This window comes from Cupressus sempervirens, chromosome 10 (assembly GCF_028749045.1).
Source record: "Cupressus sempervirens isolate cs-2001-9-10 chromosome 10, ASM2874904v1, whole genome shotgun sequence".
Classification (NCBI taxonomy): Eukaryota; Viridiplantae; Streptophyta; class Pinopsida; order Cupressales; family Cupressaceae; genus Cupressus; species Cupressus sempervirens.
This window is the reverse complement of record NC_143127.1, coordinates 883340693-883484871: the sequence shown is the minus strand read 5'-3', so window position 1 is coordinate 883484871 and position 144179 is coordinate 883340693. Positions and strand designations below refer to the sequence as shown.

Genomic DNA, 144179 nt, shown 5'->3' with positions numbered 1-144179 from the left:
TCCTTGAGGGTATCCATTGCCTAATAAGAAATTCATCATATCATCCATCCAATTCCTTGGGTCGCTATTTCTTACCTCTTGTTGTAATCTAAATGTCAATATCATTTTCCATCACTTTAGTAATCCAACCAGCTCTTTTCTCACTAATATCTTTTCTCAAAAGGAAATCCTTCACACTGGCATGGGGTACTAACAAATGAATCTTATTATGAGACAGGAGGTGTCTAAATTTCTTTAAAGCTCTGATGACTGTAAGGGCTTGCTTCTCTACATAACTGTATTTATCTTCATACTCTTTAAGCCCTTCACTGAAGAAAGCTATGGGCTTCTCATCACCTTTATCATTTCTTTGAGTCAGGACAACAAAAATGCTTGACTCACCACCTAGTGTATAAAGGAGGATATCTTTCTCAAAATTTGGATTCATGAGAGTAGGGGCTGAGGCTATGGATGTCTTGATCTCTTCAAAACTTTCCTTCCCTTCCTTGGTCCATGCAAAGACCATACCTTTCTTGAGCATAGCTGTAAGAGGTTTCACCATGGTAGCAAGATTAGGGATAAATCTTCTCACAAAATTTATCCTACCTAGTAAACTTTGCAGCCCTTTCTTGTGTTTAGGAAGAGGGAGGGCAAGTATTACTTTTTTCCTCTTTGGATCAATGGATAAACCATCCTCAAATACAATATGTCCTAATAATTTTCCTTGGTTAGTAGAAAAGACACACTTGCTTGGGTTAAGGGAAACCCCAAACTCTCTGCATCTTAGGAATACCTATCTTAGATGATCAAAATGATCTTCTACATCCTTAGAATACACTGTAATATCATCAAAGTAAACTAAGACAAACTTGTTAATCAATCTTTTGAAGGCCATCTCCATTGACTTTTGAAATGTAGCACCTACATTGGTTAGTCCAAATGGCATTTTACAATAAGCATAGGTACCCCATTTAGTGGTAAATGCAGTCTTGTACCTATCAGACTCTTTAACTAGCACTTGATTGTAGCCAGAAAATCCATCAAGAAATGAAAATCCCTTTGAACCACTGACCTTGGACAAAATCTACTCCATAGAAGGGAGAGGGTGGTGATCTTTAAGGGAAGCTTGGTTAAGGTCCCTAAAGTCCACACACAATCTAATTTTTCCATTCTTCTTCCTAACATGGACAAGGTTTGCTACCCATGATGAGTGTTTGATGGGAAAAATTATGTGGGCCTCAATCAATTTGGATAGCTCCTTTCTCATTAACGGTTCAATTTTAGGATTCACTGGTCTCTATTTTTGTCTTACTGGTTTTACATCATTAATTAAAACTATGGTATGATGAAACAACCTTGGGTCAAAACCCTTTAAGTCATCATATGTCCAAGAAAATACATCATTAAACTCTTCACATAGATGAATAAAATTTTCTTGTTCAATTTCAGAACATACCTTCCCCATGTTTAAGGACTTTCCATCAGCAACCATAACTAGAATGTGATCATCCTCATCAATAGCTAGGTTCATGGCCCTACCTCTTACTTGATCATCAGGATTAAAAACACTCTCTAGAGTAATGAGACCTTTAGGCAGCTTGTTGGAGTTGAGGTTAATGATTTGGTAACCATACTGATGCTACAATCTTGACTGATTTCTCTCTGAAAATTCTACCTCATTCTACAAGAAGCTTACAATTTTCTCATCAGATTCAAACACTTGCTAATGGATGTTGTTATTAGCGATAGCAAGCCTTACTACCACTTTTATTTGTTGCTTCTTCTCCTCCTCAAGATTCCCTAGCGCATCATAAGATGCACCTATTGTTGCAAGTCTATTAGCATGACTGTTTTCCTTTCTAAGGATGCTTTGAATATTAAATGCATTGAAACCTTCAAGAAAATCCCATACCCTATGTTTATAAGACTTGAGCAAACCATTCTTGATGATATTCTAATTTCTCACTTGATTAACCACCAACTCAATGTCTCCATACACCCTTAAGGCTTGGATTCCTCTTGTTTGAGCAAGTAGGAGACCTTGAATCAAGGATTCATACTCGGCTACATTATTAGTGCAATTGAATTGGAGCCTAAAGGAGAAGTAGTACCTTACTTGTGCAGGAGAAATCAACATCACACAAGCCCCTAACCCAACCTTATTCCTTGATCCATCAAAGTACATACTCCATATCCCACTCATATCTTCTTTAGTCTCCACAAGATTGGGAACTAGAGCATCTTTCTGCAATATACAATATGTACTGAGACCTGTCTCAAAGGTTTTTTGCATAGGGTCAAATTGATATGCATTAGCCCATTCATCCAAGAAAAAATTGGGTATCTCTGCTAGGGAAGTGGTGGGCTCATTCACTATGTCGTTCTCATCCATTTCTAGAATAGGGCAATTCATGTTGATGGGGTTGGGGGTGTAAGATTTAGTATTATGGAGGGCTTGAGGCTCTACCCTGATTGAAGCATTGGCTCCATACCTCATCTTGAAAGACATACATGACCAATCAAAAGATATGAAACCACCTATTTGGGTAGTAAAGTCTCTTGATAGACAGATGGCAAAATATGGCTTGACCTCAGCAACAAAGATATCTTGGGTTACAGTAAAACATGAGCATGCATGTAAGGCCATCTCCACATTCCTAAGGATCCCTATATTCTTGACAGTACTACCATCCAACTGTAATAGATCCCTAACAATGGGCTCATATTTCATTCCCAAAGCATCAGCAACACACCTAGGCATCACTGAACTGCTAGCCCCTGAATCAATCATGCAATTATGGACTAGTTTGCCCCCTATAATTAGAGAAAAATAGAATGGAGGAGGTCTAACCTTTTTACTTGTTTCTACCTCCCTTGATGGTTGTACTAGGCTTGTGGCACTTTCCATGCTAAGTGTCTGATCCTTCGATTCAATTCTTTCCAATTCTTGCTGCAGCAACCTCTTTTGCATGGGTATAGTAGCAACAACATCTCACATGGAGATATTCACATTTGTCTTCTTCATTTTCTCTACCACACTGAATGGCATAGTAGGTGTTTTGTTAGAACCCTTGGGAGCTGCGATTGTATGAGGTTGAGATGGAATAACCTGAGGATCACTTACATCCTTTCTACCATGATTTTGCCTTTGCTACTGAAAGGTACTTGATTGATTATTTTCTGCTTGGTCATGAGATATCTCATTTGAAGTTGAGGCCTGATTGGGAGGAGGTGGGACAACATCTTCCATAGCTCTTATTTTTCTTCTAGTGTTATGAGCAATGGAATCCTAGTTTACATTACAATTCTCCTCCATCTGATGATTCATAAAAGAGCAATCACCCTGTCTTTGCATATCTGAGGCATCTTTAAATTGGTCCTCCTTGTATGATTATTTTGTTGCAAGTTCTTGGACTATCAAAGCCATAAAAGATTCAGCCTTCTAACACATACAATAGGCATAGGAGTAGTTACAGGAGGGACAAAAATCTTGATCTTGAGCCATATTGTTTTGAGGGACTATGGCCCTACTTTGGTTTACATTTGAGGTTGAAGCATGGCCACCCTACCTACTCTGATCAAAAGAATTGTTCCAATGATTAGGATTTGGAGGCCTACCACTGTTTGAAGTTTGATATTGCAATTGATGAGGCCTACTACCTTGATTTTGATGTCTTTCTAAAGTCACCACCTTGTTGCTTACTTTCTGCATAATAGAGGAGTTATCCTCTAGCTTCTTTCCATAATCTTGCAATCTTTTCTCTAGGTTCTTTTCTCTTTTGTTCATGTTCTACATCAGAGATTGCATCATCTCTTTGATTTCATCTATCCCATTTGAAGATGTGGAAGCTTGAGGGACTGGGACAAGGGATTGTGATGTAGAATTTGTGGGAAGAGGAGCCATCACTGGTTGATGATTTGGAACATCACAGAAGAAAGGCATAGGAGGCCTTGGAGCTAGCTTACCTCCTTGTATTAGGATGTTCTCTGATTTTATTGCTATGTTATAAGAATTAGGCAAGGTATCTCCTCCCATAGTTTGGATTGTAGTGGAAATATCACTGTTAAAAGCTCTAAGGTAATGCAAGAAGGCATTACCAGGGGTAGGCTTCACTTATGTAGGTATTCTATCCTATGTCTTTTGAAATATATAATTAAAATCAGTCATACATTCATGGGGGGGCTCTTTTTATAGTAGTCAACTGCTCTAAAAGTGATAAATAGTCACTTTTATCCTCAAAATGTTTGCACAATCCTGCTCCTAATCCATCCCAATCTATTATAGAACCATGAGCTAAACCTCTATACCATTGTAGTGCTTTTCCTTTCAAGGATGAGGCTAGGAGCCTAACTACAACATCATCCTCTGTAATACCATGGATATTGCAAACATTTACAACCTCTTGAATGTGTTTTGAGGGAGAGATAGAAGTTTCACCAGTAAACTTTGGTATACTTTTGAGGGTAGCTATTGGTATGTCATGGCCTTGGGCTAATAAAAGAGGGCTCCCACCATTAAAGGTGGCAAAAGTATGAGCTCTAGGCAATGCCATATAGACAAGTGATCTATTGATATGTATTGATGGTAGTCTAGGCTGAAATCTAACAGTAGGAGGAGTAGAGATAGATCTTGTAGGTGTATTTGTTACTATTGTACTCCTAACCGGTGATAAAGATATTCTAGTATTCCTTCTTCTAGGGTTTGAAAATGAAAGTTCTTGATACTGAAACTTACCTCTAGAAGATGCCCTTGTTTCAGATCTAGGCATGAATAACTACAACTTTGGTCTGGAACCAAATATGTATTTGAAGCTCAGAGTTGCCAAGTACTTTGAGGAATGAGCCTCTCAGAGGCTTAAACACTGAAGCCAGTACTATCTCCTCAGTATTGATTTTGAAATATTCCCTTTTGACACCAGTAGGCTTGAAATTTTCTAAGAAGTTGTCCCACCAGGCGTGCCAAAAATTTTTGTCACTTAGGTTTGCAACCTTGTCCAAAGCCTATGCATAAGGACAACCTAGTGAAACATGGAAACAACCTCCAAGCTATGGGACTTGAACTGTGAGGTTGAGTCTTCGGAGAAGGTCAACTTCCTCTTACTATTAGGATGCACCTAACTACTCTTGGAGAGGAAAAAGGAGAAGGAGAGCATGAAAGAAAATCTACCTAATCTAATCTAAAGAGGTGATGCACCAAAATAGAGTGTTCAGACCAATCTCTGCCCATATATGCACTATTGAACCAGAATGAAACTAAGGATATACACATTCAGGCTTGCTTCAATCTAATAATCACATGCAGATAGGAAGACAAAGATGAATGACACAAGGAAAGAGAGATTCAGTTATATTATCATTCATAGGCCAGGGAGATACAATCATGCAGATCATAGATCTCTACAAAACACCAGTAAGAGGCAAAGAGTTCTTGCACTATAATACCAATGGCTAAAAGAGATAAGACAAAAAATCATGTAATTTAGAGGCACAGGGGAATTTACACTGAGAATCTATAGAGCAGTAACAAAGAAAATAGAGAAAAGTCAACCCTAACTGGGGTGTCCTCCAACTATAATTACTTCACAACAACCTGCCATTAAGTGTTGCAAAGAACAATCATGGAGAAAATTTGATCTGAATATAGCTTTTTGGTACCATGAAATCTGATTTTTAACTAAACTAGGGCCTCAAAAAGATAGAGGCGACACTATAACTATGCTCTAACCAAATAGATAGATTAAATTGGGGTGGTAGAGTGTCTCTGCATGCTTCACATTCACTTCTGGTGGTTGGAATTGATCATAAGATTGGATGCGTGTAAAACCTTGATTTCTTATCATTTTTGGTGCATGAATTAGCAAAGTCAGTGAGTCAGCCAAAAACTGTAAGTGTCACAAGCCATGTGGATCAATTAGTTCATTTCTCTTTGCCACCCACAAGGTCTTCCCGAGGTTTTCCAATATTTTTTTACTAACTGTGCCACCTTGCAACCTTGACAGCAATAGTCACCTTAACTGTCAGCCACTAACCATTACTACTTCCACCGAACCCACTGGGACATGTGTCACTAAGGTGCTATGTCGCTATGGATAATATCCTCATAGCTTCCCATAGTGAGATAGTGCCCACTATTGATTTTTTGAGGTCTAGTAGCGAACAAGATAGATATGACCTATCAGTATACCAACCAATAGAAATTGGCAACATGCAAACCTATCAGACAAATCCTCATTTGTGGTCTGCCAAGTAAAGAAGGACCCACATTCTACATAGTCATACCTTAGCCAATGAAAAAATTGATCAACTGCCAATGTGTCTGACAAATTTCATCACTGATATTTGATGGGGCATACTTGGGACCCACCTTCCTTTTGATGTCACCGCAGTATCACTTTTTGTCTGGGCACCATGTTGCTAATGGCGAGGAACATAGATTTTTCGATAGCACCATAGTGCCCACCATGAATCTAGAAAAATTTGGCACTAGAGAAACAATAAGTAAAGGGAGGACCCACCTGACACATGGTCGAAAGGCACTATGTTGCTATGGAAAAAAAATGTGCAACTTCCCATAGCGAGATAGCGCCAACCATTGATCTTTCAAGATCTGACGAGGGGGACTTGTGGGCTCATAGAAACATTAAAAATCACTGGGAAGGAAATATAATAAGGTTAACATAAGGTATTTTGTGCCCTTTTGAATATTTGAATATTTAAAACTTGTGAATGTTACTACATTGAATTCAAATGTGGCGATTCTGGTGGGAAGGCAAAAATGACCAATAGTTACACAAGGAGATGAACCTAAGAACAAGAAAAGAAGGAAGTATATTTCCCTAGTTGAATTAGATGAGGAAAGGATTGAGTCAGACGATAACAACCAATTCAAAGTGGTAAGTCATAGTCCCTCTTCTAATTTAAACAACTTGTGTGAAAATATTAAGAATAATGTTGATTTAAGTGGATTTACACATGATGAGTTTGATAAACTTGAGAAGTTAGATATGGATAAAGTAGAAGAGTCTATATATGCCATGATGGAAACTTTTAAGATGAATCCAATTAAGATTGTCAACTCTCTACCAAAAATACTATATGATACAATTAAGCAAAAGTGGAAATATAGTCTCACAATAGAGAAAAATATTAAAGAGTCTACACTTGCAAGAGTGATGCCAGATTTGGACAAATCTGAGATGAAAAAAGTTATTCACAAGGGAAGATTTTCTCCAAAGTATCAAGCTTTTAACATTTTACAAAACAAGATTGAAGCTATTGTCGAGCAAAGCACTAAAATATGGAGGGTAATCTATAGGCTGACAACATAAAAGGATATTGAGAAAGCACCTAAGGAAGTAGGTGAAGACAAAGTAGAGGAAAAGGTAGTTGGAGAAATAAATGATGAATCTATGATGGAAGTACATGGGGAAGGCTCTATAGAGGCAATAGTTGAAGAAGAGCAACAGATAGACTAGAATGTACCAGTAGTACACATGCTGAGTGTCAGTCCTCAAACAGACATAGTAAATGTTAAGGATGTGTCTAACACCACCATTCAAAACATCAATAACCTTATAGAGGAGTATACATAGAAGATATTTATGCATACTCCATTGTATTGTATAAATCCTTTTACAAGGTGGACCTAATAGTCCTTATTTCTTCTAATAGGGAAAATCACCAGATGTGATCATTTGTAAGCCTTAACAGGCCAACTTTATAGTACAATACTAAAGCTTGTTGGTATTATCCCAACCCTAGTTTTACTTTCTATTTGGAAGATTTATAGGTTACCAAACATTGTGTCAAATTTTATGAATGTTTTATTGATTTCAATCTTTCATGCATGTAATTAGATCAGATTAGCTTAAAAAGGATTAATTGGTAAATTGAAGTTAAAGTTTTATTGGTTCTTTATTCACCCTCCCATCCCCCTCAGTCACCTAGCCCACCATACATCCCCAATAGGTAGAGCCAAAGAAACCAAAAGAAAAATAGGTTATTAAAGCTCTTATATAGTTGCTAAGTGTCATGCTAATAGATACATTAACTATTACACCTATGCAATAGTTTAGATCAAATCTATAGGAGCCAAAATAGACACCTAGACCAAGTGCAAAGAGAAAACAAATGTAGGTATCACTACCTAGTGCTAATGCCCAACAGTCATAGATAGTGGCTCATAAAGTGGATACACTAGAGGAGACAATAATTTTTGGCATCAAAATACCCATTTATGACCTAAATAATATGACTCTGGTGTAGATGCAAAATTTTAAAACTTTGCTGAGTCACAAGACAAAGCAAGAGCAATTGAGTAGAGAGCTCAAGAAAAGAAGGTATACATGATATTAAGGACAATTTTTTTATGCTTTTGAGAGTCATGATGTTAATGAGAAAGATCAGATTTTAGATCAACTCAAGTATATAGTTGATAAGGTGTCATGTCCCCTTTTCAAATAATTAAAAATAATAACTTTTACTAAGGCAAGCAGGCTCAAAAAGTGAAGTTTTGGAAAAAGGGGCTAATATTTGGAAACCAATGGATTAATAAATGAAAATTATTATTAAAATATGTATTATTGACCTCTCTTGGTCTTGAGTTAGGGTTATGCCCTCTTTTAAAGGGATTTGAAGGCATTTTGGGCTCATTCTAGAACTTGATTTTTGCTCATTGCTTTGTTGTTCTTCAGAGGCTACCAAACCTGTGGAGAAGGAGACCCTAGGACAGGATTTTTTAGGTTTTTAGGGAGGCTAAGGATAGGATTTTGAGTCCATTCCATGTGAAAGCTCATGCAGAGTTTTCCCTTGTGTTGAACAGTGCAAATTTGTGAGTTTTTGGTTGTGTTTCTTGTAAGAGTTTGGTGTATCCAGTTGAGTATTTCATATCAGTTTGGTTTGATACTATATTTTAGACATTTAGATGTCAAAATAGATATAAATAAATTTATTTGGTCATGGTTATACTTATATGATATATTATTAGTGTTTTGTGGTGTTTCCAGGCTATTTTGTGTGTTTTTGGGAGCCCGATGAGCATTGTATTTGTCCTTAATTTGGGAGCTATTGTGTAAACCCTATACAGATCTAGAAATTTCATTTTTTGGGATTTTATTCTAGAAAAATTTCTGTAAAAATGTCTACTTTCAGATTTATTAATAATATGTGAAGCTTATGAAGTTTTTGGCACTATTTTGGGCATACCCGATTTGGGTTTTTATTGAGAAATTGGTTGATCTTTTGAAATATTGGTTGTTTGATTTTAAAATATTATTAGAGGCTCTAAATATCATATAATATAAAGGGGAAATAACATAAGGTACATACAAAGGATATACAGGCTAGTGATAAAATGATGCGATGGTCTGAGAAGAGATTTGAGCACAAAGTTTTGGAGAAAGTCTCAATAGAATGTGTAATTAGGTAGGTTGATCTTTCTAACCTTACTACTAGTTTGGATAGAATTTTAAAATTAATTCATTCTTTATATATGAAGCTTTGTGATTTTGATTTCTTCACATTGGAGAATCAACACTATATTGATCAAATACATGCATATATGAAGGCTTGAACTATTTCTTTGGGTAAGAATGCAAGTTCTATTAACATGAATGTTGATAATACTACATTGGGTGAGTATTCTTAGCATTGGAGAGTATTGACATGTTGCATTCATGACTATGTTTGTCATTGATGTCAACATAGCATGGTTTCTATAAAGACTAGTTGAGTAACAAAAAGAGATCTTGATAGTAGAGACAATATTTTGATTGTCTAGTGATGCATAGTTATAGACATGTTTGGTATAGTGTCCTATTGATGTGATCAAGTGCACAAATTTTTAGTCAAAGATGTACTAAAGTTGTACCTAATTTATAGAGAGTAGTTCAGAAACATAATATTCAAAAAGAAGTTCCTACTATTTGTTTGCTACATCACATCTAATATGTAGTAAGAAGATGTGCAATTAGGTAGTAACAAAGGACAATCCACTAATGATGTCAGTGAGTGTGGAAGCCCTAGTATCACACATGTAAATTTTTTTATGGACTATGAGATGAAAATTCTATTTTAATTGTGATTATTTAATTATCTTATTATAATAAGCTGGGAAAGCGTCAAGCCCGACTCAAGGAATTATTATAAAGATGTCATATAAAGGAAAGATGGTTGTCTTGTTTTTAAAGTGTATCCATTATTGCAAGAAGTGTGAAGTGCAAAAAGAAGAAAAGTTCTTATTGAATGCATGTAAGTGATTGAAGGGATTATTGGATGCAAGACATCCCCACCCCAATTTTCCTTTCTATTTAGAAGGTTTCTAGGTTACCAAACATTGTGTCAACTCTTATGAATGTTTTATTGCTTTCAATATTTCATGCATGCAATTAGATCAAATTAGCTTAAAGAGGATTAATTAGTGAATTGAAGTTAAAATTGTATTAGTTCTTGATTCACCACCCCCCCAGTCACCTAGCCCACCATACATCTCTAGCAAGTAGAGCCAAAGAAACCATAAGGAAAAGAGGTTATTCAAGCTCTTATATAGCTGCCAAGTGTCATGCCAATAGATACATTAACTATTACACCTATACAATAGGTTAGATCAACTCTATAGGAGCCCAAATAGACACCTACACTAAGTGTAAAGGGGAAAAAAATGTAGGTATCACTACCCAGTGATAATGCCCCTCAGTGATAGATAGTGGCACATAGAGTTGATACACTAGTTTGGATGAGAGCATCACACTACCCATGTATGACCTAAAAAATATGACTCTGAAGCATATGCAAAATTTAAAAACTTTGTTGAGTCACAAGAAAAAGGAAGATCAATTAAGGAGAGAGCTCAAGAAAAAGAAAGTATCACATGATATCAAAGACATTTTTTTTATGCTTTTGATATTCATGATGTTAATGATAAACATCAAATTTTGGATCAATTCATGTATATAGTTGATAAGGTACATGCAAAGGATATATAGGCTAGTGACAAAATGATGCGATGGTCTAAGAAGAGATTTAAGCACAAACTTTTGGAGAAAGTCTCAACTGAACTTGTAATTAGGAAAGTTGATCTTTCTAATCTTACCACTAGTTTGGATAGAATTTTAAAAGTAATCCATTCTTTATATATGAAACTTTGTGATGTTGATTTCTTTACATTGGAGAATCAACACTATATTAATCAAATACTACTAGACATGAAGGCTTGTACTATTTCTTTGAATAAGACTACAAGTTCCATTGGCATGAATGTTGATAATAATACATTGGGGGAGTATTCTAAGCATTGGAGATTATTGACATGTTGCATTCATGAATATGTTTGTCATTGATGTCAACATAACATGGTTTCTATAAAGATTGGCTAAGAAAAAGATAGATATCTTGATAGTACAGACAATGGTTTGATTATTTGGTGATGCACAATTACAAACATCTTTGGCATAGTGTCTTATTCATGTGGTCAAGTGTAGAAAATCTGAGTCAAAGAGGTATAGAAGTTGTACCTAATTCATAGTGAGTAGTTCCAAGAAATAGTATTGGGAAAGAAGTTCACGTTGTGTGTTTGCTACATTACATCTAAGATGCATAGTGAAATAGTAACAAAGGACAATTTGTTGATGACATCAATGGCTATGTAAGCCCTAGTATCACACATGTGAAATTTTGTATAGAGTGTGAGCTAGTAGTGCTATTATAATTGTAATTATTTAATTATCTTATTATAATTAATTGGGAAAGCCTCAAGTCCAAGTCAAGGAATTATTATGAAGATATGGTATAAAGAAAATATGTTTTCCTTGTCAAGAAGGGTGACATACAAAAAGAAGAAAAATTCTTACTGAATTCATATAAGTGATCCAAAAGATTATTGGATGCAAGATTTGTGATATGGTTACAAGATCATAAGGAGTAGAAGTTTGGTTGATAGGACAAAGAAAGAGGAAGGAATAATACACTAAAATTCTATTATTCTACAAGGAATAATATACAGATCATTTGGACAATGGGTTCACTGGCCTTGCCCTTGAAGCTATTTGGGCAATGCGTCTAGTTGTCTTCTGCAACTCCTAACAAGGTTGGAATCTCCTAACAAGGATTCAGAGTCTCCTAACAAAAACTCATATGTACTAAATATGTTCATAGACTCCTAACAAGGTCCATCCTCTAATAAGGAATACTTATATTAGTGCATTATCTTGTGGGTACCATCCCCACCGAGGTTTTCCCTCTGATCAAGGATTTCCCTAGTTAACATATCTAGTGTTATTGTGTATGAGTATCTTGTTATGGTTTCATTTTATATTACTCATATGGTTAAGTTTTTTTAAGGTTGATAATTGTGATAATAGTTGTATAACTAATTTTCTCCCCCCCCCCCCCCCCCTCCTCTTAGTTATATCAGTGAACTATATATTCTAATAATTGGTATCAGATCAATAAGTCCTTGAAGGATAATCTTAACAACTTTGGGAGATCGATGATGCATATTTTTAGAAAGTATAGTCCTAGATTTAATGGGATGAACTATGATAGTTGGAAGGAGAAGATGAAGACTCATCTATTTTGCATGGTCTGTGATATTGGATCTTGACAAAGAGTAAGAAGACAATCATTGAAGAAGAAAATATTGAAGGATGCAATGAAGATGAAAGTGATCTATTCATGTGTAACACGAGAGCAAGAGAAGCTCTTCTAACATTTCATCCAGATAATGAATATAGTTAGGTAAAATCACTTGGAACATCTTATAAAATTTGGAAAGTATTAGAATCTACCTTTGAAGGTGATGATCATGCAAAGAGAATGAGATTATGGAATCGGATATGTGCATTTCAATATGTTAAAATGATAGAAGATGAATATGTAAGAAGTTATATTGGGAGAATATTAGAAATAATTGTAGGAATTCATTCTTATGGTGGAACCAAGGAAGAAGATGAAGTTATATGGAAGATCTTGAAAAGTTTGAAACCACCATTCGAGCCAGTAATTTAAATAATTCAACTAGTAATGCACATCACTAAGGATTTCACAAAGGAAACATTTCTTGGAAGATTATAATCTACAAAAGTACATATGAGATATTATGGAGATCTAGAAAGAATTGAAATTTCCTTTAGTACCCTAAACATTCAACCTAATATAACAAGGAGTTCAAGAATAGGTGGCAATCTTGCTGGTAGAAGAAAATTTGATGAAGACAAGGATATTTTGGAAGGAATAGCCCTTCTTGTGAGAAGAGAAAAATATGGTAATAAAATATTTAAATATTGGACTTGTGATGAAATTGGTCATTATGCATCTAAATGTCCTAAAATAGAGAAAAAGTTTAAGGGAAAGTTTAAGCCTAAAAGAGATAGAGATAGAAATTGTTTGTATGCAAATAAAAATGAATAATTTGATGAGGAAGGTCAAAGAGAAAGTGATGATGAATTGAGATCTGTGGGTATCAAGGAAGATGATCTTCATAGAGAAATTAGAGAAGAAAGAGCTCTAATTTCTCAAGTGGAAAAGAAACATGATTGGATAATAGATAGTGATTGTTAACATCACATGATTGGTGATATGAATAAGTTTGTTAAGTTCAAGAATCATGATGGAGGTATTGTTAGAGTTGGTAGCAATGTAGCCTTTCATATAGTAGGAATTGGATCCATTACTCTTGATGATAAAACCAACACTGATGATGTTTATTTTTTCGATGGATTGAAGCATAACTTGTTGTGTTGGATAGTTGGTGGACAAGGGTTTTCAACTACAATTCTAAGAATACTTTTATTATCAAAGACATAGATGGCAAGATAATTGGAACTGATACTAGATCCATTTCAAATTCATTCTTCATCTCTTAGGAAAACTTATCACTTGCTTAATCATTACCTATAAAAATTATGTCATCACCAAATATTGTATTAATCAGAGAACCATTTTAAACTTCTATCAAATACAAGTTGCTATCTGCCATACCTTTAGAAAATCCTAGCTTTATCAAATAACTATCCAATCTTGCATACCAGGTTCTAGGTTCTTGCTTTAGACCATATAAATATTTCTTTAGCCTACATACCATGTCGTTGTCTTCTAATAAAGGAAAACCTTCAAGCTACTCAATATATACCTCTTCTTCAAGTTCTCCATTCAGAAAGGATGATTTAACATCCATATGATAAACCTTCAACTTTTTATTCACTACATAATCTAAGAACATCCTTTCTACTTCCATTCTAGCTATAGGTGAATATGTCTCCTCACAGTCTATGCCTTTTTGCTATGAATGTCCCTTTTAGATGTAGTAGAAGATGTGCAGTTAGCTAGTGATAGAGGATAGTCCACTGATGACGTTAGTGAGTGTGCAATCCCTATTATTGCATGTCTAAAGTTTTATATAAATTGTGAGATGACAGTGCTATTGTAATTGTAATTAATTAATTATCTTATTATAATTAATTAAGAAAGCCTCAAGGCTAACTCAAGGAATTACTATGAAGATTTGGTATAAATGAAATATATTTTTCTTATTTTTTAAAGTTTATCCATTATTACAAGATGTGTGAAGTGCAAAAAGAAGCAAAGTGCTTACTAAATGTATGTAAGTGATCCAAGGGATTATTGGATGTGAGATTTTTAATCTGGTTACAAGATCAAAAGGAGCAGAAGTCATGTTAATAGGACAAAGAAAGAGGAAGGAACAACATAGTACAATTCTATTATTCTACAAGGAATAATATAGAGAATATTTGGATAGTGGGTTCATTAGTCTTGACCTTGAAGCTATTAGGGTAGTGGGCCTAGCTATCTTCCACAAGTCTTAATAGGGTTGGTACAACTCCTAATAGGTTTGGCATCTCCTAATAGGGATTCAATGTCTCCTAACAAGGAATCATATATATTGAATATATTCATAGACTCCTAACAGGGTGCATCCTCTAACAAAGAATATTTATATTAGTACATCATCTTGTGGGTACCATTCCCATTGGACTTTTCCCTTTGATCAAGGGTTTCCTTAGATAACATTCTACTATTATTGTGTATGAGTATCTTGTTGTGGTTTTAGTTTATATTAATCATATGGTTAAATTTGTTTAAGGTTGATAATTGTGATAATAGTTGTATAACTGATTCACCCACGTCCTTCCTAGTTATATTAGTAGACTATATATTATAACAATTTCAAGCTCAAATTCTTAAAATAAATTGATACTTTATCAAGGAATATTAGCCAAGTTATTGCATAGAGATAGTAGCATTAGAAATAAATTGATTTCTATTCAATTCATGCTACTACCCCATCTAGAGATAATTAAGAAGGAATTGGCTATGACTCATAATCTAACAAGGAGAGATCCACATCTCTCAACAATAGAGGGCCTAATTGATCCAGTTACTCAACTAAAAATTCACATGCAAGTAATGTAATCAATAAGAGATAGATGGCATCAAGGACTTGAAGAGATTATGGAAAATCTTTTTTCTTTTTTTTGGACAAATACCAATTAACCCCTACAAACCCCAAGCTGTAAGTCCCTGTTGGTGTAAATAAGTATTAACTATTTAAAATTTACTTAAATTCTCTTAGTTTAATGAATTTTCATATTAGTTTTCATACAAACACCTAGGAGTTTGCATATTCATATGAGTTGTCATGTAGACAACACAGTAGTTTGGACTCCAATTGAGCAAATGTTGTTTACTATATCTCTTTATGAGATACACCTTTACATTCTTATCCTCTCATTGTTGCAAATATGTTCATGCACAATGGAGGAGAATCCACTCTTTCTAGACATGTTCTTAGTTGGTATGTTGATCTCTTTGTTAACTCCTAGTCATATCAGTTGCCTTTATATACAAGTCACTTCTATGATGTATTCATCCAAATATTTTGATTAATCCATTCTCATTTGACCATATATTGTCTCTCATGAGATTTTAGATCTTGGAATTTCATTTTTGGCTTAGGATAATTCTTACATGGTATCAAAGCCATAGGAGCTTCATTGCATAGCCATTGGAGAGATTTTTTTGCAGGTCAAGATTGGAGCTTGCTAGAGCAAATCAGATATTGGTATCACATTCAAAAGGTCAAAAAGCTCCAAAATTGACTTTTGTTTCATCAAAATTAGACATCTGAGATGAAATATAGAGTCATTTTTTTTCTAGAGGTGTGACCATGGTGATTTAGGAAAAATAATTACAGAGATGATTTTCAAACAGCAATATCTCCCTCATACAAACTCATTTTTTCGAGCAATTTTTTTGTTTTGTTTTGGGGTAAAATTTCATGATCTACAAATTGTTGTAGGTTGTTTATATTACCTATTGCTAAGTTTTTTTCAAAAATCACAAATCCTAATTTTTTCAAATTCAAAGGCTTCATTCAGGCTCATCAGGACACATATTTAGGCGCTATTTTTTTTGAAAGCGTATGATGTTTTGTCTACTTTCTAGATCTGGTATCAGTTTGAAGTAATTTTGAGTAGACATATTACTTTGAAAATTTGATCATTTTTGGCCTATTTTGGCACTTGTAATTAATTAGATCTTTGAGAGGTCTTATGTCATATATTGTTGAGTCAAATATAGCTTCATATTTGTTGTTGTAACCATCACAATTAGAAGTCCACTTTGGTTCATTTTGACAAGTGGCAGTTGTATATGCACTAAATATAAAGTACCAAATCATCTATTTTGAGGGGTTCTTTGATTGAGTGATTTTGGTAGGGTGTCTTGAGTTTTTGTAGTTCTCTATCTCTTGTGTTCATTTATTTTGCATCATGGGTTCTCCTACTCTTCCACTTTTAACTCCACATAATTATGCTACATGGAAAATTAGAGCATGGAGTAAAATGATGGTAAAAGGTTTAATTGATTATGTTGATGAAACCATGGTTGCACCATCTAATATTGATAAAATAAATGAATGGAATCATACAAATAAGGTTGTTATTGGTACTTTGAGGAAGTATGTACATGAAGATCTTATCTTCCATATTGATAATTGTAAAATAGTAAAGGAAGCATGGGATAAGTTTTCTAGCTTGTATGCAAAAGTAGACAAAGCTAGGGGTTTTGAACTTGATGAAAATATCATGTCATTAGATAAAAAGGAGTTTGACACAATTCAAGACTATATCACCAAGGCATATGAGCTAAGGTCAATGGTTAAGGATTGTGGAATTACCATAGAGGATGCAAAATTGAACTATAATTTGATGAGAAAATTTCCTCTAGAGTATGCATCATTTATTTCAAGCTTCAAAACTCATAATTTGACCTTAGGTTTCTCCTACACCATGCCTTCATTTGATTCCTTCACATAGATGTTGATGGTAGAACAATCAAATTTGATGAGCATGGGGATTCTCCAATCTTCAAAGTTTAAAGCATTGGTGGCTAGTAAAGGGAATCAAGGAAAAGGGTCTAACAAGAAGAAAAAATTATGGCAAAAAAATTCACAAAAAGAGAAAGAACACTCAACCTCCTCACCACAAGATAACTTCAACAATAAGGGAAAGTCATCCAAGAAGGAGTTTCTTACTTGTGCATATTGCAAAAATAATGGACAAGAAGAACATCTTTTTTATAAGAAGGAGATAGATGAACTCAAGAATCTTCTTAAGAAGAATCAATTTTTTCTACCATCAAGAATGAATACTTCATCATCTTCTTCACATTAAGATTTTGATAAAGGAAAGGATCACATGGGAAAAGGTCAAGCATTAGTTGCTACTTCAACTCAAGATTTAGGGAGATGGCTTCTAGATTCAGGGGCTTCTCATCATATGGAATTTTCATAGTCTATGTTTTCATTATTTGATCCTTGTAATACTCCACTTATTTTGATGGGAAATCATACTTACATGAATATGATTGGGAAAGGAACTTTTGTTAAGCAGGAGGGATACTTCAAAGATGTGTTGTGTGCACCTCACCTAAGTCATAATCTTTTTTACATCTATCAACTCACTCATGGAGATAGAAGAAGGACTATGGAATTCACATATAATTCAAATTTTATCAAAGAATTGGAGACTAAAGAGATAATTTCTATAGGGGTGGTTGATCACGCATCTAGGCTATACCATCTCTTATATTTTTCTCATGATGATGACAGTGATTTCTCAGCAGATTCTTCAACAAATTTTGATCACACTTCTCTTATTGATTTAGACTTTGAGGAGAACTTTGGCTACTTGAACATAGATTTTCTCACATATGATCAAGTTCTTGAGCCTTCCATTTCTTCTCCTCCTACAAATATTACATCTACTATTGTTCTTGATGATAGTTGTATTCACATGGCCATGGATTCATGTGATTTAGTGTATTAGGATATTCGTTGTCTTCTAGACTTAGTTCCATGGGATGATTACTTGATAAACATTTCCAATTTGTTTGGGAAGTCCTACATTACAAATTTGGGAGACACTATTATTGAAATTCATCTTCTCTTTGGTAAAGATGATCCTTCTTCTAATGTTGCGAGGGAACACTCTAACCATTATCTTCATTCTCTACTTGATCAGTCTTTCAAGGTTGACAAGATGGTAGATCCTTTGATACAATAGTTGGAGGAGGTCACTTTATTTTTAGAGGAGATATTTGAGTCTTTGATACATGTTCTAAATTCATGCTCAATTGAACCTTATTTGTCTTTTTTAGTAGAGCGGCATAGTACACATGATTTGGAGGAGGCACCTTTTAGTATTGACATGGGAACACTTGAGCAAGTTTTAGAGATTTCATACATTTTGAGGTTTCTTCCTACATATGGGAGATGCTTCATTGGTACACCTTTATTTCTATTTCTTCCTAAGGGGAGGAATGTTGTTCCACACTCATGGAGCAGTTTCTACATCGAGCTTAAAGCATCTTCTACTAGTGTACATTCTACATTGAGGGGGGGTTACTTGGTCTATCTTCATCTTCTTCTCTCTTCTGGGGGGGATCTTTTCCTCACATGAGGTCTTCTCTCTCATTTTATTTTATTGTACTTATCTCTCTTTTTGGAGGGGGGTTTTTCCCATGTGGTTTTCCCTCTTTCTCCACTTTATGAGACATTGCATTGCATATATTTTGCACTTGCATATTTGTACATGGGTACCTAACATGGACTAGTAGCCGAGACCTATCTTGCATTATTATCCATCTTTTATGAGTTTAAGTACATTCTCCTAAGTTACATTTAAGGGGGTGTGTTGGTGTAAATAAGTATTTACTATTTATACTTTACTTAAGTTTACTTAGGTTAATGCATTTTCATATTATTTGTAATGTAGACATCTAGGAGTTTGCATATTCATATGAGTTATCATGTAGACAACACAATAGTTTGTATTCCAATTGAGCACATGTTGTCTACTAAATCTCTTTATTAGAAACACCTTTACATTCTTATCCTCTCATTGTTGCACATACATTCATGCACAATGGAGGATAATCCACTCTTGGTGGACATGTTCTTAGTTGGTATGCTTATCTCTTTGTTGACTCCTAGTCATATCAGTTTCCTTTATATACAAGGCACATCTATGATGTATTCATCCAATTATCTAATTAATCCATTTTCATTTTATCATAGATTGTCTCTCTTGTGCTATCTCTTGAGCTTCTAGATCTTGGCATTTCATTCTTGCCTTAGGCAAATTCTTACATGGTATCAGAGCTATACCAAATTCTTACATGGTATTAGAGAAATACCAAATTCTTGTAGTCCCCAAAAAAGGGGGAATTCTACTCATGCCAAATTAAGGGAGAAAGGTTATAGTGAGAAAATTCATTTAGAAAGGGAGAAATCATTTATGCACATGAGAAGTTAGAAAATCATATGATAAATAGAGTTATTAGATGAGCCAACATAAGAGTTCAAATTCATGTATATATTGTATAGTAGAGATAATTTTTTGAAGACTAAATCACAGTCTGAGGGGGATTGCTATTTTTTAGTTTGTATAGATTACTAAGTAGTGAAATTTTTTTTCCACTAATGTCAAAGGGGGAGAGTGTTGATCTCTAAGCCTAGTTTCCTATTAGTGTCCAACACTTAGTCATTTTCTAGGTAGTGTTGGTCAATCATCACTATGACCAATCCATATAGAGAAGGTCAAGATACAAGGACTTGTTTCTATATCACTACATTGCGAACAAGTTAGAGGTTGGTGAGCACTCTAATAAAAATTGAGTCAGTATACATACCAAGTAGAAAATGGAGACTGAGCGATGCAATGTTAACTCATGCCAAGTGAGTTAGTATATGTTGGGACTATAGAAGCCAAGGGCCAACATGAATGTTAGTTATTATTGAGTGTCAGAACATTCAATTGCTAAGTAAACCATTTTTGGCATATGTGTTTGTAATGGCACAAACACTTACATAAACCATTTTGGCCAATTTATATATGACATTTAAGGATTGTAGAGAAAGTCAAGGAGAAAATTATGTGTTTTGTTAGAAGGAATTAATCCAAAGTAAGTAATATTAACCAATTAGGAAATCAGAAGGGATAAATGACAAAAGGATGAATTATGGATTGATGATTATAATCCAGAACTTTTTACGATTGTCTATTTAAAAAGGGATCTAAACCTAAATTATTATGGAGAATGATAGAGTAATGAGAGAGATGTGAAAGGGTGAAGGTGTGAAAAAGCTAAGGATAGAACAAGGAAGGGTAATTTTGATAGGCAAATCAGACAGAGAAACCTAGTAGTGAAGGGTAGAACATAGAATATTAGATAAGGAGATCAATTTTAGACATTGAAGAGAGGAGATCCATAAACAACTTCTAGATTAAACTGAAGGATTCGGTACTAAAATATTATAACAAATGTATTAGGGAAAATCTCTTAACAAAATGGTTTTAAAAAACCTTGTTCAAATCTCCTAACATAGTGCTTACTTTATTGTGAGTGCAAATCCTTTAATCAGGGTAGACTTAATAGTCTTATATTTCTTTTAACTAAGCATACCACTCACATCGTAGATCATCATAAGTGATTAAATTATAGCCCTAATAGGAAAACTTTGTTGTTGTAGCAGTAAAGATTAGTGGGTTCTATCACCACCCCAATTTTACCTTCACCTTGTAGGGTTTTTGGGTTACCAAAATCTTTCTGTTATGTATTTATATTTTCATGGATGTTATGCTTAGATATATTTCATTTCAGAATTATATATTATGATTGTATGGTATGAGATCTAAGATATGAGATGGATTAGGAGTGAATGTAGTTAATCTATTATATTGTTCAAATAGAGAAAAGTTTTATAGATCTTGATTCACACACCCCCCCCCCCCACCAGTTGTTAATCTCATTGCAAGATATATTTTTAGTTAGTGTCAAAACACTTAGTCATAATGGATAGACAATAGTAACTAAGTTACTAGTATGCAATGTTAACCGAGCTCACAAAGGAACCATGTAAACAATGTTAACTGTGTAGGAATTAAGCAGTGTCAATTGAGTTTTAGTGCCAACCGAGTTGATAGTTCACACCAAGTTGTAGTGTTAACCATGTTGACACTGTCTACTAAGATCCATTATGAACCAAGTCAATAGAATTTTTTTTTCCAAGGTGATAATCAAGCTAGCAGGATAGTGTGAACTGAGTTAGTAGTCTCTACCAAGTCATTAATATGAATTGAGCATCTAGTATCAAATGAGTGCCAAAGTTTACCAAGGTGATAGTGTTGCCCAAGTATCTTCAACATCATAGAAGTAAGTCATTGGACCTGAGTCATAACACTAAGCCAACTTGGTAATTTTTTTTGGAATTAGTTATGTTATAGCTAACCTATGATGGAATTATTTGGATGGATATAAGTATAAGGGATTTTTCTTATCCAAAAGATATCATTTATTGTATTATAATTTAAGAATTAAGTGAATATGGAAAATCAAGTTGTTTGAAGGTTACAAGAATTCAAAGGAAATAAAAAGACTCATCTATCATGGTTATGTGATCAATTTACTTCAAAGGATCTTCACCAATAATCATAGTTGCACATCAGAGATCAATCCATTGATTTATCCTAATAGGTGCATCAATCCTGAATCCTTTAACCAAGTGGACCTAATAGTGCTTTACAAAAACTCCTAATAGAGGACATACTTAACTATATTGTATAAATCCTTTCACAAGGTGGACCTAACATTCCTTATTTCTCTTAACCAAGTAAGATCACAAAAGTGATCATTTGTAAGCCTTAATGGGCCAACTTTATTACTAAAGTAGTGAAGCATTATGGGTATCATCTCCACCCCAATTTTACCTTCTACTTGGAGGGTTTTTGTGTTCCCAACTATTTTTTTATGGTGTTTTTAGTTTATTGCTTCATGTTTCATACATACAAGTAGTTTATAAAAACTAAACAAAGTGGTTTAGTTGAAGAAGTTTAAGTGGTTCCTCATTCACCCCCTCATCTCAATTACCTAGCTTGCATTACATTTCCAATAGTATCTTATTTCCCAATAAGAATTTTAGTAGTTAGGTGTAGCCTTGTTAAAGGATTTAATCACCCTATTAGGAATTTCCTTATTAAAGGACTTTAGAATATTCCCTTAGAATTTCATCTTGTTAAAGGATTTACAAATGAAAATTAGGTTAACCTTAATCAAAAGGATTTTACTACTACCGAAATAATTAGAAAGTAACAACTAAGTTTGATTTGATAACATACAATTTACTTTTCATTTTTAGATCTCCATTCAACTCAAGCCAGGTTCATTGACTGGACTCCATCTCTCTCAAAAACTAAGATCTACTTGGAAATTTTGCAAGCAATCTCCCACATCACAAACTTCACACTTCTCCTTTCCAAATTTTTTCTCCACTTATCTCAAAAAATTCATTCCAACAACCAACATAAAACATCTCATATGCCTCCTTAAATAGGTAGCTTGGTTCTTTTTACACTTAAACATAACCATAGATCTTAGGGTTATGATTAGATTCAATAGATTCAATTAATCTAGCCATCTTCTATACTTCTTCTTCCTTCTTGAAACTTCTAGAAACATTCCCTCAAATCTTAGCCTATGATCACTCAGCTAATCTTTACCTTGCATTAAACAATCTATCTCATCAACACATTTTGATTTTTTCAAAAATTCATCTATGGTAGCCACAAATCTTGATTATTTTTTCATAATGTTAATTTTCTAATACTTTGTCATAACTATGTTCTATTTCTTAGTAATCACTAGATCACTAGGTCATCACTAAACTATCTTGCTCAGTTTACACTATGCAACTCAATCATTAGTGTCACTTGACATTCTCTATCACTCGGCCAATATTGATACCCGACCAACATTGTTCTTCTCATAAGTTCTTAAGTTCCTTTATCTTCTTCTTCAAATAATTAGTCAAGTGTATTAGTTTTGTTTCATCAATTAAATCTTTTTCTTCTTAACTGATGTTTCTTCCTTGCTAATTTTAATGAATAAACAATACATTATCTTATCAAGTACTAACTTATCAATTGCCCATTATAATACCATGACACTTTCACATCTCAACTGAACCTTTCACTAGGTCATCTCATGATCTCTTCTTTTCATATCCTCTTCATCAATCAAATGATATGGCACTCTACATTGTTAGTAAATGTCTTACCAGTAAAGTTTGACATCAATGAAAACAAAACAATTGTGGTACAGTTGTAATTCCAAGAATCTCCATCTTTAGCAATAATGGCAACACCTTCTAAATGCAACACCTTCTAAGTTACCATACACTCCAAGAAGTAACCAATGCCCTAAGTGTTTCACTATTCAACTCCCTCTATGTTCAAGTAGGTAGATCTTCATTAATATCCATAATTTCATTATGATTATCATCCATTAGCTCAAATATGATCCCTCTAAATATTATCTTCATGTTCTAATCATCTTGTGTATCCTTCTCATATATTTCTCTATTTACTTATTTGTCTCTTTGAAAACAATTTAAAAGACATTCTAGTCAACATATAAAGTTTATTGTCAGATATCTCTATTTTATGCAAATATCAATAGTTCTAATCTAGAGTATTACTTGCTCTGTCATCAGGTAAGAACTTTTGTTTCAACTCTTCTCACTACTTCACATCACTCCACACCTTTAGGTAGATTCTAAAGTGTGATCTCTTGCATCAATGTGTAAGATATTCTGATAACAACATTTGATGCAATGCTATATCTCTTCTCACTTTGTTTTAGCTAGGAGAATGTCCCCAAACTTGCCACTTAAGTACACATGTGCTTCTTTAGGTAGTTTCTTAGTGAATATGTTAGCTATCTTCTCATTTATTGAAAATTTAGCTAAGCTAGAATGCTTGATGTTGTCATTTATGAAAACATATGAGCTGAGTGAAGAGGGTAGTTCATGAAGATGAAGGTATGGCACTTGTACTTAGAAAATTGTCTAAGTATCACTTAGTATATCTAGCTGAACATGTAGAATTTTGATCAATGTAGTTTATAGAGGAAAAATTGACACATGTGAAGTTAGGTACTACTACCTCAAACTATGATGATGACATGTTCAAGTCCATAAGTTAGTACAAATAGTATAGATAAAGTTATGGACATATTTCTAGTTACAAAAGTATATAGGTAGAACATAGCATGACTGAGAAATGGGTCTTTTGGGTTAAGGAATTATTTTTTTTACAAAATAATTACTTAACTAATTTAGGGAAACATCCTAGATATTAACCCTAATTCAACAAAAGTTAAGTTTGTATTTTGATGACTGTATAAAGGTCAACCAGGTAGATAATTTGTAATTACCAAGGTATAAAGAAAGATTGCTAAATATGATTTCAAGTGTCACAGAATAATGTGACATTGATGTAATGATCTGTGATGCAAATTCTAATGTATGTTTAGAGAAATGTGGATTTTTTAATGAGAAAAAAAGACAATGTCATATATAGAAGATATCAGTAGAAGTAAAGAGATTTTTTAACCATCTCTATGTGTTGAAGGAACTATATTGTATATTTCATATTTGAGAAGTGGCCTCATCTTGCATACATTTGTATTTATATATAATAAATCCTAATATGGTTGAGGATTATAACAAGGTCTAGTCCTCTAATAAGGATCGAGACACTATACAGATGTAATAGACTCTCAACATGGTTAATATCTTCTCATAAGATAATTTTTATTAGTGGATCATTTTGTGGGTACTATCCCCAACTGGGTTTTTCCTTGGCCAAGGTTTCCCTAGTTTAAAAAAAATGGTGTTATGAGTTCTCTTATTGCATAGTTATGTTCATTGTTCAATATAGTTAGTCTACTTTCTTATGCATTTTAGAAAATTATTAATAATATCAAATTTTGGGCTAAAGTTTGTAAAATATTTATTTACTCCCCCCCCCCCTCTCCTCAGTATTTCTTATTTCTAACATTGTGTTCACATATTCAAGCCTCACTTTTTTTAATCTTGTACTAACTCTCTCAAATAATGATACTTGATCTCAATATGCTTTATCTTTGTATTTTCACAATAGATCACTATAGGTTTAGTAATCTCTTCCTTCATACCTTTTAACAATTATTTAATTTAGACAATATTTGAACAATTTACTACTGCAGCACCATACTCATCTTTTCTTGTGGATTGTGAAATATACTTTTGCTTCTTTCTTGTCCATGAAAGTAGCCTCTTTCCTAGGGAAAAATTGCATCCACTAGTGCTTTCTTTGGCATCAACATTACGAACCCAATCAACATTTTTATGTACTTTTAGCTTGAACTTGTCATTCTTCTTATACCATAAGCCATAGTCTTCTATGCATTTCACATGTCTCATCATTCTTCTCACAGTCATCATGTGATTCTCCTTAGGATTAGCAAAAAATATTGCAACTATTCCAACTGCTAATGCAATGTCAAGTCTACTATGAACAATGTGTTACAATTTCCCAAACATTTCTCTATGCTATGTTTGATTTACATCTATAGAATCATCATTCTTTGAAAGTTTATGTCTAATGGCCATAAGTGTTCCAACTACTCTTGAATCTTCCATACCAAATTTTTTCAATATACCCTTGATATACCTTGATTATGTAATGTATATTCTTCCTTTCTTTTGATAGACTTATAAATAAATAAATAATTTAACCTCTCCAAACATTGACATCTGAAACTCTTTCATTTCATTTGCAAACATTTTACACAATAAATCTTTCTGCAATATCTTGTTCTCATATTCACTCTTTAAGTACAAATTGTTGTTATCATTAGTTCTTGCAAAACCAATCTTTACCAAACAAGTATGTAACCTTTTATAATATTCTATTGGGCTTTGTTTCAAACCATACAAAGCTTTGTATAGCTTACATACCATGTTTCTCTTGCTAAGCTCAAAAAATCCTTTAGGTAGTTCAATGTATACTTCTTCTTTCAGTATACCTTTCAGAAATGGAGACTTCACATCTATTTGATAAACTTTAAAACCTTTGTAAGAAGAATATTCAAGAAAAGTTCATACTCCTTCTAACCTTGCAACTGTAAAATGTCTCTCCATAGTAAATACCTTCTTCTTTTTCATATCCCTTTCAAACTAGTCTTGCTTTATTCCTTGTGACTTCACCTTTCTCATTTAGCTTGTTTCTGAATATCCACTTAGTTCGAATCACATCATTGTTCTTTGGTCTAGGAACTAATGTCCATGTCTTGTTCTTTTCAATCTGACCAATTTCCACATTCATAGACCTTATCCAATCTTTATCGTAAAGGGCATCCTTAACTATTCTAGGCTCAAACTCACATAAAAAACATGTATCTTTCTTCAATTTTTTTCTTGTCATAACTCCTAAATCTTTATCTCCAATGAATTGATTTGGTGTATGATAGCTTCTTACATATTTTTCTAGCATGAGTATAGCTCTTCCTACTTCCTTTGGTAGTTCAGTTGGTTTGGTGTGTTCAATCTCTTCATGTCCCTCTTGTTGCATCTCTAGTTGTATTACAAGTTCATCCATTTGATGGTTGACATTCACTACATGTTTCTCAACTTCAATAGTCTAATGCTCAGTAGGTTGTTTCTTAGCAACACTCCTCTACTAAGACTTGGTAGTGTCCTCAAAATGCATCACTTTAGCTAGTCTCTCAAGTTTAGGAATGGTACTAGATTCTTCTTCATATGCATATACAAAATTTATGTAATCTTCAAGTTCCTTCTTGTATTCTGCTTCATTCTTTTTAGGAAATTCATCAACTCTAACATTTTCACTTTCCATAATATTGTTAGTGTTAGAATTCAAACACTTATATGCCTTTCTCTTTGTGGAATATCCTAGGAATATGCCTTTATCACTTTTTGCACCGTGTTTACCTTTTCTCATATCTTTCAAAATATAACATTTTCTTCCAACAACTTTGAAGTAATTCACATTAGGTGCATGATCATACCAAAATTCAAAAGGTGTTTTATCAGTACCTTTCTTGACTTGTACTTGATTCAAGGTATAAAAAGTAGTACTTAAAACTTCTCTTTAGAATTTTTGTGAGAAATCCTTTTCCATCATCAGTGTTCTTGCAATCTTCATGATAGATCTATTCCTTTTTTCAACTTTACCATTCTATGGTGGAGTTCTAGGTGCAAACATTTTCCTTATGATACCTCTATCATTGTAGAATATGTTGAATTCTTCATATATAAATTCTCTTGCTTATCAAATCTCAAGAATTTCAAACTGTTACATGTTTCTTTCTCAACTCTATCCAAATACCACTAAACATATGAAAAGCATCAGATATTATTTTAAGAAACATCACATTCATCATCCTAGAGTAGTCATCAAAAAATAAGATAAAGTACTTATCACCATAGTATCTTTTCACTCCATTCGGACCACATAAATCAGTATGAACTAATTTCAAAATATTATTAGAAGAGTAAACTTTTCTCTTGAAACTAGCCTTTGCCATTTTTTCCAAATGACAATTTTTCACTAGTACATTTGAGGTCAATTTTGACTTTAATTTTGACCAAGGATGTTTTTGGCTTGTTAAATTATTTTTGTTTTGTTTATGATCTAAATTTGGTTGAAATTTCAACCAAATTGGGCTCATAATAATAATAAAAAAAGTTCACGCGAGACTTACTTCACAATTTGGGCATGTGGGTGAGAGATAATTTGGAGGTATGTGCGCTTTGGATGTCTACAAGTGTGAGATTAAACTATGAATATAAGTCTCTCATGTAATTTTTTGGTTAACAGTTTGTTCTACAATTATACTTTATAATTTTGACTCTTTGATACACAATGCTTGGAGTTACAAAAGGATGTTTATCAACAAATGGGTCAATGTATGTATTCTATCATTGCCCTCTAAATTGACTATGTACAAATCCCTTTGATTTGCAATGATATGCAATGAATATGTTTTTATGAGATTATAATTTTTGACATTATAAGCTCTTAACCTAAGAGCAGTAAAGGATAACCAAATTGTTTGTAGGCACAAACAATTTTGGAAAAATAGATTTGGATGACCTATCACACCTAATGGAATGACTGTAATAGATGATCTTGAGATTTCCTAACTCTTACTTCTAGTCTAAATGTAGTATTAATAATCTAAATGCAAAAGAGGATGAGAAGAAGAAATGCACATGAGGGAAAATGGAATTGCTTTGACTACTAGGCTTGAATGAAATGGAATACAGTAAGTTACTAATAGATTCACACACATCTATCCTTCAATTCCCAATGAAACTATCTAGCATAATATGAAATGAACAAGAGAGGAAGTAGAATTATATATGAAGAAAATAAATGGAACATCTATTGCAAATATCAAAATGAAATGGAATCCACATGATTATCACAGGATTACATATAATTGTCCTTCAACTCTTAATGTAGAACTAATCTATCCATAGGAAACAAAGTATGCAAGCAAATAGGGTAAATGGAATTATAGACCAATTCACCATAAAGTTTTTTGCCCTTTGTACCATCAAATGGGGTTACATTTATAGTTTTCTATGCTTTCTTAATTTTGGCAAAGCAATAGTCATATAATAGAAAAGAAAATGAGAACAAAATATGAAATTATCCAATGATATGAGCATGTGGCATCTTTTCCATCGAATATACTAAATCTGTGATATTCTTGAAAATAATCCACAACTTTTCAGTTGCATGCAATTTCACAAATCCTGTATAAATTTTTTAATTCTTTATATTTCGCCATTTTGCACCAACCTGTGTATTTCATATTCCAACAGTCATTGAAACTTTGAATTCCCATTGTTGATCTCAAATCAATAGTCAAGATTAAATTATTATAAACCTTCTTTGTCTTTTCCTTTATAATATCCTCCTTGGGTGCATTGATTACATGTGTTAACTTATCGTTATGTTGCTATGATAACTTTCCTTGAGACTTTACATAGCAACATAGTGACAAATGTAGATCCGAACGATGGTAATAAAACAATGTTAACTCTCCTTGTTTCTCTGCATAAGTCTACTTTCCAATAAGGTGTATCATGGTAGATAGATGGCAGTACATTATTAAATAGAGATTCTGATGTCAGCCTATCTATACCATGTGGAATATAAATAGCCCATCGAGACATGTGTTGATGCATCATAATGTCGCTATAATAATTATTGAAAAACTTTTAATAGTGAGATAATGATGATCGTGGATCTTGTAAGATCTGATGACTAAAGACATTCAACTTTCATTTAATATTTGAATGGGACCCAATCTAACAGATAAGCATTTTGACTTTCAACTGGTAAATAACATGCATTCTCTTGATCAATTGACTTTTCAACTTTGAAATGTATGGATGCAGATAAAATATTAATCATCAGTTTTATTTCAAAAAGAACCATACCACCTTTGACTTGATTCTCTCACCATTTTTGTATTTCTAAGTGCTTTCTATGGATTGAATTCAACTAATCTTTCTTTTGACTTATTCTCACAATCTATATATCAATCAATTAACCTTAGTCTTCAATGTTCTCTACTGCATTTTCTCTGAATATGCCCGTGAGCTCTTCTAAATGTATTCTTCTTTTAAATATACACTTTTGACCATGAAATTAGAAAATCTCAGAGATTTAAAAATGCTTTCATGAAGAACTACTTCACAACATGAATCCTTATCTTTAGCATGATTTGAAATAAATGAGTAGAAGATCTAAACCTTCTTCTCATTGTGATGATGCATAACAAGCCCTCCAAATCCTAATCACCTAGCTTTGGACTGATGCATTGCTCACACCACATGATTTCCTACATTAGGTTAGCTCAATGGAATGATGATAAGAAAGGCCATCCTATAGGTAGTTTAGACTCAGACTCAAGAAATTGACACTTGACTTGACTCAAAACCCTAGAGAAAAAGATATAATTGAAACTTGAGCAACAACTACCTCTGTTTGGGGTTTTAAGAAAGATACTTCTTAAAAGAACTCTAGCAATCTTTGGTTCCACACAAAAGGTGACAACCTGGAAATAAAAAGAACAAACTAAACTAGGAAAAAAATAACAAACTACCTAGGAAAACAAACAACTAAGCTAAAAAAATTTGCATGAAATGAAACCTACCTATCTAGCTATTATGCAAGGGTTACCTACTTTCAATTTTGCATTTGATACAACTATAGACCCTTCCCATTATAAGAACATGGTAGGGTTTCTCCTATGGGATATGACAACTTGAAAAAGTTATTTTAACTTGTTTGTATGATCTAAAATGGCCCTTTCCATAAAGACTAAAATTTTGAATGCATACCTCTTGGCTCATGTCTCTTATCCCATAATAATAGCAAATCACCTTCCATGAATTTTCTAGGCCTTGCTCTTTTATCAAACAAATTCTTTACCCTTCCTTGGTGTTTAGTAATTTTTTCAACCATCTCTTCCCTTTCTTCTTGTAACTTAGTGAGATACATGATTTTATTCTCTAATCCATCTTTAAAAACATCTTCTTCAATGACAGTCTTTAATTTACATGTAGCAAGTTCTAGATGCAATAGAAAATGAGCTTCCACTCCATAAATTAATTCAAAAGTTGAAATACCTATGGCTCTTTTAGGTGTGGTTCTATCAACCCATAAAGCATCATAAATCTTCTTATGCCAAATTTGATTATTTGAGACCAATCTCTTCAAAATATTAATCAAATTCTTATTACTAGACTCAGCCTGACCATTTCCTTGAGGGAAATAGTTAGAGGAATGTCTAACTTGAATACCATTATCATAACAAAACTTGACTATTTTTCAAGAAGAAAAATAAGATACTGTGTGCTAGAAAATGTGACCTGCAAGAAGCATGGGTTAACAAACAAACACTAATTTAAAATCTTAAAATTGCATCAAAGACTTATCAAAATGAAAAGAACAAAATACCAACTAATGCTTGCTTGGGTTTTGCAACCCTAAGCAACCAACAAATCCAACCTTCCAGCCACCTCTACAGCTCAACAAGGACACCCATGAGAGGCCTTGTTGGTGTGTTAAGATGGGGGGGTGTTTGATGTGCTCTCCCAAACACAACAATAAGTGAATCTCTTGAGTGAGTGAGTGCAAGTGTGTATGCAAGTAAGGTATGAATCTAGACTAAATGAAATGGAGAACACCTCAAGAAATGGCTATGGAGAGAGCCATTCTTAAAGGAATTCAAAGATGAAGATGATATGTAATGAAATAACTAACTAAATATGCAAATTATGATAAAAATGAAAACTAAAATAAAGCTACAAATGCATGTAGCAGCTAAATTAACAATGTATAATGTAAACTAAATCAACTATCAAATTGTTAGTATGAATCTACAAAATCACTATGAGACTCTACTAATGCAAACTCAAACTATCATGAAAGCTCAAACTACGAATGCAAACTCAAATCTCAAACCAACATGATAACAATGCAAATAATGGGAGATGTAAATGCTTGAGACAAGCCCTCTATTTATAGGCTTGAGGGAGGGCTTGGTGAGGTGGCATCCACATAGGTGCCACAAGGGAGACACATGGGCTAGAGGACAAGCCATGAAAAAGTCAAAAAGAGTCTTTAATGATTGAGAGGCTCAAGGTGTGCTCACACATGTGTGAGAAACCTTGTGGGGAAAAGTGGGAGACAAATGTGTAAGAGGTGTAAGAGTCATGAAATGTAAGGTTCATTGGATCAAGAGTTTCTCACACATGTGTGAGCAAACTCTTAGGAGCTAAAAAGGTGTTTAGAAAGAGATTTAGTATAATAGTGAGATTAAGTAGTGGGTAGGCTTAGAAGGATGAGAGTGATGGGTATAGGCTAGGTTCTTAGACTAGGTTTATGATTAAATAAAATAAAATTTAATTTAATCATGGGTTTAGATGAATTAATAGGATGTGAAGAATTTAAATAAGTAAAATTTATTTAAAAAGAGGAATGTGGAGGATCATGTGTTAAATTAATTTAACACATTAAGGCTAGAAGCATTTAAATTAAATTTAAATACTTAGAAGAATGAACTTATTTAATTAAAATAATTTAATTAAATAAGTAGAGGAATGTGAACAATATAATTAATTAATTAATAATTAATTACAATGTCACAGGCGATATTAAAATTAATTAATATAGTCTTTAGGGACGATTTTCAGCATCTACATTTTGCCCCTCTTTGATGTGATGTCGAAACGACTTTATATAAAAAAAAAGAAAATATAGGTTGCCCCAGAGAAGGAAGGAGTCCTATGGCGACGACACAGGAGGAAGGTGCCCCCTCACGAAAATTGCACAAAAAGAATAAATTTTGGGCAATTTTTGTGAAAAAGGTCTTAAGAAATAGGAAGAATAATAGAAAATAGGAATAAATGACAACATTTGCATGGCTTACGGATAAAAAGGGGACGAGCACGGCTCAAGGAAGGCATGGGCTCAAACAGGGTCTGCAGGGGCCCAATATAAGCCTTTGAGAGGCCCAAAGAAGGTCATTGTCACACTACGAGGAGAGCATTCAGAGAAAACATGGACCCCATTGATCGTTTGCAGCTTGGTGAGCGCATACGAGAGTACCAGCGGCCAGCCGAGATGGGCCCACCGGTGAGTCATCTGATTCTCTTCGTGTTTTGGTAAGTTAGGCTAGACTAAGCACATTTATGGAGCCATAAATGCACAAAAAAGAGGTCTGGGAAGAGACGACAGTCTCTACCTTTTCGTCTACATAGACGAAAAAACACGGACCTTAGCGTCTGCAGAGACGACAGGAAACATTCTATCGTCTGCGCAAATGCCAAAGGAGGGCAAACCGCTCACGAAGATGACAGGTTTTATCCTGTCGTCCTCGCGACGACAAAGGCAAGTGGAGATGATGAAATATACATCGTCGTCTCTAAAGATGACAAAACATGCTGTCGTTTACGTGGATCAGCATCTCTATTGATCGGCATCTACACGGATTAGCGTCTCCGCTGATAGGCATCTACGCAGATTGGCGTCTGCGCCAAAAATGGCCATGCCAATGAGGGTAGAATAGGGGGACGCAAGGAAAGATGCCCCATTGTAGGGAAATCACAGGCTAGCAAAAATTGACGCTCTACATGTCTATGCTGCAGGAGGAGATGGTGGTGTTTAGGTTGAGGGAGCACTATCCTCCGACCATGATGATACAGAAGAGGTTGACAGATATAGATTGTGGACATGTGCAGCTATAGGGGCTAGAGCACGTTCATGAGTGGCCAGATCTGAGGGCTCATTCAGTGCAGTTATCGACTCTCATAGAGCGATGGCACACACCCACTAGGAGCTTTCATCTTTTGACAGGGGAGACCACAGTCACGCTCCTGGATGTGTGGTGGATACTGCGAGTACCGATCAGAGGTGCCTACCCAGAGTATGTACTGGAGGGTTTAGATCTGTTTTTGAGGGAGTGCTTTGGCAGATGGCGATAGCGGTTGCCCATACAATAATCGTGGTTGTCGTAGAGGGGCACACTAGAGTAGAGGCTACCGAGGCTAGTGGTCTACCTAGCCTCACTAATATAGTGGATGCTACCAGATCATGCAGAACACGGGTGGCCAATTGGGTGGGCGCAGGTGCTGAGTACTCTGCTATAGGAGGAGGGAGCAGTCTACTGCTAGGGATAGACTATCCTGGTCGAGCTATATCACGATCTACACATGTGTGCATATCAGACCCAGTGTACGGTAGGACCAGGACTGACACTACTGATGGTTTGGTCATGGGAGCACATCGGAGTCACATGGCCGATCACTCGACGAGAGACCAGGCAACCTGGGGAGCCATATGCCTGCAGATATTGGCCTCCTATTCAGTATACCTCGACGAAGTCTGTGGGGTTCTAGCATCAATGTATAGATGAGATTATCATGTTCAAGTGGACTCCATACGATGGGATAGAACAATGGTGGAAAACACTAGCATCAGGGGGTGAGGATGACACAGAGGATCAGATGTACCTCCCGTACACACAAACAGACTATTGGATCATTGGTCAAACTATGTGTGTGATCATGCAATATATGCCCTCTCGAGTACGATGACAGTTTGGTAGGGTATAGGACACAGTGGTAGACATATTCTTATATCCTATGGTGTCACGAGAGTATGGCCAGCTATGGGGACACGAGACCACCATACGATTGGCCCAAGCTTCTTGGATGGGGATGGCAGCAGTGCCATGGGTGCATGGCTAGCACAGGGGAGATGTAGGTATGACACCGGCATACACACAATGGTGGGCAGCCCACCAGTGGGTCAGGCTGATAGTGCCTGGGGCACCGCCACCAGCAGAGCAGGCACATGGAGAGGGGGATGGAGCAGGGGATGGTGGGTAGGTAGCCATGATGCCACCACTAGCTCAAAGGGTAGAGGAGGGATCGCACGGGTGCAGAGTCCAACCATAGAGAGGGCCAGCACTAGTACTAGCACAGAGGCCACCATAGATAGCACCCCAGGTACAAGTACAAGCATAGGCACAAGCACCACTACAGGCACCACCACGAGCATCACCATAGGCACCTCCATAGAGATAGGGATAGGGGGAGGACCCATACATGGTCAGGGCCAAGAGGGACAGCCCGTGGACAGAGGTAGCCTATCTACAGGGTTTAGCACAGGTGCAACAGGCATGAGCAGACAGCTTAGAGTAGGCCATGGGGGCCATACAGGCAGAGCTGTAGATGTAGAGGGTCAATGGGGATAGTGCACAGGAGGTCTTAGTAGCCTTACACACACAGGTGGATGTTGGGAAGTTTGCAAGGATGGGCACCCAGATAGGGGTGGAGGATCAGGCAGAGGTAGAGAGACTCTGAGCGGAGGCAGCCGCCTTATGGGCCAAGTGGGACACCCATCAAGTGCAGCTGGACGGATACCGCAGGCAGTAGGACATAGCCATGTAGATGGTACAGCCAGGGGTAGTTGTCATAGTGCTGCAGGAGGCCCTCATAGCTAGCTGAGCAGAGACATGGGCCATATGAGAGGCAGCCTATTATAGGTCGCTTTACAAGGAGGTCGTGCCTGCTGACCAACAACAGCCAAATTTTGAGAGGGGAGCCAGCTCATGGATCTTAGGTGGCAGAGCTAGATCAGAGCAGTCCATAGGACAACAGAGACCTCCTCGAGGGGGGGATATAGGGGGAGTAGGGCCCTCATAGCCAGCTACTTGATTACATATAGTGATCAGTGTTTTGACAGATATGTGCAGATGCAGCGATTTTTGATGATGCATTTGTACTACATGATTCTATATGATTTGTATATGGACTGTACAGACATTATTTTTTGAGATATATACATGACATGAGTTGATGATTTTATGTGTGTATGGATGTATATGTATGGATTTATGATGTGGATACTAATGCTTGTGATGCAGGATGTGATGTTATGTGATATTTCCTATGATGTATGCATATGTATATGATGCCTAACATGTGTGTGATGCAGATTAGTGGGTGAGTATGAGATGTATGCATTGTCTTATGGATGCATGATATATATAGGTTAGATGTGAGTATGATGTGTATGCCCTTAGATGTGATCACTAAAATGAATGTATGAACTAATGCAATCTACGTCTAATGAACATTAAATGAAATGAATCAAATGAATATTAATGCAATGAATGAATGCAAAAGTGGGAAGCTAATGCAACCTAACAAAAATGAACTAATGAATGAATATCGGTCATAACTGTCACTCATAAAAACCCAGTAGCGTAGCATAGGAGGGGGGAAATAAATAGGACCTTGTCTCAAGCACGACTCGAATGAAATCCTAGACTACATGCATCCTAACTACATGATATGAAGAGATTCCGTTGTGTTTATATGGAGAGCACACCTTAAGTTGATTTTGCAAAATGAGTTTATGCATTATATGTTATAGAAGCATAAATGACATGACTCTTTTGTGTGGACTAGACATACAAAAGAATAGAGACTTTAGGACAATAGGTGTAATTTGCATAGTCATGATGGATCAAATGTCATATATGCAATAGAGAGGTCTAGGCACACCCAAAGTCTTTTAGGGATCTTTGGTGGGACGTGTGCTAACCCATTGCCCCCATTACGCAACACATTAACATAACCTGAAACTAACACACATGAAGTAAATTCTCAAAAATAGATCATACCACAAAAACATGTGTAGTTAATGAGCTATTCTGGTACGACCAAAATATGGAAGATCAAGGTGCACCATAAAAGGTTATCACTAACACACAAATAAAATTAGCCAAAAATAAACCTCATGACCAAGTAGTCATTCAGTCCATAGTTCCTGCCAAGAACCTTAGGTCTAGAAGTGAATGTCACAATTTCACCTATAGGAAGGAGGCATCCTATGAAAGTGTGTCAAGTTGAAATGTCAAATGATCATAAAATGGTGCGTATTCGGCAAGGGCTGTGAAGTGAACAAGTTTCTTGAAGCATTAAGTCTTAAATGGTGATTTTGTGTAAGTCCAAGTGTGGTCATTGTTGTGAAAAAGCTTAGTATAATGGGATGACAATCACTCAATAGAAAATGCCTCACAAACTAGAGGTCTTTCAAAAGATGGACGTGAAATGGAGCCTCGCAGACAAGAGGTCTTTTATTCAATGCATGAAATGCAAAAGGCTAGATAAGACTTTGCACAAGGGAAGTGGAATGGTGGAATGGAATGAAGCAAAATGAGCCTTATAGACGATGGATGAATCCATGCTTTTTTTAGGAACATTTCTCTGCTTTTTAGGGCTTTTTTCAGGAACATTTTATGAATTTTTTTGGATTTTCTGATTTTCTAGTTTTTTGGATTTTTTTGGGACTATAAACACTGTACAAAAACTACAAGGGCTCAAGCATAGAACCGCTTGAGATGCTGGATATTTATAGGCTCAGGGAGCGGATCTCCCTCTAGAGTAGCAATCTGATATGCCCCAAAACCATATTTGGCTGTAATGATAAACGAACCTAGCCAATTTGCCTCAAATTTTCCTTTCTTTTCACGGTTCTAGAGGTTCTTCATGTTATGCTGCAAAACTAAGTCACCTACTTCAAATTCTCGTGGCTTGACTTTCTTATGATACTAAAGCTGAAGGCAATTTTGATACACATGGAGGTGGTTTAGGGCATTGAGTCATCTCTCATCAAGCAGTGCCAGCTCTTGCAAGTGAGCAACATCGTATTCTTCTTTAGATATGAGATTCTTGAGAGAGATTCTAAGGGAAGGGAGTTCAATTTCAATGGGCAAGACGGCTTCAGAACCATAAACAAGGGAAAATGGGGTGGCTCCTGTGGGGGTACAGATGGAGGTATGGTAGGCCCAAAGGGCAGGAGCAATTTGGATGTGCTAATCATGACCAACTGCATCAACGATTTTTTTTATGATTTTCAAAATGGTTTTATTGGTATCTTCAGCTTGGCCATTTCCTTGGGGGTAGTATCTGGTGGAAAAATGCTGGGTGATTCCGAATTTCCTACATAGTGTGGGAACCTCTTGATTTTTAAAAGGGGTTCCATTATCAGTCATGATATCTTGAGGTATACCAAAATGACAAATAATATAATTCAAGATAAACTTTGAAATATGTTTTCCAGTGATGTAGGTTAATGGAATAGCTTCAACCCACTTTGTGAAGTACTTAGTGGCGACAATAATGTACTTTTGGCCATTTGAAGAATTTAGGTATACTTGACCAACAAGATCGAATCCCTGGCGAGAAAAGGGCCATGGAGTGATGGTGGGCTAAAGGTCTTGGGTAGGAGTGTGTATCAAATCACCATGCTGTTGACATGGAACACATCGTTTCACAAACTGATATGCATCTTCTTCCATAGTGGGCCAATAGTACCCTATCCTAAGAAGCTTTTTCGCTAATGTAAGGCTGCTAGAGTGGGCACCACAAATCCCTTGGTGAACCTCTTCTAAGGCCATTCAGGCTTCATCTGGATTGAGACATCGGAGGAGGGTTCCATCAAAGTATTTTCGGAAAAGTGTATCACCTAGGATGGTATAGCGGGTGGTTCGGCGGATGAAGGTTTTGCTTTGATTTGGGGTGAGGGCTAAGGGAATGGTTTTGTGACGTAAATAGGCAAAGATGTCAGCGTACCATGGAGACTCAAGACCAACAATCTCACACACCAACTCCGAATCAGCTTGCTCATAAGTAGGAGTAAAAAGATTCTCAACGAGAAACTCACATTTAGGACTATATTCTGGCATGGCAATCATAGAGGCAATAGTAGCCATGGCATCTGCTACTTTATTATTAGCCCTTGGAATTTTCTGAAAAAAAATCTCTGTAAAATGTTGTTTAAGATCCTCAACTATTCTGCGGTAGGGCAACAATTTCTCATCCTTGGTGTGGTATGCATATGTGACTTGTTTAATAACCAATTGTGAGTCTCCAAAGACAAGAAGGTTTTTGATATTCCATCTGATAGCTTGACGTAGTCCTGTGACCAAACCTTCATACTCAAATTTATTTTTTGTGCAAGGGAATGAGATATTATAAGACTTAGGAATGAGATCCCCTTGTGGTGTGACAAACAAAATTCCTGCCCCCGATCCCTTTTGTGTAAAGGATCCATCAAAAAAAAATTTCCATGGTGTAGTAGGGGCTAGGGTCATAATTGTGTCATCTGGAAAATTGGCTACAATGGGATGGTCACCTTGAAGAGGAGCTTCAACAAGCTGGTCTGCAATTACTTGTCCTTTAATGGCCTTACGATCCTTATAAACAATGTCAAACTCACTTAAAATTAAGACCCATTTTGTTGCTCGACCAGTGAGGGCAGCTTTCGATAGCAAATACTTGAGTGGATCTATCTTTGGAATGAGATATGTAGTATGATTAAGCATATACTGACGTAGTTTTTGCGTAGAAAAGACTACAACCAAATATGCTCTCTCAATAATAGTGTAGTTTAACTCATAGCCAACTAGTGTTCGATTGAGGTAATGTATGGCTTGCTCATTCCCCTAATCATCTAATTGTGCCAAAAGTGCTCCTAAGGCAACTAAAGTAGCTGAAATGTATAGAATCAATGGTCGTCCTGCAACTGGAGGTGTTAAACCTGGAGGATTAACCAAATATGTCTTAATTTGTTCAAATTCTTTTTGGCATAGGCAATCCCATTGAAACTTGTTTCCCTTGTGAAGAAAATGCTAAAGTGGATGGACCTTATTTGCTAGTTGTCACACAAATCTCCTAATAGATTGTAACTTTCCTTGAAAACTGTGGAGTTGTTTCAATGTAGTAGGTGGAGGCATATCCATGATGGCCTTCACTTTTGCTGGATCTACCTCAATACCTCTTCTTGACACGATGTAGCCTAACAGTTTGCCTGATTTGACCCCAAATACACACTTCTTAGGATTAAGATGTACTTTGTATTTTTCCAATCTATCAAAAATAGTGGTACAGACATCAATGTGGGATTCTCTTGTCTTGGATTTTCCTAGTATATCATCAACATAGTCCTCCATTATGACATGTAGGAGATCATGGAATATGGTAGTCATTGCACGTTGATAAGTGGTACTGGCATTTTTCAAGCCAAAAGGCATGACTTGATAACAAAAGGTTCCCCATGGGGTAGTGAATGTCGTACTGTGTTGATCTTCTTCTACAATCCTGATTTGGTTATAACCAAAAAATTCAGCCATCAAAGACAACATCTCATGTCCAGCAGTCAAATCCACTATGATTTCTATGTTAGGAAGTGGAAAATCATCCTTAGGACATGTGAGATTTAAATCTCAAAAATCTAAACAAACACAGATGCCCCCAGATGCTTTTCCTATAGGAACAATTTTGGAGACCCACTCAGGATAGTCAATAGGATGGATGAACTTTTCCTCTAACATTTTTTGTAACTTTGCTTTGACTAGGAGTGATACCTTAGGGTGCATTTTGCGCAACTTTTGCTTTACTGGTTTAATCTTAGGATCAACTATCAAATGATGCACAACCAAATCTATATCTAGGCCAGGCATGTCTTTGTATGTCCATGCAAAATTGATTTATCCCTTTTTCAAGAATTCAGTCATGGCTTTTTGTTCCTCAAGACTTAAGGTAGCAACAATGTAGGTGATTTTTGGACTATCCTTTGTTCCCAAGTTGACTGGAATTGTGTCTTCATTCAAAATAGGTGATTTTTCTAGTGGCAAGGATCTAAATGGCAAGTCAAGCTCTCCCTCTTCTGGCACCTCTAAAAGGTTTTCACCAGAAGATGTGTCCTTTATTTTATCTTTTTCTTCATCCAAAAGTGCCCTAGAAGAGTTTTCACTAGAGGATGTTTCTTTTATTTTTCCATTTTTATTTTCTTTTTCACTTTTGCGACTAAGAGAGTTGACTTGGCTACCAAAGTAGGCTTTTTCATTGTACCAGATCTCATGTTCGTAATCTCGAAGATTCTTGAGGGCAAAAAGTGCCATCACTGCTTCATCAGACTTACAGATATCAAGAGCTGGTGGTGTATCTTGAAGGTCCCATTCTATCATGTCGAGTTTGGTGAGAGGTAGGTTAATGGATGAAAGGTCATCTATGGTAATGGTTTGGACATAATTATCTAGGTCATCTTCAATGTATTGGAAAGGTACTTCAAAGAATTTCTCCTTTTCAGTCTTAGAATCAGGTTCAACCGTAGAATAGTTGTCAACAAAGGATACCTTAGGTTTAATGGAGCCCAATCCACATCCTTTAGGATAGCTATTAGCTTCTAAGGGTTGTCTAATTCCATCTTTTGGTCCAAGGCCGATACCATGATATCCCATGTTTTCAATAATGGGAGGTGCCTTGACATATTTATCCTTAGGAAACTCTACAGGTTCATCTTTCTCATCATAATATAGCCAATCTAGGATATTATCTTCCATGTGCTCATCACTAAGTGAACCCCAATGCTCAAATGTTGTCTTGCTAACTTGCATGGTTTCCTTATTAGTAGAAGGTGACAATTGAGAAGGTTTTCCAAAAGAACGAGGGGAGAGTGGTAGTTGTCCCACACACAAGGCATTTTCAAACTTATACTCTCCCATTCCTAAATCAGCAAAAGTGACATTCTTTCCTGTGGTGTTAATTTTAGTATCTCCAGCCTTCTCTTTTCCCTTGTGGGAGCTTGAATCCTCATTAGCTAATTCTAGTACTATTTTGGAAGGTGGTTCTGTTATGGTGAGAGATTTAGGTACAATTTTGGAAAACTCACTTATTGGACAAAAATTCATTGGTGCACCTTCCAATCTTTTACAAAATTCAAAAGGAGTGGGATCCCCTGGGATTGTGATCTCTCTTCCTTGGTGGGGAAATTTTAAACATTGATGATAAGTGGATGGGACCGCCTTTAGTGTATGTATCCACGGTCTACCAAGCAAGATGTTATATGGCAAATCCAAGTCTAGAACATGGCATTCGGTATTTATGATGGCTGGTCCAACTTTTAGAGGAAACATGATAACTCCTTTTGATTCTCTTTCTCTTTCATCATATGCTTTTATTGTGATCCTTTTATTGATATCTAGGAGGTCTTCTGGAAGTCCCAAGAAATGAATCATTTTCAATGTACAAAGGTTCAAACCGGATCCATTGTCTATAAGGACTCTCTTAATATTATGTCGCTGTATAAGGACTTCAATGTGGAGTGACAAATTATGGTGGGGGTCAGGAACTTGGAAAACTTTATCTGTGAAAAAAAGGTGTTGTTGAGCGGCAAGGTTTCCAATCATGGTAGTGAATTGGGAAGCATTAATGTTTTTAGGAACACGAGCCTCTAAAAGAGCCTTCTCCAAGATCTCTTTGTGGATGGGTGATGTGGTAAGAAGCTCAAGAATTGATATTTGTGTAGGAGTCTTACCTAGCTGGGACAACACATCATAGCGAGAGGTGGGTCTTTGTGAGGTGGATGGTGCAGCGGGCACATGTGGCATTGGGGGATTAGTGTTATTAGGAGTGGCACATTGCAAAGTGAGTCTTCCTCGTCGAGTGGTGGCATCACAATCAGTCGCTTTTAAAACAAGGGTATTCACATGAGTGTCTACTTCTTCAATGTGACCACACAAGGAGTCAAACACTAATATTTGGTTAGTGGAATAATCATAAGGTAATGCATTTGATGTGGAGGTTTGATTTGCATTGTTGGTATTATTGTTATCATTGCTGTGATCAGGAAATGGTTTTTGAAATATCTTCAATTTAGCATTTTTAGAGGTTGGATCTCCTTCCACCTCAATTTCCCCATCATCAACAAGATTTTGGATAAAAACTTTGAGCTTGATACATTTTTTGGTGTCATGTCCCTTGATACGGTGGTATTTACAATATTCATTTTCCCTATACCACTTTGACTTTGGTTGATTTTCATCAAAAGGACGTGTGTTAGGAAATACCATCAAGTTGTGATCCACTAATTTTGAAAGATGGTCTCCAAAGGTTCACGAAAGTTAGTGAACTTTCTATTTCGATCATAGTCACAGTTGTAGTTGTTGCATGGAAAGAATTGTGTTTGATTTCTAGATTGTTGATTGATTTGGTTGTCATGATTTGAATTGTTGTTTTTTCAATTGTGGTAGTTGGTGTTGTTCCCTCCTTGAAGGTTTTTGACATCAGTAACACCATCATGTGTAACACCCTTATTCTTGGACCAGAATTTGGGTTTGCTATTGTTGTTTGACTCATTGTTGGAGGATGATGAATTATAATGTTTGATGGTACCTTTTTCCAAAAGGCCATTTTCAATATTCTTTCCCTTCTTGACTAAAGTGGAAAAATCTTCGGGGCTAGCCATTTTCATGTGGAAGGAAATTTTAGGTATCAAGTTCTTGATAAATATATCCACAAGATGGGAATCTTTGATTTTATATGGCATACAATTAGCAAGATGTCTCCACCTTTTTAGGAAGTTGGCAAAAGTTTCTCCATTTTGTTGTTTTGTGTTGCACAAGTCACTTAATGAGGCATGATGTTCAATGTTGTAAGAGTATTGTGCTATAAACTTTCTTGCCAAATCATTGAACAAAGTAAAGGAGCCCTTAGGTAAATTCATTAACCACTCAAGTGCGGGGCCTCCAAGACTTTGTGCAAAGAGTCTCTTAAGATAGTCATCACTGTAGGCTACCTCTTGGCACAAAATGGAAAATTCCTTGAGATGGGTGATGGGGCATGTCTCTCTCGTATACTTTTCAAATTTAGGTATTTCAAAACCAGTTGGAAATTGCACCATATTAATGGATTTATCAAATGGAAAAGGACAAATTTCCTCAAAAGAGACATCCTTCAACCCTTTGTTGTTCATGCTAAGGACCAAATTTTTCAATTCTTGGAAGTGTTGAGCTAAATCTTGATTAGGTTTCCCTTGTGATTTTTGGGTGTTCACAAATCCACCTCCTAAATTGTGGGCAATTCCAAATGTAGTGGGAGGTGGTGGAGGCACTCCACTTTGGCCAATGTATTGATATGAAGTTGTTGGGATTGGCACAGATGTCTTTACCATAGTGGTTGGCACTTGTAAATAAGAAGAGTGCATTGGTTGTGTTTGAATTGTCATTGGTTGAGTAGGCACTTTTCCAATGCCTAAGCATCCCACAGTTGAAGTTGTCAAGGTAGATTGTGGAATACTAGCATGTGTGGTAACATTAGGCATGGAACTAATGATTTGTTGAATATGTTCTGCACTCAATTGAAATGTAGGTTGTGTTGAAGTGCTAGATGTAGGCATAGCACTAGTTATCATCATGGTTTCTTTCCCTTTGCTAGAAGTTGGAGCTGCATTTGAAGTGGGCAACACGGGTGCACCACCTTTTGTAATTTGTCTAAACAAAGTGTTCTCATAAAATCTTGGGGGAAAATTAACACCATCCTTGACCAAATTTAAGAATATCTTAGTTTTGTTCGCCCTAATGGATTTTTCCATCATTTCCACATTGTAGGGGTCTGCAAGCAATGTCCTGACATCATTAAGTACATCGTTAGGGTCAATAGGATCTTCATCTTGGTATACTTTGTCATCATTATCCCCCAAAGTTGTGCTATGGAAGGGATCTTTTGGTTCTCATGTGGGTGTTGAGTTAGGCCTACCAAGGTTTGAACTAGAGGGAATTGTGTTCCCTAATGAAGTCGTGAGTGGAGAGAAAGGATTCTCCATCTCTGGTTGCCTCAATGATTCCCACAAATGTGACATGGGATTAAACGTGAACCTTCCTAATCGTGTGTGCACCATACAAGAGTAACTGAACCAAGGGGTGGAAGATTGTGGAAGAAAAAGAAAATGAGGATGAGAGCTATTAACCTTATGTGATTAAAGGGTCAACTACCCAAGTGTGAACAAAAGACCTTGGTTTAGCAAACAAAGTGTGATTAGAGTATAGTAGTATCTTTCTCCTACCAAAGATAGCCAAGTGATCTTGTAGGCAATATAGGACACCAAATTGATTACTCACTATTTGGAGATGGACTTGTGATCCCAAATAAGTAAGTGTGATTAGGATAAACGTTTGCTTATAGATGAAAGGTCTATTGTTGAATTGTCAAAAGATGTTATAAGGTTTAAGCTCTCTTAGAAGAAAATTTGAAAATGGAAGACTAGAAGTTTGGAAAGATGAAGGTAGATATAGAAGATGAAAGTGTTGTAGTTACTTATGTAGTTAACTCAATCCTCATTCACTGGAAATAAAAACCTTGGGTTCACTCCTAGGAAAGTAGACCAATTTCAAAGTTTTCCATTGTATTCAATTCTATCATAACAGTCTTGTGTAGCTTCTTCTTTTTGAATCTCTTTGATAGCATATTGGAATTGTTTGTCACCGTATGCTAGGTTCTTCCTTTCCTTGTAGACAGGTGGTTTGGAAAACTTCACTTTCTTATGTTTGACTTGGTTGACTTTATCGGTCATGGCAAGAATAAAACAAGACTCAAATTTCAAGTACCCAAGAACTTTGCAATAAGATGTGACTAGACTCAACCAATTCAAAATACAAATGACTAAAAGTAACCATGAGTCAAGAAGACCTCACTTAACCTATCTCACTCAATGAAAGGTTACCTCACAATTTCACTCATTGTAGAACTTGTTTGATGTTTTTGGCCTTTGGTTTTTTGAATGTTTAAACAAGCACGCTAAACACGCCAACAACCCTAATAAGGCTATCTCTAGGATGAACAAGGCTTATCTAAAGGGCATCCTCGATATACACAAGGTATGTGAGGCTCAAATCTATAGATGAAAGAAAATACTGTCACATAGCCGGGGGGAGACGGTAACCCAAATCTCCTCCTTCACTTCCCAAAGGTATAAAGTTCTTTGGGGCTTAGCCAAGAGTGACAATATTGCACTTCCAAGAGAAGTGTCTTTCAATTCACCTCCCGATTCTTATACTCCGCCAGAACACTCGAGTTGAGGTCATCCCAAGGGGTGATGAAATCCCCAAGTAGGCCTCCTAAAAAAAAAAAAAACAAAACCACTTATTTATTGTGCACCCAAGATCGCCCAAAGGCGCGAGGGGAGAGAATACATAAGTGGTCTTGGGGTTTAAAAGACACTTTTTCTTTCCCAATGAAGCTTTAAATTTTCTATCTACTTGAAGACACTCGTGATTAAAACATGCAAGGTTCTTTCCAACTTGAAATAGCACCAACATAAATGAAAATGTGGGTTTGTCAACAAGAAAGTAAAGTGAGTGCATGAAAGTAAAATGCTGAAAAAAAAAATGCAAGAAATAAAGTCAATTTATCTTAGGGCATTCAAGAGTGTATGACTTCATTTTAAGCACCAAACCCAAATGTGATCTAGCCTAGGCATACATATCCATTTTAAACACCAATTCCAAATATTGCCTAGCCTAGGCATAGATATCCATTATCCTTTAAAGCATTCAAGATGGTGTGAATTCTTTTTAAGCACCAAATCCAAATGTGTCTTCTACCCTAAACATTCATGTCCCTTTTAAGCACCAAAGTCCAAATGTTTGCTACCCTATGCATTCATGTCAATTTTAAGCACCAAAGTCCAAATGTTTGTTAATCTAGACTTTCATGCATTCAAATGAAAGTGTTTAATCCATTCGAGTTCATTAGCCTTTAAGGTTTAAGTGATAAAAATCACTACAAATCATCAAGAAAATGTGACCTGCAAGAAGCATGGGTTAACAAATAAACACTAGTTTAAAATCTTAAAATTGCATCAAAGACTTATCAAAATGAAAAGAACAAAATACCAACTAATGCTTGCTTGGGTTTTGCAACCCTAAGAAACTGACAAATCCAACCTTCCGGCCACCTCTATAGCTCAACAAGGACACCCATGAGAGGCCTTGTTGGTGTGTTAAGATGGGGGGGGGGGGGTGTTTGATGTGCTCTCCCAAACACAACAATAAGTGAATCTCTTGAGTGAGTGAGTGCAAGTGTGTATGCAAGTAAGGTATGAATCTAGACTAAATGAGATGGAGAACACCTCAAGAAATGGCTATGGAGAGAGCCATTCTTGAAGGCATTCAAAGATGAAGATGAAATGTAATGAAAGAACTAACTAAATATGCAAACTAAAATGAAGCTACAAATGCATGTAGAAACTAGATTAACAATGTATAATGTAAACTAAATCAACTATCAAATTGTTAGTATGAATCTAAAAAATCACTATGAGACTCTACTAATGCAAACTCAAACTATCATGAAAGCTCAAACTACGAATGCAAACTCAAATCTCAAACCAACATGATAACAATGCAAATAATGGGAGATGCAAATGCTTGAGACAAGCCCTCTATTTATAGGCTTGAGGGAGGGCTTGGTGAGGTGGCATCCACATAGGTGCCACAAGGGAGACACATGGGCTAGAGGACAAGCCATGCAAAAGTCAAAAAGAGTCTTTAATGATTGAGAGGCTCAAGGTGTGCTCACACATGTGTGAGCAACCTTGGGGGAAAAAGTGGGAGACAAATGTGTAAGAGGTGTAAGAGTCATGAAATGTAAGGTTCATTGGATCAAGAGTTTCTCACACATGTGTGAGCAAACTCTTAGGAGCTAAAAAGGTGTTTAGAAAGAGATTTAGGATAATAGTGATATTAAATAGTGGGTAGGCTTAGAAGGATGAGAGTGATGGGTATAGGCTAGGTTCTTAGACTAGGTTTATGATTAAATAAAATAAAATTTAATTTAATAATGGGTTTAGATGAATTAATAGGATGTGAAGAATTTAAATAAGTAAAATTTATTTAAAAAGAGGAATGTGGAGGATCATGTGTTAAATTAATTTAACACATTAAGGCTAGAAGCATTTAAATTAAATTTAAATACTTAGAAGAATGAACTTATTTAATTAAAATAATTTAATTAAATAATTAGAGGAATGTGAACAATATAATTAATTAATTACAATGTCACAGGCGATATTAAAATTAATTAATATAGTCTTTAGGGACGATTTTAATCATCTACAGATGCATTATCCATTATAAATTTCACAAGAACTCCAAACCTAATTAAAATATGCTCTTTAATAAAATCACTTACCACCTCTGATGAAGTCTTCTTTATTGACTTTGCTTCAACCCATTTAGTAAAATAATCTGTGGTAGTCAGTATATATGAATGTCCTCAACTAGAAGTAGGATTGATTGGGCCTATAAAATCTAAACCCCATTAATGAAAAGGAGCCTCAATTATCATAGATGAGGTTTACCAGTAAACATATTGTATTTCTCACAATTAGCAACCCACTTATATGCATCTTTAAACATACCCAACCAATAATAACATTGTCTCAGAATTTTGAATGTAGTGACAGTGCTAGAAAAATGTCCTCCACATGCTTCATCATGAAAAGATATTAACAACGTTACTTTTTGCTCCTTATCCACACATCTTAGAATTGTTCCATCAATTTCTCTCTTGTACAAGACATCATCATGAATCAAATACTTCAAGGCCTTTATTTTTAGATCTCTTCTTTGCTTAGTAGTTAATCCACCAGGGCATTCACCATATGTTAGAAAATAAGAAATGTTGGATAACCAAGGATCTTGAAGACTTACGATAAGAACTTTTGGAGTATCTTCTTCTTTGAATTGTTGATCTTCTGCCAAAGTTTTACAAAGTGCATTACTTCTACAAGTTTAATTGGCTTAATTTCTATATCATATTCTTAGACCTTTTCTATCCACACTCCTCTATTATTGCAACCAACATCTTGTTGTGTAAAATGCTTTTTACTATAGGATCTGGTGCATATATTAGTGAATGAGAATGCAAAAAATAAAATCTAAAATTCTTAAGGGCTCTTACCACTACATATGCATCTTTCTCCATTTGTGAATATCTCAATTCTTGATTCTTTAATGGTATACTCATGAAAGCAATTGGGTTTTGTATTCTTTTTTTATTTTCTTGTATCAATATAACTAATATAGTATATTCTAAGGCATAACAATAAATGATGAATTCTTTAGTGTAGTTGGGATGGACAAGCATAGGGGCTTTGGCAATATCATCCTTGATATCTTCAAAAGCCTTTTTCCCAATGTCACTCCATTTGAAATTTTTATTGTCTTTCATCATATCTACTATATATTTAACTATCTTAGAGAAATTAGGCACAAATCTCCTCAAGAAATTTACTTGGACAGAGAAGGACTTCACCCTAGTTTTACTCAATGACACACTTAATTGTTGAATATCTTTAACTCTATCTAGATCAATCTTCACTCCTTCTTGGGATACAATATGACCAAGCAGCTTGCCTTTTGTCACACAAAATACTGACTTCTTTGGATTCAGTGAGATATCATGATCTTTACATTTTTGCAACACCTTTTCTAGATATCTGATATGATATTTTCTCTTCTTGAAAAAGATTATCAAATCATCAAGGTATATGACAATAAATATTACTTTCAAATCTTCAAAAGCCAAATTCGTGCCACGCTGAAAAGTTGCACCTGCATTAATTAAGCTAAAAGGAATCCTATGGTAGGAAAAAGTACCCCATGGTGTATTAAATGTAGTTTTAAACTAATCTGATTCATCTACTTGAATATGATTATACCTTCAAAATCCATCTAACATCGACATCATTTCTAATCCTACAATAGTTTGTAAAAGATGATCAATATTAGGGAGAGAAATTTTATCTTTGAGTGAGCCTTGAAATCTTTAGATTCTTCAAATCTACGTAAATCCTTATTTCTCCATTCTTCTTCCTTACTGGCACAAAATTAGCATCCCAAGTAGAATGATGAATAGGATATATAATCCTAGCCTACGGTATTTTTTCAATCTCCTTAAAGATTGCTCCTTCAACTATAGGATTATAGTTTCTTTGTTTATGCTTGAATAGTGTTTCTTCTAGTTTAAGAGGGATTTCATGCTTTAACTTTCCACCCATGAAATTTTTTAGGTCTTCATGAATCCAAGAAAATACATCTTCAAATTTAATTATTAATTTCTTGATCTCTACCCTCTCCTCTAGTGTGCAACACTTTCCTATGTTTATCATCTTTGGGCTGACTTCTATCCCTATATTGATCCCATCATACTCAGTGCAGGTTTTTCTTTTCTTATATTTTTCCCTCTTTTTGTATGCATCATGTCTATCAAAAAAAAATTCTAAAGAGATTAGATGGGGTGGAATCTTATTACCTTTCAATTGGATCACATTAGGCTCTATTTTCTTTTTATTACCTATTACTAAATCATCATCACTTGCATTAGTACTTCCTTCAAAATACAAGCATTCAAAAGGATCTTCCCCTTCAATAAATTTTAGTATGTTTTTATCATCTTCGAACACTTACCATGAATCATAATTATCAAGAACATTAGGCCTGAATTGAATTTCTACTTTATAGGTTTGATCTTTAAAATTAGGATGTGGTAAGATAAATGATGTAGAAACTGCCAAAGAATCAACTCTTGAATTGAATTCTCTGAGTACTCATGTAATTGAGAAGGCATCCAAACTCTCAATTTCATCCCATACCTAATTACGATAGCTTTTCAATCTTGATTTCTTTACTACATACTAATTTTTGACTTGCCTTACCACCAATTCTACATCTACTTGAGCATTAAGCATCTTGATTCCTTTTTGTTTTGCTACCATTATTCAAAAAGAAGAGCTTCATATTTTGCAGTATTTTTAGTATTTTTGAAATCGAATTTATAGGCCAAGCAGGTCCTTTCTCCGCTAGGTGATATCAACACTACCCCTACACCTAAACCAACATTAGCACAACTACCATCAAATTCTAGAGTCCACAACTAATCACCTTTAGTTTATTCTAATTCTTTTTATATATTAGGGGTGTTAGAGAAAAGAATGTAATTATCAAACTAAATTTCATGAAACAAGATCTGAGATCTAGGGTCATCTAATTTTGGGACAATAAATTTTTCCTTCTCTTCTAGTTCTAGCTTTACCTTTTTATCTCCAACTTGGATAGTGGCACAAGACCAGTCTAGTTTTCTTTCTCACCCCATGTCTTTGTGGAAAATTCTACTTAAGAGAATTCCATAGCTTGCAAGGATGTCTGCTACTAGGATGGTAATTTTAAGTCTTTTTGAAGGATAGGCAACTAGGGAAACTTGAGCACCTTTTATTTGTCCAAGAAAAGGCATTTATTTGCATCATTTGAGTATAATCTACCAAAGATTTTAGCTAGTCGAAGCCCTAAAGATTTTGCTATAGAGGTAGGCATTACATTATTAGAAGCTCCTGAATCTATGATGAAATTACTCAACCTATTCCCATTAATGAACAAAGAAATGTAGAAAGGATCTAGTTTTTGATTTGGACATGTGGTTAAAACAATGGATTCCTCTTCTTGAAACAACTTAGGGAGTGCAAAATCTTCATCAGTTAAAGAAGATTCATTAGTACTAGCTTTACTGAGATAATCAATATTAACATTAGTACTAACCTATTATTTATCTTTATTGCAATGTTCAACTGACCTTTTCAACTAATCAGGATTAGCTTTCAAGTAATCCAGTGGAGATATCTAAATTCTTGTCTCTTTATAGTATTGTATTATGTCAAAAGAATCAAATGTTTTACCTTTATGCTCCTCATGTGAAGTTGAAGTTATCGTGCCTTTATCTTTATCAGTTTTGTTTGATGGTGAATTATAGTTGATAGGGATTTAATTGTTGATTTGATTTCTATTCTTTTGACCTTTAGTCATTAGTGTCAACTGAGTCCCTTCTAGAGTTGAAAAGCAGTCACCTCCTATCTCTAAATCTGATTCATACTCCAAGAAAAACTTTTCAGAGTTGCCACAAGGAGCATGATCATTCTCACTTTTAGGATATTCAATTATTTTTTCTTTATTATCCACCACCTTCAATTGCTAATCTCTATTTAATAGGTGCTATTTGGAATTCTTTACATGTGTTTGGGTTTCTACAGCTTTCTTGATGAGGTTGATGAAAAGAATGAGTAGGTCTGTTGATTCTTTTCTTCAATGAAATTAGCTCATTAGATAATTTTTGAAGCATGGATTCTGTATTATTAGAAGTACTAGTTGTATTACCCATAGTTCCAGATTGGAATTCTCTTTTCCACTCACTAGAGGCTATCATGTCATCCTCCATCTCCATAGCTAATGTTTAGGTAGCTTGCAAGTTTGTTATATTTTCTCTTTTGATTTGATATCCCAAACCAAGAGGCATAGAAATAATGTAGAAGCTCTTATTATTATCATTTGTAGGTGCACTCACAGTAGGTATTCTTTTGATAAGTTTATTGAACTTTGCATTAAAATCTCTCATGGAAACTGATGGTTCTTTCTTTTTTTGTGCTAATTGCAACAACAATACTTATGCATCCTCTGTACTTGTATAACATTCCTCAAACCATTGTTTCATAGTGTCCCAATTTGTGATGCATCCTATAGGTAGGTCTTGAAACCAATCAACAACATTGTCCACCAGTATATCTACAAACATTCTAACAACCACATCATCATGCTAAGGATTTATTACACCACAAGCCTTATGGAAAACACTTAAGTTTTGTTCTACAAAGGTGGTACCATCACCATTAAATCTTGGGAAGTTCTTCCTTGATGCTCTTGGAAAATCATTATTAATTTCAAGAGCAAGAGGACCAATAGAATTTCCCCATGGTTGTACCATAATTGTTGGTATAGTGATTTGGTTTATTTGAAAGGTAACATAAAGTGGCAGTGTTGCACCAATCAACAACAAAGCATCAAAAGTAGTAGGAATGGAAGCCCTAGCAACAGGAGGAGAAGAAGATTGACTTCTCTGTGATCTATTTGGAGGAACAATTGTAGGTAAGAGAGTATCTTGGAATTTCTTGGTTACAAATTCCCTTGCACATGTTACTCCTCTTCTAAAAAGGTCTTCTAGGATAGGAAAATTAGCCTTCTTGAGCTCTTTGTATATTGGGTCAATCTTTTCTTTCTCCTTGGCACTCCTAGTATATTTGGAATCGAAAGTGTATCAAATGTTTAGAAAATGGTGTTTTGAATTTATCTTACTAGTCTTCAACTTTGGATTTTCTTCTTTTCTTTAGTAGGTTGAGGCTATAAAACTGGTATCAAGTTCTTATGGAAAATACCTCACTAACACAAGTCCTTTCTTGCAACTCAAATATATGGAATTAGGATGCAAATTAATATGAAGGAAAAATCTTCAGAGCGTTGATTTGAATTTCCCTAGTAGAGTTGCCAAAAACTATTAGTTAATAGTTTTTTCTCCTATTATATTTTATAATATTGATTCTTTGACATCATTGCAAATCATAGGGAATTGTGCCTATTCAATTCAGAGGGTTGACCCATTTGTTGGTAAACATTCTTTTGTCCCTCCAAGCATTGGGTATCAAAGAGTCAAGATTATAAAATCTAATAGGAGAACAAACTATTAACCAAAAGTTTTCTCTCTCACTTTTTGGATATTTTAACAATTTATTTTCTTTATATTAATCCCAGTGGAGAAGACATAAATGCACACTTTGTAGCTAGGTCTATGAGTGATGTGAGTTTGAAGACTTTTTCCTTCACACATTTTCTGCAAATTTCTTTTGTATTCTTGTCTATTCACACATGTAGGGTTTTATTCTTGTTCTTGCTATAACATTAGAAATCTCATTAAACTTGATTTAGTTATTTTTCAAGTACTTCACAGGATTAAGAACTTTCTCTAGTCAAGACTTTATTTCTCTCCCCACATTGTTACAAGTTTATACCTAGGATACCATTTTTTTCTATGTTATATCATCACCAAATGTCAATTATGGTCATATAGGGTCATAGAAATTTATCATAAAAGTCACAAGTAGGTTTAAAGGTGTCACTTTTGGCTAGTTGACAAGGCTATGAGATTCCTAAACCCTAGCTAAGAAGATTTAGTGTCAAAGTGTGGGTTTCTTGTGTAACCTAATGTCAGGTCAATGAAAATGAAATTTAAGTTGTGATAAATAAAGTAAGAGAAAAAAGGATAAAAAACTAGTATCATAAAGGAGGCCTAAAAATCCACAAAAAAAGCATTAGCAAATTGATGACAAGTGAATGTAGATTATGGAGACAATAAGGGAAAACTTCATTATGGTATGATTCATGATAATGAATAGAGATAACACTTAATAAGATGTGAAGATGAAGCTAATGTAAAGTACAAATAGATAAGGGTGAAGATCAATGTGTAAGAAATTTTTAGAATACTCTCACAAGTTATGATGAAGGCTTAGGTTTCATAAGAATGCTAAGATGAATGGTTGAATGCACAAGGTCAAGATGATTGTTGTACTTGTGAAAGAAAAAAACATAGAGAGATAGTCTATTAAGTTGTTGACCATGTAATAACAAAGAAATTAGAAGAAAAAGAGGAAATAAGAAGAAAATATTTTGAATCTTTTCAAGAGAGACAGTGATCGTAAACTTGCAGTCTTTATTGTACATTTTTTCTAAATAGTGAACAGTGCTAACCTTTTATACTTGAGCGACAAGTTGCTAGCCTTCAAGAAAAAATAATACATGGACCTATCTCATAATAAAGTGGTTAAACCCTCTAACCATATTATAGTAGCATAAGAAGACTTGATAATGAAGTGTTGAAGTAATGATGTTCCAAAAAGGAATAATGACCTTAAGGGTGAGATAAGTGTTAAGAGGCATGGGATGAGAGAAATCAATTTTTCAAGAAAGGATAAAAATAATGTGATATGAAATAATTTTATTTTATAACATTCATAAGGTTTCATGCACTTTAGTGGACTTCATACACCAACCTAACAAACTGACCTAATAAGGGACTCTTCCTTACAACCTTATTTTGGGCTTTTAGACCAAAACTCAAAAAACCTTTAAAATGATAGCCTAAATTAATGGAGGATTAAGAAACCTATTATTGAACCCTATTGAACTTCAAAAGCATAACTTCACAACTCAACATTAAGGCACTCAAATACCAGGCCCTATTTGAGGGTTAATAGATCTAATTGGAAGAATAAATTTCAAACTCACAAAAATTAAAAGAACATGAACATATGAACTTGGTAACAAATTTAACTTATTAAATGCCTTCAAAATTCCAACTTTTGGGCTCCTAGTCACTATGGAGATAGCTAGTCCTTCAAACCCTTGCTCTCATGAGGATTTCATTACCATTTATAGAAATTATCACCAAATCTTCATTATCTCGCCTACACAACTCTTCCAATGGGTTATTCAAGCTTATATGAGTGAATGTAAGGTCCCTAAGTTCTAACACACATGAATACTATAAACAAACCTTTGTCACATTTTCTTTAATACTAGCTCACTATATTCTTCATGCAATAGCAAATATCTTATAGGTTCTTGGCCAAATCATTTATCAAGATCAAGGTTATTGATGTAAAATCTATGAGAAACTTCACAATAATTCTTGGTAGATCTAATGGGCCTCTTTTATCATTCCCCAATCCTATTCAATATTCTTTACTCAACTTTGTAATGAGGTCTTATATGACACCAAAATTGCCTATTTTCCCCAACATGGTTTCAAGGTGCTATTTTTCTTGAACTTTCTCTTGGATTTGTAGGGTCTTAGAGGAGGTTAGGAAATATTTCACCAAAAAAAATTTATTAGAGGTAAGAAATAAAAATCTATTCAACCTCTCTTGCTCCTTACACATTTGCTAGACAAATTTTTTTCAATACTTTCTAGCCAGATTCATGCTAAACCTGACTAGGGCTTGCTAGAAAAATTCACAAACTTAGTTTCATTGACTCCAACCTTTTTCATCATAAATAATGGTGAATATACTCTTTTTCCACAAGGTTTAATGAATTTTCAACCATGGAAATAAGAGTTATGCTGCATTTTGACAAAACTATCTAGTTACATAGCAAAATTGATAGCACTTTACAAATTGGAATAAATATATACACAACTTGATGAAAAACAACTACAACCTATACAAAAACAAATTTAACTACGATATATAACTCCTATTTACATTAACCTTGCTCCATAAATCAAGAAAGACATGAACAATAGCTAGAATGCAGCAAATTCATTGGTAAAACTCAATTTTTAAAATTTAGTTTTGCAAAAACTTCTTCCCAACCCGTATAATTTATTTTGAAAAGGAGTAAATAGGATTCTTAATATCATTACCACCTTAGGAAAGGTTAAAACACCTCACATTTCAAATATCTTACTTATTTCTCCAAGGTTGCACAAAGTTGCAACATGGCAACTTTGTGATTTTTTGCAAATTTTACAATATCATTACAAATTTGGGATTCCTTTCCACCAATGGAGCAAATAATGAAGTCTTATGATGTTTCAAACCTCATTACACCTCACTCCACCTTATTTCATGTCTTTCAACCATTTTGTGATTATTTGACCATTGTTGATTGCCTAGGAAGCTTTTTGATGTTTTAACCAAGAAATTGAATGAAATGAATGAAAAATTCAATTTAAACCAATAATTTAGGTAAAACGACACACTTAGGATATTAAGAACCTTTATCCCATAATCAAGGCCCGAATTTGAGTCTTTCAAGCCAAAATTGGGGTGCTCCTACACCAGTTATGGTGTGAATCCATGAGATGGAAATCTTAAACAACAAGGAATACCTTTAAACCTTCCCTAACTCAACACAACAATATTATACAATCACTGGGGTGCTTCACTTTGAAAATATACACACTTTTTGGTCTAACTAGTGAGCAATGAGACCTTGACAATAAATTAATGATTCTAGGTACACCTTTAACATTAACATTAGTTCTAGACTTCATTCAACTATATAGAAAGCTTAATAACAATCACATCCATGAGTTAAGGGAGAAAGTTCAAAAATTGTAGTCAAATACAAGCACCCAGTCTGATTTCACCATAACCAAAAACTTATTAACTGATTCAAAAACCACACCATACCCTTCTACCCCTCTTTATTACAATGGATTGCATAATATATGCCATAGAAAATTACTTTTCAACTTCCTAAAGACTCATATCCAAGCATACAAGATTGATGACCCTTCACATTCAAAAACTATCATTTTACAAGAAAATGTTGTTAGAAACATTTTTTAAAACATGGCAATATTTTACAATTTTTTGCATTTTTGACATTTTATGCTGTCACATGCCTACTTAGCACTGCAAATAGGTCCAAAGGCTTACAATGATTCTTTTAACATTACATTTTAATCCATCTATGTCCTTGCATGGTATTGTACACCTTTAGAGTCTTTGACTCACTTTGACCAACATTGATTAAAATAAAAAAATTAATAGATAGAAGTGTTATCACCATGGCTTGATGAAATTATTTTAGTGTGTAGGTGGTGTTGATGTGGAAAAGAACAAGCTTAGTTGAACATGGGTACACTATTTTAGGTGCAACTACTAGTAACTAGTAATCATGCAGCATGAATAAGCCAATAGAGTAAAAATAGAGTAGCTAGGTGTGGGCTGAGATGGTAGGTGTTAAGAGTAAAGGACAATGTTAGAAAATTGTTTGATACAATTAGGAAGGGTTCACAAACTCTTCAATATGGGTTCTTCCAAGCCTCACCAAGCATATAAAAATTAGTCCCTTGGGACTTCCACAAGGTTAGAGACTAAATGCTTGGCATTTTCCTCAAGTTATACTGACCTCTTCCTAATATCTCTACCTACACTTTCTCAAACACCAAACAACTACCCTTCTCGCCACACAACACGCCCACTTTCTTACACCCTCCATGATCTTTCACAAACTCCACACGCTAAACTCTTCCAAAGGGCTTAACTAATCACAAATAATATGGATTCAATTATTCATAAGGTTTCATGCACCTTAGTTGGATCCATATACAAACCTAACAAATTGACCTAATAAGGGGCTCTTCCTCGTAGCCCTCTTTTGGGGTTTTTTACGAAAGAAACTAAAATCTTTCAAAAAAACCACTAAAACTAAATGAGGATTCAAATACCAACTACTGAGCTCTACTAAAATTCAAAATTTTAGGTTTCCAACTATTCATTAAGGTGTTTAAAATACAAGCCCTACTTGAGGCTAACAAACCTAAAAGATACTCAAACTTCAAACTCACAAAACCCTCAAAGAACTTGCACAAATGAAATTTACAACCCATTTACCTTATCAATATCTTTTAAACATCCAACTTTTGGGCTGCTAGTCACTGTGGAGAAGGTTGATCCTTCAAACCCTTGTCTTAATGAGGGTTTCATTGCTATTTTAAGAAACTAACTTCAAACCTCCAATATCTTGCCTACCCAACTATTTCAATGGATTCTTCAACATCCCATGAATGGATGAAAACCTTCAAATACACATATAGACTCTAGACAAACATCCATCACATTTTCTTGAGTGTTGGTCTACTATATTCTTCATGCAACAACAAATACTTATTGATTCTTTGCCAACTCCTTTATATATAGGGATTAGGGTTATGGTGTAGACCCATGAGAAGGAAATCTCAAACAAAAAAGGAATCCTTTAAACCTTCCCTAACTCTGCACAATGAGAGCATGCAACCACTATTGTACTTCACCCCAAAAGTATATACAATTTATTGTCCAACCAATAGGTAAAGAGATCTAGACAATAAACTAATGAGGTTAGGAATACATTTAACATTATCATTGATTCTATATTTCATTCAACTAGATAGAAAGATTAAGAACTATTACATCGATAAGGTAAGGGGGAATGGACAAATTGTGTAGTCAAATACAAGTATACCAGCATATTTCACTAAAGAAAATTGATTATATTATCTACAACCACCCACCATACCCTTCACTTCTCCTCTCTACATATCATTCTTCCCATCCTACATAATATTGCATTACTTATGTAATATATTGACCTTTAAAATCCCCAAAGAGTTCTTCTAAGATGGTTGACCTTTCATCTTCCAAAAACTATCATATTGCAACATGTTGTCAACAACATTTATTACAACATAGAAACATATCACAACCTTTTTTTCATTTTTGCATTTTATTCTACCACATGCCTAATTGGCACCTCAAATAGGTCCAAAGGATTATAATGAAAATTTAAAGACTATATTTTAATCCATATATGGCCTTGCATGTTATTTACCACCTTTAGGGTCTTTGACTCACTTTGACCAACATTGACTGAAACATAACCTTGGTCTGGATGACCTTAATTGAACACATACATGAAATTGAAATAACTATTTCACTAATCCTATCATGACTTTAAACATACAAAAATGACTCAAAATTCAATGGATATGGTTAGGATGCTCCTACACCACTATTCTAAGAATTCATTGGTAGAGAAAGCCCTAGGTTAACGTGTGGGAGTAAATGAGTCTAGGGGATTCCATGTGCTTAGAATATAAAAATTGTCCATTGGATGGTAGCACTAGCATCATAATTTCAATAATAATGATTTTTCTAGTAGAAATATCTAGAGTATTCATTCTAAGGGATACATGTAATCACATGGTTGATCAATGAGGCTTGAAAGAGGAGAGCTCAAGAGACTAAATAAACACTAGAACACTATAAGGAGTTTTTTGAAACTAGATGTACAAATGTGTAAGCTTTGGAAATTATGGAAAATGCATTTTCAAAAATAAAGGGGAAATGAAGATGATTTGGTAAGGAATGTGCAAATTGGTTGGCCTAATCTTGTGAGTATTATTTGTATGTGCATTTGTAAATCTTGTATAATCTTGTAATATTTTATTATTATTTATTATATACAAGATACTACTAATTCTTGTGTGTTTACATTATGTATATTTATAGCCTTGATATTTTCCTATGAAGAACGACCGTGCCTAACAATATGAACCCGGAACAAAATAACAAGAAAATTTCTAGATTGTGCTCTTAGTTCCAAATACTAGTTGATAAATGTAATTGTCCTTGCAAAAAGTGTAAGGGCTTAAAGAATCAAAGAATTCCAATTACAATAGCCCAAAGTCATTGTAGGCAACATGGTTGCATCAAAGTGAGGTATGATTTTTGTCAATTGGTCAATGTAGATTTCCAACTTGAGGAACACAAAGGTGTAATTATCCAAGCCGAGGATAACACTCCCATGGAAGAAGATGATCCTGTGAAAAAGAAGACAATTGAAGATGATGGTATTGGCATAGCTGATAATGTGCCAAAGGACATGACTGAAGAAGATGGTATTGGCATAGTTGACCAAGATGGTCATGATGATGGTACTAGTGCATCTAATAAAAGATGATGAAGATGTTCTTGATATACCTATATTTGAGAAGGCATACAAGCCCCTGTACCAAGGCTCCCAAACAACTCTTCTCTCTACTAAGGTGTTGTTGGTGAACTTGAAGGTTATGAATAGTTTATCCAATGTAGAAATGTGACGTATGCTATGGTATGCCATTTTTGTCATCTTCAATGTTAGCATACCATTACTATTCATTATATTAAAAAATCATGTTTGTTGTTGCAGGTTGATAGGTGAGTTTTTGTTACCACCATTAAACATTTTGCCTCATTTGTACCAAGAATTATCTACTATTATGAATCAAATTGGAATAAAGTATCAAACAATACATGCATGTCCCAATGATCACATTCTATATCATAAACAACGTGAATTTACAACACAATGCCCTAATTGTCATATTAGTAGATATTCTTTAGATCAAATAAAAAAAGGATCCTCACAAGGTTCTTCAAGCCATTTAGGTGCAATATTCAGTTATATACCGCATCTTGAATGATTATTCAGGTGCACTAGCTTGCAACAATTTATGGATTACCATGCACACAATAGAAGTCAAGATGACATTATGTGAATTCCTATGGATAGTTCTACATTTAAGGAAATAGAAGATAGGTGGCTAATATTTAAAGATGAACCTCATAATCTGAAGCATTTTTTGGTGTTGAAATCTGATTGAAAAGATTATTGATAAGAGAGATTGCAAAGAAGGATATTGTTGAAGAAGACTATGTGTTTCAATCATTGTTTTGTCACTGATATCAAACTTGCTATTTGCTAGAATTTGATCAATAAGAGGTAACAATAACACCTAGAGGAAAGGTTGAGTTATGATTATGTAATCAAGTAAAAGGATCAATTAAGATAGGAATGGTATGATGTATTTATGATCTACTTAAGGTGGCAAAATGGCTGGCTACACTTAGAAATTTTAGAAGAACAACTTAAACAAAGTTTGTCTGCCAAGCTTGGCTAAGTGGACAGTAGGTGCCAAGAAAAGTCAGTGGAAACCGAGCAGAAAATCAATTGGAGCTGAGTGAAAGTGAATTCTAGTGGATGTCGAGAAAAATAGTTGATGCCAAGTAAAGTTTAGTTGATGTTGAGCATCAGTAGACTTTAGTTTATCCTGAGTGATTTTAGAGTTGATGTCGAGAAATGCAGTATGTACCAAGCATCAGAAGATTGATAATGCCAAGCTATTTTGTTATGTTAAAGATTGAAGATTCACTAAATCTTAGTTAACAAGTTTGTTTTCTTCAAACTTGTGAACTAGGAGTAAGATAAGATTGATGAGTTGGTGGCACAGAATTTGATGTAAACCATTTTAGCCGAATTCAAATGGATTCTAGGAAATATTTCTAAAAAAGAAAAGATATGGGATAGATACATTGTATCCTACCTAATCTATCCAAAAACCCTAATTTGGATGATGGATAATGAGCAAGAAAATATTCTAATTTTTTATTTATAGGAATGCCTATTCATGAAGCAAAAGAGTTTGGTGTCATGTGCAAGAACTTGAGGAGAAGGAATTAATGGTTTTGATTCATCAAGTGACCCAAGAGAAGAGTCCGCAATGGCATGTAAATTAAGAAGGCTTAAGAAGATGAATGCTTGAAGGGTGAATAAGCTACCAGAGCTACAAAGTATGAAGGCCAAGAAGAATTAAGGACTAAATAGAGATTTGTAATCTACAAGACAAGTTGTAATTTGTATTAGATCAAAGCTCTACTGTTACTCTCTAACAATTGTATTAGTCTAGTGTAAATTCTTTTGATTAAGGTTGACCTGAAATTCATTAGAAAATCCTTTAATTAGGTGGCATTCCAAGTGAATGGCCTAAAGTCCTCTAACAAGGCTCACTTTTAATAGAGTGATTGAAATCCCTTAATTGGGTCACATTTAACAGTGTGTATTGTAACCTTTAATAGGGTGGCCTTTGAGGGGGCATCACTTCATACGAGTGAAAAGGAGTAGCATGTTACTGGTGGTTTTTCCCAAATTGAGTTTCCACTTAAATCATTGTGTCAAGTGTGTTGATGAATGTGTTGTGTTTCATGCTTTACATTTCTACAAATTGATTTGACAATAACATACAAATTTTAGTAAATACACAATGGATGCATGCATGGGTATGAATGTTTTATGGGTTCACTAAGTTGTGAAATTTTTTATTTATACATTTGAACCTTGGATAATTGATTCACCCACCCTCCACTCATTTATTCTAAAGTAATTCTAGCAATTGGTATCAAAGCCATCCTCTTTAGAGGACTAGTTTTAAGGGACTAGAAGCACAAAGATCAAGATGTCTAAAAGATAGGTACCCAAGCTCAATAGAGATAACTTTTCTCCATGGAAAAGTTTGATGAAGCTACACCTTGGAGTACTTGGAGATCATGCACAATCTACCATTACAGTGGAACATGTGCCAATGCTTACTATGTTGACGAACTAAATTATAATTTGTTAAGTGTGTTACAATTGAATAATATAGGATGCAAGGTCGAGTTTGGAAATAAAACTATCAAGATATATGACACAAATGGGAAACTAATTGGAAAAGGTGATCAAACTAGAATTAATCTTTTTTATCTTGATATAGAGGATGTTGTTGGAATTAAAGATAGAGTAACTAAGAGGTGGATGAATCAATTACTCACAAAAAATTAATTCACAAATCCCTTAGATGTCTTAATGATCTAGTTACTACTTTTACTCAGTAAACAACTATTGTAACTCAGAAAATTAAAACTATTACTTTCTTTTCAAGCATTCATGTTTGTAACTGAAAATAAAGTGAACACAAGAGACACCAAATTTAACGTGGAAACCCAATATGAGAAAAACCACCAAGTAACTAGTCACCAATTTTTCACTCTTCTGAAGTGAGCCCTATTAGGAGCCAACCTTGTTAAAGGTTACAATACATACTGTTAGGTGTGACCTTGTTAGAGGATTTAATCACCCTGTTAGGAGTGGCCTTGCTAGAGGTCTTTATAACAATTCAACTGAACTGTCACCTTGTTAGAGGATTTACAAAATGGATGTTAAACCAACTCTGTTAAGAGATTTGAAATCACTGCTACAATGGTTAGAAAGCAATAATGAATTGACCTAAAAAAAATGCAACTAAATTTGCTAGATACATGTCTCTGTTCAGCATCATTAGATCCTTCTTGATCAAATATGGCTCTATTGTTCCTCAATGATCTCTGATCATCCCTTGAATTTGCTTCCACAACAATCAGTCTTCATATCATATTAATTCCACATTCTTCCACCTCATATGTTTTGAATTTGCAACTTGACTTCTTACTTATATCATTCAGGTTGTCAAGTTGGCTCATTTACATGTTACATTTACCAATAAACCATTCAACAGTAGACTACAGATATTATTCTTAAACAAATAAATGTCCTTTACTGGCTAACCCTACTTGGTAAATACTACTTCAAGGAATTTCTAGAGTTAACCTTCTTGACTTGGTTAACATTACAATATATTAAAATCCTTTGGCTACCAAGTTTACTCGGTAAGAACTGCTTTTGTCATGTTTTCTTCGATTACTGAGTAAGCTGGGTAAGAACTGCTTTTGTCATGTTTTCTTTGATTACTGAATGAGCTCGGTAAGAACTAAATTTCTTTGATTACTTTGAAGGCTTGGTAACCAATTGTCTACTTGGTAGACACTACAAGCTATCTTCACTAACCTTTTGGGCTCGATAGACACTATCTATTGCCTTGCTAACCTTCTAAGCTCGGTAGACACTGTCCTTTGCTTTGCTAACTTTCTGAGTTTAGAAAGCACTATCTGATGACTGATATGACATTGTGTGACATCAACGACAACACACAATTGAACAATTGTATCCAACAATCTCCCTCTTTGGCATTGATGGCAACACAACATGTCATAGAAGAATGAAATTTGAAAACAAGTCTTTTAATGTCAGAATACAAAACTCCCTTTTTCATAATAATCTCTCCCTCTTACACAAATTCTTATTATTTTCAAATTTTAGAAAGATTTGACAGTAACAATATATTCTCCCTCTTTGACAACACATGCCAAAGACAACTTAACACAACTGAATAGTATTGTACCTAATGTACTGATTCATATCCAATGTCTTCATTGATTTTCTGCATCAACTTATAGATCTTCAATTCTATTCCTATTGATGCATCACTAAAACTGTATTTTTAGTGAGCTTCAAATAGGGGAATGACCCCTAACTTACCTCTTAGATACAAGAATGCATCCTTAGGTAAAGGCTTTGTGAATATGTCAACAATTTGTTCCTTTGTATGCACATATTCCAATCTTATTTCCTTTTCTTGCACCAATTCTCTAACAAAGTGATATTTATGGCAATATGCTTGGTTTTTGAATGCATCACTAGATTCTTCGAGATGTTAATTGCACTTGTGTTATCACAAAACATAACAACTAGTTCTATGATTTCTTGCTTCATACCTTTCAATAATTGTTTAAACTACACAATGTTTGAGCAATTTACTATTGCTGCAACATATTCAGCTTCTGCTGTGGACTGAGATGTACAATTCTGCTTTTTTCTTTTCCAAGAAAGAAAGCTCCTCCACTTGTGCTCTTTTTGTCATCAATATTTTTTTCCCAATCTGCATCAGTTTACACCTTTAAATCTAGTTTTCCTCCAAGTTTATACCATAATCCATAATCTTCAATTCCTTTTAGGTATCTCATGATCCTTTTGATTTCCATCATGTGATTTTCTTTTGGTTTTGCTGAGAATCTTGCTACAATTCCTACTGCAATGAAAATGTCTAGTCTTGTGTGCACTATATATTGCAATTTTTCAATTATAGATCTATACAATGTCTGATCCACTTCCTTTGATTCATCATCCTTGGTGAGTTTTAATCCAGTACACATAGGAGTCCCAACTGGGTTGCAATCTTCCATACGAAAAAATTTCATTATTTCCTTGATCTATTTGGATTGAGTGATGTAGATGCCATTATTATTCTATTGAAGTTGATGACCAACAAAGAATTTTATTTCACCAAACATTTACATCTCAAATTCCTTATTCATTTTTTCTAAAAATTCTTTGCAAAGATCATCATTTCCTATGAACAAAGTATCTTCTACAAATATTTCTACCAAAACAATCTTATTATCTGGTCGTTCCTTTATGTACAAACTGCTATTGTCATTAGTTCTTTGAAAACCAATTTGAATTAGATAGTTATGCAATCTTTCATACCATGCTCTAGGGGCTTGTTTCAAACCATATAATGCTTTATGCAACCTGTAGACCATGTCCTTGTCTGGATCAACAAAACCTTCAGGCTGCTCAATGTAAACTTCTTCCTCCAATATGCCATTGAGAAATGTTGACTTGACATCCATCTAGTAAACTTTGTATCCTTTGTATGCAGAATATGCAAGTAAGGTTCTAACACCTTCAAATCTTGCAACATGAGCAAAAGTTTCTCCATAGTCTACACCTTCTTCTTGAGAGTATTCTTTGCATACCATTCTAGCGTTGTTCCTTGATACCTTACCATCTTCATTTAGTTTGTTTTTGAATACCCACTTTGTTCCAATCACATTCTTGTCTTTGGGTCTAGGTACAAGAGTCCATGTTTTGTTTTTCTCTATCTATTATATTGCTTCATTCATTTCTTCAATCTAAATTTCATTATCTAGTGCATCTTTGACATTTCTAGGTTCAAAATCAGCAAGTAAACAAGTGCCTTTCAACTTACTTCTTGTGATTGTTCCTTATGATTTATCACCAATGATCTAATTTGGTGCATGATGCTTTCTGACATATTTAGCTAACACGGGCTCTTTTCCTTTTAAATGACTTGCATTGTTATCCTTCTGTCTCTCAACTTCTGGTTCTGATGTAGATGCTAACTCGACAGCTTCTATTTGCAACTCGAGTTCTTGCAGCTCAGTAGATGCTGACTCGGTTTGAACTTCTTGTGACTCGGTTAATGAAGACTCTAGAGTTGAGGATTCCTGATTGATTGGTATACTTGGTATTCTATCAGGTTCAATGTAAACAAATCTTCTATAGTCTTTAGGTTCCTTTTTGCTTTCTTCTTTTGTTCTTTCTACAAACTCATCAACTTTCACATGTGCACTTTCTATAACTTTGTGAGTAGATAAGTTCAAACATCTATATGCTTTGCTTTTGCAAGAGTATCCCAAAAATATTCCTTCATCACTTTTTACATCAAATTTACCTTTTCTAGATTCTCTCAGAATGTAACATTTGCTTCCAAATACCTTTAGATAACTTACATTGGGTTTGTAGCCATACCATAATTCATAGGGTATTTTGAATAAGTCTTTTTTCAACTATACTTGGTTCAAGGTATGAACTGCAGTACTGATAGCTTCCTTCCAATATTTGATAGCAATGCCTTTGTCAATCATTAAGGTTCTTGCACAATCCATTATAGATCTATTCCTTCTTTCTACTAATCCATTTTATTCAGGAGTTCTAGGTGTTGAAACCTGTCTTTTGATTCCCCTTTCAATGCAAAAGTTATTGAACTCATGTGAAATGAATTCGCCACCTCTGTCAGACCTTAAGCATTTCAGTCTTTTGCCTATTTCCTTTTCTACTCTGGCCAAATACCATTTGAACTTTTCAAATGCTTCTGATTTCTCTCTAAGGTACATGACAATCATCATTCTTGAATAATCATCAACAAACATAATGAAGAATTTTTCACCAGTATAACTTTCAATGCTAATAGGTCCACACAAATCAGTATGCATAATTTCTAGAACTTCTTCAGTCTGATAGTTCTTGCTTTTAAAACTAGTCTTTCCCATTTTACCAATTTGACAATTTTTGCATAGACCAACCTCAGGTTTCTTTATGTTAGGAATACCTCTTACTTTCTTGAATTTACTAATTTTTATTAAGTAATCAAAGTTTACATGACACAACCTCCTATTCCATAACCAACTTTCTTCAATTTGAGTAATGAAACATGAACATTCTCCAAGTTCAAGATAAAATAAGTTACCTTTTGTTTGAGTGCCAGATCCAATCAGCTTTCCTTTGCCATCCAAAAATCTTTCTTTTCCATGCATGAATTCTACCTTGAATCCATTATTGAGTAGCTGTGCCACACCTAAAAAATTGTGCTCTAGTCCTTCTACCCAATATGCATTATTACACACAAGTTCCTTGGTTAGATAGATTCTTCCTTTTCCTCTTATACAACAAGGTTCATTGTTACCAAATCTTACACTACCACCATCATAGTCTTCAAAGTATTCAAACTTATTTTTATCACCAGTCATGTGATCAGAACAACCACTATCTATGATCCATGTATCATTTTTGCTCATATGAGAAATTAGTGCCATTTCCTCATCATTATCAGATTCATTTTTTACAGTGATGTAGACAATTTCATCTTCTTCTTCATCATCAGAATCATTGGAATATTTTGCCATAAAACATGTTTTCTTACCTTTATCCTTGAATGATTTGAAGTCTTTCTTGCCATTGTACTTGTGACCTTTCTTTTCATCTTTGTTCTGCTTATTTGGGCACCTAGCAACAATATGTCTAATTTCTTCACAAGAGAAATAGATTAGAGGAATTTTACCTTTGTATTTTCTTTTTCCTCTTGAATATTTTCTTGCTAGTAGAGCTTCAACCACTTCAAGATAACTGTTTGAACTTTTTTCTGATTCTTCATCACTTTCTAATTGTGGTTCCTTCATCTTTTTCCCTTTTTCTTTGAGTGAAAACTTGGCTTCAAATGCTGATTCAACATTCTTGGCTACTGGAACATAGTTGTCATAGTTGTCTAGCTCAAATGCAGTCAATCTTCCAACTATGGCCTCTAAATTTATTTTATGATTTGCCTCACATCTCCTTTCTTGAATTGCAGATACTCTAATTGCATAAATAGGAAGTAGGGTTCTAAGTACTTTACTTATAACTATCTCCTCAGTGATATCTCATCCAGATGCTTTGATTGCACTAACACATGCTTTAACTCTTTCAACATACTTTGCAATGTTTTCATCCTCTCTCATTCTCATTTGGTCAAATTGTCCTCTCAAACTTTCTACTTTGGCTCTTCTTACATTATCATCTCCTCCATAGATTTCTTTCAGCTTGTTCCACATTTCAAAGGTAGTTTTGCAATCCTTGATGTCATCAAATTCTTCATAACTCAGAGCAGATGCTATATCTATCATCATGTTATTGTGAGTCTTCTTTTCAGCAATATCATTGACAGATAATGTATAAGAAGGTTCTTCATATTTTTCATCAAGGTACTATAGTCATGTATCACCAATGGAAGCCAGATGAAGCCTCATCAATCCTTGCCATGCTGAGAAGTTGTCCCTGTTAAGTCTTGGAATTTCACTTTTGTAAGACATCTTGATCTTTAGCTTAGATCCTTGAAATATTTTCCTATAAGCACCAAAAGCTCTAATACCAATTGTTTAAAGATAGAGTAACTGAGAGGGGGGTGAATCAGTTACTCACAAAAAATTAATTCACAAATCTCTTAGATGTCTTAATGATCTGGTTACTGCTTTTACTCAATAAACAACTGCTGTAACTCAGTGAATTAAAACTATTACTTTTTTTTCAAGCATTCCTGCATGTAACTGAAAATAAAGTGAACACAAGAGACACCAAATTTAACATGGAAACCCAATATGGGAAAAACCACCAAGTAACTAGTCACCAATTTTTCATTCTTCTAAAGTGACCCTGTTAGGAGCCAAATCTGTTAAAGGTTACAATACACATTGTTAGGTGTGACCTTCTTAGAGGATTTAATCACCCTCTTAGGAGTGGCCTTGCTAGAGCTCTTTAGAACAATTCAACTGAACTGTCACCTTGTTAGAGGATTTACAAAATGGCTGTTAAAAAAACTCTGTTAAGAGATTTGAAATCACTACTATAATGGTTAGAAAGAAACAATGAATTGACCTAAAAAAGATGCAACTAAATTTGCTAGATACAAGTCTCTGTTCAGCATCATTAGATCCTTCTTGATCAAATATGGCTCTGTTGTTCCTTAATGATCTCTGATCATCCTTTGAATCTGCTTCCAAAATAATTAGTCTTCATATCATATTAATTCCACATTCTTCCACCTCATATGTTTTGAATTTGCAACTTGACTTCTTACTTATATCATTCAGGCTATCAAGTCAACTCATTTACATGTTACATTTACCAATAAACCATTCAACAATTGGCTACAGATATTATTCTTAAACAAATAAATGTCCTTTACTAGCCAACTTTGCTCGATAAATATTGCTTCAAGGAATTTCTAGAGTTAACCTTCTTGACTCAGTTAACATTACAATATCTTAAAATCTTTTGGCTGCCGAGTTTACTCGATAAGAACTGCTTTTACCAAATTACCTTTGATGACCGAGTGAACTCGGTAAGAACTATTTCTTGTAGGGCCCATTTGCCATTACACCAAAAGCCATGACTATTATTGAACATGGAACACCACATAATTAACCACCTATGGGCAGGGGAGCGCATCGCATCACCCAACAATCTCCCCCTCGACGCGCATACCAGGTGCTTACACGGGTTGGGAAGGCACCGGGGAGATTTGAACCCATAACCAAGCCAAAACCAGGCTCTGATACCAATCGTAGGGCCCATTTGCCATTACACCAAAAGCCATGACTATTAGTGAACATGGAACACCACATAATTAACCACCTGTGGGCAAGGGAGCGCGTCGCATCACCCAACATTTCTATCATATTTTCTTCGATTACCGAGTGAGCTTGGTAAGAATTGCTTTTGTCATGTTTTCTTTGATTATTGAGTAAGCTTGGTAAGAACTACTTTTGTCATGTTTTCTTCAATTTCCAAATGAGCTTAGTAAGAACTAAATTTCTTTGATTACCTTGAAGGCTCTGTAACCAGCTATCTAGTCGGTAGACAATGCAAGCTATCTTCACTAACCTTTTGGGCTCGATAGACACTGTCTATTGCCTTGTTGACCTTCTGAGCTTGGTAGACACTATCCTTTGCTTTGCTAACTTTCTGAGTTCAATAGGCACTATCTGATGACTGATATGACATTTGTGTGACATCAAAGACAATACACAATTAAACAATTGTATCTAATAGATGTTACTTGTTTTTTTGCAAAATCTGATGATGTATGGCTTTAGCACAAGACATTGTATCATGTTAATTTTGATAACTTGATTAGTATTAGTAACATGAAGAAATTTAGAGGTTTTCCCAAGTTGAAGAAACTTGATAATGTAGTGTGCAAACAATGTCAACTAGGCAAAATGACAAAGTCAAGACTTAAGAGTAAAGCTTATACCTCTAACAAAATAATAGAGATTGTTCATACTAACTTGTGTGGACTAATTAAAGTGCAAAGCTATAGAGGAGATAAGTACATAATGCTATTTTTTGATGATTACTCTAGGATGATGATAGTTATTTTTTTTAAAACAAAAATATGATGCTTTTCAAATGTTTAAGTAGTACTTGGAAAGAGTTGAGAAAGAAATAGGTAAAAGTCTAAAATGCTTGAGATCAAATAGAGGAGTAGAATTCTCTCAAATGAGTTTGAGATTTTCTATAATGACTAAGGAATCAAAAGATAGACATCAGCCCCTAGGACCCCTCCACAAGATGGGATTGTTGAAAGGAGAAATAGGATTATAACGGACTATGCCAGAACACTTATGATGGATTAGAATCTTGCTCTAAAATGCTAGAGAGAAGTTGTAAGTACTACTATATATACCTTAAATTATGTGCAAATCAAGAAAGGCATTCATTTTTGAACTATGGAATGGATATCCAAAAAATGTAAAATACTTAAGGTATTTGGAGGCAAGTGTTACATTATTAAAGATGTTAGGAATGGAAAGCTTGATGCAAAAAGTGAAGAAGGTATATTCCTTGGATACTCCACAAGAATTAAAGCTTATAAGTGTTTAAATACTAATAGTAACAAAATTGTGGAAAGTGCAAATGTGAATTTTGATGAATATATAGAGGTACATGAAGTTGAACCTATGAAAGAAGCAGATGAATATAGATCTTGTGTATACTTTTATGAAGGAATGTCTGCTATAGAAGATGTTGTAAATCAAGTTACAAACCAACAACAAGTATCAGTAACTGCCAAGTCACATCCTGTAAATGTCAACTTACATTCAGGAACTGAGTTGCATTCAAATGCTAAGTTAAAGAGTGAAGAAGATGCATATTCTGACTTTGAGATTAGTACACATGAAAGAGATGTTGAGATACTTGACAAAGATGTACACAGTGATATTGAAGTTGAAAGACAAAATGTAGAAACAAGAGTTGAGACAAGATTGTCTAAATATGTCAAAAGACATCATTATACTGATCAAATCATTTGAAGATGGTATTTAAGAGATAGAGAAGAAAAAAAAACATGGAGACTAGTTGCCAAACCAAAAGATTAAAATGTGATTGGCACCAAATGGGTATTCAAAAACAAGCTAGATGAAAATGGTGAAGTCACAAGAAAAAAAGCAAGATTAGTTTGCAAGGGATATGCACAAGAAGAAGAAATTGACTATGGGGAGACATTTTCTCCTGTTGCTAGATTGGAAGGAGTAAGACCTATACTTGCGTATGTTGCATACAAAGGTCTCAATGTTTATCAGATGGATATTAAATCTACATTTCTAAATGGCATACTAGAAGAGGAAGTCTACATAGAAAAACTAGAAGGATTTATTGATGATAACAATAAGAACATGGTATGTAGACTGCACAAATCCCTATATGGATTGAAGCAAGCACCAAGAGCATGGTATGAGAGACTTCATACTTATCTTGTGAAGATTAGATTTGAAAGGACTGATGATAACAACAATCTATACATAAAGACAAAAAAAGGAAAAGGTATTTTGCTAACTGAAATATCTGTTGATGACATCATATTTGAAGGACAAGATGCTTTATGTAAGGATTTTGCAAATCAAATGAAGCAAGAATTTGAAATATCTATGTTCGAAGAAATCAATTTTTTTGTGAGATTGCAAGTATATCAAATGAAGTATGGTATATACATCACTCATTCAAAGTATGTCAAAGAAATATTTAAAACTTTTGGACTAGAAGATTCCAAACCTTTAAGTACACCTATGGTGACAGGGCACAAGTTGTCAAAGAATGATGATTTAGCTAAGGTGAATCAAACATTGTACAGGTCTATGATTGGAAAATTGCAATATGTAGTACATAGCAAACCTAATATTGCATTATCTATAGGGATATTTTAAATAATTTTTGCTAACTCTAGGCACAATAACTTAATGGCCATGTAGAGGATAATGAGATATCTAAAAGGAATAGAAGAGTTTGGTCTATACTACAAGAAAAATGAAAAGTTTGAATTGAAAGCCTACACTGATGTTGATTGGGTTGGAAATGTTGATGATACAAAAATCACTAGTGGAGGAGCATTTTTCTTAGGTAAGAGACTAGTTACATGGATAGACAAGAAACAAAGTTGTACTTCACAATCTACTGCTGAAGTAGAATATGTTATTATTGTTGTAAACTGCACAAACATTGTATGGATCAAATAGCTACTTAAAGGAATGAAGGAAGAAATCATAGAACCAGTGATACTTTATTATGATAGTTCAAGTGCTATCAATATATCAAAGAATTCAGTAATGCACAAAAAGAAAAAGAACATTGTAATCAGGTATCATTAATTGAGAGATTTAGTTCAAGACAAAGAGGTGACGATGGAATATGTTAACTCAAAGGATTAAATTGCTAATATCTTCATAAAACCATTACCTAGGGATGCTTATGAGTATCTAAGAGGTAAAATAGGGGTGATACCCCTATCAAAGTCTATTTGAGAAACAAAAGGAGTGCCCTGCATTAAACAAGCTGATGTTCATATAATACACGTTGATGTAGAGGATCGTAGTTTAGGAGCTTCCTAAGGTAATTATAGAGCCAAAATTTCAAATTAGTCACAAGCAAGGTCACAGAGGGAGAAACTAAAGAAACTATAAAAGCTTATATCTACATTCTTTAAGATGACAATTTTTTGGTATATGTCTTTGGAATTGTTGTCAATGAGGGAGAGTTTTACTGATCAAGAGATGCCTAAATAGAGAGGGAGAAAGAAAATTGAAACTATCAAAGAGGAGGAGATTTTCTGATCAGAAAGAGAGAAAGTACATCAAACAAAGAAAGTGTAATCATACAGGAAGATATTCCTTATAAATGTTGAGGGAGAAAATGCAAGAGATTATTGTCAAAAAAGATGCACAAGACTGATATTAAAGGGAGAAATCGTAATCTACCTAGTAAGAGGGAGATACAAGAAAGAACTTAGAGGGAGTTATGAGAAACAACTTTGTAACCTAATCAGAAGATGGAAGTTTTTGATATAGGGAGAAATTTCAATACAATTTTTTTTTTGGTATTTCCTTACTATGTTAACCTAGTTAGATTGAATAAGATGTTCATCAACAATGTGGGCTACTGGCAATGCATCAGGTTGACAGGTGGTAGGTTAAGTTAGCCATCGGTTCTAAGGTGGTTGTTGACTCATTGATTAGAGGTTATAGTTTGAATTTGGGAATCTTCACCACCATAGTGGATTTATGCATTCTACCTCTAGGATTGTATGACATTATGTTGGGCATGGATTGGTTAGCCGCTCATCAGGAAAATATTGATTTCCATCAAAAGGTGGTCTAGTGTGTTGATGACACAAGTGGGCAAGTGGACTTCAATGCACAACAACATCGTTGGATGGAGTTCTTGTGAAAGTATGACTTTGATGTTCATTACATTAAAGGGAAGAAGAATGTTGTCATGGATGCTTTGAGTAGAAGGCAACATGAGGTATCAATGATGTCACTGGGAGTGGATTTGTGAGGCTGCATCTTGGAGGCATTGCCTAGTGACACTTGGTATCAGGAGGTCAAGGTGGAGATCGAGTCCAGACGTACCCTTGAGGGGATATTTTAGGTTATGTACTTGAGTCTGATTGACTACTGTGCCACATGGGGCATATCTATGTACCTACAATGGGTGATCTTTATACCTTGGTTTTGTGTGAAGCACATCATTCACTGTATTCTACACATCTCGGTCTTAAGAAGATGCATGCTGATCTCAAATGATTGTACTTTTGGGTAGGGATGAGGCACGATGTTGTTGATTTTGTTGCTAGATGCCTTTAATGCCAAAGAGTGAAGGTAAAGCATCAGCATCCAGTAGGTCTTTTGTAGCTACATACCATTCTAGAGTGGAAGGTAGATACAATATCTATTGATTTTATCACAGGGTTGCCTATGTCATCATGGAGACATGATTGTATCATGGTGACCATAGACAAGTTGTCCAAGGTAGCACATTTTTCACCTATAAGAGCATCCTACATAGCTTCTTCTATATAATATGTTTTCTTGGTAGATATTGTTCATTTGCATGGGTTCCTCATTGGATTATTTTAGATAGAGTTCTAGTGTTTACTTCTATATTGTGGATGTCTCTCCAGCATGCTTTGGGTGTGTAACTCAATTTTAGTTTGGCCTATCACCCAAAAATCGATGGTCAGATTGAGAGAGTGAATCAGGTTCTAGAGGATATGCTTCACATATATGTTATGGATAGGCAAGTGAAGTGGGAGGACTATTTGTACCTTGTTGAGTTTGTATACAGCAACAGGTATCATAGTTCTCTTTGCATGTCACCTTTTCAAGCCTTATACAGTAGACCATGTTGTACCCCTTTGAGTTGGGATTTTTTAGAGGATTGAGTTCTTTTGGGTCCAAAGATGCTTTAGGATATGGAGTAGCAAGTTGTGCGCATTAGGGAGCATTTGGTTATTGCTCAAGAAAAGCATAAGAAGTATGCAGATGCCCATAGGTTGGATCATCACTTTTTTGTTGGTGACAGGGCATTTTTAAGAGTGTGTCTAAGGAAAAGCCCCATCCATTATGGGAAAGGCTCTAAGTTGGCACCAAATTTTCTCGAACCTTTTGAGGTTCTCAAGAAAATTGGTCATGTTTCTTATCAACTAGTGTTTCCACCTAGCCTATCACGCATCCATGATTTTTTCATGTTTCTATTTTGTGACAATATATTCCAGATGTGACCCATGTTCTTGATTGGGATGCTTTTTAGGTAGCGAACATGTAACTTACTTTGGAGCCCATTTGTATGCTACAACATTGGAGGCTAACCTTGTGAAGTCAAGACATAGAGCAGGTAGTGGTCCAATGGGACATGAGTGATGAGAACTCTATAACCTTGGAGGATGCTTCACGACTAAGGGGATTGTACCCCTATCTTTTTACTGGCTTCCAGGAGTAAGCCTATGCTAGTGAGGGAGGATGTAGTGCCTCTTGTATTTGCAATCTGTACCTTGTCTATTTTGATTTGAGAGATACTTGATACTCTTGTTTTGAACCTTATGATGACCTGAGGGTTGAATGTTATAATTTGATTCAGTATCATAGATGTTATATTGTTATGTTGTTCAATTTATCATATTTGCATGTTGATGCTATTTTGAGATGATAGTAGATCTATGATGATATTTGGTTTATGGTTTATTGGACATATTTGTTGATTATGTTATGTGATGGATTTTATGCTATGGTGATTTACTTCGTTCATGTATCTTTACATTTACTGCAAACATGAGTGGTGTAAATGGATTAGTTAGGTATTTAATGCATTAATTGCTTTGGCTATTATATTATATGCAATTGCATTTGATCATGTGCTTTTAGTGTGTAGAAATTATATCCCTGGTAGTGGCACATGAAGTTAGTGATTCAAACATTCATATTTTACAAATGTCATCCTATGTGGTCGACATATCCTTATTTTAAGTTGTTTTAATCTAAAGCTTTCAGTGATTAGTAAATCTAAACTCATCTGCATTATGTGACTAGACCAATGAGCATGTCTATGCATTTAGAAGTTCATATTTATCACAAAAGAGTTAAGTTATTTTTTGTGACTTTGGGTTTTTGGGTTTTAAATCTTTCCAGATTTAATTTCTCACATCTTTTCCTTAGGTGAATTTTCATGATAGATAATAATGTATTTTTGTTTGGGTCAATTCAAAGTTTAGCCACTCTAGCTGGCTATTTGCCATAATCGACTATTCACTTGAAAAGTGAATAAGTATTGGAAAATTGAATTCATTATTCACTTCTCACTTTTTAGAATTGGAAATTTGAGAGCCATTTCTGAAATCTTCTTATGAAGGATTCTTTTTTTGTTCATTTTGTGAGCTATGAGTGTGGGATCTTCATGAGGTTGGTCTCATTGGATTTGGCTCAGGGAGTTTTTTTCTTTTTCGTTATTTTTAGTAGATTTGGTAGGTGATTTATTTTATTGAGCGAGTTACATTTTTTGCCCCTTTTTTGTTAGATAGGGCTTTCTTGTTTTATTGTTTTCACTTCATTTCTACTTCCAATTCTTGCAGCAATTTGTTAGGAGGTTGAGAACTAGTGTTTCCCCCTGTTTCTATTTGCTACTTCTACCTGGTTGGTTAGGTATGAACGTTTTCCCTATTTTTGAAATGTGGGTTTGGGGTTTTGAGTCGTTATGATAGCCATTTTTGCATATGGTGCTTAATTTCATTTATTTTTGGATTTCACTAATTTTGCACCCATGGTCCAAATGGGTTTTAATTTTGGAATTTTTCCAAAATTTGGGAATTTTACCTCATTTTACGTGCCACCTTGTTTTCTTGGGTTTTCTTGGCATGAGATTGGATGCGGGCTTGGACAATCCATTTGGATTTCAGTCAAACCTTTATTGCATTTTGGTTTTGCATTGGGATGCATGTAGCATCCGTCCTCCCAAATATATTTTTGGTTGATTGACTATCTTCTTTTTGTTGTCATCTAGTCCTTGTGTATGATCTTCATGATGGTGGTGAACCACACACATGTACAACTATCAAGTGACCTACAGGGCCTGATCTTTCATAGTACTTCCAAAAGTTGTGATCATTTGGGTTGGTTTGAGAATTTACATGCCTACAAGCACTCATCATTGGATGAGCATAGGTAGGGTAGGGTAGTGTATGGAAGGGACTTCTATCTCGCAGCCTGGTGATCATGACACCATAGGTATGGCAAAGGGAGCTTTAATTAAGTGATAACTAAAGAAAATATTGGGTGGTAATAAAACTAAAGATAATAAAATGCTTGTGCCGAGGCATTCTATTGAGGGATGCTAAATTTGCACGATCCAAGCTTGGGCTTGTCGATGCCAAGCAACTCTCCATGATGTCAGCCCCTACACAGTAACCCATTGAGATGTTTGACCAGGACCTGTAGTTTATGCATTGTCTTTGTTTTGGAATCAGTCATCATATTGCTTGGCATGTGTGTTAGCCATGGATGTTGTTTTGCGTGTTTGTGGTTGGATCATTGTCTCCATCAGCATGATGGGTGTGGACCTATGAGTACCATGTGGTTGGGAGGCATAGTTACTCACACCACTACTAGGGACCAATGTATAGAGATGATCTTGTATCCTAGTGCGACCATTGCTAGATGTGTTCACTTTGTACTTTAGTTTATAGAGTATGCTCCTTGTGATTTATGCTTTCATTGGGATGTTGTTTATCATGTTTAGATGATGTTAGTTTTAACACATTCCTTATTATGATGATTAGCATGTGGTAGGTGATGTTATCTACTTCATAGGATTATCTTCTGCTTTACTATTAGCATGTTAGATTTCCTTATACTTTTTATTTTAGCATATTTTAGTAGCGACATCCCTATTATGATAGTACCAAAAATCTAATCGGTGGCTTGGGATGTTACATGCGGGGGATGGCTAGGGCCCACAATGGCCTTATGATGCCATTGATGATTGGGAGGAACCACATGCTTAGTTTGGTTATTTTGTACATTGCAATGTTATTTCAGTTATTGTGATGTTGCTTTAGTTCACTATGATGTTCCTTTTGGACTTTTACTCTTATCTATTAAATGGTTAGATGTTGTTCTTTTCATTTTTCCTTATTCGGTTTGAGTGTTCTCACCTCAAAATGTGGATTTGATACTCCCTGATGTGGAGGTTCTAAACTTAGTTTTTGTTTGTTGTTTGTCCTTAAGTGTCTTTTTGTGTTCCCTGGGTGACCATTTATTAGTATTTTGTGACACAAAAATGTATCGCATGCCCATAGAAATTATGTTGTGCATCCCCTAATTCTATCGCATGCCTCTTGGAGAAATATCACGCAATACTTTCTAGTATTGCACTTGCTTGTAAGAAATGTCATAAGATATCCTTAAAGTATAGCACACCTTTGAGAGAAGCATCACCCAATCCCTGAAAGTGTCACCCTCCTTCTTTAGGAATGTTGCACGATACTTTTTAGTGCTATATTAAAGTATTACCTGGGTTTTGTAAAAACCTGTGTGAGTGGGCAGCAGACACTTTTCACTTTGATCCAAACTTTTTGGAGGTTGATTCAGATACCCTCTTCTATGTTCTTTAACCCTATGGTGCCGCATTTTGAATTTGAAATGTGTTTGATTCAAATTCAATTTTGCATCTTTCATTTTTGATATTTTTGGTTAGTAGTGGTGTTTAAAGATTCATTGGTTGTTGGGATGGTGGTTTAGTCTTCCATTGCAATCTTTGTGATTCATGTATGTTGTTGACATGTGTATTTACACATTTAAAAAAAAATATTCTGGCTTGTATTTCATCCTTGTTCCAAGGATCTCCGGGTAGGGCATTACAGATGAGCTAGTGGCATAGAATTTGATGTAAACCATTTTAGGCAAATTCAAATGGATTCTATGAGAATTTTCTAGAAAAGACAAGATATGGGGTAGATACATTGTATCCTACCTAATCTATGAAAAACCCCTACTTTGGATGATGGATAATGAGTGGGAAAATATTCTAATTTCCTATATAGGAATGTTTGGTCATGAATAAAATAGGTTGGTGTCGTGTGTGAGAACCTAAGGAGGAGAAGGAATTAAAGATTTTGCTTCATCAAGTGACCCAAGAGAAGAGTCTATAATGGCATGTAAAGCAAGAAGGCTTAAGAAGATGAATGCTTGAACGGTGAACAAGCTTTCAGAGCTGAAAATTATGAAGACCAAGTAGAATTAAGGACTGAACAAGGATCTATAATCTACAAGACAAGTTGTAAGTTGTATCATATCAAAGATCTTCTACTACTCTCTAACAGTTGTATTAGTCTAGGACAAATCCTTTGGATTGAGTTTGACCTAATAGTTATTAGAAAATCCCTTAACCAGGTGGCATTCCAAGTGAATGGCCTAAAGTCCTCTACCAAGACTCACTTTTAACAGAGTGATTGAAATCCCTTAACTAGGTCTCATTACACAATGTGTGTTGTAATCTTTAACAAGGTTGGCCTTTCACAGGGCATCACTTTAGAAGAGTGAAAATGAGTAGCATGTTACTAGTGGTTTTTTCCAAATTGGGTTTCCATGTAAATTATTGTGTCAAGTGTGTTGATGAATGTGTTGTGCTTCATTCTTTACATTTCATCAAATTGATTTGAAAGTAACATACAAGTTTTAGTAAATACACAATGGATGCATGCATAGCTATGAATTTTTTATGGGTTCACTGAGTTTTGTTTATATATTTGAATTTTGGATAATTGATTTACCTCCTCCCCCTCTCTCATTTATTCTAAAGTAATTCCAACAATTGGTAGTAGACAGTGTCAATCCATTTGGAGCTATGAGATCTATTTATTAAATGTAGCCAATTTTTGTTATTAACAATAATATTTCTCCTTGGATGTCCATAAAGAGGGAGCACATAATGTTGTTAATGATTGATGCAGTGCAAGGCAAGAGAATCTCCAAAGGAGATGTACTAACCCCTAGGAAATAACCACACAGTGGAAACACAATGACAATGCAAGATCTGATACCAAATCACAACTCTTTATTCATAAAATAATTGTTCACATTCAATGTGTCAGGTTGTAAATCCTTCCCCATTATGACCAAATACAATAGCAATTACAATAATAGTTCTACAAGACTCCCAAGATCCAACCCAAACACTAGCTAGTCCAGATCCACACTTTGGTAGAAACATCAAAGAAAAATATAAACTTGTGTTTGCAAGCCCACCAAGAAACCCCCTTGTTTCTAAAACATAGCCACTAGCTCCTCTCACAAACTGCCAACTCCACTATAACCCTATTGTAAACTGCCTCACATTCAGTGCTCTATCCATAGACTCAAGAAAACTTGCCCCTCTACTTCCTTCTTCTCTCCAAGCTTCTACTAAGAAAAGATCGCACCTTGAAGCTTGATTAAAAATGCTCATATGCCTTGCTTAAATAGGCACTTACCACCCAAGATATTACAAACACAACCAATGTGAGATAAAAGGTAAATGCAACTACCTTATAAAAAATATTTAATTCCTACCCAAATACAACTAAGCACCCTCATGTGGCCCAACAAATATTAAATGCATGATTTAAGAAAATGTCCACAAACTTCTAAGATGCCACCTACACACATCAATAAATAAAATGACAACCATGTTTATTTATTTTTATATTTACACCACCCATGGACTTCAAAAATAGAAATTCCTCTTTTCTCCTTTTTTTCTATTTTTTCTAGTTTTCTATTATTTTTCCTTTCATTTTTGTCACTTTCTCTCTCCAATTTTTTTTCCTTCTATTTTTTTTTCCTTTTTTTTTTTTAATGCAAGATGCTCCTACATCAATGATTTACCAAGTATTTTTTCATTTAATAGCTATCTAAATTAATTTATAAACACCGCATCAAAATGGGCATAATAATTATGTAATGTTTTTGTTCATTGAACTAGGTAAGTACCAAGTTAAAGATATGAATGTGTATATTGAGCCCCTTTATTGATGAGTTATTAAATTTATTGAATGGGATGACTATGTATGACATATCTAGACCAATAGGACAAAGATGATTTCAATTTCATGCAATGCTTGTATGGACAATACATGATGCCCTTGGGGTAACTCATTTTTGTGGTATGTTATATTGTTAAGGTCACATATTTTTTGTATGTTATAGTTCTTACAAATTATTGTTGTATGTTTAAGTTATGTAGGATAATTGTGCATGATCTGTTAGGCCTTCAGACAAAGGAAAAATTCACATGTCTAGTTTGTGGTCCAAAGATAAAATCTCATCATTCAAGAAGTTTAGGAAAGCAGGTGTTCGATGAGTTTAGACACTTTCTCCACGATAATCATAAGTATCAAATTATCAGAAAACATCATTTTAATGGGAAAGAATAGACAACATCAAGGCCATGAAGAATGAAACCTCATCTATGGAAGTTGTAATATAATAAACTAAATCGTTGAAGTAATGCCATTCCATCTAATGATTTTTGTTTGAAATTTATATTTTGATATTGTCTTTTATTTAGTAATCATGTAATTGATGCTCATGAAGGTCATCAATTATTCAATGACCAACTTCCTGGAGGAATAAAAATTTATCCTAGTCAATTTAATAGGTGATCATACTACAAGGATCTCCCAAGTGTGTATTTGTTTGATGTTACTCATATTATAAAGAATGTAATAGAGAAACTATGGAAAATATTGGATGGAAGGTAATGACATTCATGAATCCAATCATGCACTAAATTTTTTATGGAATCAAATAGCAATGGAGACTGCATAAATAAGAGTGTCCTTCCTTGGTTATTAATATAGTAGAAAAGTTATGCACTAAAAGAAGTCATTAAAAAAAAAAAAAAAATTCCAAGATTTGGTGCAAATATAAGCAATCTTGTATCAAAGAAAGGTGATTTTGGGTTAGGGTTGAAAACACATGATTGGCATACCTTTGTCAAGGTAAGTCATGTTCTTTATTTACAATATATTTGTAAAATTGTATGTACTTTTTATTGTATTATTTTATAATATATTGAAAAGATCATTTTTTAATTATCGTAGTGTCCTAACTCTATCCCTCTGACATTAATTTGACAACAGTGTTAAATAAGTTTTATATAATCTTGAAAAATACTTGAGGTTAGAAGTGTTATTTCTTAGATTTGTTACATAGATATTATTTTTATGACTTGCTTTACTTTTTATGTAATATATTATATATTCTTTCTAAAATCTCATTTATATGTTCTTGCATGTTGAATCTCTTTTAGGTGGTTATCATCTAAAAAAATTGATTAAAAAAAGATATAAAATATTAGAAGAGAAAAAATCCCTAGCTTATGTGTGAAATGTAAAAATGTCTACCTTCAACTTTTTTCAATGGTCAAGAGCACTACCTCATACATCAAGTTGAGGAGATTGAATTGTATGGGCCTATACAAACTGGGTCAATGTAAATGGTTGAGAGGCACCTGAAATTTTTGAAGGGTTTGGTATGACAAAGAGCATGTCCTGAGGGTTCTATGGTGGAGGGATATATGGTATACCAGACCATGGTGTACATTCATAAATATCTTCCCAATTTTGTAGCAAATATCCATGTAGATTGCATTTGGGATCCCAACTCTATTAACAAATTTGAAAAGGGGTACTTGATGGGGAAAGGTAGATTGAAGAAAGTGAGAGGTAATTATAAGATGTTATTATAGTTTAATAATTCTTATAAATCTTCAATATAATTTGTCTCTAAGTGGTCTATTTATTTTCTTTATAGTTGATCATGAGTGGGATGCACTACATTTGTATATTGCAAAAAATCTTGATTGGATGATGGTATAGATTCATAAATCTCAAGAAAATTGTCACTCATTAACATAGGATGGTGTTGCATCATTGGTTAAAGAAGCTCATCATCATCGTGATCCCAATGTTACACCAATGGTACTTGATCTAGCATATAGTTTAAGAGGTAGAAAGGTATGTATAAGATTACTAATCATGACCCATAAGTTTAATATCAACTCGTGGATAAATAAAAATAATCTTGACATGTTTGAACCATTGCAAATCAAACACCATAAAGCTATGTACTACCATGGCCATAATTTTGCATTAAAACGTTAGATGAAATAAAGAAAACTTATGATTCAGGGATAAGTGCAATCTTTGAGGTTACTAATATTTCATCTAGAAATAGCATACATCTTTGAAAATATAAAAATTTATATTATGGAATTCTAGATGATATACTTGAATATCACTTTAACTCATTCAAATTAGATCGATTAGTCATCAAATAGTACAAGCTATGGCTGAATCAAAATAATCCTGATAGGATTGTTATTGAACATAATAGTGAATTTATAATGATTAATAAAAGGTCATTTGAGCTAGTTGGTGATGAGCCATATATTCTTCCAAGCTAATGTGAGCAAGTGTTTTACTTTGGCATTCTACATAAATTGAGTTGGTCATTTGTCATTAGAAATAATTCAAGAGGAAGGCTAGTAAAGTAATATTTGATGGAAGAAGAAGATACTAAAGAATCAAAAGATCAAGTAAATGATGATCATGAATGACTGTTACATAATGAAGATGAAGAAGAAGAAGCTAACAATGATCTTGGTGATCTTGATGATGATGGTGATGAAGATGTTGATGATCAAGGTGATAATGGTCATAATGATGATGGTCATGGTAATGGTAATGAAGAGGATGATGATGGGGATGAATATGATGGTGGTGTTGGTCATGATGATGATGATGATGAATGGGACAAGTACGATGAAGGTGATGATGATGATAGTCACAATGATTACATGGATGAAGAGGATGATCAATGTAATGTATGTCAAAGTATGATCAATATCACATATGAGGTATTGGTTTATTCATAGAGATTTGTTTGACTTGTATGTTTTTATAACTAAGTTATTATGTGTTGAACTCTAATGTCATGGAGTATATACAATGATTTTTCATAGGTACCAAACAGAAAATAGAGGTGAGGAATTAAAAAATATGCAATGATTTAGATGAATGCATCATGTAATTTTTGTCTTCTATGTAATTTTTTGTATACATATCATGTAACTTTTGGCTAACTTAAGATAACATATTTACATATGCAAGAAATTTAACATCTTTGACTAGGATCATGCACAGTGACATGGATTGACAAGTATAAGTCAATAAACCCTATAGATAATATTTATTTTTTGTGTGTCAGCTCTTTATTGTCCACATTAACTTTAGTCCTACTATGTCTCTCATTTGATGGAATGTAGGTATCATCAAATAGGTAATTATTTGATCTATCTTCCTCAAGTGAGGAAAATATAGGAATAGAAGACAAAAGTGAGACATCTAGGTCTTAAATAGGGAGATCAACTAGAGGTCAAAAGATTAGAAGAAAAATTAATTAAAAAATTCTTTTTTTGGAGGTGGGGGGTGAGGGGGTTAGTGTTCTTATGATAATGAGACCAAAGGTGATATAAAGGTTCCCTTAAAGTACACACATGTTTAGAAAGAATGGGTACCCAAGGAACTAAATCTAGTTAACACTGATTTTTCTATTAACAAAAGGATATATCGCATAGCTCCATCTTCATACATGGTTTTGTCCTATTTTCCATGGATGGCATAAAGTTTAATTATAATAAAGTTGTTTAATTGATGCAGTACATAGGACCTTCTTACAATTACAATAAGTGGATGCAGATTGTGTTCGAAACTTACAATTGGAACAATTGTTGTTTTGTCAATGATGTCAAATCTATGGATGAGACATATTGCTACCTAATCTAAATGTCATATATATTTGATTGATGAAGAGGATTTTAGAGTTACCCATAACTATATTACTTAGAGAAAATGTTGAATTTAAGAAAAGGAAGTTACAATGGATATTGGATTAGATAGACTCTGATAAGGAAAAGTAATTGTTTATGTCAAGAAAGCCAAGCCAAGCCAAGCCAACGAAAAGAGTAAATTACTAAGGAGAGTTGAATAATGCTAGTGTCAATTGAGACAAAGTTAGTGCTTAGAAAATCCAATGTTGACCGATCATTAGCATCAACTAAGAAAGTTAGTTGATGCCAAGCTAGAAAGCTTAATAAGTGACTGAGTGTTAGAATTTAGTGACTATTAAGTGATAGTAAATGATCAATTCAAAGAAATCATAAGATCAAGTTGACTCAGTTGATTTCTTGGGAGATGTGAAATGTGTTGAAGATTAGATTAAGGAATTGGATCATTAAATTCAAGATTTCAATTAGGTAAATACCTAATAGAAGGATTCTAAAGAAGTTTCCAAAGGATGATCAAGAAGTTGTATAGATATATTGAATTGAGTTGAAGTTGATTATAAACACTAAGATCTATGGTAGATGTAGAAAATGGTAAAGCACAAATTACCTTATTAAAGGGATATTGAACCAAACCTTTTGTGCCATTTCCAATCAAGCCTAGCTGAGCCCATCCAATGTATATATGAAATTTCATATACAAAGAAAGGTTGATCAGAAGCACATAAGAGTGTGACTGTGAAGCTAAAAAAGAAAGCTTGTAGATGTGATATTGTTATTGATAAGCAATCCTAGGTAGAAGGATTAAGTGTTGATGAGAAGAGTAGACTAATTTCTTGAAGGGTGTCCAAGCATATCAACATCATAGATGAAAATGAAAGGCTTACTATTGAACCAACATAAGGATTAAACAAAGATTCAAACTAGAAAATGTGAGTTGTAATCACACAGATCAAAACCTATTGGTTTCTTTCCTATCATTGTAAATAGTTTGTATTGAAATAATTTTAACATAGGTTGACGTAACAATCAATGGAAAAATTAACAATCTGTATAAATCCTTTAACTAGGTAATATTCTAAATGGGATAATGAAAGTCCTCTTACAAGGCCACTCCTAATGGGGTGATTAAATCCTCTAACTAGGTCAGATTTAACAGTGTGTATCATAATCATTTAATAGGGTTGGCTCCTAATCAAGCTCACCTCAAAAGCATGAAAAAGAGTGACATGTTGCTAGTGTTTTCTCCCAAAATGGGTTTCCACAAATAATCTTGTTATCAAAATTGTGATGAATGTCTTATGAATGTTTTACATGTGATGATTTTTTTCTTTATGCAATGCAAGTTAAGTTTATGATAGTTTCATAGTATAGATCAAGCAACAAGAAATTAAGTAGGATTAGTTAAACATTGATGTGTTTAATGTTTAATAGTTCAAGTGATACATATATACATAGAGTAACTGATCTCTCCTCCCCCCCCCTCAATTATTCTAAACATTTCCAACAATTGATATCAAAGCTAAGTGTTTATAGAGAAAATTTTGAAGGTACTTAAAGCTAAAGATCATGATGAACAAGAGATATGTACCCAAGTAGGATAAGGAGAACTTTCTTGTATGGAAGACCTTGATGAACCTACACATATCCATTATTAGTGATGTTGCTATCAATTTTCTAAGAAATGAATATCTAGAGGTAACAACTATTCCTGTGACTACTAAAGAATTGAGACATAAGTTAAATCGCAACCAAGAATTGTTGGAGATTTCCTCAACCCTAAGCTATGCTAATTTTGATGACCTAACAACTACAATACTACAAAGAAGATGTCAGATAGAGTGAATACCATATATGGAAGTGATGAAAATGTACTAAGTGCCAAAGTAGAAAGTTTGAGAGGTAAATTTGATGATATGAGAATTACAGAAGGTGAGAACATAGTATAATATTGCACAAGAGTTAAAGAGGTTGGTAATGCTATTCGAGGACAAAATGGAACAATTGAAGATGAAATAGTGATAAGAAAGGTATTGAGGACTCTACTCCATATATATGCCATTAGAGTCTCTACAATTCAAGAATTGAGATGCACACCAGGTAACAAGTTGATCTGAGAAGGTGTAGTTGGTAGACTTAGCACTTTTGAGATGTCAAATTTTGATAACTACACACTTGCTACCATTGAATCTTCATTCAAGTCACAACTAACTCTTACTAAGAAGAAAGGAAAACATGTGAAGAATGAAAAAGATAGTTCTAATTATGAGATTGATGAGTTTGAAGCCCTCGTTGAAAAAATCTTTGGAAGAGGAAGAGATAAATACAAAGGTAAATTACCTATCATTTTTTTTCAATGCAACAAAGTTTTTCATATTGATGCTAGATGTCTTGATAGAGAAGATCAAGATGAAAAGAAGGAAAGAACATACAAAGGAAGAAAAGATGACAAAGACTATAGCAGAAGAAAAGATGAAAAAGGTAAGAAATCTTGTTAAATTATTGAAGAAAAGACTAATAATGAATCTAAGAGTGTTGTTGATGAAGTTGTCTATGTTTCTATGAATGAAGAGTCCAATAAAGATGAGAAAGCTGAATTAATTTCTTATGTGAACAAAAGTGATAGATGGATAATTGTCAGTACATGTTCCAATCATATGAATAGTAATAAAGACAAATTTGAAGATATTGGTCCTTACAATGGTGGATGTGTTAAATTTGGTAATGATATTCCATGTGTCATAACAGGTAAAGGCACTAGTAAACTTACTTACAAGATAAAATGTCAAGATGTTTACTAGGTTGAAGGACTTAACTACAATTTGTTGAGTGTTTTATAGCTAAAAAAATCAAGTTTTAGAGTTGAATTTCACAATAGAAAGGCCAAGATACATGATGGTGATGGTAAGATAATTGGAATTGGTGAGCATCCAAGAGTTAACTTATTTTATCTAAACCTCTTGAAAGAGACATGTATATTTGCACAACAAGAAGATGTTTGGTTATGGCACAAAAGATTATGTCATGTAAATTTTGACAATTTGGTGAATATTAGTAATATGAAGAAAGTAAGAGGATCACCTAGACTAAAGAAGCTTGACAATGCTATGTGTAAATAGTGTCAATTAGGAAAGATGACCAAGTCTAGCTTTAAGAGTAAAGCATATACTGCCAGTGATATATTGGAGTTGGTTCATACTGACCTATGTGGACCCATTGGTGTTAAAAGTTATTGTGGAGATAAATATTTCATTCTATTTGTAAATGACTACTCTAGAATGATGACTATAATGTTTCTTAAAGTTAAATATGATGCCTTTCATTTATTCAACTAGTATTTAGCCAGAGTGAAAAAAGAAATAGGGAAGAGTCTAAAGTGTTTGAGATATGAAAAAGGTGGTGAATTCATTTCACATGATTTTAACACATTCTACAATGACAAAGGAATCAAAATACATATATCAGCACCAAGGACGCCTCGTTAGAATAGGCTAGCTGATAGAAGGAATAGATGAGTGTTTAAATTCTAAAACCAACAAAGTTGTGGAAAGTGCAAATGTGAGAATTGATGAATTTGCAAAAAAAGGTGATGCTTTATGTAATGAAGGATTTGAAGACTATAATACATTCATCTATGTGGATGATGATGCTCCCATCATTCAAAATGAATAGACAAATCAAGCTACAAGTTCCCATCAAACGGGAAATGATGTAGTGGAAATAAAAAATGTCAAGCAACAGCGAGTGGGTGCCAAGCAAAAAATTGTAGATATCAAGTCATAGATAGGAAATGCTAACCATCAAATAGTGAATGCCAAGAATTGAAAACCTAAGATTATTTTTCTAGATGAACTTGGAGAAGAGCCAACAATAAAGCTACCTATATTATGAAAAATATGTGAGAAGACATCATAAACTTGATCAAATAATTGGAGATGTTGAATCAAGTCTTATGAAAAGGAGAAAACTCAAAGGTGACACATGCTTATTATGTGAATTCAATCCCCATTCAATAAAATATGCCTTAGATAATGAAGATTGGGCACATGCTATGAACAAAGAAATTGACCAGATTGAGAAGAAAAATACTTGGACCTTAGTGCCAAGACCTAAAGACAAAAATGTCATTAGAAAAAAGTGGATTTTCAGGAACAAGTTCAATGAAAATGGAAAAGTAACAAGAAACAAAGAAATACTGGTATGCAAGGGTTATGCACAAGGAGTCAACTATGGAGAAACTTTTTCTCCTATGGCTAGACATGAAGGAGTCAAAACTCTTATTCTATACTCAGCTTAAAATAACTTTAAGGTATATCATATGGATGTTAAATCTACATTTCTACAAGGTATACTAGAGGAAGAATTATACCTTGAATAGTCTAAAGGATTTGTAGATCCAGACAAGAGGAACATGGTATGCAAACTAATCAAATATCTTTGTGGATTAAACAAAGCACCAAGAGCATGGTATGAAAAGTTACATAACTATTTCATGAAATTTGGTTTTGAGAGAACAAATGATAACAACAATCTATACTTGAAAAATGGAAAGAATAATGAAGCACTATTATCTAAGAGATTTGTTAATGATATCATATATAGAGGAAGAGAAGTGTTATGTAAATCATTTGTTGATGAAATAAAAAAGGAATTTGAAATGTCTATGTTTTGTGAGATCAAATTCTTTTTTGGTTTACAAGTGTGCCAAAAGAAGTTTGGTATTGTCATTTCACAAACCAAATACATTAAGGAAATATTGAAGACTTTTGGTATGGAAGATTCAAGATCAGTGAGAACACCTATGTCTATAGGACATAAGATACCTAAAAATTGTGATTCTACTTATGTCAACCAAACCCTATATAGATCCATGATATGAAAATTGCAATATGTTGTTGGGATTGTTGCTAGATTTTTAGAAAATCCTAAAGAGAACCACATGATGGTTTTAAAAAGGATAATGAGATATTTGAAAGGTATTGAAGATTATGGAATATACTACAAGAGAAGTGATAGATTTTAATTGAAGGTTTTTACTAACTCAAATTGGGCAGGAAATATTGATGACAAGAAAAGCACTAGCAAAGGTATTGTTGGCTCTTGAATTAATTTTTTTTTAATAACCCGGTGATAAGAACACATACACCTAGGGGAAGCTAATTCCCATGTTCAATGTACCTATTTAGAAACCAAGGCTAACTATAAGACTATTTACTCTCCTTCTTCTCTTTAGGCTCTACAAGACCTAGGCAGGTGGACTTTAGATTCTTTATATGGTACCAATGTCAAAGCATATAACTAAATCTATATAACATATAAAAAACCCTTAATCTTCTATTCTTATCCAAATAATCATGGATATGAAATAGCTAATGACATAACACATGAATTTGATAGACTAAGTGAGGGTAACTCTTTTTAGCTCTTCAATATGAAAGAGAAAAGATATTTGATTAATGATGTTGATATGTTAGCACAACCTAGGTATGAACAACAAAGACATGCAATCTCATAGCTGATCAATCCGTTATCCATTGGGTATAAACTAAGTCAAATCATACACATGGATATCCAAAATATACTCATATACTCAGATATCTGATCCATTCATTCACCTTGCAAATAGATGTATATCTTCAAAATGGGATTCATACTTATTAGATCCTCCCATGATCCCTACAATTCTGTCAATGCATATCAAGAAATTTACTCAAGCCCTTGAATAGAAAAAATTGTTATAAGATAGGGTTGTTGTTACACCAAAATATCGACCTATTAATGCCTGATACAACCACTAGACTTATAGAACATAGGAGGTTGTTAAGCCATGTTACAAATTCTAAAGGGAAAGGCTAAAGATTAGTCCAACAATTCCCCATTAGTGTTACCCAAGGAGATTAGAACCTATGACCAAGCTTTGATACCACTTGTTACAATATAGGGTTGTTGTTGCACCAAAAGATTGACCTATTAATGCCCAATTTGCTACTAGTAGACTTATAGAAAAGAGGAGGCAGTTAAGCCATATCATGAATCCTGAAGGGGAAGGCTGGTAGTTAGTCTAACAAAAATATGTAATGACATACAACTTCAAAGCCAAGCTCCAACTAGACAATAAGCACCTTATGCATAAATCAATCAAAACTTACAAACCTATGAAGATGGAGATGAATTTCATACTAAAAGTTTTAATAATCCTTTTTATTGGTTTCCATAAAATCAATACATCAAATATATGCAAGAATCAAAATATACACAATGGATGACTGTATAATTTAAATTATTCAAAAACACAATATTTTTGCTCTCATAATAGAGAAAATATGTCTAGGATAGTGGTATCAATGTCATAAAAGTGGAGTCATCCTTGTTATCATAGTAGTAAAGACTGGAAACCTCATTTAGTATCACAGCAAGTGGGGAGACTCTCGACCTAAAAACTAGAACCTTATTGGTATCACAACAATTGAAAGGATTTTTTAACAGAAACTAGAACCCCTTCCTCCTCATCCTAGAAATCCTTATATAGACAAGGATCGTAACAAACTACAGATAAGAGGACACATTTTAGAATATAACTGGAAAACATATGCTGATATATTTCTACAAAGTTACACTACAAACATTCTCTATATTCAAATAAAATAAAATAAATATTTGCAAAGCTAGCAACAGACACTTATTGTAGAAGTCCTCAACCTCAATTTTTTTTTCCTCTACTACCTTTAATCATGAAATTATTTAACTACCTCCACTGGCATAGCCTTTATATTTGCAACTTCCTTCAAAATATTGACCTCTTCCTCGGTGGTCATTCCATGAATCTAACTTTATCTTATTTTCTCTACTACTCCATCTGAAAATTTGATCTCCATAAAAAATATGTAGCTCAAGTAACTCATCATCATTCTTGTCTCTATTTCTTCCTCAAGCTCTACAATATAAATAAATAAAACCAATGTTTTCTATCACCTCGATCAAATCTTTAGCTGACTTCCTAGTGAGAGCTATGTGTCAACATCTGATTGGCTAGACTTGTCTCCTCATTACCTTTTTTGCAATGTTGCAACTTTCTTTCCTTGTTGACCATGTTGACCCATGACATTGTGAAAAAATTCATTCTAACCTTTATCATTGATTCATCACAGCTTATGATTTTTCTCTATTCTTGGCTATGACCATGCAAAGTAGCTAATCCTTTAACTTGTTTCTACTTCGCAACCTTTTCTCATGACCATATTTTAACTCTTGTGAATATGTGATCAATGGCATTTCACACCATCACTGATCAAACCTTTGGTTAGCACTAATTCCCTACAACCATGTGAGTACCCCTATTACTTTATAGCCCTTTCAAGACTTTGCAAGGTTGTAGTCATCAATTTCATTGAACAATCTCACCTTGTGACTACACAATCAAAGGACTTCATGCACTTTGTAGTCATGTTCACCAAGTTGCAACTTATTCTCTTCATTTCTTAGTTAGGATCATGACTGCATGAGTTAACAAATTCTTAGCCAATCACCTAGTTGCAGTCCACAAAATGGATACTTCTAATAACTGTGTAGCAATCAAACACCCCTTTGGTCCTCATAACCGCTTTGACTTCTTTTTGATTTAGAGATATCAGATGAATATTATATGTTTTTATCCATCAATCCTCCTTTAAAATCTGACCCCATCTACCTTTTGACTTTTCATCTTTCCTAGAGCATTACACATGTCATCTTTTGATAGGTCTACCTAGCTAGGTATTGTAGAGCTTGAAGAGAAGAAGGAGATTAAATAGCCTTATAGTTGGCCTTGGTGTCTGAATAGGTACATTGAAGATGGGAATTAGTTTTCCCTAGGTGTATGTGTTCTTATCACTGGGCTATTAAAAGCTATTAATTTAGGAGCCAATAGGTGCATTCTTTCTAGGAAAGAGATTGGTGTCATGGACAAGCAAGAAATTGAATTGCATTTCCCAATCAACAGTTGAAGCTAAGTATGTGGTAGCTACAGTGAACTATTCAAATATAATGTGGATTAAGAAATTGTTGAAAGGCATGAAAGAAGAGATTATAGATCTAGTAGTTATCTATTGTGATAACACAAGTGCTATTAACATTTCAAAGAATCTAGTAATGTACACTAAGATAAAATAGATTGCTATCAAGTATCACTACTTGAGAGAACTAGTTCAAGATAAACAAGTGAAGCTAGAATATGTGAATACAAAGGAACAAATTTCTAACATATTCAAAAAACTATTACCAAAAGATGCTTGTGAATATCTTACAAGTAAATTAGGGGTCATTCATCTAACTAAGGCTACTTAAGAAGCCAAGGTGCATTGCATCACATGTGCTACATGGCATGTTTTACATAGTGGTATAATACAAATCTACTTTGGGGACATGCCTAAGGTAGAATACTTTAGTACAACATACAAAGATCAATCATAGTTAGATGACAAGTATTAGCAAGACATACATAATATACATAATTCAGATGTATGAAGAATTTGAAGCTGAGACAACTACATGTCTTTGGCATTATTTTTAAAGAGGGAGAGATTATTAAAAGGAGAAAAGACTAAGAATTATCAAAATGACTTAGAACAAAAAGATAAACCTTAGAGGGAGAGAATCATAAAAGAAAGCCTATTGATAGAGGAAGTTTGACAAATTGAATGGATGAGAATCATAATCAAACTAAGGATAGTGGTCACTCATGGAAGTGAAATCTTTTGGATTGTATAGTAACTAAGTTATTATTAGTACTTTGAATATTTGAAATGTTGCCATCAATGCCAAAGAGGGAGATTGTTGGAAACTTACAATTGGAACAATTGTTGTTTTGTCATTGATGTCAAATCTATAGATGAGACATATTAATACCTAATCTAAATGTCATATCTATTTGATTGATGAAGAGGATTTGAGAATTACTCATAGCTATAGCACCTAGAGGAAAGGTTGAAGTTATGAAAAGAAAGTTACAATGGATATTTGATTACATAGACTTTGATAAAGAAAAGTAATTATTTATGTCAAGAAAGCCAAGCCAAGCCAAGAAAAAGAGTAAATTACTAAGGAGTATTGAGTAATGCTAGTATCAACCAATCCACAGTTAGTGCTGATAAAATCTAGTGTTAACCACACATTAGCATCAACCAAACAAGTTAGTTGATGCTAAGCCAGAAAGCTTAGATAATGACTAGATATTTTAATGCTAATCAAGTATCAAAATTTAGTGATTGTTGAGTGACAGTAAAAGATCAAATTCAAAGGAATCGTAAGATCAAGAGAACTCAGTTGATTTCTTAGGAGATGTAAAATGTGTTAAAAATTAGAATGATGAGTTAGATCATGAAATTCAAAGTGGTGATTAGGTAAATACATAATAGATGGATTCTAGAGGATGATCAAAAAGTTATATAGATACATTGAATCGAATTGAAGCTGATCATAAACACTAAGATCTATGGTGAATGTAGAAAATGGTAAAGCACAAAGTTCCTATTTAAAGGGATATTGAACCTAATGCAAGAGCATCTAGTGGTATAAAGGACATTTTGTATCACCCAAAAAATATTCTTAGAGATAGTTTTTGTTTAATGTGTTTTTATTTCTAGATACCCATTTGGGTCAAATAAAGGTTCCAACTCATAGTTCCACTATTAGTTTTATGGGTTAGAGTTATTAAGCACCTTGGGCTACATTTAAATGTAGAAAAAGGGTTATTTTGTAATTAAGCCAAAATTATGATGAGTTAGAGGGTGTAATTTGGAGGGATAATTATACTTGTAATTTAAAGCAATCTAGAAAAAGAATCAGGTCAAAAGGCTTTACGGTTATAAAGTTATTACAATTTTAATTTTCCTAGGGACTGCCTAAGAGCACTTCAAAGTTAGATTTGGGGAGCTAAATGGCCTTCTAAGGGGCCAAAAAAATGGGGGATGAGAAAATCTAGTCCATTGGGTTGTAGAGCGCTTTGAGATCTTTCCAAAAATGTAAATGGTTCATCAATTAAAGCCCTGGTTCAAAAGTTATGCCTCCTGGAATTTGGACTATCATTTTTTGATTCTTCTAATTTTACACCAACTCCTAAAGTGACTTCTAGAACCTTCTATTTGGCAGTGGATGCCAACTAGCATATTCTAGAATGTATTCCTAACCATAAACCATTTGGGGCTTATTTAAGAACACTTCTAGCATTGTAAAGACAATTCTCAGTGGAGTTAGAGAGAAGGTACTGTGTGGAGGAATTATTTCTCTAGAATCATACTATTGTAAGCCCATATGGCATTTTTCATTGATAATAATATTTTCCTTTTCTATGTGTTAATTCTAGTCTTTGGCTGTGTCTCCATCAAGTGGTATCAGAGTAGGTTTTCCTGAGTGTGTAGACAGATTGCCAACTGTGAGGTAGTTTGCACGTGGACTATGTGGTTGTGGGTTTAAGACAAGAAGATGCCTCCATGAAGGGAACATGATGGAAGGTCCAAAGTTGTTACTCTTGAGGTTAGAGCCTTCCAAAGATAATTTCAAGCATTGCAAGAGCAGATCCGCAGAGGAATGAATATTGCCATAGGTGATGAAAGTGAGGAAGAAAATGAAGAAGAGGAAAATATTGGATAGGAAAGGGAAGGTGATGGAGAAGTCCTAAATTAGGCAAAGAAGGGGATTTTTAGGGCCATTTCTAAGCTTGGAAAAAGAACTAAAATTGATGTGGATATGTTTTCAAGAAATCTAAACCTAGATGAGTTGATTGATTGGATCAATGAACCAGAGGAGTATTTTGAATATGAGGATATTAGGGACCCAGATAGGATTAAGTTTACAAAGGCCAAAATGAAAGGCCATGCCAAAATCTAGTGGCAAGAGATTTAGCTGGAAAGAAATAGAAGAGGAAAGGAGAAAATCACAACATGGGATTGCATGGTGGACAAACTAAAGAAGCAATTCATTCCTATTGATTAGAAGCTTGATTTGTTCAAGAAAATGCAAGGATTAAAGCAAGCACAAAAATTTATCTAGGAATATATGAAGGAATTTTATCAACTTCTTACTAGGTTAGGTCATGCAAAAGAAAATAAGGAGAAGGCTACTTATTACCTCAATGGGTTACGACCTAGCATTCAGGAGGGGTTAAGTATGGTTAGAATGACTAGCATTGAAGATGCATACCATTTTTCCCTACTAGTTGAAGACAAGATAAATAAAAGGTTTGAAGGAAGGAAAAGAGGGTGCAGTCAAGGAGGAGGGGGTTGCAATAGGTCATTTGGAGGCCAAAATGAGACACATAAGAAAAATAAGGATGTGGGTACTAGTAGAAACCAGAGAACCGAGGGTTTCAACCACTCCCATGATCAAAACTTTGGAGATCAGAGAGGAAGAGGTAGAGGACATGGACAAGGATCAGGAAGAGGAAGCTTCTATGGTACCTATTTTCATTGCAATGAAGAAGGTCATTGTGCCTTTGAATGCCTTCAATGACAAGGAAGGATAGATTTGAGAGCTAATGGTCAAGAAAGGGTTGCTCATGTGGATGAGGATGCACAATCATCACATTCAAAGGATGCAGAAAGAGGAGAGTTTCTAGTAAATGAAAGGGTCTTATTAAGTGGTGAGACTAAACTTGGACAAAGGAGGATTTTGTTTCGTACCATGTGCAAGTGTGAGGATAAGTGTTGTGATGTGATTGTTGATGGTGGAAGCACTTACAACTTGGTGTTTGAGGAGATGGTCTCTAAGCTAAAGCTCAAGAGGGAGAAACACCCCCAACCCTATCATATTGCTTGGGTGAAGGATGATCATAAGGTCCTGATCAGTGAACAATATTTGGTGAAGTTCAAGATTGGGAGTCACCATGATGAGGTTCTCTATTACATTATTTGTAGTGCACCAAGTTATTACAGTCAAAGAAACCAACAAATGTATATATATATATATATTTTAAAATTTATGGAAGCATTTTTTTTCTTGGTTCATTTATCTACAATATTGATGTACATTACTATAATATATTTAACTAACTTCACTAACCACTTTAATTCCTTCCAACTAGAATATTATTTGAAATTATAACAAAATGTCTTAATAACCAAATGTAGCAAATTCAATGGAGATATACACATTTTCTTTCAGAATAGGTTTAGGAAAAAAATATAACAACTTTACTCATTTCTATCTACTATAGAATAGTGCATGACATTTAAATTTATTTAATCACTTAATCACTAAATGTAGCAACATATTAACAAGTATAGTCCACCTTTACAGTCCACTTATACAATTTCTAGCTTACAAGTTGTCATATAACAGAAGACTGGGGGTTAACCAATGGTGACTCTCCCTAATACAATAAGAATTCACATGGATGTATGCTTTTGCTACACATGAAATAAGACAACATCCTTCTTCTCTTCAAGTCTTCAAAACCATAGACAACAACCTGCAATAAAACACACACCAACAAGCCCATGGTACTCTCCTCCCAACCTTAGGAGTTTTCAAGGCCACCCCCGAGCTGGGAGAACCTTGACTTGGTGGACACACATTACTGACAACTATCTAAAACACAATTCTCACGTTACAAAACTGTTCACACATTTTACAGTTCACAAATAAAACCACAAAAATTCCCAAACAAGGTATACCACTTAGGATCACATGTAGATCCATCTCAAGGGGTAAGGGTGGAAAATGAATGCTAGGGAGACTCCACCTGAAACTATGCCTTCACTAGGCTATACCTTTTATACACATGCCTTCACATGACAACCCAACAACACATACTTGCCCTCACATGGAATCCTTACAACACTTATAACTCCAGCAAGGTGGCATATGGGGCCCATAACACCCATATGGCATCCCTCTCCTACACAAGGAGAGACTCTCACCCAACACATTCCCTATGCACCCCTTACCCTCACAAGGCTCTCTTTCCTTCCTAAGGGATGAGACTCACCTTGTCACACCCAAAAAAAAAGACTACAACAAGAACACATGAATTTACAATCACAAAGTAAATCACAATACACCCATACACAAAAACTAAAACATGATCCCTTAACCTTAAACAACAAAACATTACTACACACCATATTACAACTATATTACAAAAAACTCACATGCATACAACAATAAAAATAACATACTTAACAACAAGCTTTCATAGCAAGGGTACATAATGTTACCAACCTAGTTTCCAAGCTAATTTGAGCTCCCTCTCTTTTTCAGGAATCCTCCTCCTAAGTTGTCTTCTTCCCTTGTTTGTTCCCTCTCCCAAAATTACCCCCACTTAGATTTTTAGATCTCCCAAAACTCTCCCCCTAGAATGTTTTTTTTTTCATGCTTAAGTTTCCAAATTCGGCCAACCTAGGAATCCACAATTTTGGGTGCTCTTTTCAATGCCTAGGGAAGCTTATAATACTTTAAAATGCCCCTATCCCCTAGGTATATCATATGCACTTTAAAATAAGGCCTCTAACTACCCCTAGGGATGGTGTAAACCTCCTAGAAATTCACAAAAGGTGTGCATTCGACCTAACATGGAAAACATCCCTCTTGGACCCATAAATACACCTAGGGAAAAAAAATCCTACCAAACCACTCCTTGGTTCACTCAACCACCTACCATCCCACTAAGCATGCTACAAAAGAGACCATGTGTCAAGTGACACCACAACACATGCAACACACTTGGCAAGCCATCAAAAAAAAAAAATTCTTTTATAAAATCACAATAATACACACAAATGGGTTTTACAAATAAAATACAAGGGTAAAAAGGTTATACCCTCCTTAGGGTTAACCTTGGTTTTTCAAACACCTAGCAAGGTTCTCCATAAATCCATGGGCTTCTTTCCTGCACACTTGTTGCAAATATCAATAGTCCAAAAATAAGATGATAAAATGATAACATAAATATAAATCACATACATTCTATCATCCATGAAGAACACAACTAATATGAAATATGTATTTCAATTCATATCACATTACACAGTTCACATTTGTAGCAATTTTCTAGTCTAGATAATAAAACATTATGATCATTTATTCTTAAAGAAAATTATGGAATTAATCTATATTAAGCAATGCATCAAATATAATAAGAGTATACAATTCTAGTTTATTCCTATAAATGATACATGAATTCTTAATGTTACTCTCAATATGCTAAGACATGATAATCTAGCACCATATGGAAACCACAATTTAAAAATCAAAGATTCACTTGAATATAACATAAGCCTTAATCATGAAATATGGATCATCAAGAAGGTAAGTAAGCATATTAAATAACATCATGAAAAATAATTAGAATATTAGTGTCCTAATAACATCATAAGGAATCATCATATAGCCTAATGATATAGGTATCAATGTCCCAATAACATAACACAAAAATAAATAGTCTAAGGATCAAAATATCAATGTCCATAGGAGGTAATAATGTGTCATCTAGAGTCTAACTATCATAGTCCAAAAGAAACAAAATATCAGTAGTGTTATGATGGTTGGGGTGGGACATGACATTATTCCAATGGATGTCTTCCATTTATTGTTGGGAAGATCATGGCAATTTGATAGGCGTGTTGTACATGATGGTCATGCAAATACATACTCTCTGACAAAGCATGGAATTCACCACAAACTAAAACCCTTGATAAAGGAAGGTGAAAAGGTATGCATTAGTGCTAGGATATGTCTTGTTGATGGAAGAATTTTTTTGGATGGTATGAAACATCAGTGTATGTGTTATGCTTTGATTCCTAGAAAAGATAAGGAAGGTAGTTGTGAAATTCCACCTGAAGTTTCAAGCCTATTAAGTGAGTATGGAGATGTCATCTCTAATAATGTTTCATAAGGGTTTCCACTAGTAAGCCAAATCATTCATCAAATAGATTTAATCCCTAGAGATAGTTTGCCTAAGAAGGCTACTCATAGGATGACTCCTACTAAAATTGAGGAGCTAAACAGACAAGTTCATGAGCTATTGAGGAATGGTTTGATTTGAGAGAGCCTAAGTCCATGCATAGTACCTACAGTACTGGCACCAAAGAAGGATGGAGAGTGGAGAAAGTGCATAGACTCTAGAGCTATAAACAAAATAACCATCAAGTATTGGTTTCCTTTTCCAAGAATGGATGATCTTATGGACTGCTTGAGTGGAGCTCAGTACTTCACAAAGATAGATCTTAAGAGTGGCTATCACTAGATATGGATATGAGTGGAAGACTGCATTTAAGACCAAGGAGGGTCTATATGAGTGGTTAGTCATGCCCTTTGGACTAACCAACGTGCCAAGCACCTTCACACAACTTATGAATGAGGTACTAAAAAAATTCTTGGGAAAATTTGTTATTGTCTATTTGGATAATATTTTAATTTTCAAAAAAACATTTATTGCACATTCATAGTGTCCTTGAAAGGTTGAGGGAAGAGAAAATGTTGATTAATTTGAAGAAATGTAGCTTTGTAAAAAAAAAGAGTTAGTCTACTTGGGGTTTGTTGTATCATCTGAAGGTCTCAAAATGGATCCAAAGAAGGTAAAGGCCATCTTGGAATGGCCTACTCCATGGTCTGCTACTGAGGTGAGATCATTTCATGGTCTAGTTAGTTTTTACAAGAAGTTCATTGAGAATTTCAGTGGCATATGAGCACCCCTGACTGAAACAATAAGGGGTGATAGGAAAGAGTTCAAGTGGACTACAATAGCTATAAGGAGTTTTGAACTATTGAAAAAGAAGGTGATAGAACAACATGTGTTGGCACTTCCTAATTTTAGTAAAGTGTTCCAGGTAGATTGTGATGCTAGTAGCAGTGTTATTGGGGTTGTATTGAGCCAAGAAGGTAAGCCTATTGCATATTTTAGCAAAAAATTGAATGATGCAAAGAAGAAGTATTATGTTTATGGTCAAGAGTTCTATGCAATAATTTAGGCCTTAAAGAAATGGAGGCATTATTTATTGCCAAAAGAATTTTTCTTGTATACTGATCACCAGGCATTGCAGTACCTAAATAGCCAAGGTAAATTGAACCAGAGACATTTGAAGTGGGTAGAGTTCATGCAGAGCTATACATTTTTGTTGAAACATAGAAGTGGAAGGTCTAATAGGGTTGTAGATTTATTGAGTAGGAGACAATTGTTGCTAGCAATGATGCAAGTTGAAGTGGTTGGGTTTGATGAACTCAAGAATGTATACCCTAAGGATCCTAATTTTGCTAAAGTGTGGAAGTCTTGTAAAGAACCTATTATTGTAGCTAGAACTAGGTGGCTAGATTATTTGATTCAAAATGGTATGTTGTTCAAGGGCAGTCAATTATGCATTCCAAGGAGTTCCATGAGGGAAAATTTGATCAAGGAGAAATAGAGTGGGGGGATGGTAGAACACTTTGGTCAAGATAAGACCATTGCCATTCTTAGAGAACATTATTTTTGGCCTCAAATTTCACAAGATGTGAAGAAGTTTGTACAAAGTTGTCAAGTATGTCAAGCAGCCAAAGGATTTAGTCACAATATTGGACTCTTTCATCCATTGCCTATTCTATCGAAGCCATGGGAGGACATAAGTATGGATTTTCGAGGACACAAAGGGGTAATGACTCAATGTTTGTGGTGGTTGATAGGTTCTCCAAGATGGTACATTTCATCCCATGCCACAAGACTCATGATGTTGTACATATTGCAGATTTATTTCTTAGAGAGATGGTGAGACTAGATGGCCTCCCAAAGAGTATTGTTTCTGACAGAGATACTAAATTTGTGGGGTTTTTCTGGAGGACTTTATGGAAGATTTTGAGGATAGAATTGAAGTTCAGTTCTACACATCATTCGTAGACTAACAGACAAATAGAAGTAGTAAATAGAAGTCTGGGCAATTTGCTAAGGTGTTTAGTGGGAGATAAGCCCAAGGGATGGGATTTGATTCTACCACAAGAATAATTTGTTTACAATAATTTTGTATTGGTAGATCACCATTATAAATTATGTATAGAAGTAGCCCAAGGGCTACACCAAAATTGAGGAAGATGGAGTAAGGGGAGAGGACAAGTGCCGAGGCAAAAGAATTTGCTGAACATGTCAAGAGCCTACATGAGGAGGTCCCTACACACATTACCAAGATGAATCAATAGTATAAAGCTAGGGCAGATCAAAGGAGGAGACATAAGGAGTTCCAAGTAGGGGATTTGGTTATGGTACACTTACGAAAGGAATGGTTTCCAGTGGGTACTTACAACTAGTTAAAGATGAAGAAATTTGGCCCCTCCAAAATTTTGAAGAAACATGACTCGAGAAATGCTTATGCAGTGGAGTTTCCAAATGGGATTTACATTTCTCCTATCTTCAACATTGAAAACTTAAAAAAATATCATGATGATTGTGCAAATGAGGGGTTGATGCTGGAGCCATGTCCAATTCCTACTTTTAAGAAGGAGAAGATAGAAGAGATTCTAGATAGTCGGGTGGGTAGGAGTACCAAAAATAGCCAGTATGAAGAATACCTACTGAAGTGGAAAGGATGACCAATAGAGGACTCAACTTGGATATCAGTAGTCGAGGTTGCCCATTTGGGTTTTCCTCTACCATAAAGGTACAAGGTCACTTTTCAATCTACCCTGAGTGTCTGATGCAGGAGCATCCAATGGTGTAAGGGCAATCCTGTATCACCCAAAAAAATGCTTAGATATAGTTTCTGTGTAATGTGTTCTTATTTATAGATACCCATTTGGATCAAATAAAGGTTCCAACACTCACAGTTCCACTATTAGTTTTCTAGGTTAGACTTTTTAAGTACCTTGGGATACATGTAAATGTGGAAAAAGGGTTATTTTGTAATTAATCAAAAATTATGATGAGTTAGAGGGTGTAAGTTGGAGGGATAATTATACTTGTAATTTAAAGTGCTCCAAAAAAAGAATCAAGTCAAAAGGCTTTACGATTAAAAAGTTATTGCAGTTTTAATTTTCTTGGAGACCTCCTAAGAGCACTTCAAAGTCAGATTTGGGACACTAAACAGCCTCGTGCAGAGCCAAAAATGGGGGATAACTAAAGCTGGTCTATAGGGCTATACAAAACTTTGAGACCTTTCTAAAAATGTAAATGGTTCGTAAATTGGAGTCTCGGTTCAAAAGTTATGCCTCCTAGAAGTTGGACTATCGTTTCTAGATTCTTCTAATTTTACACTGACTTCTAATGTGACTTTTGGAACCTTCTATTTTGGTGGAGGATGACAACTAGCATATTCTAGAATGTATTCCTAACCCCAAACCATTTAGGGCTTATTTAAGAACACTTCTGGCATTGTAAAGGAAGTTCTTAGTGGAGTTAGAGAGAAGGTATTGTGTGGAGGACTTCTTTCTCCAAAATCATACTATTGTAATCCCATAGGGCATTTTTCATTGATAATAATATTTCCCTTTTCCTTTTTGTTCATTCTAGTCTTTGGTTGTGTCTCCATCAGAACTAGACTTTTGGTACCTTGTCTAGTCAAGCCTAGCCGAGCCTAGCTAGTGTGTATGAGTGAGTTCATATATAGAGCAAGGTTGATCAAAAACACACAAGAGTGTGAATGTGAAACTAAAGGAAAAAATGCTTACAAATTTGATTTTGTTATTGATAGGTGATTTTTAGTAGAAGTCTTAATTTTTTATGAGAAGAGTATACTAATTTCTTGAAGGGTGTCCAAGTAGATCAAGATCGAAGATGATAATGAAAGGCTTCTTAGTGAACCAACATAAGGAATGAACAGAGATCTGAACCACCAAAAGTGATTTGTAATCACACATATCAAAACCTACTATTTTATTTCTTATCATTGTAAATAATTTTTTTTTATATACTTTTAATAGAGGTTGACCTAACAGTCATTAGAAGACCTAATGGTCTATGTAAATCCTTTAACTAGGTGACATTCTGAATGGAATGATCAATGTCTTCTTACAAGATTACTCCTAATAGGGTGATTAAATACTCTAACCAGGTCACATTTCACATTGTGTATTGTAAACCTTTAATAGGGTTGGCTCCTAACAAAGCTCACTTTAAAAGAGTGAAAAAACCTGACATGTTGTTGATGGCTTTTCCAAAATTGGGTTTCCACATAAAATCCTAGTGCCAAAACTATAATGAATTTCTTATGAATGTTTTGCATGTGATGATGTTTTTTCATTATGCAATGCAAGTTAAGTTTACGACAATTTTACATTACAAATCAAGCAACAAGTTAAGTAGGACCAGGTAAACATTGATGTGTTTATTGTTTAATAGTTCAAGTTTCACATATAGGCCATGAATAACCCCCCTCCCCCCAATATCGCTCTCAGTTATTCTAAACATTTCTAATAGATTGTGCAATATAAAAGGAGTGTACATAGGTATGCATTGTCATTAAATTATATACAATGCAAAGAAAATGATCAAAGTAAAAGGCTCACTATGTATATTGATGGAAGGCCAAAAGAAATAGGGAATATTGCAAGTTTTATAAATAGTTCTTGACATGTGTCAACTAATAAGTGGCTGAATTGTATATTTGATGAACACAAGGAAAATTGTGTTTTTGTATGTATGGTAAAGTCAATAAGTGCAGGAGAAAAGCTTTTGATAGATTATAATTTGAATCATGTAGATACAATTTTTTTAAAATTACTATCATGGGACTGGTAAGTATAAGATATTTTAAACCAATTTCCTCCAATATATAATCTATTATTGTATTAATAATTTTTGGTTAAGTCTATTACTTTCATTTGGCTACTGATTGCTAAGGATTACTAATCTTTTTCATAGGGCAACATGGATCCACCATGTTGGTCTGATTTTTTACATAGTAACTTTTCTTAAAATCATGATATAAAAATTAGATGTGAGTTCTTTTGTTTGATCCTAGGGTTTCAGGTTTTGGGTCTTGTATTTTGATATCCTTTAAAATTTGTATAAAACCCTAGGTCTTGCCCTTTTAAAATTATCTTGGTGCAAATTTTTTTAAGAAAAGGGTCAAATATTATTTTCCTACCTACTTCAAAATCATTGTTGAGTCCTTTTTGAAAAGGTCTTGCCCTACTATTGGATCTTGTTTGGATCCACAGATCTCGCATGCTCACTATAAAAAGTTGAGAGGCTGTTTACTATAGCGATGTAGTGACCATTAGAAAACTTTGTTTTGGTACTAAAAAATGAGGTCTAGTGCCAAAGAAGTGTATTAATTTGAAAAATTTATGCTCACATGCTCTGCCCTAGGGTTGTCAGTATCAAAAAGGATGCACGAGGAGCAATTTGCAAGTGTTGTCACCGGGACCCAAATTTTTTTGGTGAGTCACTATGTTATGACTAAAAAATCTATGCGCCCTACCAGTAGCAACATAGTGAGTGCTCAAAATATAAAGAAAGTGGCAACCTTTTTAAAGATTGATGTGACTGCAAAATTATGATGTAGTTTCATAAATGTGTATGACCACCTTCTCTGACAGTAGTATTAATTGGTGAAATTTCAAAAAAATGTGTCATATATTTTTTGTCACTAGAGTTCTTAATCTACCAAAGCTCACTACATTACGATCGAGAAAGTCATCAAATTTTTGGTAGTGACATAGCGAGTGCCCAAATATTGCAAAAGATGGTGTTCTTTAAAACGAGCAGTGATTTTGAGGATCCTAAGGAAGATATCTTATAAACTATGCCTTTATTTCTGTGACAGTGTCAATCATGGTTATTCTATTTTTAATTTTCTCGGTCTAGATTTCTAATGGGTTACCAGAGCTCACTATGTTGCTATCAAAAAGTAAGTGACTTTCGCCGATAGTGATGTAGTGACCTGCTTGAAAATAACAAACACGACAAAGCCAAAGAGGTATGATGTCATTGGGGATTAAAATAATATATATACACTAGCATGTTAGGCCAGTTCAATGTTAGTAGTGACTTGGACCCACACCCCACGCATAAAACATGTAAAGGATTATGATCATCAGATCAAGCATGGATCAACAATACTTTCTTTCTCGCTATGGAAAGATGTGCAAAAATTATGCATAGCAAGGTAGCAAGGGACCCACCACATTTTTAAAGATTCATGTAGGTTCCAAGCCCCTAGATTAACTTCAAATTCATGGCCATCTCTATCTCACTATGAAGAGTTGTACAAAGATTATGTATAGTGAGATAGCGAATGAGGGACCCACCATTTCTCTCTTAAGAGTTGTATCAAATGTTTGCCACATGATCAAAGTAGCACCAATGGTTATCGCTATCTCAATATAGCACGATGCTTGAAAGTTATGCATAGCAAAGTAGCGAGTTGATGATACATGTCCCCAATCATCAGTGGGCCTAGACTAAAATGCCATCATTGAAGGAAAGGTATAGATGGAATCATTTTATTGGCTTGATTGCTAGTGTGTTAAGAAGAAAGGTGAGTCAGCCCAATTTTTATTCCTGGATCATACAATTTTTTGAGGATCAAAGGTGCAAATTCAAAAGGAAATGTGATGTCACTCTATTTTTCAATTCTATGCATTTATGATGAATGAAAGCTTCATCTATGAGAAAAATAGAGTATAATACAAGAGATTTTTCCATTTTTAGTCTCATGCAAACAAAGATTTCATGTTTTCTGAGCACAAGAGCCTACTGATGATATTGTGATAAGCTAGCAAAGACGTGAAGCAATCCTTCCTATTCATGAGCTATTGAAGAGGTTTAGAGAAGAACAAGTTTGGAAAATCAAGTAAGTACTCATATTATAACATTTGTAGCATTCCAATTCCTATGAATTATAGTCTAGATGCCTCCTAAGAAAGCAGTTTCTAGGCAAGTAAATTATATGGATAGGAATGTTCATGATGATTTGCAAGAATCACTCCCAAAGTCCACCATTAAACCTGCACAAGTTAAGAAGTTAATTTCCTTAAACCCTAGGCTTAAGATTTTTGATGGCTTGTATGACAAAGGGAACTAGGTTAGGGATGTAACAACTATGCAAATTGGTCTTGTTTTGTTCAAAAAATGGTTTTAATAAAGGAATTTGTTTGCCCCTCATGCTAACATCTGGAATTTTGATTTGGGAAAACTAGTAGTTTCAAGTGTTTTCATGAATTATGATTTTCTTCAAGCCATTGCCAAGAATTATGACCAAGCTATTAGGGTGATGAGAAGAATTGAAGGTGTGCCTTTGATCTCAATTAGCCCTAAGGAAATTAGAGAGGTTTTTCACCTAGAGTCATTGTCAGATTATCATGTGCCAATTAATCTGTCAGAACTAGAGAATGAATACAAGGCAAAGAAGGATGTGATTAGGGGAGGTGCACTAAGGGTACATGTTGGAAAAATAGGAACTTTTCCAGTAATCATTGCAGCCTCGAGGGAACCTTTTAAGAAGAGTATTTTTACTTCCTAGGCTGTAGAGATATACAGGACCATGTGTCATGTTTTTGGTGAAGATGAGCAAGATTTCATGCCCATTGGTCTTATGTATATGATGGTTCAAATTGCCTCTTTTGATGTAGATGTTATTTTTTATTTTTCTTCCTTTTTAGCCAAATAAATCCATGTTGGTTTGGTTGGAATTGCCAAAGGGAAAGTGGAGAAGACCTTTGGGCACTATTCTCTATTAATGCAAATGTTCTTGTTTAAAGGGGTGGCATATTTTGGTAAAGAGATGGAATTGAATAGAGAGGAGAATGGGGAAGCACTGCCAATATAATTATGGAGGTCATGAGGAGGTTGGCTTTCACTCCTAATATAGGAGCTGGACAAATAGTTGTTCAAAAGAAACCTGGTTATATTGTAATTCAGAATAAAAGGGATCCTATAGATAAGGGCAAGCAAATAATGGGATCCACTTGTGCAGTCCAAGAGGAGAGACCTAATGAACCTTCTCCTAAGAGGCAGAAGGTAATGAGGGAGAAAGGTTCTAAAGTTGAGGAATATTCACCCACTCAATCCCCTTTGAGGATTGGAGAAGAATAGCTCACTGGTGAGCAAATTGAGCAGATTGGATCATAGGGAATTATTTTTATTACTCAAGCAGAGTTAGATGAGGGTAACCCTCAAGAACCTGCTACACCAAGTTTGGATCTAACAATAGTTGACTATAGAGGTAGGGAATTGGACCCTATATTATAAAAGGCAAGTCATCAATTTTTGGCTAATGACAATTTTGTAAAGTCTAGGGCTTTCCAGCAATTTGTTAGGACGGCGAACATGAATAATTCTGAAGAAAGATGTAAAAGGTTGAAAATAGAGCATCTAGAAATGGATGAGGCCTCTATTGAGAATCAAACAAAAGAAGAAATGATAAGAGAATTTTAGAATATAAGCCTTGATGAAGGAAGACAAATGGTGAAGGCATCTAGCATTTTGTTATTACCAAATTGGGACATTGTTGATACCTTAGTTTTCAATTCTATTTCAAACAAATTGAATTTGCAAGATCAAAATAAAATGGACTTCCAAGGTACCACTTTTATTAAGGATCAAGCTACATTGGTTAGCTGGTCATTAAGAAGAGGGTCTAGAGCCACATTATCACAACTAGATGAGTCTAGATTGATGGGAAACATAATTGTAAGGAGAGTTTTTGATACCTCTCATGTACAGGAAGCACATTGGAATGTGGATTCATCCCAATTTTTTTTGTCCACTACTAAGAAGGAAGAACAGGCCATGTTTGAATTACAGAGCAAATATGAAACAATTCTAGACGCCAACAATAAAGAGGTTAAAAAGAGGATTGAGCTTGAAAACAAGCTAGTGGGGAGGTCCACAAGGCCCAAAATAGCATACCCTCACCCCCCAATTTAACCTTTCAAATCCACCCCCCACATAGAAATGCCAAATACACCCCAATGGCTAGAATACTACACAATAGAAGATTTTGAAGAAGAAAAAAGCAAACTGTGGGCATTACATGTGGAGTTGGAGGCAAAATATGAAGATAAATTAAGAAAGGCTCTCACATATTAGGGGGACAAAATTGAATGGCCACTAGTCTATGATTAATTGGCTAGGGTGATAAATATCTGGGAGGAATTGAAAGCAAGTGATGAGGTTTTAAAGCCTATTGTGAATAAGTGGGTAAGCAAGAGAAAAGAAATGACATTTTTATGTTATTCTATGATAAAAACCTCCTATGCTCAAATTGAGAAAACTTTTGATATTTTTTATGACCTTTCTGATTTTGACAATAAAAGATTTCATTTCCAAAGAATAATAGTTGGCTACTTGAACAAGTACAAGAGCCAAAAGTTTAGTTTATTTCCTCATGCCCTAGATATGAGAAATAATTTGAAGACCAAAGATGAATGGGCCAATGAGCTAGATGATTTATTTTGTTTAAGGATGAATAGACTTATTAATGAAAAATGGCATGCAGGGTGGGCTACCACAACCAAAGAAATAGTGAAAGCCCAAATATTTTTTGATTCTTTAAAACAAGAATTTGTTGATATTGATAGGGAAGCAAAATATGTTATCAAAAAGAAATGAGATATTCTACAATTTGATTGGCCTGATGATACATTGTTTGACACATGGATGGTGGATATTGCTTTTGGTGAGCAATTTGAGGAAGTTGGAATAGATGATGATGAGATACAAGATGACGAGGTGCAGATTATTGACACATCAACACCAAATATGAAAAATGAAGAAGGTGAAGGTCACTAGTTAGCTCTAGTTGCAGGTACAAAAGCCCAAGATGTGGATGTGACAGAGAAACAATCAAGGATAAAAGTAATGTTATCTGTCCAAGGTGAAAATAGTGAAAATCCAAGTGTAAAAGTTGATTTAGAAACACCATAAGACTTATCATTGGCCAACCTAGTGGCAGCATATTCAAAAGATTCAAAATAGTGGTGGCGAATCAAAATAGCCAATATTTTGTTATGATGTAACAAAAATAGGCCTACCAAAGTATCTATTGATGTGTTAACTTTCTATTACATTAAGTTTTGTTTTTTTGGACACTTGTCAAGTTTTTCAAGCCTAAAGCTTAGTGCATCTCAGATATTTAAGTGAGATCCCAAGGCTAGAACAAGGGTCTAAATTCTGATGTATTTTTTGGGATTGTCAAGAAATAGTACAGTTAGTCCAAGCATGTGTAGTTGTGTTTGAGTTTATTCTTAGTTATGTAATTTTTTTTATATCAAATAGAAATGACAGTATCAACATGAATTCATGGGTTCTTCATTGAGTCTTTATTGGTTCTTATATTAATCAAGAAAAGGATAATAAAAAAGGGTATTTACACTAGATCTATATCACTATTTTCTATCTCTATTTCATGAGTTTATTAATTTTGAGATCATTTGAATAAGGTTCACTTCATTGAAAGTAGCCTGGATGGGTTGTATATTGGTTTATTGTTGCTTTTAGTTCAAGGGATTATGTAAATGCTTCAATAGATCAGTAGAATTCATGATTTTATGAAAAGGATATTCCATAAGAATGGAAATAGGTGATTATAGTTGATAAATTCAATTACAAGTTAATTGAACAAGATTTCATTCTAATAGTTAACTCTTTTCCTATATGGATAAAGCACTAGTCATATAAATCAGAGGTGTTAGAGAGTAAATTTTTTTGCTACATATCCAAGTTTTTCAATTCTAAAATCATTCTTATTCCATTTTGTTTAGAGTTATAATGTTGGTCAGCACTCATTTATATATTACTTCTAGATATTAGATAGTTGTTATTCCCAGAAGTAATTGTAAACTTAAGGAGAATTAGGACCAAATCTACTTAAGAGGGATATACATGAACCAAAGAATATCAAAAAATGGATTAATTTCATATGTGATAGGGATAGAGGATTAAAATCAGAATGACACTAAATTAAGTCCCATGTAGCAGTATCCTGGTGAATTATCTCCTAGGTATACCTGCCTTGGTTTTGTAGAGCCTAAAGAGTAGGAAACCATCCATGGTTTTGTTGAAGTTGGGTCCAAATGGTTTATTTATGTAATTGTTAATGGGAATTAGCTAATCCTTAGGTTATGCGAGTGTTATCTTTTGGTATTGAACATTTTGTTGATTTAGTAGTTTTAAACACCAACAAAATGGCAACTCTACTGGGGACAAGTGTCAGTATTACAATTTTTAGATTCTATTAACTTACTTGTGGCTTTAGTGGACTTTTCTAGTGACAAACCATGAGAATTTTAAAAGAAGAGAATCACAACCCCACTCTATAGGTCTACACTGACATGTATCATCCTTGTAAAGGTGTCTTATCCGCTAGGAAAGAGTTACAGTCCCAAAATAAATTTTGATTGGGTGCACTTTATTTGTCCTTTTCTTTCATAATGATCTTATGATAGTCTGTTAGGTCAGTAAAACTATTGTAGTACTTTTTCCTAAGTGGGTGGCAACTCAGAAAGGTTTTAACCAGTGTCAAGTTTAAGAACATTTTATATCATGGGAAGTATAAAAAATACACAGGCAAATGTGAAGAAGAACCCAGCTATTAAGTTACAGACTAATCTTCCTATAGAGGAAAGAAAAAATAGGCTGTGAAAGTAGCTCAGATGTAGAAGGGAAATTATTCCCAGGAGCAAATGGCAAAGTTAAATAATACCTACATTTTTGTTGAAATGATCCTTTCTGCAAAGGGCCTAGATCTCATCCTATTTTGTCTGATGATGATTTCTATAATACTCCTAAAATGATATGTCAAGAAAAGGTTGACTAACCACGTGCACTTAGTCTATATGATAGGACTAGCAACAATCTTTTCTAGCATAGCACAAACCCTTTCATGTCAAATTACTCTCCTGAAAAGGAAAGACCAAAACATTTAGATCCTGAAAGTTTTAATGATGAGAAGACCTCTGGTTCTAGGTTTACCATTCCTAACCTTGATGAGAATGAAATGTTGAGAATGCAACTTGCTAAGCAAGAAGCCATTGATAGGAAATTTTAGAAGAAAAGGGAGGAAAAGATCATGAAGGCCTATGAAGAAAAGCAAGAATTACTTAGGAGAATTGTTGCTTTAAAAAAGAAAAATGAGATAGCAGCTAGTGCTTGACAGCCTGAAATTATGAGTCAAGTGGAACAACTTAAAATTCAAGAGCAAAAGTTGTTAAAGGATCAAGATCTAAACAAAGAGGGTCTTGTGATACAACAAATCAAGAGTTATAAGAACCTAGATGTTAAACAAGATGTAGAATGTGTTGTTGGTGTTCAAGATAAGGGAAAACAAAAGGAAGCTAGTATTAGGATAAATGAACCAACAAAGCCCATCCAGATCCATGATTCTTTTTCAACTTCTGATGTTGAGTTAGAAAAAAGAAGGAGAAGGAAGCTTTGGCTAAGAAATTGGAAATTGTAGAGAATGAGGTGGCCATAGCTGAGATGAATAACAAAATTAAGTTTCTAGAAAATGCTAAGTAGTCTATATTTTCCCCTGAAGATAAGGATAGAACAAATATTGCAAATCAGAATAATACTAGATTGTCTACTTCCTTCTTATCTTCTTCATCACAAAAAATGGATCCCAATAAATCTATTGCAGATCCTAGTACTAGTAATGCTTTTAATAATAATGAAATAAATGTTATCAATTCTTCTAAGGTTGATTTACAAAGAACACCTATTCAATTAGAAAGTTATAGGCAGATATGCTTTGAAGGTTTTCTTGGTTTTCCTAACCCTATCCCATAGGAAATGAGAAAAAGATTGCCCAAGTTTGTTGGAAGTAATGTTATTACTTGTGAACACCACTTGAGAAATATTCTTGACATGATGAGTGATTATGAGGTTGAGGTTGAAGATGTTATCATGAAGTTATTTGTTCAATCATTAACTAAAGATGCTAGAGAATGGTTCAAGAGGCTTCATGAGTCATCCATTGCAGATTAGAAAGATATTGAGTATTACTATAAAGAACAATATGGTGATAAAAAAGCCCAAGTTATATTCTAAGTGAGTTCAATAATATTAAGAAGTTGCATAATGAATTTTTTACTGATTTCAACACCAGGTTTCAAAAGAGGATGTATAAGCTAATGCAAGCCATGCAAGTTGATGATATAAGGTCTGTATGATTACTTATTTGAATGCATTTGATGGAAAATTGGCAGATTAGCTTAGGGATAAGGAGCCTAAAACTTTAAGAGATGCTTTTAGAATTGCTATCAATATAGAAAATAACTTGACAATTTGAGGGAGATTAGAGAATAAAAGGTATGACCCTAGGTTATTTGGGAGTAAGGGAAATAGAAAAGAAGAGCACAAATCTATAGGAGGAAAAAGGCAAGAGCCTAGTGAGATGTGTCAAGTCTTGAATGCTATAAAAGGTTTGAGTATTCCCCAAGGAAAAAATGATAGGAATCCCCCTGAAAATAAGGTCCCTTATCAGTCCAATTTTGATAGATAGAATAGATTGCAAAATTTCCCTTATAGAACTATTTGGAAGGATAGTCACCCCAATGTTCCTCCTAAAAATACCAATAACAAGGTTACCCCTAATCCTTTATCCAAAAATTCCATAAATGTGGTAGATGACCCTAAACCCACTACTGAACCTACATGGTGTTTTCTTTGTCAGTTACCTCATGCTCTTGAGTATTGTGTAGTAGCTTTGTCATTTTTTGGAAATCAAACTGAGGTAGAAGAAAACCAAGAACATGAAGAAAGTAGTGATGGTGTAGGATGTAATATGTTTGAGTCACATTATGACCATTATGACAATGATGGTCCTAACAGAAATGTAGTGGAACAAAGATTTTTCAAAGTCATATGCAGCAGTAGATATTTTCTAATGAATAGAATGATGCTGAGGACAATGTATGTAACATGGAATCTACTAGAGAGGAGGTGATACTAAGGAACCCTTCCAAACAAGAGTCTGACTAGATTACTTCTAGCATGGTAGCTCAAGTATAGACCAGCCATATGGCTCAAAATGTTGATAATGGTAAGGTGGCTAGTATATTTATCAAGAAAATTGACCCTAAGAAAAAGAAAATTGTAAAGCCTAAAGAAATTCCTGTTGTGAAGGTTAAAATTCTAGGTAAAAAGTGGGAACCAAAGAAAGGAGGAAATCTTAAGGAGTTAGAATGTTCAAATAATTTGCTTAAGAATTTTGATGATAAAGTATCAAAAATGATCACTATAAGTGACAAGAATCATCAAGGTATTTATGATAAACATCATGGGAAGAATGATATGAATATTGATAGCTCCTCATATTCCTCTATAGATATGCTAAATGTTCTATCATAGATCACTGTTAAAGTTTCCTTTTCTGAATTGTTAAGAATCCCTGAACACAGAAATAAAGCCATAGCATGGTTAGGAAATAATGATGTAAAGACAACACAAGATTGCAATGGAACTCATGGTCCCAAACAAGGAAGCAAATAAAAGGTAAAAGATAAAGAAGCTAAAGTAGTTGTATCTCATATTCCTCAGATGTTTTTTGATAGCTCTATTAATGAATGTTTGGGAAGTGTTGAGCCATTTTTCTTAAGTATCATAGTAAAGTATAAAACATTAAAAAATTGCATGACTGATTCTGGTGCTTCCAACATTGTTATGCCTTTTGAAATAATGAAAGAACTAGGTTTGAAAGTTCATACTAGTCAGGGAAGATGTTGTGCCATGGATAAAAGAGAAGTGATAGTCATAGGTACTATTAATTGCTTTACCTTATAGACTAATAGCCTGTCCAGACAAAGAACGTACTATGAGTGTGTTGGTTGTTGATATTCCACCTCAGTATGGTATGTTATTATCTAGAAAATGGAGTGTTTCCATGGGAGGAAGTTTGCAATGTGATCTATCATTTGCTACTTTTTACATTGATGGGAATTTGGTAAAAATAAACCGAGAACCAAAAAGCATATATATGATAGAAGAAGATATTGAGGATGATAGGACAAAGTTTGCAGATACAGATGTCAATGCATTTAGAGCATAGGTTTTGACTTTGAAGAAAGAAAAGCATAAATCTCAGATCAAAGTAGAAGCTAACACAAAAATAGATAAGGGAGATTTATGGACCATGTTCTTTGATGGTGCTTGCTACAAAGATGGAGTAGGTGTAGGTATTTTGTTGATATCTTCAACAGGGGTAACATAAAAATTCTCTTTAACTTTAAGTTTCCCTTTGTATCAACAATATAGCAAAATATGAGGCTTTACTATTAGGTCTTAGACCAGCACATAAGCATGGGATAAAATATTTACATGTTATAGGAGATTCTAAATGGGTTGTATCCCAAGTGAGAAATGCTTATGTTTCAAAGAATAAGAGATTAAAATAGTACAAAAATTTTGTATGGGACATGATTGAATGTTTTGATGCATTTGGGATAATTTGGAAGGATAGCACCAAGAACAAAGTGGCAGACTTGCTAGCTAATATAGCAATAAAACCTTATGATGTCACATTCACTAGTGTGTCCAAAGTTGAGACTCAAACTAGACCCTCTGTTCCTGATAATGTCTAGAATTGGAAAGTGTTTGAAGATGATAAGGATATCCTGAGATCTTTGAACTATGAGAATATGTTGTTAGGACAAGAAATTTATTGTGTAGCTTATGTAGAAAATATAAATTAAAAGGATACTATTTTTGGGAAGGAAGTTGCGCAATTAAAGACAAATAAAATCCCAAAGGGTCTAGTTGTTTTAGAAACTATTTTTGACAACCAAGATAGGTCAAAAATAAATACTAGTAAAAAGGACTTCCAAGGTACTACTTTTATTGAGGATCAAGTGGCATTGGTTAGTTGATCATTAAGAAGATGGTCTAGAGCCACATTATCACAACCAGATGAATCTGGATTGATGGGAAACATAATTGTAAGGAGAGTTGCTAATACCTCTCATGTACAAGCAGCACATTGGAATGTGGATTCATCCTAATTTCTTTTGGCCACTGCTAAGAAGGAAGAACAGGCCATGTTTGAATTATAGAGAAAATATGAAACAATTCTAGAGGCCTACAATAAAGAGGTTAAAAAGAGGATTGAGCTTGAAAACAAGCTAATGAGGAGGTCCACAAGGCCTCAGTTGAACCTTTCAAATCTACCGCCCTCGTAGAAATACTAGATACACCACAAAGGCTCAAATACTACACAACAGAAGATTTTGAAGAAGAAAAATCAAGCTATGGGCATTACATGTGGAGTTAGAGGGAAAATATGAAGATAAATTAAGAAAGGCTCTCACGTATTTGGGGAACAAAATTGAATGGCCACTAGTCCATGATTAGTCGGTTAGGGTGATAAATATTTGGGAGGAATTAAAAGCAAGTGATGAGGTTTTAAAGTCTATTGTGATTAAGTGGGTAAGGAGGAGAAAAGAAATGACATTTTTATGTTATTCTGTAATAAAAACCTCCTATGATCAAATTGAGAAAACTTTTGATATTGTTTCTAACCTTCCTGATTTTGACAATAAAAGATTTCATTTGCAAAGAATAATAGTTGGCTACTTGAACAAGTACAAGAGCCAAAAGTTTAGTTTGTTTCCTTGTGCCCTAGATAGGAGAAATAATTTAAAGAACAAAGATGAATGGGCCAAGGAGCTGGATGATTTATTTTGTTTAAGGATGAATAGGGTTATCAATGAAAAAGGGCATGCATGGTGGGCTAACACAAATAAAGAAATATTGAAAGCCCAAATATTCTTTGATTCTTTAAAAATGGAATTTTTTGATATTGATGGGGAAGCAGAATATATTATCAAAAAGAAATGAGATATTTTGCTATTTGATTGGGCAGATGATACTCTATTTGACACATGGATGGTGGATATCACCTATGGTGAGCAACTTGAGGAAATTGGAACAGATGATGATGAGATACAAGATGATGAGGTACATATTATTGACACATCACCACTAGATATGAAAAATTAAGAAGGTGAAGGTCACCAGTTAGCTCCAGTTGTAGGTACAGAAGCGCAAGATGTGGATGTGATAGAGAAACAATCAAGGATAAAAGTAATGTTGTTCATCCAAGGTGAAAATAGTGAAAATCCAAGAGTAAAAGTTGATTTAGAAACACCACAGGACTCATCATTGGCCAGCCTAGTGGCAGCATATTCAGAAGATTTAGAAAAGTGGTGGCGAATCAAAATAGCCAATATTTTGTTATGATGTAACAGAAATGGGTCTACCAAAGTATATAATGATGTGTTAACTTTTTGTTACATTAAGTTTTGTTTTTCTGGGCACTTGATAAGTTTTCCAAGCCTGAAGCTTATTGCATCCCACATATTTAAGTGAGATCCCAAGGCTGGAACAAGGGTCCAAATTCTGATCTATTTTTTGGGATTGTCAAGAAATAGTGTAGTCAGTCCAGGCATGTGTAGTTGTGTTTGAATTTATTCCTAGTTATTTACTTTTTTTTATATCAAATTTTTAGTATCAACATGAATTTATGGGTTCTTCATTGATTCTTTATTAGTTCTTGTATTAATCAACAAAAGGATAATACAAGAGGGTATTTACACTAGATCTGTATCACTATTTTCTATCTCCATTTCATGAGTTTATTAATTTTGAGACCATTTGAATAAGGTTCACTTGGTTGAATGTAGTCTATATGGGTTGTATATTGGTTTATTGTTGCTTTTAATTCAAGGGATTATGTAAATGCTTCAGTAGATCAGTAGAATTCATGATTTTATGAAAAGGATATTTCATAAGAATGGAAATCGATGATTGCAATTGATAAATTCAATTACAAGTTAATTGAACAAGATCTCTTATTAATAGTTAACTCTTTGCCCCTATGGATAAAGCACTGGTCATATAGATCAGAGGTGTTAGAGGGTAAATTATGCTGCTACATATCCAAGTTTTTCAATTCTAAAATCATTCTCATTCCATTTTGTTTAGAGTTATAATGTTGGTTAGCACTCATTTATATTTTACTTTTGGAAATTAGATAGTTGCTATTCCCAGAAGTAATTGTAAACTTAAGGAGAATTAGGACCAAATCTACTTAAGAGGGATATACATGAACCAAAGAATATCAACAAGTGGATGAATTTCATATGTGATAGGGATAGAGGATGAAAATTAGAATGAAACTAAATTAAGTCCCATGCAATAGTATCCTGGTGAATTGTCCCTTAGGTATACCCACCTTGGTTTTGTAGAGCCTAAAGAGTAGGAAACCATCCATGGTTTTGTTGAAGTTGGGTCCAAATGGTTTACTTATGTAATTTTTAATGGGAATTAGCTAATCCTTAGGTTATGTAAGTGTTATCTTTTGGTATTGAACATTTTGTTTATTCAGTAGTTTTAAACATCAACACACCACAAGGCATAGGTGGGGATGTCCCTGACACACCTTCTTCAGCAAAGGTATACATTAATTGGTGTGATTGTGCAAATAATATAGAAACAAATTTCATATTATTATGTTCTTTTCTTTATGGATTTGGATTTATTTTGATGTAATTTTACTAATATTGATGTCACAACTTGGTATTATTGATAGGGAAAAGAAAAAATGATAGCAAATCAAATGTGATCTAAGATTGAGGTAACATTTTTAGATGACATCACATGTAGCACTAAAGTTGGATTCATGGCTACTTAGATGACAAATAAATATAGTAAAGAAATTCTTACCTTCTTCATGGAACAAACCAAAACTAAGGAGTTAGAGGCACTCAAAGATGAATTGATACTTAGAGTCAATTGTATAAAGATAAGCAGTAATTAATCTTAAGAAATAATAAAAGTTCAATAGATAATTATATGTTATACTAGCTTATGGATCATGATACAAAATATGATGTGTTCTTCTTATAGGAATTTTTGACACCTATGAAACATGGTCAACATGGTGAGGGTTGTAGCATACAACCTTCATGTAAATAATCCTTAAACCTTTAACCATTCATTTATCCTTTTCATGCATTATTGACTCAACTTATGTTTGAGATACTTCTAGTACCCCATTTGATCTTTATCCATTGCAAATATCTTTATTAACAATGTATTCTTTAGCTCATGATGAAGTGTAGATGCCTCCTTCGATCACCATTTTGATACTATCAACTGTAATGTCGACAACAAGGAGCTTGTAGACATCTTCATCTGTACCAACTACAACTAGTAAAACCTTGTTTTGATTTTTTTTTTTTATATGCTAATCATGCATTGATTTATTTTTCTTTAGTTCATTTTATGCCCATGGACCGATTTTGTGCACTAAAATGTACACCTACAACTGATACAAAAATAGAGATCACTACTACTAAAGCTGAACCATTTCTTGGATCAGCTCATGTTACTAGTACTAGTTCATTTGTGGGGTCATTGTTGTTGAACAAGAAAATTATGTTTCCATTAAAGTACCAAAGCTTCCAAGTGCTTTAGAGTTGTTATTACTTACATTGTAATTGTAGTTTAGTTATCCATAACTCATTTTGGACTGATAATCCCATGATGGTTTTGTAGGAAATGATGTTTTTATGATATTCTTTTTGAAATGACATTGAAGCTATTTGGGCACACCATATCTAAAAGATATGTAGCTTCATATCATTGCCATACTATTTTTCTTTTCTTCCATTTGTTATACTATATTAAAGTTATTGATCTAACAATTTTGTTTTTTCAACAAAGGTGGAATGAATAGGGTCCTGAATTAAAAAATAAGCTCATTACATCTTTAGAGGACCTACTTAATAAAATATTTTTGATAGAGCATCCAAACATATGACATTTCACTGTATCCTTCAAATCCTATCACAAAACCTATGCATGACAAAGGCCATGATATGCATCATAGTGGTGGAGATATTACTTTTCTATTGGAAATAAATTATTTAATTATAAATAGAATTAAACGTCTTCAATTGCAATTGATCGTTTAACATTTGAATATTTTAAAGCATGTTGAACATCATGGTGAATGATTGGAGCATGTTTGAAGTGTTCAACATGTTGAGGTGGAAATCGATCAAAATTTTATTGTACATGATGTGGCATTGTCAAGTAAAGAAAAATGCATGTTATGTTCTATTGGTTAATGAAAAACTTGTAACAAAAAAAAGCATGTGAGTTTAACCCATTTAGTTTTTATTGTAGCAAACCCCCCTTTAGTGCAGAAACCTCGTGCTCCTCAAATAAGGAGGAAGCATCATAATTTTACATTACATCCACAAGAGGAGGAGAATGAGGAAGATATTGATGCTCCTATCAGTCATTTTCTTAATAAATCTAAGAAAAACCCAAAAAAAGAAATGATTCTTTAAAAATGCTCTTCGGTAAACCTTGTTTGATAAACTTTGTTGGATAATGAAACAACATTATTTTAAGTAATTATCTATGAATGTTGCATATTAATATTGAAATTCAAGTCATGTTAAGGAATATTGTTATGTGTTAATTAATTCTTGATTAATGTTGCATATTAATATTGAATTTTATGTCATATTAATGAATGTTATGTGATTGTATCGATTGAATATTATAGTTCATAAATAGATGAATGAATGAATGATGTATGTAATTATATGTTAATGGGGAATTTGGATTGATGATAGGGGGAGGGGGGTGAGGCTAGATGAGCTTCCATCTTCATGTGGTTGACCTTGTTAAGTAGAGAATATTAAAGTATTCTCGAAACTAAGTGAAGCTCAAACTAACATACCTTCATTATTCGATCAATTTCATTCATTCTAGGTATTTTCTCATAAGTGCATTTTGAATGTTTCATTGTCAAGAAACTATCAAATAACGAACTGGAAGGGCCAATATTCAACTTATCTAGCATGTTTTGACTTCATTTTGTAAGTATTCTCTTCTTGAATGTGTCAAAATTGCACAGTTTATGAACTATTTGAGATCTTATTAGTCTATTTCATTTTTCAAAAATCCCTTTGCTTCTTAAAAAACTAACATTAAAATCATATGCTATTTCATATACAAATAAATTAGTATATGGACACATTGACGAGGCTTGCAGTATAGGGGTACTCTATGTTTAATCTTGCACAATTAATTTGTGCTTAGTGATGATGCTTGAGTTATTTTATCTAAATTTGACTATAAATACTATATTCACACTTAAGTTATATTGAACTAATTTTATTAGCAAATCATATACATGATGCAAAAACCAACGTAATTTGATAGAGTTTTAGATTTGTGTAGATTAGTTTAGTAGCTATTTTGATGGTATATTTAGATAAAATGTGGACATCATATATTCTTTGTGAAACTCATCTTGTACTCATTTTAAAATCATATCATTCCTTGATAGCACATCTGATTGCAAAATTCTATCTAAAAATTAAGGTTCTTTGTCTATGATTCCACTTTTATACATGTGGAATTCTATCTATCTAATCTTAATTCATGGTGTAGTTTAGTAGAAATGAAAAAGCTATTTAATACTTGTCCAATCTACTATAAAAGATTACATGTTTTTAAAAATAGCTGCCATCTAAAGAGAGAAAATAATGCATCTTTAAAACTTTTGCTTCATTTAAATGGGTGTGCATGTCTTTAGAAAATAAATGAGATTGGATGCAACTCATTCATTTTCTAATTCATCTAACTAAATTTTTATGTGGCATTCTATCATTATTTTCAAATCTATTTTTTTAATCTAATTGATTTCACTGGCTTTATATGTGGGATTCTATTGTTATTTGCTAATGTAAATTATTGGTCCTGATTTGTATGTGGGATTTTATGGTCATTGGAAACCTTTCTCATGCCATGGGCTTTTGGTCATTTAGTAGGGATGATCCTTGTTGTCCATGCACTATATGGTGTTGCTGAAGGTGTATCCTTGCCCTGTATGAACACCACAATTTCAAGGTAAGACTTCAAAAAAATCACTTTACTAAATTAATTCAATTCCTTTTTCATTTTAATGGTGTCTTCATCATATAGTATTAAATCACTTTTACCCATGGTATTTAGTCAAAGTGTCCAACCTCTTTATTTTCACTATTCAACTATAGATACTCAAGATAACTTCAATATGTTACATATTTTCTTGTTATTCAAGCTGGTTTCCTAGTATAGAATGGGCTACAATAGTAGGCCTCTTAATACCTATATTTCATCTAGGTAATATGATAATATTACTTGCTTCTCCAATACTAATGTCACAATCTAGAGTTTATGGAAATTTCCTTACATTTGGAGCCCTAGGTTCCAAATATTTGTAATGGGTTCCAAATTTCTTTGGCTCTCAATATATATGGGTTCCAAATATTTGTAATGATCCTTAATTTCATCCTAGAATATCAAAATCAAAACTTTTTATTATTCATGATGGAATTGAGAATTCTCCAAAGTCTACTAAAAATTCCACTATCTAGACTACTCAAAGAATGCCTCCTTTTCATCTATTATTTTCTAAATTACCAACATGGGAGATAATAGTTGCAAATATTACAAATAATTGGGTAAGTTGTATAAAAAAGGCTATCTTTACTTGAACATCACAAGTCCATCTTTTTTATGTCTAATACTTTTTTCTTTTATTGTCTTTAGGGCTATTTTTGTCTTCACTCTTGGATGTTTGTGTTTTTCAAAACCGTAAGCTTTCTTCTAATTGCAATTCATACTCTTTTTTTTAAACAATTTTAATCAAGGAACCTATCAAAGAAAAATCACAAGAGTCATGAATACAATGTTAGTTCATTCATATTACTATTTTCACTACATTTGAATTCAAGCACAGATATGACAAAGTCACTTTCATTTTTGCATATAGGTATTTAATGTAAATTTGAAGCAAGTTGCATGGTTTAGTATTATTCCATGAAGGACAATGGTAGTTGCAGGGTATGGTGTAGGTGTTATTTCGGACTTTTTGGTTCAATCTGGCTATTCAGTCACTGTCATGCAAAATTATGCAGATCAATTAAAGATGTTGGAATTACTTTAGAATAACTAAGAGGGGGGGTGAATCAGTTATCCAAGGTCCAGATGTATAAATAAAATTTTTCACAACTTAATGAACCCATAAAAAAAATTTCACAGCTTAATGAACCCATAAAAAATTCATACCCATGGATGCATCCATTATGTAATTACTAAAACTTATGTTACTATCAAATTAATTTTTAGAAATATAAAGCATGAAACACAACACATTCATCAACACACTTGACACAATGATTTATGTGGAAACCCAATTTGGAAAAAACCATCAGTGACATGCTACTCCTTTTTACTCTTCTAAAGTGATGCCCTATGAAAGGCCAACCTTATTAAAGGTTACAATACACATTGTTAAATGTGACTCAATTAAGGGATTTCAATCACCCTATTAAAAGTGAGCCTTTTTTAGAGGGCTTAAGGCCATTCACTTAGAATGCCACCTAATTAAAGGATTTTCTAATTACTATTAGGTCAACCTTGATCCAAAGGATTTACCCTAGACTAATATGATTGTTAGAGATTAACAGTTAGAGTTTTGATCTGATAGAACTTACAACTTCTCTTGCAAATTACAGATCTCTATTCAATCCTCAATTCTACTTGGCCTTCATACTTTGTAGCTCTGGCAGCTTGTTCACCCTTAAGGCATTCATCTTCTTTAGCCTTCTTCCTTAACATACCATTGTAATCTCTTCTCTTGGGTGACTTGATGAAGCAAAACACTTAATTCCTTCTCCTCCTTAGGTTCTTTCACATGACACCAACCTCTTTTGTTTCATGACCAGACATTCTTATAAATAGGAAATTAGGATTTTTTTGGCTCATTATCCATTATCTAAATTATGGTTTTGGATGGATTAGGTAGGATACAGTTCATCAACTTCTCCTAGAATCCATTAAAATTTGCTTTAAAATGGTTTACATCAAATTATGTGCCACCAGCTCATCAACCTTATCTCCCTCCTAGTTCACAAGTTTCAAGAAAATAAACTTATCTACTTAAATTTGGCAAATCTTTGATCTTTAATATAATGCAGCAGCTCAGCATTATCAATCTTCTAATGCTCAGCACATACTGTGTTTCTCAGTATCAACTATAAAATCACTTGACATCAACTAAAGTTTACTGATGCTCAGCATCAATTAAACTTTGTTGATGCTCAGCATCAATTAAACTTTACATGGCATCAATTTTTTTTCTTGGCATCCACTAGAGTTTGCTTTCGCTTGGCTCCAACTAAGCTTCTGCTTGACTTGCATTGACTTTTCTTGGCACCTACTATCCACTCGGTCAAGCTTGGTAGACAAACTTTGTTTAACTTGTTCTTCTAAACTTTCTAAGTGTAGCCAACCATTTTGTAACCTTAAGTAGATCATTAATATATCATGTCATCACTATCTTAACTAATCTTTGTACTTCATTATATAATCATAACTCAACCTTTCCTCTAGGTGCTATTGTTACCTCTTATTGATCAAATCATCTTCATCAACCAACTAAGTGATAGTACTTGAAACTTATAAGCAATTGTCTTACTAGAAAAAAGCAAGTTCGACATCAGTGACAAAAAAATGATTTAAACACATAGTCTTCTTCAACAATCTCCCTCTTAATAATCTCTCTTATCATTGATCTTTTCAATCATATATCAACTTTCAACCTCTTTGGCATTAATGGCAAACCAAACCAATCAACCAAGTCAATCAAGTGATGAACATCTTGTTCAACCAAAAACCATTTTAATTGAGTTAAAATGGTAAGGTAATACCAAAAAGAAAACTTTATTAAAATTTCTTCCTTTATCAGCAATTCCATCTTTTGATTAGGTTACAAAACTCTTTCTTAGAACTCCCTCTGAGTTCTTTCTTTCTTGTATCTCCCTCTTACTAGGTAGATTAGGATTCTCCCTCTTTCTTACATCATTCATGTGTCCATTATCTTCTTTAACAACATCAACAATTATTTGATCTCACTCTAATATCAATCTTGTTCAACTTCTTTCTCTCTTCTTGATTAGCAAATCTCTCCTTCTAATAATGATTAGTTTAATACATGCTTTCTCCCTCTTTGACAACAATGCCAAAGACATATACCAAAAATTTGTCATCTTAAAATATGTAGATATAAGATTTTTGTAGTTTCTCCCTCTATCACCTTACTTGTGAATGATTTAAAATTTTAGCTCTGTGATTACTTTAGGTAGCTCCTAAAGTAAGACCCTCTGCATCAAAGTGTACTATATGAACATCATCTTATTTGAATCAGGGCACTCCTTTTATTTCTTAAATAGTCTATGATAGGGGTACCACCCCTATTTTACCTCTTAGATACTCATAAGCATCCTTACGTAATGGTTTTGCAAAGATATCAGCAAAATTCTCCTTTGAGTTAACATATTCCATCTTCATCTCTTTATCTTGAGCTAACTCTCTTGTGTGATGATACTTGAGTGCAATTTGTTTTCTCTTGTGTGCATCACTAGATTCTTTGATACATTGATAACACTTGTATTATCAAAATAAAGTATCACTAGTTCTCAGATTTCTTCCTTCATTCCTTTGAGTAGCTATTTGATACATACAATGTTTGTGTAGTTTATAGCAACAACAACATATTCAGCTTCAGTAGTAGATTGTGAGGTACAACTCTATTTCTTACTTTTTCATGTAACTAGTTTCTTGCCTAAGAAAAATGCTCCTCCATTGGTGCTCTTTCTATCATCAATATTTCCAACCCAATCGACATTAGTGTAGGCTCTCAATTCAAACTTTTCATTTCTCTTGTAGTATAAAAAAAAAAACTCTTATGTTCCTTTCAAATATCTCATTATCCTTTTTATAGACATTAAGTGATTCTCCTAAGGATTAGAAGAGAATCTTGCAACTATCCCTAGAGATAATGCAATATCAGGTCTGCTATGTAGTACATATTGCAATTTTCCAATCATAGACCTGTATAATGTTTGATTCACCTCAACTAAATCATCACTCTTTGACAACTTGTGTTCTGTTACCATAGTTGTACTTATATGTTTGGAATCTTCTAATCCAAAAGTTTTTAATATCTCTTTGACATACTTTGACTAAGTGATGTATATACCATACTTCATCTGATATACTTGCAATCCCTAAAAAAAAATTGATTTCTCCAAACATAGACATTTCAAATTCTTGCTTCATTTGATTTGCAAAATCCTTACATAAAGCATCTTGTCCTCTAATAATGATGTCATCAACAGATATTTCAGTTAGCAAAATATATTTTCCTTTTTCTATCTTTATGTATAGATTGTTGTTATCATCAGTCCTTTCAAATCCAATCTTCATAAGATAAGTATGAAGTCTCTCATACCATTCTCTTGGTGCTTGCGTCAATCCATATAGGGCTTTGTATAGTCTACATACCATGTTCTTATTGTTATCATCAACAAATCCTTCTAACTATTCTATGTAGACTTCCTCTTCTAGTATGCCATTTAGAAATGTAGATTTAACATCCATCTAATAAAATTTGAAACCTTTGTATGTAGCATAAGCAAGTAGAGTTCTTATTGCTTCAAATCTAGGAACAAGAGAAAATGCCTCCCCATAGTTAATTCCTTCTTCTTGTGCATATCCCTTACAAACTAATCTCACTTTGTTTCTTGTGACTTCACCATTTTCATCTAGCTTGTTTTTGGATACCCACTTGGTGCCAATCACAATTTTTCCTTCTAGTCTATGAACCAGACTCCATGTTTTATTCTTCTCTATCTGTTCAATCTCTTCTTCCATGGATTTTTACTAGTCCACATCTTCTATTAATGCATCTTCTACTATTTTGAGCTCCTTCATGCTTAGCAAACATGATTCACTTCTCAATCTATTTCTTGTCATTGGCCTAGCATTTTTATCTCTAATGATTTGATCAAGGATGATGTCTTTTGACATATTTAGATAATCTTGGCTCTGCTCTTTTTTCTACATTTTGTCTTTCAGCTTTAGAATCACTATGTACATCTCAATTCTTAAATACAACTTGACATTCATAGTATGTGACTCGATAGTCATTGAAACTTGTTGTTGGTTTGTAACTTGATTTGCAACATCTTCTTTAGTAGGCATTCCTTCATAAAATTATACAAATGATTTGTATTATTTTGCTTCTTTCATAGGTTCAATCTCATGTACTTCTATAAATTCATCAAAATTCACATTTGCACTTTCCAAAATTTTGTTACTATTAGTATTTAAATACTTATAAGTTTTACTTCTTATGGAGTATCCAAGGAATATACCTTCTTCACTTTTTTCATCATGCTTTCTATTCCTAACATCTTTAAGAATGTAACACTTGCCTCCAAATACCTTAAAGTATTTTACATTAGGTGGGTATCCATACCATAGTTCAAAAGGTATTGAATTAGTACCTTTCTTGATTTACACATAGTTCAACGTATATACAGCAATACTTACAGCTTCTCTCTGGCATTTTAGAGCAACATTCTAATCCATTAGAAGTGTTCTAGCACAATCCATTATAAACATATTTCTCCTTTTAGAAATCCCATTTTGTGCAGGGGTCCTAGGGGCAAATGTTTGTCTTTTGATTCCTTTGTCATTACAGAACATCTCAAACTCATTTGAAGAGAATTCTCCTCCTCTATTTGATCTCAAACATTTTAGACTTTTACCTGTTTCTTCCTCAACTCTGTCCAAGTACCAATTAAACATTTTAAAAGCATCATATTTCTGTTTCAAAAACATAACATTTGAAAAGCATCATATTTCTTTCTCAACTCTGGCCAAGTACCACTTAAACCTTGAATTGTGAGAATTTTCAATAATTTTTTTATTTCCAAATTCTGTCTCAGCTCCCAATACCATGTTTATCATTAGTTTGCCACTTTTGTAGTGGGTTTGGTTTATTTACACTATTTTAAAAAAATAGATTAGCTAATTTGATGGATTTCAGAAAAAACATCAACAAACAATTTTATTGATTAGATTTTCACAAAATTTTGAGTATACATAAAACTCCATGCTTTTAAATCTTATGACTATTTTTAGTATTTTGAAATGGAGAGATCCACTAACTATTTTATACATTTAAAAGTACTCCAAAAGGCCATACCACCATATGACAAGTTCTAACTTGAATTTGGTCCTTGAGAAGTTTTGCTCCTCAATTAGCTTATTTCTTTTTCATTTTGAACTAATTACATTTTTTGACAAGGCACACTTACAAACTTTTTGTTTCAATATAAAACAATGTTATTTACATTTTTGTTGTAAACATCTATAGTGAATCAGTTTTTTGGGTCCAAGAATAGCACTCCTTGTTCTAAATGCTACTCAAAACCCAACTATTGTAGCAATGTGGCTAACAACAACACTTAGTTTGAATTCATTCAACCAAGCCTATTTTCTTCTAAATATGCATGTAGGTCTCTTGTCTTGATTGATATACTAGTGTCTTCATTTTCAAACATATATATCATTCTACCATTGATTCAAATTTCCTTCATTTGAATTCAGTGTGTGTAAATATTTTTAAGAAACTTGAACAATGATATCATGATTTTATCTACTTAAAAAAATCACTTTTTGAATATTTGGATTCTTCTTCTTTTTTTGTATAATCGGCATATAGCACCATTGTATGCAAAATTCCTTCATGGTATGAGGGTTGATCCCTTTTTATCCTCAAGTTTCAAGGCCATGAATTGATTTCTTATTAATTGGTTTCATATATGACAACAATTTTATTCTTCATATCTATACTGGTTAGGTATCAAAAATTCAATAGGGACATTTGTAGCCATTGTGAGCACAATTGGAACATGGTATTTTGTTAGTTGGTTGGGTTCATTCTAGTGTTTCCTGACACTTACTGTCATTTTGTATTTTATTTCAACCATCTTCTAGAATACCTATGCCATATGTGAAAAGGTATTTGACTAATTTGAGAAGGATGTAGATTTTCATTAACAAATAGATTTGTTAGTTTGCTTCCATCTACACTAAATGCCAATATAGTAATAGGCTAGCAAGAAGATAGGCCCACATCCATCCAAATGATCTTCCTTTTGGCTATCATAAAATAATGGGTTGACATCAGAAGGCCCAAGCTTCATCATATGATTTTACTCTGAAGCATTCTAATAAGTGTGTATTCATATGTTTGTAGTTCTTGAGAGTAATTATATATTTGATCTCAATAATCCTATAAAGTATGGCTTGGAATTTTTGTCTTGGTCCTTCTCAGCTTTAAATCAACATCATACTTACCAGAAGAGACATATTCTTGTCCATCCCATTTAACTCATTTTATATCATCTATAATACCCTAGTCATTAGATCATTGTGAATGTGAAAATTTGACCTTCTCTGTAAGATGGTGTTTTCCTTTGAACATTTGTAACAAGTGAAAAATTAATTTTGGCATATTTATTATATCTTTCTACTAATGGAAGATGATTAAACTTATTTATTTCAAGCACACTTTGTGTTCAACAATGAGACAAAGATGAGAAACAATTTGTTAGTCCTCTAGATGTAGATGCAATACATGAAAAATTGAACAACTTGTAGTCCTCCTGATATTTGGATTGTAAATTTTCAAATACACTTGCAAGTGATTACAATGTCAAAGTACCTACCACAACACTTTCCTACATTCTACCCAGTGCTCCCATAATATCCTATATTTTGTCTACCTAATTTTTTTTCATGCAGTCTCTTTCTAAAGCCACTCCTTCTCCTTCTAGTATATTTCCATAGACTCTCTCTGTTGGAATATTCAAATGGGAAGAATGATTTTGAGAGCGGGGGGGGTGTGAATCAGAAGTACTAGCCTTTAGCCTATATAAACATTAAACAATCATGAGAAACAAACATGCATCACCACATAACACTTGAGATTTTGGTAACCCAAAAACCCTCTAGGAATAAGAAGGTAAAACTAGGGTGGGGATGATACCCACAAAATCATTGCAGCAATAATGTTTGACCACTTCTAATGGTTTGCCCTATTAAAGGCCTGCCCTGTTAAAGGCTTTACACTGTGTCAATAGTGACTTGGTTAAAAGATTTACAAACACTTTACATGAAGTGTTACCCTATTAAAGGATTTAATCACCTTTTCAAAGGATCTACAAAATAGTTGTTAAGCTAGCCTATCAACATAGGGTTTCCTTTCTAATACAATGGCTAGAGAGTATTAGGTATAATAAACCTGATAGCTTATAATCCTTGATTGCTAAATATAGGCACTTGATCTACTTTCTCTGATCTTGATCCTTCTAAGATTTGATATTTTTTCATATCCCTTGCTTTGTTCTGATCAACTGAATGTCTAACTGCTGCTCTCTTCCTCTAAGTCTTTTTACTCTTCACTTTGAACTCCACTATAGTTTCCCCATACACTCCTTCATCCATTCATAATACAATGAGATTTCATCTTCCTTATAAAGACATTCAAACACTTAGGGTTAGGTGTGGATCTACAATCCATATTGAATCTCTATTTCCCATGCATTCCTTTCACTTTTGTTATTGGTTGCAGGCCTTCTTCATTTTTTAATTGGCTTCATGTAGTTTGCATAGGAAAAATAAAAGATTTGATCTTATCTATTTGATCCTTCTAGATGCTTCAATGTTGGCCATAAAAATGGTTTACATCTGAATTAGTGAAGTTACAAACTCATATGTACATTCTATGTTACTTAGCACTTACTAATTTCTGATGCTTGGCACATGTAACTGTCATGTCCCCTTTTCAAATAATTAAAAATGATAATCTTTACTAAGGCAGGCAGGCCCAAAAAGGTGAAGTTTCAGAAAAAGGGGATAATATTTGGAAGCTGGTGGACTAATAAATGAAAATTATTATTAAAATATTTTTTATTAACCCCTCTTGGATGTGAGCTAGGGTTATGCCCTCTTTTAAGAGGTTTGGAGGCATTTTGGGCTCATTCCAGAACTTGATTTTTGCTCATTTCTTTGTTATTTTTCAAAGGCTGCCAAACCTGTGGAGAAGGAGACCCAAGAACAGGATTTTGCAGGTTTCCAAGAAGGCTAAGGATGGGATTTTGAAGCCATTCCATGTGCATGCTCATGCAGAGTTTGCCTTTGTGCTTAACAGTGCAGATTTGTGGTTTTTTGGGTGTGTTTTTTTGTAAGAGTTTGGTATTTTCGGTTGAGTATTTCATATCAGTTTGTGTTGCTGCTGTATTTCAGACTTTTAGATGTTAAAATAGAGCTGAATATATTTAATTGGTTGTGATTATACTTCTTTGATAGATTATTAGTGTTTTTGTGGTGTTTCTGGGCTATTCTATGTTGTTTTCGGGAGCCCGATGAGCATTGTTTTTATCCTCCGTTTGGGAGCTGTTGTGTAAATTTTATACAGATCTGAAAATTTCATTTTTTAGGCTGTTATGGTTCTGAAATTTCTATAAAAATCTCCACTTTCAGATTTACTAATAATATGTGAAGCTGTGAAGTTTTTGGCACTATTTTCGGCATACCCGATTTGGGGTTTATTGAGAAATTGGTGGATCTTTGAAAGATTGGTTGTTTGATCTTAAAGATCTGATTAGAGGCTTGAAAATCATACAAAAATCAGAAAAGGGACATTTCACTGGTGTCAGAGCTGTGATCTTGCCAACCTGAGGGTTTGTAGAAGTTTGCATGTCAATTTTAAGAACTACCCAAATCTTGCATGCCATAATTTATGGTTGCATGCTATTTCTCATCATTTTCATGTTAGTTCTTGGTGAATTTGGTGGTTTCATGTTGCTTCTAATCAGCTACATGTAAAAATCTATGGTTACATGCTACTTCTAATCATTTTCATGTTAGTTCTTGGTGAATTTGGTGGTTGCATGTTGCTTCTAATCAGCTGCATGTCAAAATCTATGGTTGCATGCTACTTCTAATCATTTTCATGTTAGTTCCTGGTGTTTGAAGAAGTTATAACCTATTGGGGTTACACTCTCCTTTATCCAAAATGGATAGGTATAGTACAGAGTCTCAGAGGACATGATCTTGGACAATTGATATCCAGAGTCAGAATAGTAGAAAGGATGGTTATTTAGACATTCGAGATAAACTTAGAAAAATAAGCCATGACATGTTTGAACAGTTGATTGAGCACCATGGTATGATGAATGACATGTTGTCTGACCTAGCTAAGGTGGATAAGTTGACTAGATTTCTATTTGGCAGATTTTCTCACAGGGCAGATGACACAATTACCAAGAACTTGCATGAGGAGTTTGAGAAACTAGCTTATAGCTAGGTAGAGGTCTCAGATTCTACTCTACCATAGGAGGTAGTGGGTTTAGATGATGATTATGAGGAGGTTTTTGTGCATGATGGTGAGATACCTAATAGAGATGAGTAGACATTGAGCATTCATGACTTTTATGAGAAAGAGTACCAGGCACAGTTAGATGCTTCGTCACATGAGGTTGAGGCTGGTAGTACTTCACATGATTTGTCCAGCCAGTGGAAAGTGAACAAAGATAGTATTGTGACTTCATTATCTCATCATGAAAGGTATGTGGAGTTAGTTGGTATTGGTCATATTACTCAGGTGAGGAGTTTGTTTGAGTTACCAGCTGATTCTAGTTTACAGATATGGACTCGAGATTGTTATATTGGCATTTGGGATTTAGTTGATTGGAGATCTTTAACACTTTTTTGTAGCAATGTTTTTTTGGGTGCTATCATGGATTTGATTAGCAGATTGCACGGTGTTGCCTTTTCTTGTGCTAGCAGCTTGTTTGATGTTGGTATTAGTTTTTATACACCAGTGTTGGGCTTTGTTCATATATCCAGTCGACCATACTTGCTGGAATGTGTTGATGATCTTTCATATTTGGCAATGTGTAAAAATGAGTCCCAAGATCATATTGGCATTGATGACATCCAAGAGGATGCAGTGGGCAGTTTTGAAGACTTAGTTTTCTTGGTAATTTCTTTTGGTACAAAGGAGTTGGACAATAGTGCTATAGTTTTTGATACTCCGTATGTTGATATGAGCTTTGGATTTGATTCACAGGATATGGATGGTAATACTCTAGAGACTAGTAACTTTGAGGATATTCCTTTAGATAGTGCATCAAAGGAGGTTTGTAGGAGATAGTCTAGATAGTGCCATCATGTGTCTAATCAGTTGAGAGTTAGTGAGCGAGACATTGCTATCACTTGCCAAAATTTCAATGCTACTCGTTAGTTGTTAGCAATTTATGGATGGGGTTCTCCTACTAGTGATGAGCAGGAAGGTAGTTATCTTTCCTTGATAGAGATCCACTCTTTATGGGAGGCTATTCAGATTTTGAGACAGAATTATATGCAGCTAACTGACAGAGATTATCTTATGGAGTGGGGGAGTATAGCATATGATGCATTATTGGCCAAGGAAGATGAGGTGAGTGAGCTTACTTAGCAACTTGAGGTGACTTTTGAGATTCTTAAGAGTACACAGTTGACTTTCAAGGAGTCATAGTTTCATTTGGCTAAGGTGACCATGGAGTTAGAGCAACTACAGTCTTTACCAAATTCTATACAGTCACAAGCTATGGTGTCTGGTGATCTGAGGATGTCCATGGTCAAGATTGTCAAAGACAGTGAAGATGGGGATGCATCCATCCTTGATACTAACATTAGCATATCAGGTTCGTCCCCACTAGAGTCAAGTTCAGTTGAGTTGGGTGCTACAGAAAATTGTTGTGGTATGCCTGACATGGTGGTGACCTCTAGTACTAATGGCACAAAGACTAGAGATGTTTTATCAAAGACCATGTGTGATGTTGGTGAGCTGATAGTTGGCATGGTTCCTGCTAGTAATACTACTCCCTTGGTGATGTCTTCAGAGGTAGTAGTCAATTCCAACCTGGTTAGTGATCGATTGTAGTTATCTACATCTAGATTGCAGTTTGAGCTACTGACTGAGATTGGCACATTCTATCAACATTACATTGTGAGGTATGCTCATCAATTCACCTTTGATGACCATGTTGATGAGATGATGATACAGAGATGTATTTTGGTTCCTAGTGCTTATCATTAGTTATGGGATAGTTTGGTGCCTCAGGATGAGAGTTGTGATGGGCACGACATGGCGATAGGTTCTATAGTTGACAGCTTGATAATACATGACTTAAAGAAGGAGTTTTGGAGTGATGCTTCAGTGGGTGTTGTTATTAATTCTACTCCTTTGGCTATGACATCTCTTGACTTACCTGGTGATCAGACACAGTGGGTTGTATCATTTGTTCATGGTGAGCTATTGATTAAGGTTGGTTTTTTTTATCAACATTATATTTTAGGGTATGTACATCAGTTAGCATTTGATCCTTGTGTTGAGGAGTTGATGGAAAGACAATTTGGTTTGGGTTCCATTTCTTGCTGTTTATCTTTTGATGGCTTTTCATAATCAGGGGTGCATGGGAGTTATGGTTATGAGACACTGTTCAGTGATCTATAGAGTTGTATTGATTGTAGGAGTTGTATAGTGTGTGGATTCTCCATACTTGGCATAGTTTCATTTGGGAGCATTCACCATTGTTGTAGAGTTGGATTGTACATTCCGTATAGGCCAGTGGGATGCGTTGATGGTATTTACTATGTTGGCAATTTGATTTGTCCACTTTACTTGAGTTTTGATGTTCTAAGAGTTTGTGTCTCGTGGGTTTCTGATTGTGGAAGTTGTGATTTTGGAGTTTGGTTGAGCTGTAATTGTTAGTCGGATTATGGATTCCTCTTGGTTATATTGCAGAGGATATTACAGGAGCTTATGTTAATTAACAATAGTATAGTTCATGACTGCATTTGGGATCTAGGTGGATTGATTGGTTTATTGTTCAACCATTGCTTGAGGACAAGCAATATTTGGAAGGGGAGGACTTTTCATGTCCCCTTTTCAAATAATTAAAAATAATAATCTTAACTAAGGCAGGCAAGCCCAAAAAGGTGAAGTTTCAAAAAAAGGGGATAATCTTTGGAAGCTAATGGACTAATAAATGAAAATTATTATTAAAATATGTTTTATTAACCCCTCTTGGATGTGAGTTAGGGTTATGCCCTCTTTTAAGGGGTTTGGAGTCATTTTGGGCTCATTCCAAAACTTGATTTTTGCTCATTTCTTTGTTATTCTTCAGAGGCTGCCAAACCTGTGGAGAAGGAGACCCAAGAATGGGAGTTTGCAAGTTTCCAGAAAGGCTAAGGATGGGAGTTTGAAGCCATTCTATGTGCATGCTCATGCAGAGTTTGCCTTTGTCCTGAACAGTGCAGATTTGTGGTTTTTCGGGTGTGTTTTTTTGTAAGAGTTTGGTATTTTCGGTTGACTATTTCATATCAGTTTGGGTTGCTGCTGTATTTAAGACTTTTAGATGTTAAAATAGATCTGAGTATATTTATTTGGTTTTGATTATACTTCTTTGATAGATTATTAGTATTTTTGTGGTGTTTCCGGGCTATTCTATGTTGTTTTCAGGAGCCTGATGAGCATTGTTTTTATCCTCCGTTTGGGAGCTGTTGTGTAAATGTTATACAGATCTGAAATTTTCATTTTGTAGGCTGTTATGCTGCTGAAATTTCTATAAAAATTTCCACTTTCAGATTTACTAATAATATGTGAAGCTATGAAGTTTTTGGCACTATTTTCGGCATACCCGATTTGGGGTTTATTGAGAAATTGGTGGATCTTTGAAAGATTGGTTGTTTGATCTTAAAGATTTTATTAGAGGCTTGAAATATCATTCAAAAATCAGGAAAGGGACATTTCAGTAACAAAACTATCTCGCTTGACTTCTGTTGCATTTCTATTTTGCTCGGCATCATCTGTGACTCGACACTTAAATATCACTCGGCTCTTGTATCATGCTCGGCACCTAAAGTCACTTGGCACTTGATCTTCACTCAGCACCTAAAGGATACTTGGCACCTGAAGGCTGCTTGTCTTCAATGTAGAAAGTGGTTAAGTGTGTTGGCACTCAAATTTCAAAACCATTCTGAGACTAACACTCTCTCGTGCCTTAAATTATTATCAAACTTTTGAATATCTACCTCTACCATGTCTAAAATAAACTTCACATTGTGTTGTAAGTCTGGCATAAGTGTTTGATCCTCGATAGCTTTAATTTCAACATTCAAGTTTTCAAGTTTTCTCTTTATTATATTTTTTTTTATCAATTATTTCCTCCAATTTGAATACAGTGCATCTCAACTAGTTGCTCCAATGATTAAATCACCCATGTATCTCTAGATTGTGCAAGAACTTGTTGTTTTATAGAATCTAAATAGATAGTGACAATTCTAAAGCCATAAACCTGAAGACCATCACGTGTGTGTCCCACTTTAAGGAAAATTTGGATGTCATGTTCTTGTGAATATGGTTGCAAAATTTTAGTTATTGTCTTGTCAAGTTCAAGTGACTGGTATTTAAATGAGTCTCTATCCAAATTTGATGTCTAAGTATCCTTTAGTATCTTACTTCTCATCTTTCTCAAGTATCTCACTTCTTATGTTTTTTGGGTCTTCCTTGCATTACCTTTACCTAATTTTTCCATGTGGGTTTTATGTTTTTCTAATGTGTTCAGAGTCTAGGTTACTAAGGTGTGGTTAGAATGTGGTTGACAATCTTCTTGATGAGAATTCTTCTATGTTTCAATATCTGCAATCTTGTCATAGTATTCCATTTCCTGCACATTCCAAGCAATTGAGCTAGTTTTCCCCTTTACAGAACTTCATCAAGTGTGTTCTTGAAGAGCAAAGTCATGTCAATGATCAAAAAGTTGTGTACATGATTATGTCATGATAAAAAAAACCCATGAAGCTACAAATCAAAGCCAAGAATAATTCCATTCAAATTACAGAGTTAAAATCTACTTTCATGAGGAAGAGCAAGTCTACAGGTTTTCTATTACACACTAATGGAAGTGAAGGTGTTTTGTTCTGCTTCCAAACCTATGATGACTTATGTCAAAGATAAGTTGTTATGCACAAATAGTATGGGCATAATGTTGAATGAACTATTTTGGGCTCATAATCAGTAAGGTATGCTTGAGATTTAACCTTGTAGCCATCAGTTTGAGATTAAAGGGTAAAGTGTTGTTAGTTTTACTTCATCCCAAAAAATTGTTGCTTAGAGAGGGGTTTTCCATCCCCAGGTAATTAAAAATGCCACTTTCCTAGAAGCTTTGAAAATGGAAGGACAAGTGACTTTAAAGTGTGAAAATTCTCCCAAAATGCTTAAAAGATACTATCAAAAAAGTCAATGGTGATGATGCAACCCTGACATAATGGAAAGTAAGTTTTAAATTCTTAGGGTGGAAAGTGAAAGAATGAATTGGGAAATATATTAAAGAATTAGCCCCCAGACTATGATTCTGAATCTAATGATAGTGGGACTATGCAAAATTTGAGTTTCTCTCTCTCTTTCCTACATAGGTAAAGTCATTGAATATATCTATGATTTAGATTCAAAAGCGAAATAATGCATTTTGTGCATAACTAAAGTGCTTGTTTTGGTAAGTGATTAATGAGCCCAAAGCGAATCCTATTATATGAAAACTTTCCCCAAGGGGTGGTGAATATTGACTTGAAATAATCTACTAGGTCTACCTCAATTTGTTTGAAACTTGAAAATCCATCTAACATGGGCATCATTTTGGAGCTAGCCAATGTTTGCAGTAGATGATCCATGTTAGGAAAGGCATAGTTGTCCTTCAGAGATGCTTGATTCAAATTTTTGAAATCCACACAAATTCTAATCTCCCCATTCTTTTTCCAAACAGGGACAATATTGGCTATCCATGTCGAATGGTGTATGGGGTTTATGATTCTTTCTTCCAACATATTGTGAACTTCTCTAAAGATGGCATCTGAGACCATAAGGTTGCAATTATGATACTTCTATCTAAAGGGAGTGACTTCATAGTTGAGGGGGATTTTGTGCTTGAATCCACCATTTCTAAAGATCTTTGGGTCCTCATATCCCTAAGAAAATATGTCTTGGTATTCTAACAACAGTCCCTTAGCCTTAGCCCTTTCTTCATTTGAGCAATTGCTAGCAATATTAACCATTTTAGGTTTATATTCAATGTCAATTTTCATTCCTTTAAATTCTCTAGAAGTCGCACCTTTCCTACCCCTATACCTTCTGATAAATGCATTGTGCCTATCAAACAGTTTTTCAAGGGAAATGAGATTCCAAAAATCTTATTAGCTTTGAGTTTCTCAACTCCAACTCTTTCTTGTTGTTAGGGGAGACATCTTTGTAGGCATATTTTCTTCCTTTGAAATACTGATTGTTGAAAGGTTCATGCCCTTCTAGGGAAGACTGGACCTGCTTATCACATTTGAAGACTTTCCATGTTTCAACATTTTCAGGAACATTGGACTTGAATAAGACTTCAACTTTGTACTGATTATATAATAAATTTGGATGCAAAAGTATAAGTGAGGATGAGGTACCTAACAAATCTTCCCTTTAATTTGGTTCTCTTGGAACAACTTGTATTGAGAAGGCATCTAGGTCCTCAATCTCATCCTAGACCCTATTTCTATAATTCCAAAGTCTTACATTTTTTATAGTGTACTACACTCGAACTAGCTTCACTATGAACTCTACATCTCCTTGTTCTCTTAGGATTTTAACCCTCTCTCATTTGCAATAGAGATACCTAACAACAATGCTTTGTACTATGTTGAATTTTTGGTGTTCTTGAATTGTGTCTTGTATGCAAGCTATGTTACATCTTCATCTAGGGAAACAAGCACCACACCAGCTCTGGATCTAGCAGTAGCACAACTGCCATTAAACTCAAGGATCCAAGTCTCCTTGTCATTAGAAGGATTTTATTGCTTCTTTAATTTTTAGGAAGTAGAGAACAACATGTAATTTCCAAATTTCATCTCTTGGTATAGGATTTGTGCCTTAGGATCATCAGACTTCAACATAGTGAATTTGGCCTTTTCCTTAGGTTCTAACTTGATCTTCTTATTAAACACAAGGATTATGGCATGAGACCAATCCATCTTAATTTCCCCTCCCATGTCCCTACAAAATCTTATACTTAAAATCATGTTGTAGGTAGCCAAAATATCAGCTATCTAGATAGTCAACTTCATTCTCTTTATAGGGTGTGCAACTAATGCTACTTGAGCATCATTCACTTATCCTAAGAGGAGGACCTATTTTTCATCCATGGAATAGAAGCATAAAAATTCCTTGTTCAAGTTCAATCCTAAGGCATGGGCAATAGAATAGTGCATGACATTATCAAAGACTCTAGAATCGATTATGCAGTTACTAAGCTTATGACCATTTACATATAAAGATACATAAAATAGATTGGGTTTCTAACTAGGAGAGGTAGCCAAGACTGATGCTTCTTCCTTTTTTAAGATAAAATAAAAGAAAGTCTCTTCATCATCTATTGAGAAACTATTCAATTGGGGTTGGTCATTGCTAATGGTAGAATTGACATTAGGCTAAATTTTAGCATTGGCATCACCTTTACAATAGTCTACTAACTTATGTAACTCAGAAGGGTGGGTTTTGAGATAATTGAGGGGAAGACACGTAGATACAACCATCTTTACAATATTGTATTGTGTTAAATGAGGAGTGAGGCTTACCATTTGGCTTGAACTTTGTCTTCTCTTTCCTCCAAGATGAGGAAGTGGATGCTCCAACCACAACTAGCGAAGGGCCAGTGGCTGTGTTCTGGGTAGGAATAGAGTTGATCAGGTTCTTCTCTCTCTAAATTCTTATTTCCATGGTCATATATATTCCATCCAAGGTTGAAAATTAGTCACCTCAAACCTCTGAATTAGATTCATACACCAAGAAAAAGGTAGTAGATTCACCATCAAGAGTGGAATCATCTTTACTTTCAGGGCACTCAATGATTAGCTTATTACTAGTAGAAATATTGTTGTATCTATTCAGTTTTGGGAAGGAATCACTATCATTATTTTCTCTTAGGTGAAATGTGCATATATTTTGCATCTTAGGAGGTGTCTCAATAGCTTTTGCTAAGAAGATGGCAGTTGCAATAGTTTGCCTTCATGTTTCCTTTGGGGAATGTCTTGATATGGTTACTAGAATGGGGGAACACTCTTCCCCATTTTACTTTTCATGGAAATCATTTCATTTGATAGCTTATGAAGCATTGTTTCAATATTATTAGTTGTACTGGTGATAGAGTTTATTGGGGCTCCACGTTGAATCTCTCTTTTCCATTTCCTCGCTGATATGAGATCATCTTCCAACTCTATTGCTAGGGTAGGAGAAGCCTAGAGATTAGCTACATGCACTCATCTAATTTAAAAATTGATATCAGGGAGCAAGGAGCTAATGAAGAACATTTTTTGATTTTTTTTTAGGTCTAGTTATAGCAGTGATCCTATTGACCAACTTGTTGAACTTTGAAATAAAGTCTCTCATAGGAACATTGGGATCTTTCTTTATTTGGGTGAGTTGAGTCAATATAGTGTGTTCATCGTATGTACTCTTGTAGCATGCTTCAAATCAATTATGCATGTCATCCTAGGTTGTGATACATCCCAATAGGAGATGTTGAAACCACTCAACTACATTATCAACCAAGATTTCCAGAAGTATCCTCACTATGACATCTTAATGAACAAGAAAAATAATATTGCATACAACAAAGATAGTCATGATGTTCTCATTAGTAGAGACCTTTCCATCACTATTAAATTAGGGAAAATTCTGTTAGGAATCTCTAGGTAGGTCATTATTGGAAACAAGCCAAAGAGGGCCAATAGCATTACCTCAAGGCACAACCATTAAAGTAGGAAGAATCACTAGTATGGGTTGAAAAGTGACATCAGTAGGAGCAAATACTCCATGAAGAGTGAAGGCATTAAACAATGACAAGAGCTGAGTATGGAAAATAGGAGGAGAAGAGGATTGACTACATATTTGGGAAATAGGACAAGGTGGTAGAAAAAGAGCTCCATAGATACCCTGAAACACTAGATCCCATGAGAAAGCTCTTCCTCTTTGTATAGGATCTTTCAATATTGAGAAATCAGCTTTCTATAATTCTTTGAACACTAGGTCAACTTGCACCTTGCCACAAACAGTTTGGGCATATTTAGGATCCAAGGTGAAATTTCTTAGTTCATAATGGGCATGATTCTCTTAATCTTCTTTCCCATAATACTCCCTCCTAATATTCAACATTGGTCTCTTTTCTCTCAAGAGAAAAGATTACTATTCTATATTGGTCAAGGGACTTTCAAATTTTAAGAGCAAGGGTATTCAACTAGTTTATTATGTCTTCTTTTTCTTCCTAGAAGTTGAGGTTAGGTTGCACTACGAGAATTTTTCTTTCATAATGTAACACCATTTCTCCTTACTAGCTAATATGCATGACTCAACAAGTTGAGTGCCATAGAGATAAATTCTAACTTATCTAGGAAAGCCACAAATAGACTTACTTAGAAAACTATTGATATATTATTTCCTCCCCAATAGAGTTGCCAAAAACTAACATTTTTGGAGGCTTTAAAAATAGAGGAATAGGTGACTTTAAAGTGCAAATATTCTTCCACAATGCTTAAAATATGCTTTCAAAAAAATTAATGGTGAAGATGCAACCTCGACATAATGCAAAGAAAGTGTTAAATACTTAGGTTAGAAAGTGCAAGAATGAAATGCATAAGCTATTAAAGAATTAGCCCCCATGCTGCAATTCATAACCTAAGGAAAGTGGGTTTGTGGAAAAGTTGAGTTTCTCTCTCTCTCCCCTACACATATTAAGTCATCGAATATATCTATGATCCAGATTCTGAAGCAAAATAAGGCACTTTTCATAGAACTAAAGTGCTTGTTTTAGTAAGTGATTTTAGTAATGTGAGTTTACTTTAAGTAAAGTGATAAGGTTTCCGGGGTTATGAGTTTCTAGGTGCAAAAAAATGGAAAGTTAAAAAAGTTGTTGATTATGGAATTAAATGCAAATCATGTCATTATTATCATTGTCCAAACATGATTTCATTTGTGTGGTGTGAACATTCAAATTTCTAATCTATTTCATTAGAATTTCTTGAAATTTGTTTCCCAAAGTATTTTAAAATGTCTATTTATCGAGAACTACATCTAGTGCAACATAGTAAATAGAAATCAAAGATATGGGTTATGATAAGTAATTAGGCCTGGAGAGTGAAATAAAAGAGTTAATAGACACATCATTCAAATTTTATGACTTGGGTGATCTCCATAGAAGACTGAATTCTTAGCCTATTCAGCTAATCACTCAAAAGCTAAAAGAGGGTGGATTGGTAAAAGTAGTTGGTTTTCTAATGGAAATACTTGCACCAAAGCTTGTAAGGAAATGTATCGAGAGATACAACCCAAGGAAAAAGAAAATTTTGTTCCTTGATCAATCCATCCTCATTTCAATCAACAAAGCTCTAATATAGTTTATGTTCGACATCCCTGTAAAAGAAGAGTATTGTGATATTGACTTTGGCTCTTCCATGTCAATTTTTAACAAAAAGAAGACCAACAAAATGAAAGACATGGTTTGAGAATCCTCGCTCAAAGAAGAGAAAAATGCCCAAGACTCTGTTTGGCACTAATTTGAAGAGGGAGATATAAATATCCCCCCTCTTCTACTTATAATGAAGGGGAAAAAGGAGATTCTTGAGTTCACCGAGCAATATTTCTTCCTAGTGCAAGCTATCTATACTAAAGGTATGAAAATTGACTAGGCACAAATTATCTATGATGAGCTCACCTCATGGATGAATTTGACCAAAGGATTTAAACACTTTTACATGTCCTCCTATTTAATTTATGCTTTGGCTACTCACCACTTATGGCCTAGCCTTCCTAGCATCCAGAATTATGATTAGAGTATGAAGGTATATGAGTTCTACCCCCATCTACAACTACAAAGAAGCTTCGAGGAGTATGTAGTAGTAAATGATGCCTTCATAATGAGGCATTTTTGGGAATTGCAATGATGCCCTAGGAGGAGATTTTCACCAAAGGCAATTTTGACTATCAGTCACTTTGGATGCTCATTAATCCAATTTCAGAGCTTCTCTTACCTGTGAATAGGTGCCTTTGATGGTTTTTTCAAGAGACTAACTAGGTACCCAGAAGACAAGGTGGTTCTAGTTGAATTATGTCAAAAAATTATTTTAAGTGAACACCTTGTGTTCAAATGTGAAGAAAATAGCTAGTATTTCCTTCCCCATAGTTGTAGGACCCTATTCCTGTGCTTCTAGATCTGATGCTCAAAATCTAGTGAAGGGTTTTGAGACCAAAATAAAATTGGTTAATTATAAGGTAATTAGGCCTCAATATAATCTAGTGAACTTAATAAGGGACCAATTAAAGTTGGGATATGCCTATGGATACATTTTGGATATCGAAGATTACTAGGTTAGGTGTCTTAATGAATACCAAACTCGCGAGAGGTTTTGGTCCTGATTAACTATTGATTAAATTAAGCTATATAATGATTATGTTGATGTTTTTGACCTTATAGATGATGGAACCTATATGTTTCCCTCATCTTATGAGAAGATCAAAGGAACTCCCATTGTATCTACCCCACCTGCAGATCCTATCCTAGACATCATAGAGGTCCTCATGCATGGAATAATCAAAATAATATAAAAATGGGTAGAGTGGACTCAAGCAAGGAAGAAGAGGATAGGGAGCACTAGCTCTATAGGTGGAGTGTCTTCTAAAGCTTTCCAGTCAGCTACAACAACCACTACTTCAACTTCTACAAGACCAACTCATTCTATTGGGTAAGGAGGAGACTAGTCTCCAAAAAAAATGTCCTAATCACTTGTACTTGTAAAGGTGGATCTCTTCCTAATACTGGAAAAGTTAGAGAGAAGGAATGGGACAAGCAGAATGAGAATGAGGGATAACAAGAGAAGTCAGTGGCCAAGCCTACCTCCCATGTTCAAGTCATCAACCTACATGGTGACACGAACTCTATGGATGGACAAGACACATCTCAGCAAGAGGATACCTTGGCCCTCTTAGTGACTAAGGTCAATTCCTTTCTTGATTCTTCCCAGAGCAAGAAAACTCCCCTAGTACCTAGGAAGTTGTTCGATCTTACTGTCTCATAGTCTGCTATCAATATACTCTCTACTAAGTCATGGCTTGAGGAGACCATTGATAGAAAGAAGAGAATATATGAAGAAGCCACTCCATCAAAATATTTGATCACACAAGCCACTTCTTCTCAGCCATCATCTAAGAAGATGAAAGATAAATATCCAAACAACTTCTGGGGCACAACCACTAAACTTCACTATCTAGTTGATCTTTCAACTATTCCTTGTAGCATAATTGTTCATACTATGCTTTATCCTCTTTCCTCTATCC

The 144179-nt window shown here is 34.4% G+C and overlaps 1 pseudogene; it reads left to right on the top strand.

Annotated features, from left to right (window-relative positions):
- Positions 1-34587: 34587 nt before the first annotated feature.
- LOC149536814 (uncharacterized) lies at positions 34588-128740 on the top strand (annotated as a pseudogene).
- Positions 128741-144179: the final 15439 nt, after the last annotated feature.